This window comes from Arctopsyche grandis, chromosome 7 (assembly GCF_051622035.1).
Source record: "Arctopsyche grandis isolate Sample6627 chromosome 7, ASM5162203v2, whole genome shotgun sequence".
Lineage (NCBI taxonomy): Eukaryota > Metazoa > Arthropoda > Insecta > Trichoptera > Hydropsychidae > Arctopsyche > Arctopsyche grandis.
The window spans coordinates 2,290,826-2,405,831 of NC_135361.1; the positions used below are offsets into that span (position 1 = coordinate 2,290,826).

General features: G+C 34.7%; 14 protein-coding genes across 24 annotated transcripts; 7 read left to right on the top strand and 7 right to left on the bottom strand.

Moving 5' to 3' along the window:
* Positions 1–9,515: 9,515 nt before the first annotated feature.
* LOC143914305 (uncharacterized) lies at positions 9,516–10,999 on the bottom strand. The gene is made up of 2 exons (XM_077434480.1): positions 10,763–10,999; positions 9,516–10,045 (listed from the first exon to the last, which is right to left on the bottom strand). The coding sequence occupies exons 1-2, from the start codon at positions 10,909–10,911 to the stop codon at positions 9,622–9,624; spliced, it is 573 nt and encodes a 190-aa protein (XP_077290606.1). The 5' UTR covers positions 10,912–10,999; the 3' UTR covers positions 9,516–9,621.
* A 37,486-nt stretch (positions 11,000–48,485) lies between these two features.
* Positions 48,486–51,178, top strand: LOC143914720 (sodium-dependent neutral amino acid transporter B(0)AT3). Its single transcript, XM_077435021.1, has 6 exons — positions 48,486–48,614; positions 48,699–49,256; positions 49,417–50,091; positions 50,163–50,524; positions 50,618–50,881; positions 50,998–51,178. The coding sequence occupies exons 1-6, from the start codon at positions 48,486–48,488 to the stop codon at positions 51,176–51,178; spliced, it is 2,169 nt and encodes a 722-aa protein (XP_077291147.1).
* Positions 51,179–55,255: 4,077 nt separating this feature from the next.
* Positions 55,256–55,915, bottom strand: RpS28b (Ribosomal protein S28b). Its single transcript, XM_077435402.1, has 2 exons — positions 55,577–55,915; positions 55,256–55,489 (listed from the first exon to the last, which is right to left on the bottom strand). Exon 1 carries the CDS (start codon positions 55,778–55,780, stop codon positions 55,583–55,585), a length of 198 nt encoding a protein of 65 aa, XP_077291528.1. The 5' UTR covers positions 55,781–55,915; the 3' UTR covers positions 55,256–55,489; positions 55,577–55,582.
* Positions 55,916–58,926: 3,011 nt separating this feature from the next.
* bc10 (BLCAP apoptosis inducing factor bc10) lies at positions 58,927–61,523 on the top strand. Its single transcript, XM_077434290.1, has one exon. It carries the CDS (start codon positions 59,101–59,103, stop codon positions 59,425–59,427), a length of 327 nt encoding a protein of 108 aa, XP_077290416.1. The 5' UTR covers positions 58,927–59,100; the 3' UTR covers positions 59,428–61,523.
* Positions 61,524–63,987: 2,464 nt separating this feature from the next.
* LOC143914171 (alanyl-tRNA editing protein Aarsd1) lies at positions 63,988–66,046 on the bottom strand. The gene is made up of 8 exons (XM_077434274.1): positions 65,913–66,046; positions 65,632–65,760; positions 65,387–65,546; positions 65,083–65,297; positions 64,900–65,006; positions 64,686–64,826; positions 64,300–64,608; positions 63,988–64,212 (listed from the first exon to the last, which is right to left on the bottom strand). Exons 1-8 carry the CDS (start codon positions 65,949–65,951, stop codon positions 64,080–64,082), a joined length of 1,233 nt encoding a protein of 410 aa, XP_077290400.1. The 5' UTR covers positions 65,952–66,046; the 3' UTR covers positions 63,988–64,079.
* A 752-nt stretch (positions 66,047–66,798) lies between these two features.
* Positions 66,799–68,688, bottom strand: LOC143914420 (uncharacterized). Of its 4 annotated transcripts, none has more exons than XM_077434632.1 (5): positions 68,546–68,673; positions 68,325–68,455; positions 67,417–68,219; positions 67,011–67,329; positions 66,799–66,933 (listed from the first exon to the last, which is right to left on the bottom strand). In XM_077434632.1, exons 2-5 carry the CDS (start codon positions 68,349–68,351, stop codon positions 66,874–66,876), a joined length of 1,209 nt encoding a protein of 402 aa, XP_077290758.1. In that variant the 5' UTR covers positions 68,352–68,455; positions 68,546–68,673; the 3' UTR covers positions 66,799–66,873. The 4 variants fall into 4 exon arrangements, with proteins under 4 accessions (XP_077290758.1, XP_077290757.1, XP_077290761.1 ...); XM_077434635.1 differs by having other exon boundaries at positions 66,862–66,933; positions 68,325–68,445; positions 68,523–68,655; XM_077434633.1 differs by having other exon boundaries at positions 66,862–66,933; positions 68,523–68,654.
* A 1,218-nt stretch (positions 68,689–69,906) lies between these two features.
* Positions 69,907–72,952, top strand: l(1)G0320 (signal sequence receptor subunit 1 l(1)G0320). Its single transcript, XM_077435034.1, has 5 exons — positions 69,907–70,793; positions 71,241–71,435; positions 71,621–71,898; positions 71,982–72,225; positions 72,306–72,952. Exons 1-5 carry the CDS (start codon positions 70,718–70,720, stop codon positions 72,368–72,370), a joined length of 858 nt encoding a protein of 285 aa, XP_077291160.1. The 5' UTR covers positions 69,907–70,717; the 3' UTR covers positions 72,371–72,952.
* EMC8-9 (ER membrane protein complex subunit 8/9) lies at positions 72,738–74,102 on the bottom strand. The gene is made up of 4 exons (XM_077435035.1): positions 73,833–74,102; positions 73,606–73,755; positions 73,413–73,518; positions 72,738–73,327 (listed from the first exon to the last, which is right to left on the bottom strand). Exons 1-4 carry the CDS (start codon positions 74,028–74,030, stop codon positions 73,173–73,175), a joined length of 609 nt encoding a protein of 202 aa, XP_077291161.1. The 5' UTR covers positions 74,031–74,102; the 3' UTR covers positions 72,738–73,172.
* A 2,352-nt stretch (positions 74,103–76,454) lies between these two features.
* On the top strand, positions 76,455–78,185 carry LOC143914196 (leukocyte receptor cluster member 1 homolog). Its single transcript, XM_077434308.1, has 2 exons — positions 76,455–76,573; positions 77,044–78,185. Exons 1-2 carry the CDS (start codon positions 76,551–76,553, stop codon positions 78,092–78,094), a joined length of 1,074 nt encoding a protein of 357 aa, XP_077290434.1. The 5' UTR covers positions 76,455–76,550; the 3' UTR covers positions 78,095–78,185.
* A 3,758-nt stretch (positions 78,186–81,943) lies between these two features.
* Positions 81,944–86,063, top strand: LOC143914888 (zinc finger Y-chromosomal protein 2-like). Of its 2 annotated transcripts, none has more exons than XM_077435274.1 (10): positions 81,944–82,618; positions 82,702–82,844; positions 82,917–83,057; positions 83,146–83,283; positions 83,395–83,522; positions 84,749–84,897; positions 84,979–85,092; positions 85,171–85,278; positions 85,368–85,497; positions 85,576–86,063. In XM_077435274.1, exons 1-10 carry the CDS (start codon positions 82,187–82,189, stop codon positions 85,602–85,604), a joined length of 1,512 nt encoding a protein of 503 aa, XP_077291400.1. In that variant the 5' UTR covers positions 81,944–82,186; the 3' UTR covers positions 85,605–86,063. The 2 variants fall into 2 exon arrangements, with proteins under 2 accessions (XP_077291400.1, XP_077291401.1); XM_077435275.1 differs by having other exon boundaries at positions 81,953–82,618; positions 82,920–83,057.
* On the bottom strand, positions 85,670–88,159 carry Neos (nuclear receptor coactivator protein neosin). 2 transcript variants are annotated; one of them, XM_077435277.1, is made up of 6 exons: positions 87,926–88,159; positions 87,450–87,747; positions 87,161–87,363; positions 86,972–87,074; positions 86,120–86,890; positions 86,039–86,083 (listed from the first exon to the last, which is right to left on the bottom strand). In XM_077435277.1, the coding sequence occupies exons 2-5, from the start codon at positions 87,719–87,721 to the stop codon at positions 86,155–86,157; spliced, it is 1,314 nt and encodes a 437-aa protein (XP_077291403.1). In that variant the 5' UTR covers positions 87,722–87,747; positions 87,926–88,159; the 3' UTR covers positions 86,039–86,083; positions 86,120–86,154. The 2 variants fall into 2 exon arrangements, with proteins under 2 accessions (XP_077291402.1, XP_077291403.1); XM_077435276.1 differs by having other exon boundaries at positions 85,670–86,890.
* A 2,024-nt stretch (positions 88,160–90,183) lies between these two features.
* On the top strand, positions 90,184–93,570 carry LOC143914892 (mpv17-like protein 2). Of its 4 annotated transcripts, none has more exons than XM_077435285.1 (2): positions 90,184–90,218; positions 91,918–93,570. In XM_077435285.1, exon 2 carries the CDS (start codon positions 91,934–91,936, stop codon positions 92,642–92,644), a length of 711 nt encoding a protein of 236 aa, XP_077291411.1. In that variant the 5' UTR covers positions 90,184–90,218; positions 91,918–91,933; the 3' UTR covers positions 92,645–93,570. The 4 variants fall into 4 exon arrangements, with proteins under 4 accessions (XP_077291411.1, XP_077291409.1, XP_077291410.1 ...); XM_077435283.1 differs by lacking the exon at positions 90,184–90,218 and adding an exon at positions 90,433–90,532 and having other exon boundaries at positions 91,918–93,476; XM_077435284.1 differs by lacking the exon at positions 90,184–90,218 and adding an exon at positions 91,604–91,808.
* Positions 93,426–100,838, bottom strand: LOC143914890 (N-acetylneuraminate (7)9-O-acetyltransferase). Of its 2 annotated transcripts, none has more exons than XM_077435279.1 (7): positions 100,766–100,838; positions 97,461–97,557; positions 97,278–97,381; positions 97,022–97,187; positions 96,678–96,939; positions 96,369–96,598; positions 93,426–95,848 (listed from the first exon to the last, which is right to left on the bottom strand). In XM_077435279.1, exons 2-7 carry the CDS (start codon positions 97,481–97,483, stop codon positions 94,447–94,449), a joined length of 2,187 nt encoding a protein of 728 aa, XP_077291405.1. In that variant the 5' UTR covers positions 97,484–97,557; positions 100,766–100,838; the 3' UTR covers positions 93,426–94,446. The 2 variants fall into 2 exon arrangements, with proteins under 2 accessions (XP_077291405.1, XP_077291404.1); XM_077435278.1 differs by lacking the exon at positions 100,766–100,838 and adding an exon at positions 100,402–100,703.
* Positions 95,699–109,126, top strand: LOC143914891 (toll-interacting protein-like). 2 transcript variants are annotated; one of them, XM_077435281.1, is made up of 7 exons: positions 95,699–95,777; positions 106,242–106,443; positions 106,519–106,630; positions 106,705–106,819; positions 106,941–107,024; positions 107,105–107,332; positions 107,423–109,126. In XM_077435281.1, exons 2-7 carry the CDS (start codon positions 106,245–106,247, stop codon positions 107,531–107,533), a joined length of 849 nt encoding a protein of 282 aa, XP_077291407.1. In that variant the 5' UTR covers positions 95,699–95,777; positions 106,242–106,244; the 3' UTR covers positions 107,534–109,126. The 2 variants fall into 2 exon arrangements, with proteins under 2 accessions (XP_077291407.1, XP_077291406.1); XM_077435280.1 differs by lacking the exon at positions 95,699–95,777 and adding an exon at positions 103,231–103,644.
* Positions 109,127–115,006: the final 5,880 nt, after the last annotated feature.

Here is a 115,006-nt window from a genome sequence, read left to right on the forward strand (position 1 = left end):
GTGATGTAATATGTAGTATGAAATCACAAAGGACGACAGTTCTGCCCCAACATATTCAGGAAATAGAATGGAAATTTTCCAACTTACTACAATTCCTCCACAATCATTACACATCTTCTAATAATTAAATCATAAGGTACTTGACGAGACTGGTTACATCAAAATCTCAAAAAAAAAAAACAAATTTAACCATTTTAGATTTTTAAATGCTTTTTATTATTACTAAATGATGTTCGCAATACATCTTAAATATATATTTTAATAGCCACCGATCTACTGTTCATTTTTTATTTTACAATTTTAATTTAATTTTGTTAGTAATCATAGTATTATATTATTCCAATGTTAATGTACAGCATAATAGGAAAAAGAGCTCAAACACCTATGTATTTACAATTCTTATAAATGCTCATAATACATATTAATTAAAGACTCTAAAGTCAACGATCTAAAGTAGATTGTGTTTAGGTAATTTAATATGAATTTAACAATTTAAATCACACTATAACTATAACAACATGGATAAACAATAAAGTCTTATAGATCAGAGTCTCTCCATATCCGTTTTCATTTAATGGACAATTAGAAGATTACAAGTGTTGTATAATCATTGACAGTTTGATCCTTGGTAATATAGATAGCAAACCCTGATGATGGTTAGCACTTGACGAGAATTGTTACATCAAATCTCAAAACAAAACACAATGACAATTTAAATCACATTATAACTATAAAATGGATAAACAATAAAATCTTATAGATCAGAGTCTCTTCATGATGATTTTTCCAAACGCCGCATTAGTTATCGAACGAATTACCAAATAATTGGAATATTCGATTAAGAGCTTTACATAGATCACACATACACGATTGGAGGGATACATAGCACTGTTCGACACGAAAAATGGTTCAGAGACGAGATATGACTTTTCTTATATGTTGATAAACTTATATATATACTTATATATATATATAAGTTTATTTATTATTTATTTATTCTTGTATATACGAGATATACTTTTCTTATATGCCCAGTAAACACGAATCTGGTAATAAAAAATGTTGATTGGCTCGAGATTCAGAGATATGTGTTTTATGAATCGCGCGATTTTTCTATATCTTGGTGTTGTTCGGTCGATGTCTCAAAATCTGTCAATTTCCTGTTCCAAATGAATATTGGAATCTATAGTCGGGTATTTTATCTTCCATTTGTAGTACTTTTCAGCTTTCAAATCTCTCTTAGTAGTCATCCAGTTCAAATCAAAGTCAAAAGTACGTATTTTGACTTGGGATTTAACTTGGTATTTGGTATTTTCACTTGGGAAAATACCAAATTTGGTATTTGGTACAAACACTTGGGAAAATAAACGAATTTTTGTTATTAATCCACAAGAATAGTCGAAATATGATTTTTCTAAGTAAAATTTTATTTAATGCTCATATAAAGATAATTTAATATATTATCCCTATTAATTCAATTCAGATTCGTGTAAATACAAGTAAACACTAGTACGAGATTTTTACTCGCAATTTTACCGATTTAAAGTTCAGCACACTTCCAATTAACCCTTTTAAACGAAAACAACAAATAGTGTGGTCAGGTCATCGTCGGTGGTTTTTTTCTAATCTGTGTTGGTGGGGGTGTTACTGATCTTGTCTGTGGGGTTGCTATTTGTATTTGTGGTGGGAGAGGTTTTGTTGGTTGCGGTTGGGGGGGAGGTATTGCTGATTTTGGTGGTATTTTCGACTGGTTTCGGTGGTGGGGCGTTTAATTTCTGGCGTTATCTCGTTTGTGTACGTCTCCGTTCTGTTGAAGAGAAAGAAGATTAAAATTTATTTTAATGCATTTTTCCAATTATTTAAAAAATATTTTTTTTTTACATTTACACTGATGTGAAGACTGGCGTTTCGTGGATTCCGTACGCGTTCGCCCACTTCCTCTTTGTGTGCACCAAGCCAACTTCGTGCGTGTTTGGTTGCGGTTGACTCGACGTTTTCATCAGAACGTTGGTTCCGTGACTCGATCCTTGCAACACGATGTGTGTTTCTGACGATCAGACCGTTCAATACGCTGTCTTCCAACGTGTTGTCGTTGTTCAACAGCGGTACGATTCCCAGTCTGTAGCTGTGTGCCATCGAACAAGGCGGATTTCCGAACAGTCCTCCGAACATGTTGTCTCGTTGTGAACGTGGCGTTTGCGTACTTCCGGTCGTGCTTCCTCTTTCCGCCCTCTGCGATGCGACATCTTTCAATTCGCCCGTTCCTTGGTTTATTTCGACTGTTCCAGCTGCTCCCTGTGATCTGACCGAAACATTCTGCGTCCACCAAGCCGTGCTGGCGCTGTGAAACGTCCCGACTACCGGTTCGTACTCGATCGAGTCCAGTACTCCGATGGAGTTTGTCGCGTTGAAAAATTTCCCCGTTTGCATCAGCAGTCCCGGTATGTAGAAGTTGTAAATTTGTACACCACTCTGTTGTCTATCGGTTTCGACTGTGACGTAGCTCCGTACAAATCGGGTTAGATCGTCATCATGTTTGCCTTAACCGGCAGTCTTGGAGCGTTTTGCCGTATAATTTTTCAGCGGTGAGATTCGATCCCATTATCACCGGTCCAATGTTCTCCATATTCTTCCATATTCTGACCGTTATCGTACACTCGTCGCATTGGAGCGATCTGTAATGACGAGTGTATATTGATTGTAACAATAAAATAAAAATAAAATATTCCGATCGTCGTCTGCGGGTTTGCGTTTGTGAAACTCACCGCGTTCTGTGCCGTGACGAACGGCGTTCTGTTGCCTAGATTCACTATCTTCACCGACACCTTTGTCACTTTTGCCGTGTGTGTGATCGTCTTCATGTCGTTGAATTCCTTCTCCGTCATGTAAAAGTGCAAGTACTGCCACGGCAGTGAATGCACGTACGTTTTAATGCTCGTTTTCCCGTATGCATTATGTGCAGCGATGCAGTTTTACTGTACTCCATTTTGGTCGGTTTTATGTTCAAGTTGAATTTTTTCGCGAAAGAATACGACTGCACGTTCGTACTGTTGGCGATCCCCACGTCGATCAAACTTCCCGATCCTCCTCCAGGCAGAGAAGTGTTATGCTGCGTACGGACCAAACCAACGACGATTTTGGTCCAACAATTTAACCAGCAGGATAAAACCAGTAGCGTACAAAATATCGAAATAAAAATTTAATTTAAAAATTGAAATTAAATATCAAAATTAAAAATATTATTATTATATTTAAATTAAATTCAAATATCAAAATAAAATTATAATCAATATATTAAAATTAAAATAAAATATTGAAAGTTAAAACAGAACATGCCCAATTTAAATAAATTTTCGAGATTGACTTAAAATTAGATCATCAACAATCACATACAGGTAATCCTCGACTTTTGTTTGTCGAAGATCGAAAAAAAAATCAAAGAATTATTATTTTTACTTCCCCGTAATGCGCAGTTACTGAGAATATATCATGTGTTAGTATGGGTGACCGAGTGATGGTTTCAACCCGAGACGTTGTCGGTTTATCAAAGGAAATTTTTTTGTCTTCAATTGTTTCTCTCGTCGAAATAAATCAATTAATTAAATCATTTCAGAGGTAAATTTTATCGGATAATGTCTTCAATTGTTTCTCTCGTCGAAATAAATCAAATAATTAAATCCATCTCAGAGGTAAAATTTATCGGATAATGTGTGATTATTAATTTTATTTCGACGAAAGAAAAAAAAAACCCTTTGACAAATCACCGACATTTTTTTTGTTAAATATTTCATCGACGGCGAAACACATTGGTGTATCGTGACGACTTATAAGAAACAATAACAAGGTTGTTTTCGCTCGTAATTATAATATTTCTCTGGTTGTAATGCATAATATAAGCATTTTCTATCAAAATGTACGAGGCCTTAAATCTAAACTGAATGAATTAGGTTCTAACTCGGCTATTCAATGTGCTGACATCCTGGTACTAACGGAAACCGGGCTTGACGACTCTGTGCATGATTCTTTTTAATTTACATTAATGACATCTCAAAAATAATTAAGTATTCAGACTATCTTTTATTCGCCGATGACCTTAAGCTTTTTATGACAGTTAAGTCTCATAGTGACGCAGCCCTTCTCCAATTGGACTTAGATGCGCTGTCAAGTTGGTCTGTCGATAATAAATTATTTTTTAGCATTCAAAAATGCTGTGTTCTCAATGTGACAAGATCTTCAAATCGCTTGATTTATCCATATCGCCTAAGTGGTGTTGAATTAAAGTTTGTAGATGAATATTGTGATTTGGGGGTCTTGTTCTCGAATAATTTTCAATTTAAACGACATATAGACAATATTTGTTTGCGTGCAACAAAAATGCTGGGATTCTTACTAAGAGTTTGCTAACCTTTCCAGAGTACGTTGGTGCTTAAAATTCTTTATGAATCTTTAGTACGTAGTATTCTAGAATTTTCTTCTATTATATGGAATCCTACCCATATACATTCACTCATTCATTGAAGATTGAGAGAATCCAAAAACGGTTTCTCAGATATCTTTATTTGAAACAGTGTGGTTATTATCCTTGGCTATATCCTAGTGCATTCCTATTAGGGGCGTTAGGTTTCAACTCATTGGAGTCTCGTCGGAATATGTTACTGGGAAGACACTTTTTTAAGCTGTTGAATGGGATAATACACAATCCTCAGGTTCTAAAGGAATTTAGGTTTAATGCACCTTGTAAATTCAGGGACTTGAGAAATCGTGATTTGTTTGTTCCTCCTGTGGCTCGCACAAATATGTTGTCAACGGCTCCTATATCTAGAGCGATATATCTGCTTAACAGGATTTCTGGTGAAATTGACCTCTTCAATATAAAATATACTAATCTGGTTGAGTGGTTGTTGAGGAATGCCAGTGGTTGATTTAAATATTAATGATTGTTATTACTTTATCTATGTTTTTTTCTTTTTTTTATGATTTTAATGATGTTGTGTTAATATTGTTATTATTATAAGTTATTATTACTGTTATCATGTTATTATTACTGAATGACCGGCCACAGCGACGCGTTGGAGATCTCTGTAATGTCACTGTGGCTAATATGTTAAATAAATAAATAAAAAATAAAAAAAATATCGTCGTAATTCAAAACATTGTTGTAATTCAAAACATCAACGATGATCTAATTTTAGCTCAATCTCGCTCGTTAGCTTAATTTTGATATTTAATTTCAATTTTTTTATTTAATTTTTATTTCGATATTTTGTACGCTACTGGTTTTAAAAGTTGGCCCAAAATCGTCGTTGGTTAAATATTTCCGAAGGGGGAAACACAGTAGTTATCGTGACGACTTAAAAGAAACAATAACAAGGTTTTTTTCGCTCGTAATTATAATATTTCTCTGGTTGTAATGCGCATCGTCGTAATTCAAAACATTATTGTAATTCAAAACATCAACGATGATCTAATGTTAGCTCAATCTCGCTCGTTAGCTTAATTTTGATATTTAATTTCAATTTTTTTATTTAATTTTTATTTCGATATTTTGTACGCTACTGGTTTTAAAAGTTGGCCCAAAATCGTCGTTGGTTTGGTGCGTACGGACCATTATACAATCGAAGTGCCTTTTTGAACAAATATCCTGTGTCAAGCGCGTTCACAGACTATAATTAGTAATAGTTGTCTCTGTCACGCTCGTAAGCGTGTCCGCGCGCGAGAAAGAGTCAGAACATCGTGTCTACGCGCCAGCTTTTAATTAACAGACCTTTTTTCACGAACGGAATTAGGGTCATCACAAATTCACTACAGAAATTAAAGTCCTTTTTATTTATAGTTTATTTATTTTTTAATAATAGAATATACATGTTTAGAGATTTATTTACAATTAAATATTGATACAAATAATAAAAAATTTAAATTAGAAACCACTAAAAATAATTTGCTTATTAAAGCGTTGACGGTTACTTTTACTTAAAAAAACTTTTACTTTAAAAGCGTTCGCTTTTACTTTTTATAGTAAACATTTTGCTTTCAAAATGTAATCGTGTGAAAAAATATTTCTCGATTATTGCTTTAATTAGTAATAAACAATGACTTTCTGTATTTCCGTCAAAATGTGGAGCAAATCTAATAATGGTGGAGGTATCTAATAGTTGATATAAAGTTTTGCTTACAAAAAAATTTAGATCGTATTTTGGCAATAAGGTGTTATTACCACTTGCTGTTAAGACACATTTAAATAATTCTTCACAAGTTCAGCAAATATCAATTACTTCTTGAGTGGGGTAAACTAACCCTCCTTTATCTTTTAAAATAATTAAATTGTGATACGAAAGTAGATTTTCAGAAACTAGCGCATCACAACAATAATTACAATAGATTTTTTGTGATATTTTTTTCACGGCAAACCCGGCGATATAGGCTATAGTGTTTTTTAATTATTTTTACATTTCTCTGGTGCCACCCCTGAAATTGTATGCAGTCGGTGGCGGTCGCAAGACACAAGATGCAACTTGTCAAATTACGATGTCAATTGAATAATGTTACTTAAATGATTAACTTACCTATGAAAATGTATTCCATGTTGTTTGTTGTGTGTATTTGAATGCATTGTGCAACTTTTAATGATGCACTTCCCCATCTTGCCAGTAATATGAACAATGTTTATCAGAGATACGACCAGCCCCATACACGGAACACGACTGCGGCGAAAAAAAATTAAGTGTGGCTACAGCCACTCTTCAACTGTCGACACTTCTGATGCCTAAGGGCACTTCTATTGTAAAACACTTCTCTGCCTCCAGGTCCTTCGTGCGTCACTTCCATGTCTGTCGTGTCTTTGCTCGGATATATCACCCCGACGTAATTTTCCACCAGCGTCGTACAGTCCCTCCGGTTGGTAATTGTTCACTTCCCGTAAAAATTCCGAGTCGCTTTCCTTTATCCGCTTGTCGACTTCCTTGACGTTATTTGTCTTTTTGTAGTATTGCGAGATGCGAGTGTGTGTATTTTCTTCATGCGCATTATTTAATTTAGCATGTGCATTATTTAATTTAGCACATGCATTATTTAATGTAGCATGTGCATTAATTAATTTACCATGTGCATTATTAATTTTGCTTGTGTACGCTGAAGATTCCGTGGACCAAAAAGATATCAAACGAAGCTGTCCTCGGTATGATGGGGAGAGGCAGGGAACTTGTTTATGTCATCAAGCGGAGAAAGATGGAGTACCTTGGACACATGATACGGAGTATTAGTTTTGTATATAATATTAAGATATATGAATTATTATTTTGAATTAAAATACCAATAATTTTATTTTACTACCGCCATCTATGTATACAACTAAAGACTACATAGACGTTACCCAGATTTCAAATTTGCAAACTTAAAACGCGTCTTAAACGATATTTTATCTCTATCGTAATGGCGGAGGATCCATTTACTTATATTGATGACCAAAATGAGCAATATTGCAAAGTATGAAAACGATCGGATAAGAGTAAAATTTTTTCCTGAATTGTAATCGTAAGTGAAACGTAAAGGAGGTTTGTAAAAATGTGCATTTGTTGTGTTGTGCAATATTTTATACCAGATTGTGAAGTAAAAGTTAAACTTTTACTCCTCTTATCAGTTGTTGGTGAAACTACAGAAATATTGACAAACTATTTAATGTCAGCTATCAAAGACCATTATTTAACAAAAAAAATTTTGAGGAGAGGCGTGATAATAAATGTATACCTCAAGAAGCAAAAATGCTTTCTAGAATATTAGAAAATAATGGAAGTATTAACTCAATATCATATAACATATGATCAGAAGAAAGAGGTAGAATGGTTGAATTGCCTTATTGCGCTGCAAAGTAAATTGTGAACTGAGTTATAATAAATTTTTCAACGCGATTAAAAATAACAAATAATTTTTAAAAAAAGTTCACTCTAGTGATAAATGTTAATTACTTTTTACTAACCAATCCATTACTTAGTTTTTTTTAAACACTAATGATACATACTTTTAGTTCTCTCTTTCTGTTTCGAGAAAATTCTCGAAATTGTCCCGGTTTGAGGAAAAAATATTATGGTAACTCTACTATTATGTGTTACTGCATTGTACATATAGTGTATGTGTACTTTGTTGTACATATTAGTGTTCCCAATCCCGGAAGGTTACTTCAGCACTGGAATAGCAGTGCTGGGAATTTTCTGGGATCACAGTGGTAGAAAAAAAAATCATATTTTCATACTTCAAAAATGTTCAATTGCATTTTGCAAACTCTCGCGATGTTTCACGCAAAAAATATTCCCATATTGGCGTTCTTGTTTTGAGAGTATGGCTACATTCTTCAAATTTTCGGTTCGCATCCATGTCTAGATTTCTGTAAGATTAAATAAAACACACCTACATATAATGTAATTAAATAAAGTTTTTGATTCATTGATTCCTTTTTTACAAATATTTTGTACCGTCTAGTAATTAATTAGTCAACGAAACAGTCCACCTAATATAAAAACTGCAATTATATGTACATTGACTTATGAATTAATTTTAATATAGTTTATAGTACCTACATATGTACTATATGTACATATGTATATCGAAGAACTGGACATATCAATATTATCATAAAATTTACTGATAATCTTCGTACAATTAACAGAAATAACAGTGTCGAAACAGTCAAAGCAAACAAATGGACTATGACAATCTATTACTTGTTCATCCCACCATTGCTCATTATGCAATATTGTTTTATGTTTTTTCCTTATTATTATAAAAATAATATTTTTAAAGAAATTTCTGCCAGCATCGTAATCCCGGTATTCAGACTAGTTTCAGCACCAGGATTCACGGTACCAGAAAACACCGGAATCCCGGGATTGGGAGTCTTGGTACATATATATGTATAATATATATGTACATACATACAAACAATAAGGTATAGTACCTACTTATGTATGTACATGTGTGTGGGGGTCTACCTCACGGGCCCAAAAGTGAAACGCCCGAAAACGCAAATATCGGTAGGCAAAGATCGAAAATCGAAAGATAAAAAAAGGTGCATGGTAAACGGTACTATGTACATTATCTCTCTTTTTGTCATACAGCTTTGTTTAATGTGCGCGCGCAGATACAGGAGGAAAAGCCAAATTAAGTGAGTATGTACGACGGGGGGGAGAGACCCTTTTTTTATCTTTCGACTTAAGATCTTTCGATATTTGCGTTTTCGGGCGTTTCACTTTCGGGCCCGTGAGGGAGACCAATGTGTGTGATATAACTTCTTGATGTCGATAACCCAAAAATGATTTTTGTACTCCGTTTTCTCTCTATGTATTTTATAAATGAAAATAAATAAATTACATATTGTGTTTACTTTTATGTTTTATAAACTAGTTTTATATACATTGTTTTTATGAATCTTTATCCAGTTTTATTCTCCCGATGGGCAGAGTCCAGTAATGCTCGGCTTAGCCAGGCAAAGCCAATTGATATTTTTTAAAAATAAAAGATCAGTATACATTTAAAATATTTATTTTATTAGTCAACCAGCCACTTACATCTATCATGTACCAAAAACAGAATTATTATCACAGTATTCCATTCAATATTTAATTATAAAATTCAGAGAGATATGAACTGCATAACCATAAAAATCGTATTCATTCTGTGTTGTGTTGATTTATCAATTTTAAATGAATTATACAATAGAGTTTTATTGACTTTCTGATTTTTAACTAGATGGAATACTGCATTCTCAACCTGTGCACACACTTGAAGTGCAAATCTTGCACCGTCGCGGGAATATTGAAGTATTTCCGAGAACCGCGGTTGGTATGGAGAACCCTGCGACGATCGAGGCATTCTACTTTCCAATAGCTGTTCCAATACTTCGTATTTATGTTTCAAGAGATTGGCCATTTTGTGCATTTTAGATTTGCCTTTATTGATGCATGGCATGATAGAGTTTATTTCATCTATTAAAAAATAGTCCAATTTGTCTTTTATGTTTTTAAAACCAATTAAAGGCGTATTTGTTATGTTTGCCCTGTGAAAGTAAAACAAAAAAAATTGTCATTTACAAACAATTATTGACTTATCAACAATAAAACGATGATCTTACGGATTAAACACAAATCTGTTGTATCGACACCAGAACGATTATTCCCGTAGTAATATTTACCATTAGAATTAACGAAATTTGGCATTGTCGTTGATACTTAAATACTTATATTTGTAGAGAAATATTTCAAAACATATCATTATGCTTAAATTGACGGTCAAAGCAGAAATAAATCAAGAGAATTGAACATAATATGACATATGGAAATTCAATTCCAAGACATATGAACTCACACGATAACTACGAGATGTATTTTTAAAATAAACAAGAAACAATGAAAATTTTTAAATTGCGCCTAATAATAAACACAAAAAATTTTGAAATAACATGCACTTTTAATATATTTCGATGTATAAATGAATTGTAATTGTACATATGTACTTTCAAGTATGAAATTAATTGCCTTTGTGTGGAATTGTTTTGTTACCATAAATTTGATACTTGTACAACCAACGATTGTACATTGTACTAACCTAAAAAATAGCGTGTAAAAACTAATGTGTCATTTTGTTGTTATAATATGCAATATTTAATTTTTGTTGGACTACTCGGTTTGAATATGAATTTAATATATATATATTATATATATATATATATATATATATAATATATAATATATGTGAATGCAGAAGAGTTGGTTACCTTTGAATTCTGTGTTTACGCTCCAGTAAATTATATATTTTGAGAGTATCGAGCTGACACTCTCGCAAGATTTTTATGTATGTTTTGTAAAGTATTTGTAAATAATTGAAATAGTCGGCAGTGACCTCGGGCACCCTTTCCAAGTCCATATTGAAGTTGAACTTCACCAACTGTCAAACGTCAACAGATGACGGCCACATTTTCGATGTTGCCACTACCAATAATATATTCTTCTTCTTCTTCTAATGCCGAATCCGTATTCAGACGTAGGCGACTACCATGGGCAGACATCGTTTATGGCCCGTGCGAATTCTTTCCTATCATGGGCAAGCCGAAATAGCTTTTCGAGACCGAGTCCCATCCATGACCTGATGTTCCGGAGCCAAGAGAGCTTCTTTCTCCCAAGCCACCGTTTGCCTTCTATTTTCCCTTTGTTTGATTGTTTGTAGAAGGCGATATTTGGGGCCGCGAATAGTGTGGCCAAAGTATTCCATCTTACGGCGCTTCACCGTGTCAAGAAGCTCTCTCTTTTTATGAAGAAGCTGGATCTTTAGCATCCTGCGGTAACACCACATTTCAAAGGAGTCTATACTGTTCATGGATGCCACTAACAGTGTCCACGTTTCGCATCCATACAGCAACACCGACCAAACATAGGAGTGCAGGACTCTTAAACACAATTTCATAGACAACCTTCGACAACATAAAACATTTTTCATTAAAACATTTCTTATCTCCATTTCGGAACTGACGTCCGTATTGATCATTGCTCCTAGGTATTTGTATTGCTCGACCTGTTCAATCATTTGTCCACGCACACTGAGGTTTGATGGATTCGTCTTTTCTTTACATATTACCATTGATTTTGTCTTGTTGATATTAATAGACAGACCCCATTTTTGACATGAATGATCAATTGCGATCAATAACGATTGTAGGTCTTCGGCACTCTCAGTCAATATTGCCGTATCATCAGCGAAATAATATATTACACTTTTATAATCTTTGCATGTGTCCATTGGCACCGTTAACACTGGCGGTATCACACCAGTATTTACTGGGTCCAGTAAATACCGCAGATCGTACGCATGAGTGCATTAACACTAGCGGTATATACCTCGCCTTAGCACCTTGGTTTACGGCCAGTACCTGGGGGGCTGCCATATGTATTATATGTATAAATTCGCTAACCAGTTCAATAAAAACAAATTAAACTTAAAATTAACAAAGTTCAGCTTAACAAAAATGAGGTTATGGACACAAACGTATACAAACTTCAATTGACACCAACAAAAACCTAAATTATTTTTATGTACAAAGTATCTGTTTTAAGGTCTGTTCATACCTATTCAGCACGACCCGTATCCTGCAGGTATTGCGCATGCGCGAATGAAGTATGAATACGTCCATATAATGTACCAAAGAATACTATCCGCACTTGCATGACACCTGCAGGATACGGGTCGTGCTGGATAGGTATGAACAGACCTTTAAGAGTTCAAATAAATTAATACAACTTTGTAATAATTATAATCGATCTGTAATTGCTCCGTAAGCTGTTTATTTTATTTTTTATATCTTCTTTCGTCGCGTTCGGCTTGATTTTCTTGCAGCTTCGTAATATGTAGAACATTTAAGTAATCTTTTTTTTTTACTTATTTAAATAATTATTATCGTTGGGATTCCATAATGCTGGATGCTTAATGCTGTCTCATCATAGGATATAATGCTTGATATTCACACTTGGATATCGCCAAAGAAATGGTTCTAGGCGATAACATGAACGATTACCAGAACCTTTGTAGAATGCGTGAAGATTCGTTCGAGTCATTGCTAATATTGGTTTCATCCTACATAACAAAATAAATATTGGTTTCATCCTACATAACAAACAAATTCGGGTGTGACCAACCCATGACTTTATCTATGTATGTATTTGATAAATATAAGAAGGTTACAAAACAAAATTCGATATTGAACTGATGACTATGATAGCGATACAAATTGAGCGCAAATGTATGGAAACTTGCACAAAACAAAAGATCTACTTCCGGTTATCAGATTTTGTTCAAATTTTTTTTATTACTAAAAATCACTATCAGTATTATACTCATTAAATATCAAGAAAATAAAAATAATTTAAAAGGTCAAAATAAAATAATGAAATATTGTTTTAAAAAAAAATACTACTTCCGGTTTACAAATTCTGACCAAAACCCTACCAGCTCTAAGTTAGTACATAAAGGATAGAAATATAAATTTTCAGCTTAATACGTTCAGGGGTGCGGACAGAGTAGTGGGCACAACATTTTTGACTTTTCTACGAGGAAAAAAATCCCACTTCCGGTTCATTAAATTAAGTATTTTTTTTTTATTTTTACTTAAAATCACTATTTTTATTATACACATTAAATATCAAGAAGCTTAAAACAATTTAAAAGGTCAAAATAAAATAATGAAAAAATAATGAAATATTGTTTTTAAAAAAAATACTACTTCCGGCTTACGAATTCTGATCAAAACCCTACCAGCTCTAAGTTAGTACACAAAGAATAGAAATATAAATTTTCAGCTTAATACGTTCAGGGGTGCGGACAGAGTAGTTGGCACAACATTTTTGACCTTTCCACGAGGAAAAAAATCCCACTTCCGGTTCATTAAATTAAGTAATTTTTTTTTTATTTTTACTTAAAATCACTATTTTTATTATACACATTAAATATCAAGAAGCTTAAAACAATTTTAAAGGTCAAAATAAAATAATGAAAAAATAATGAAATATTGTTTTTAAAAAAAATACTACTTCCGGTTTACGAATTCTGACCAAAACCCTACCAGCTCTAAGTTAGTACATAAAGGATAGAAATATAAATTTTCAGCTTAATACGATCAGGGGTGCGGACAGAGTAGTGGGCACAACATTTTTGACCTTTCTACGAGGAAAAAAATCCCACTTTCGGTTCATTAAATTAAGTAATTTTTTTTTTTATTTTGACTTAAAATCACTATTTTTATTATACACATTAAATATCAAGAAGCTTAAAACAATTTAAAAGGTCAAAATAAAATAATGAAAAAATAATGAAATATTGTTTTTAAAAAAAATACTACTTCCGGCTTACGAATTCTGATCAAAACCCTACCAGCTCTAAGTTAGTACACAAAGAATAGAAATATAAATTTTCAGCTTAATACGTTCAGGGGTGCGGACAGAGTAGTGGGCACAACATTTTTGACTTTTCTACGAGGAAAAAAATCCCACTTCCGGTTCATTAAATTAAGTATTTTTTTTTTATTTTTACTTAAAATCACTATTTTTATTATACACATTAAATATCAAGAAGCTTAAAACAATTTAAAAGGTCAAAATAAAATAATGAAAAAATAATGAAATATTGTTTTTAAAAAAAATACTACTTCCGGCTTACGAATTCTGATCAAAACCCTACCAGCTCTAAGTTAGTACACAAAGAATAGAAATATAAATTTTCAGCTTAATACGTTCAGGGGTGCGGACAGAGTAGTTGGCACAACATTTTTGACCTTTCCACGAGGAAAAAAATCCCACTTCCGGTTCATTAAATTAAGTAATTTTTTTTTTATTTTTACTTAAAATCACTATTTTTATTATACACATTAAATATCAAGAAGCTTAAAACAATTTTAAAGGTCAAAATAAAATAATGAAAAAATAATGAAATATTGTTTTTAAAAAAAATACTACTTCCGGTTTACGAATTCTGACCAAAACCCTACCAGCTCTAAGTTAGTACATAAAGGATAGAAATATAAATTTTCAGCTTAATACGATCAGGGGTGCGGACAGAGTAGTGGGCACAACATTTTTGACCTTTCTACGAGGAAAAAAATCCCACTTTCGGTTCATTAAATTAAGTAATTTTTTTTTATTTTGACTTAAAATCACTATTTTTATTATACACATTAAATATCAAGAAGCTTAAAACAATTTAAAAGGTCAAAATAAAATAATGAAAAAATAATGAAATATTGTTTTTAAAAAAAATACTACTTCCGGCTTACGAATTCTGATCAAAACCCTACCAGCTCTAAGTTAGTACACAAAGAATAGAAATATAAATTTTCAGCTTAATACGTTCAGGGGTGCGGACAGAGTAGTGGGCACAACATTTTTGACCTTTCCACGAGGAAAAAAATCCCACTTCCGGTTCATTAAATTAAGTAATTTTTTTTTTATTTTGACTTAAAATCACTATTTTTATTATACACATTAAATATCAAGAAGCTTAAAACAATTTTAAAGGTCAAAATAAAATAATGAAAAAATAATGAAATATTGTTTTTAAAAAAAATACTACTTCCGGTTTACGAATTCTGACCAAAACCCTACCAGCTCTAAGTTAGTACATAAAGGATAGAAATATAAATTTTCAGCTTAATACGATCAGGGGTGCGGACAGAGTAGTGGGCACAACATTTTTGACCTTTCTACGAGGAAAAAAATCCCACTTTCGGTTCATTAAATTAAGTAATTTTTTTTTTTTTTTTGACTTAAAATCACTATTTTTATTATACACATTAAATATCAAGAAGCTTAAAACAATTTAAAAGGTCAAAATAAAATAATGAAAAAATAATGAAATATTGTTTTTAAAAAAAATACTACTTCCGGCTTACGAATTCTGATCAAAACCCTACCAGCTCTAAGTTAGTACACAAAGAATAGAAATATAAATTTTCAGCTTAATACGTTCAGGGGTGCGGACAGAGTAGTGGGCACAACATTTTTGACCTTTCCACGAGGAAAAAAATCCCACTTCCGGTTCATTAAATTAAGTAATTTTTTTTTTATTTTGACTTAAAATCACTATTTTTATTATACACATTAAATATCAAGAAGCTTAAAACAATTTAAAAGGTCAAAATAAAATAATGAAAAACTAATGAAATATTGTTTTTAAAAAAAATACTACTTCCGGTTTACGAATTTTGACCAAAACCCTACCAGATCTAAGTTAGTACATAAAGGATAGAAATATAAATTTTCAGCTTAATACGTTCAGGGGTGTGGACAGAGTAGTGGGCACAACATTTTTGACCTTTCTACGAGGAAAAAATCCCACTTCCGGTTTATTAAATTAAGTGATTTTTTTTTATTTTCATTAAATTGATACAAGAATTATACTTGAATTTTTTTGTGACGAACACACATGTTAAAGGGGTCGAAAAAAATAGTGGAAGAAAAATCGAACAAGAGTAAACTGCTACTTCCGGTTTACGGATGCTAATTAAATTTTACAATTAACTTGGTATTAAACTTAAACTTCTAGATATGAAATTTCAGTTCAATAAACCAAAAGGTTTCTGAAAAAAACATAAAAAACTTCGATTCTCTAGAGTAAAAGTACTGCTTCCGGTTCAGATAGAAATATTTAAAAAATATGAGGTTATAAAAAATATTATTTGTATTATATTTAAAAAAAATTCAGTCCGATTCAATTAGTGGTTTGGGAGATAATTGAATTCAAAAACTTAAAAAAAGAGGACACCTATAAGGCGAGGTACCATTTCCGGTCAACTTAAAAATTTGAAAAAAATTTACGTCGTGTCGATAAGAATTTCAGTAACCGATACTAAGTTTCAGTTCGATAGGACTAACGGTGTTAAAAATATCCCCAAAATACACACCCACACAGACACACACACAGACACACACACAGACACACACACACACACACACACACACACACATTTTTTTCTAGATCATGAAAACGTGATCAGTGATCGATTCTGAGTTCGAATCAGTCAAAATCTCGAGTTCGAATTTTCGCATGATCACAAAACTTCATCTATTGTTACTACGTACATAGATAAAGTAAAAATATACGAAAATGAGACTAGCCATAACACCGAGAGAGAAACTCGCCGTAACGTTACGGTACCTTGCAACTGGCAGTAGTTTCACGTGCTTGAGATATTCCAGTTTTCTTTCGACGTCTACTATAAGTGAAGCTGTTATTACCACATGCAGAGCATTAAGTCATGTTCTCTAGAAGTATATAAAGGTACAAATAAAAACCAAAGTAATATAAAAACTTTATTATTTCAATGTTCTTACTACTAAGTTCTACTAAGTAATTTTAATAAGGAACAGTATTTTTTTATATATTTATGACCATTTATTTATACACAAATATAAATATATACACAAATTATAATGAAACACAATAAAAAATAAATGATTTAATGCTTCATATAGTACATTGTTCCTGGCGTTTTCTATTTCTAATCTTAATTCAGGATTCAATGTTTTTAAACCGTCACTCCAGTACGCACACATTGGATGGAAAAAAGTTTGGGGAGATTCAACTATGGGCCGAGACACAATAATAAAAAGATTTAATTTAAACACAATCAGCCGAGACACAATTTAAACACAATCATAAAAAAAAACAGTGATAAAATAGTAGTGGATAAATGAACATTTAAATCTAATATATAATTATTTAGAAACAGACTTTGTATTGTTGGTTCATAAATCCACGACGTCATCGAACAAATTAATATACAAATAAATTAAAAAAAAATAAAACTATTCAAATAAATTTAATAAAATGTTTACTATTAGATTGGCCATGTTTAAGCGGTTTATATTACAAATACCGAGCGAAGCCAGGTAAAAACACTATTAAGTAATAAATAGAAAGATAATTTAATAAAGTAATAAGCCGATCCCGACACGCTCTCTGAAATATCGACGACATCCTCCCAAGGCAATCCGACGGGTACTGCCGGAATTATGGAGGGGCGCGTGGATCGCCAAAGATTTCGGATTACGGCCTTGGAAAACAAGAAATAGCGTTCGAACACGCGGTATTTCTAGATCTATCAAATACCGATGTAGAGATCGCTAGTGTTAACGCTACCATTTGCTTTTCATTTGGACCACACAAACTTTTTCATGGCCATCTTTGTTTATCGTACATATGTATCTTGACCCTCTGTGTGTGCGGGTCATACAATTGAATACTTATCCGATTTCTATCGATCCATAAACCATTTTTCAACCGTTCACCTAACGCTACTGTTATGTATGTTATTCATTAATGGAATCCGTATGCAAATTAGGTAATTGAATTATTAGTCACATTGCGATGGTCACAAAGACAATTTTTGCTATGAAAACCGCGAATGCGGAATATTTGGCACTCAAGTTTTCGTTAGTTAGATAGTTATCGTTAGTATGATGGACTTTTCGGCTGCCAGATGTTCCGTTATAGAGATTTTAGTGACTTTTGGGGGAGCGCTTTGTTACCAATGAACACCGAACTATGCAATTAAGATGTTATTTATTTTGTTTGACAGAATACAAATTAAACATCCCTATTTTGCAAAACTTAAAAATAAGCCTACCTTTAACAATATAATAAACTTTTAAAAAAACATTAGTACTATAAGGTGGAGATTGGACAATCGGTGATACAAAAGATTCATTCGAGGCTGACTATCCGAGACGTAAACAATCAACTACTTATTTCTACCACTCACTGCCTCGTTCACTCTGATTTGAACCTGCCATTTCATGTTCGTGCAATAATACTATTTTTGATTACAGAAAGTATGGTGGTTGTAACAAAAACTCAATTAAATTTAAAATAGAAGATCAAAAAATATTATAGCCCCTTTTGACGTTGTTCGATCGTAATCCGAAACTTGTAGGCGACATCCTTCTTTCATACACGCAACCGCGCTTCTCCCACACGTGCATATTTTTGTCCACAAAGTTTTTTTGTTGTGATTCGGGCAGCATCAAGAAGGGGCATTAGAATCAATGTTTAGTATTGGTCACTGATAAGTAGTCTCCGGCGGTGGAGCGTGCTTTTGGAACAAAAAATGACAGTTTTGGGTCTATTTTCCAGGAAAGAGGGCAAACTACAAAGCTAGAGAGCAAAAAAAAAGGTTCACCATAAAAATAAACAATGGCGGTGAACAATGGTTCACCATAAAAATGAACAGGGTCGCGCCGAAGCTTACTAATAAGTTCGATAGAGTTCGTTCAACGAGAGAGTGACCAGTATAACAATATTGGTTTCTACAGCCAGACTGCAAAGTATGCTTTACGCATATATAAGTTAATTTTTTCTCTAAAATGAAACAAAAGTTCGTTCATATAGTACCTGCAAATAGCCAATAATTCGCAGATACAATACCTGCAAATAGCCCCAACCATAAATAAAATAAAAACTAAAAGACCTACACTTCTTAAAAAATCTTTATGTTATAAGCATCGTCTAAATATTTCAATTATAATAATTATATTAGGTTTCATCGTCTATTATTTATTTTTATTTATTTATTTTTTTATTTTATTAATTGAAAAATCAACAGACAGGATGTACAGAGATAGGTATAAAAAAAAACAAAAAGTAAATAAATAATATATGTAACATCCGAGTCCAATAATAGATTTTTACAAAAATGAAAAAGATAAATATAAGGAAAACAAATTAAAAAGTAAAGAATAAAGGCATGACAAAATATGTAGTACATTGCATAATTAAACTATAGTATTACAATATTTGGAAAAGGTTATAAGATAGAATATAAGAAGAAATTGAAATTTACAAATATAAAAAACAAATGAAAAAGGTAAATACAAAATAAACAAATGAAAAGGAAAAGAATGAAAGCTATAATATGATTAAATAGCACATTACATAACTAAACTAAAGTATAAAAATAATGGAAATATTGAAAAAATAGAATAGGAGAAAAAATGAATCAATCGGTCAAGATTCTCTTGATGTTAGACCTGAATTGATGTAGGGAAATACCAAACAGATCAACCTCATTCAGCTCTCCGTTAAACATACGATAAACGCGCTGCAGATAAAAATATTTTTGGGAATTAGTATTGAAAGGATCAAGTGAAAAGAGTGCAACGCGTCTAGAGTATCGAACTGGGATTCTGAAATTAACCTTATTCAGTAAATCAGAACAATCAAGAAAACCATTTATGAGCTTAAAGAAGAATATAGCATCAGAATGTCGTCGCCTGACAGAAAGATTGTTAAAAGAAAGGATTTTTAAAATGTCGGAAACAGTAGAATGGGTATAGGTAGGAAAAAGGTAGCGTAAGGATTTAATAAATTTAAGTTGAACTTTCTCAATACAATTAATATGGGATAAATAAAAAGGTGACCAGATAATTGAGGCAAATTCAAGGTGAGACCTTACAAAGGAAAAATAAAGTAATTTTAGTACATAAGGATCATTAAAGGGTTTTGTTGAGCGGAGTAGGAATCCAAGAGATTTAAATGCTTTGTTGGTAATAAAAGAAATATGTTCAGAGAAATCTAGTTTATTATTGAGTATTACACCAAGATCCTTAATAGAAGATGACGTGTTAAGGATTGAATGATTTAATTGATATTGATTAGTAATAATTGACTTATTTCTAGTGAAATTTAAAATAGAGCATTTTTCTAGATTAATAAAAAGATCATTATTTAAACAATATATAGAGAATCTATCTAGATCTTCTTGTATCTTATGACAATCGTCTATGGTGTATATAGGTTTGTAAATTTTTAAATCATCAGCGTAAAGAAGTATAAAGGAATGTTTGAAGATGTATGAGATATCATTAATATAGAGTAAAAAGAATAAGGGACCTAAATGCGACCCTTGTGGGACACCGGAAGGAATATGTCTAAGTGATGATCTAAAACCATTGAGAATTATGATTTGGTGACGATTTAGTATATACGAAGAGATCCAACGAAATAAATTTCCTCGGATTCCGAGGGACCAAAGTTTATTGAGTAAAAGGTTGTGATTGATTTTATCAAAAGCTTTAGAGAAATCCGTATAAACGACGTCTATTTGGATTCGTTTGTCCATATAAGATGTGAGAGTACTAGTGAAATTAAGCAGGTTAGTCTCTACCGATCTCCCCTTAAAAAAACCATGTTGTTCAGGTATAATGTAGTTTTTGAAATTGGAGAAAAGGAAATTATAGATAATTTTTTCAAAGATTTTACTAATGACAGATAGTTTAGATATAGGACGGTAATTCTCAATAAGATTCTTATCACCTTTTTTAAAAATAGGGGTGATGTAAGATAATTTCCAATAGTCAGGAAATATACCGTTAGACATAGAAAGATTGAAAAGGATTGTTATGGGAAGAGATAATGGGACAGCACATTTAACAAGGAAAAAAGAAGGCAAACCATCACAACCCGCACCAAGATTAACATTGAGAGAGTTGATGTGACTGAGTACAGTAGATAAGTCAAAATGAAAAGTAGATAAGTTACAAGAAGAAGTATCTGTATTAGAGATAGAAAGGTTAATGGTAGAATCACTATTGAAAGTGGAGTCAAAATAGTCAGCAAAAATGGTACAGATTTCAGAACCATGTGAAGCCGACTTATTTCCATAATACATTACGGAAGGATATGAAGAGGAGGTATTTTTTTTTGAATTTATATATGACCAAAATGATTTGGGATTAGTTTTAATATTATTTTGAATAAGAGAAATATAATTTCTAAAGCAGATTAAAGAATATTTTTTAATTCGAGCTCTTAATAGTGAAAAACTTTGATAATCTAAGGGATTTGAATAAATTTTAAATTTTTTATGGAATTTGTTTTTTTCTTTTATTATTTTAATAAGAGACGATGTAAACCAGGGGGGATATTTGGTACGTTTAGATTTAAGAGTAAAAGGGACGTGGCATTCAATAATATTTTGTAAGGTATCGTAAAATTTTTTACAAGCTAAATCAATATTTAAATTGGACAAAAGTGAATTCCAATTGATATCGCTTAAAATTGGAATAATTGTAGCATAGTCAGCTTTTCTAAAGAGGAAAGTTTTATTATAATTATAATTCAAGGGTGAAGATTTGTTGTAAATTATTGAGATGCAAAAGGATAAATGATGAGAATCTTCATGGATTAGCGTAGAGTCAGCACGAGAAATATATAAGGGGAAACTACTAATAGCTAGGTCAAGAATACGATTATTAGTATTTGATAAATAATTGTATTGATATAGTTTATTATAAGATAAGAATTGAGTAAAGGAAAGGGAAGAAAAATTAATACAATTGGAAGGAAATAGATGCAGATTTGAGTCGTATTTTGTCCAATCAATAGTGGGAAGATTGTAATCACCGAGTAAAATGAATCGATCCTCTGGATAATTGGTTATTAGATCAGATACTTTATTTAAATGGGTAACTAATAGAGTTTGGTGAGAATTACCAGGAGGAATATAGACAGTACAGATATTTAGTTTAAAAAATTTAGTGGTAATAGTAATCCAAAGGTCTTCTGTGGAAGTTAACCAATTATTTTGAATGACAGAGGGTAGATTATTTTTCACAGCTATGATTACACCACCACCAAATATTTGGTTATGAAGAGAATAATCTCTGTCACGTCGAAACACCTGATATCTGGCATCAAAAAACTCACTATTATTGAATGAGTCATTTAGCCAAGTTTCTGATAGACAGATAATATCATAATTATTAACTATGATATTATTGATATATATAATTATTATACATATATATGTATGTACATACATATGTTGTACTTAATCCAAATTCTCATACTTTTTATTCTCGATCTCGACATTAACAAATAAAATAAACCCAAAAATGATTTTTGTATACCTTCATTTAGTTATTAAAATATTTGTAGAGAACTTCAGCATCCAAGCTTAGTGGGAAACGAGCGCCAGTCGCGCAGACGGCTATGGCCTTTCAACGTAGATGCTCGTTTATGTCAATTTTGGATCACGTAATCAAAAATAAATGAAAGAGAACTGAAACTAATAAATTCAGAAAACAAACGGTATGAAAATATTTTTGACGTAAATTTTAAGGGATGCGCAGCATCCACAGCATCCATGCACGGCACGCCACTGGTATGTACATACATACCGGTCTCCATCACGAGCCCGAATGTGAAACGCCCGAAAACGCAAATATCGGAAGGCAAAGATCGAAAATCGAAAGATCTTAAGTCGAAAGATAAAAAAGGGTGTATGGTAAACGGTACACACTCACATACATACTCACTTAATTTGCGTAAAGATAAGATAAAAAAGGATGCATGGTAAACTGTACATACTCACTTAATTTGCGCGAGCAGGACACAACAGGCATAAGAGGAACAGGCTTTTCCTCCCGTATTAATGTGCGCGCGCAGATTTTCGATTTTCGATCTTTGCCTTCCGATATTTGCGTTTTCGGGCGTTTCACATTCGGGCCCGTGAGGTAGACCGCATACATACATATAGGTACTATACTCTTCTAAAAAGTACAGTACTTAATGAAACATAGAATAGGCTTGTAAAAATCAGAAGCATTATAATCGCAGGTCCATAAATACAGTTAAAATGTACACGCATTTGTTTCCTATATTTACATACATTATATGTACTGTTACTGTACGACATTTTAAATTCACAATTTTAATTAAATTTGTTACAATTTTTTTTGTAGGTATTTAACGTTTTAATACCAATTAGGAAAATTTTATTATTATTTCGTAGAGATGTACTGTGATCCTAGAGCTTTTAGATCACATCACACCTCTGAAAATTGTCAAGTCATCGCCGTCTGCTTAATATCGACCTATGTACCTCTCCAGTTATAATACCATCGTTAAAACAAAATTAATGTCAGAACAATTTTTGATACTGTATATCTATGTACATACGTACATAATATGTAGGTATGTATGTATATACATTCATATGTATATTATAGTTTGAACAACAACAAAGTGTTCGCTAATAATGGTTATGATTCAATTGAAAGAGTTCATTAGTATAAATGATTGTTTGGTTGTGGAACAGTCTGGATTTAGAGTGAAACATTCAACAGAAACCGCTATCCAATTGGTGGTTTCTGATTGGATGGAGACGATGGATGAATCTAGCATGGTTGTTGGAGCAGTTTTTCTAGATTTTAAGCGAGCGTTCGAGACAGTAGATAGGAATATTTTATTACAAAAATTATATAAGTTAGGAATAAATGGTATAGTATTAAAGTGGCTTCAATCATACTTAAATAATAGAAGGCAAAGAGTAAAAATTGATAAGGTGTTATCCTCTGAATTTGTAACACCTCATGGAGTGCCGCAAGGGTCCAAATTGGGACCCTTATTATTTATATTATATATAAACGATATTGTTAAGGTAATTAAGATGTGTAAAATACATTTGTTTGCAGATGATACATTGATATATATAATTGGAAAGAATGTTGATGTAATGTCTGAGATTTTAAATATAGAATTAAATTATGTGAATGACTGGTTGTGTGAAAATAAATTAAAGTTGAATGTGAATAAAACAAAAATGATGTGGTTGAATGGTAAAAATAAAAATATATTGAATGAAATTAGAATTGATGATAAGTTAATTGAAAAAGTTGAAAATATAAAATACTTAGGTGTATACATAGATTCAGGACTAAATTTTAAAATGCACGCTGACTATATAATAAAAAAAATGGCTAGAAAAGTTGGTGTATTATGTAGATTAAGAAATATTTTAAGTAAAAAAAGTAAAATTTTAGTGTTTAATTCAATTGTCTTGCCACATGTGGTTTATTGTGCCACTGTGCTTAATTTGTTTAGTGGCCAAGATTTAGAAAAAATGCAAAAAATACAGAATAAAGCTATGAGAGCTATTTTGAATGTGAGTAGATTTAAGAGTATTGGAAGTATGTTAGATGAATTAGGATGGATGAGTATTAGAATTAGTCTAAATATTAGTACATTGTCTTTTGTTTATAAGTTAGATCATAAGTTATTACCTAAGTATTTTGATGATTATATAATAAGGAATAGAGATAAACATAGTTTTTATACTAGAAATAAGGACAAACTAGTTGTAAGTAGAGTAAGAAAGAATAAGACGGCTGGGGGTGTTTTTCACAGGGGTGTGCTCATGTATAATGCCCTCCCTGAGTGCGTCAGGTCTGCTAAAAACATGGATGCATTCCTGCGAGGTGCGAAGAGACACCTCTGTGAGGGACAGTACATATAAGTTAATTATAAATTTTAGAGTTAAGTATAATAATTAAGATGTATTTTTTTTTTAAATTAGCTTGATAGCTAAAATATATATAAATAAATAAATAAATAAAATAAAATAAATAAATAATAACTACTTCCTATACAATTATGTAATTAGTAACTAAGCAACTGAAATGTTTCCGTGTGAATATCGATGAAAATGCATTCCAAAAAAAATGAACGAACATATGTAGGTATAGGTATAATATAGGTATGTAGATTTCAGTGGCGACTCATGAAAATTCATAGAGGGGGGGCTGCAGATATTAATCGGGCTGTAGTAGCTCGTTGACCATACCGGTGATCAAATGCAGACAAAAATAGCATGCATACAATGTACAATACTGGGAGGTCTGCAGCCCTGCAGCCCTGCAGCCCATATGGACGGCAAAAATAGCATGCATTTTTACTATTCTGGGAGGGCTGTAGCCCCGCAGCCCATATAGACGAGCCCGGTCTCCGTGACGAGACAGAATGTTAAACGACAAAAAAGGCAAATATCGGAAGGCAAAGATCAAAAATCGAAAGATCAAAAAAAAAGGTGCATGGTAAACGGTACATACTCACTTAATTTGCGCGAGCAGGATACAACAGGAACAAGAGGAACAGGCTTTTCCTCCCGTATTAATGTGCGCGCGCAGAATACGGGAGGAAAAGCATGTTCCTATTGTTCCTGTTGTATCCTGCTCGCGCAAATTAAATGAGTATGTACGTGAGTATGTACCGTTTACCATGCACCATTTTTTTATCTTTCGACTTACGATCTTTCGATTTTCGATCTTTGCCTTCCGATATTTGCGTTTTCTGTCGTTTAACATTCTGTCTCGTCACGTAGACCCAGACGAGCCGCCACTGGTAGATTTACATATGTATAGATTTTGTCGATCTTTTTCTAGCCAGTAATGAATGAGCATAGCCGAGCCGAGCCGAGCCGAGCCGAGCCGAGCCGAGACGAGCCGAGCCGAGACGAGCCGAGGCGAGCCGGATTTGGTATCTTTGTTACCGAATAGGGATGGCAAAGCGCCGGCGTGCCATTTATTGATTCACACAGAGGCTGCCTGCCTCAACAGGTGTGGGCTGGGAGGCTGCTGGCCCGGGATGCTGTTTTATCATACCCATTGAGCAACAAATCTAGCCCCTCCCCCCACCCCATTTTACATATAGGTCAAACATTCAATTTTATTCAAAGATTACAAATTACACAAAAATATACATATGAAGTCAAGCTACTGCGGCTACGATGGACTACTGTCCAATAATATATGTATAACAATGTGTTCTTTGGGAAAATCGTTATTTTTCCTCACCCACATATTTATATTGTATTATATGTACATTCATACATACATATGTTCGATTGTACTATACTTATAGTACATACATACATATGTATGTATATAGGGCAACCACAAAAAATATGGTAGGCGTCTACTAAAAGTTTTTCTGGCATTTGAGCTTGATGTATAGCTTTTCTTAACGAGCTCCACTGGTTGCTTCATTTGTTATTCCCTTTTTAAGCTACGTTATTTATATTTCTGCCATAAAGGTTATGCTTCAAACATCACCTGGGCACATCCATTTATTTTATGATTTTTCACAATAGAAAAATCTCATTGATTTTTTTGAAAAAGTATGCAACATTCTTCACATGTATAAATTGCAAAGTTAAAATTATAAAGTATAGTATATATAGTGTGTATACCTTAAAGTCTTTATCTAGTAAACTAAAGTATACATATGTATATAGTATGAACAACTTTTAGTCTTTATCTAGTTTAATATTATTTATAACCATACACATGTAATATTTATGTACATATACGTCCAATAGCTTTTTAATTCCTTTCTGATTTAACGGTTTTTATTAAGTAGAAAATAATGAATAACACTTACTAATATTAATATACATATGTATGTATATCTTCCAAAAACTTAAATATAACATTATATTTTTTTATTGCAATACTTTGACCGAATGCTGGTCAGATAAAGAGAGGCCTGATATGAATATAAAATTTATCAATTCCAACCAAATTCTAGGGTTATCTCATGTACATATGGCATTGATGCAGTACGTTTGTTTATATGTATATAATAATAATAATAATAATAATAGCTTTTATTCCAGACGATGAGGAGAATAGTGCAATCCCCAACGCCCATATAAATAATATATAGATAATAAAAAAAAAAAAAAAAAAAGTATTGAAAAATAGTAAACAAAAAATAAATAAATAAATAATAATAAATAAGTCTAATAATAATAAATAATAATAATTTTATGTCTATTCAAGGCGGTCGGTGTAGCAGTTCCATCCATCGAACATACAATGAAGAATGCAAATGAGAAGATGCAGCAGCAAGAAGACAATTAGGCGATAAAAATATACGAAGACGTAGAGAGGCCGCTCTCATCCTGAGAATGGCTTCAAAATGAGGCACATGCCCTTCTACAAACATTTGCGACGCGCTACAGCTCCTAGGTAACCCGAAAAGAGCACGGTAACAGTTGTTGTATTGTACCTTATATGTATATTATATATTTATTTAACATTTTTTGACCATTGTGGCATTACAGTGAGAACCTACACAATAAAATAATAAAATAAAATATCAAACATTCTTACATTTATTAATCGTTTTTACGTTATTTAATCTCGTATCAATAGCCATATATCTCGTTATGGAGAGTTTTAAACACACCACTTTTAGTTTTACGCACCACTTATCCTAAAATTTTAGGATAATTAAAGACATTTTGACGAAAACGTCAGACAACATAATATTTCATTATTGAATTCAGCACTATATAATATGTACATATGTCAAAGGGATGTGTACAGTATTTTTATCTCGCGATCCGCAATACTAAAAGGAACGTAAAAAAGTCCTTTTAAAAATAAACGAAAAAAGTATTTTTAAAAATTCTCAATTTTTACAAATAGGTACATTTTTTTACAGAATGAGATTATAAAATACAAAATTTGGGTTTTCCATAATTTGTTGCTTTTGCGTGTTCCGGCATAAAAGTATAGAAAACGTTGTTAAGAATTCGTTGCTGGTTTAAGCTAAAACAGATGTGTAAAATAACTTTGAAAGATGGAAATATTTTATAGTTCATTATGTTTTCAAACACAAATTCATCTCAGTCGTGTTTTTATTCACGATTCCACGATTACAGTTTTTCTACGAGGTAAAACATAATTTTTTTAATATATTCTTGACAGGAGCTTATTTAAATCATTTAGTTATTTGTGCGTATTCAGGATCTACCATTTTACGGCTGTGATATGTAATACAAATTTTATTATTTGTCATATTTATAATAATAATATATGTATATGTAATAATGATATTATAAAAGTTAATAATGTTTATAACTCAATTTAATGTATAAGCAATTATTTTTTTTCGTAATATAATATGTATATTTCCATTTTTTTTTCGATATAAAATTTAAAACTTAAAAAAATGGATCACGATGAAAAACGGATCCGTCAGGAGTCGTAAGGTGAAAAACCAATCCGTCGATTCCGGCCGGGATTTGAAACCTCGACCTCTCTATTGGTAAATAATGGCATAACCCAGCGTTTCCCAACCTTTTTTGACTCGCGTACCACTTGGTAGTACATAACGCTAAATTGTACCACCATATTTTATTTTTAATTTTATTTTTAATATAAAAATGATTGTATTTCATGAGATTTGTTTTTGCAAGTGTAATTATTATATATAGTATTTGCATGGTAAGGAATGTGTAGACAGGATACACGCAATATGTAGATCGGTTTTAGTAAGAAATTTTTTTTTGCGGAGTCACAATTATAATATGCTCAAAGTTTAATATATTTATCTACTATATTGTGATACTTCTATTATTGATAGTAAAAATATTATTGATGATTTTAATAAAAACACAAAATTACAAAGTACATATAATATGTTTTCTTTTCATTAAATCTCCTTACAAAATAAATTTAATGAGATCTTTGTACTTTGTTTTTATAAATTTGGTTCAAATGATGCGAGATTTACCCTTAAGTCTGGAGCTGGATTCAATCAATTTCTATATTTGTCTTATTAAAATATATGAAGAGAATGCTCTCTCAATCAGTTTAGTGCTAGTAAACGGCTACAGAAATTTAAGCGCTATGTCATAAAGCTGTTCATATTCTTCACTAATACCTAGCCAAAAATTAATAACCTTATTTATTTCAAATTCTGTTTTTAAATGCTATAATTTGAAAGTTTTATCAAGTTCTCCTTTTCCTTGGTAGCTGTTCGAAAATGTTCATTATCAAAGGGGTTTGAAATTTCAAGTTATTTATTTATTGGAGCGTGAACGCGGTAAATTTAAAAATGCACTCCAAAATCCATGTCGGATCTGAGGAAAACGTATCGATTGCCAGATTTTCGATCATCGACTGTACATATTGACGTCGATGATGACTAATTAAGATAATGTTTATTAATTACTCGTTGTTTTACCCGGCTTCGCTCAGTATTTGTAATATAAAAAGCTTAAACATGGCGAATCTAATAGTAAATATTCATTTGTTTTTTTATTAAATTTATTTGAATCGAAAAAAATATAATATTCAACCAATTGAATTTTATTTTGTCATGGAAATTTTATTTTGTTTTCGAAGTTCCAAACAAAGATACAAACTTACAAAGTCTCATTCGAAATTATATATTAGATATAAAAAATATTTCTATTTTTATGATTGTAAATCATTCATTCCTGCATGTCCACCATTACTGATTTTTTTTCGCGTACCACCAACCATCAACCGCGTACCAACAAGTGTTACGCGTACCACAGGTTGGGAAACGCTGGCATAACCAATGAGCTACGATGTGACTTTATAATATGGTTCGGCGATTATTCCACACAGTGATCTCGCACACGTTTAAAAATTTAAAACTTAAAAAAAATCTTAATTTTCTGAAACCGGTGAAAGCTGGTCAACTGGCTTTTTATTTGATTTTTCTTTCTGGCGGTTTTTTTGGAACCTCTAGTCTCAGATACGCCTCAGCCTCAGCGGCCTCAGCACCCGAGCACTATTCCGAGCAGCCATTGACAAAATAAGAATGGGACATCTACATATGTATAATAGTTGCCGACGTTCTGGGAGGACATGGCACATGATGAAGAAGAAGTCCCTGATGATTCCAGAACTTCTAAATCTGAATTCTCTGAACTTTCATTTTCAAATGGCAGTATCATTCTATTCGTCCCTCAATTGTGTACGTACAAATATGTCTGTACAAATAATATATCGTGTAAATTAAAACTTTTCATTATTCGGAGACTACTATATTATTGAAGCACCATTATTTAAAACATATTTTCAATTGAATAAATAAGGCCATCACAATGGGGATGCAACAAAAGATGCATATTATCTAGTATGAAATGTATATACATATGTATGTATGTATGTACATACCCACATATGTACATATGTATTAAAATATTTATTTAGAAACATTTATTACGTCACAAGCTAAATTTATTAATAAGAGCAGGCGTAATAGTTTTAGTAATAGTACTTAACTACATATAAAGATACATACAATATTTGTAGGTATATATAGAGCATATTTGATAGCAGATACATATATGTACATACATACTATGTACCTACATATGTACATATTATATTTACGGAATGTCGGGAATCACGCCTTCAGATAAGATCGCTGTATTCATTCAAGATTAGCCCGTACGAGGCTCGACCCAGAAGTGTACAACCCCTATAATATAATTTTAAATGTTGAGTTTTAACTTTGATTGGTATGTACATATTATATGATACAAGTATTGTGATCAGGAAATAAATCTACTTCGTGATTTTTTTCTTGTGGCCTGTATTTATCACTCACAAACAGTCAATGATTTCTTTTTAAGACATCTTATACATATGTATGCACATACGTACTATATAAAATATAAAGTTCCATGACAAATGAACACGATAAAATCACATGAGAAAGACGCGATGCTTAGAAATAAAAATATGAAAAAACAATGAAAATTTAGCTTGCGATTAAGCACAAATAATTTTAAAAATACAAATGTCTAGTTTGACATTGACATTTTATTCGTTATTTCGGATAAGAATTGATGAGGCCGCTAGGGGGATGTATTATATTAAAAAAATGAGTGTATATAAAGTACAAAATAATCTCCTGAAAATATTTCAAATTAAGACAAACAACAAAGCAACATATGCATATGTATGTTTGTACATATATTTGGGAGTTAATACTTTGTTTCTGAAAAAACTCGACGCGTTTGTTTCTGAGTGTTCTAAAGAATTTCAATATTCTATTTTTGTTGGTTTAGTATTTTAATTCACATTCACAATAATACATTAAACAACGTGGATAGTCCCGTTCAAATCTAGGAGGGCGGTTGCGCACGTCAGCCCCCCCCCCCCCCCCTGAAATGACTCCCCTGATTAACATAAAGGTATATACATATAAAATACACATAGTGGAATCCAATCAAGAGCAACAGAAAATATTCTCAGCGTGTTTTAATTAAACCACGTGGTAATTTTTGCGATAAATTGTAATTTAACTAAGCATATACATAAATGAAAATGGTAGGGTATAATAAAACAATTTAACTAAGCATATAAATGAAAAATGATACGGTTTGTAAATGGTTGACAACCCCCTAGTTGCTTTTCTAGGGGATGATTTTCAGTTGCTTTCTGGCCACCGCGCGCACAACTCGCACGTCAGCACCGCTTGTTTTTAGCTTTAGTTTTAGTGCAAATTCATTTTGGCACTTTAATTAATCACCTTAGATAAATTATCAATTTAATATCTAATACATATTATCTAATATACAACATCATCAACCTGAGTCAATCGGTGAGTGATCGTAAATTGAATATAATTGGAATATTGAATGTATTATATAATTCAATAGTATACATATTCTTATTTTTAAATCAGTTTAAACTTAATTCGCATGTTTTTTCAATATTTTTAAAGTGTACATTGATTATTGCTACATAGAATATCTATTTACAATTGAAATTGTAATAATATTTAGAAATGTTACTCTACATACTACGTACATGTATGTATGTATGTACTTATATGTATGTATATATGTATGTATATATGTATGTATGTACATAACATATGTTTGTATTAGAATCGAGTCAAATTTCACTTCCATCCTTTTTCACCTTTTTTAACTATTATATCACTTGTTTGATTCACCTTTAAAATACGTCGTATTGGTCTTCGAAGCCCTTCAGAACGAAATCCTCGAAAGGTATTAAAAATACCTCGTTCAGTGATGCGTACAGAAAACGACAATACTGCTAACTAAAACAAAAATGTAACTGCATTGCGTGTGTATATTATTGCACATAATGTACACATAAGATGTTTACTTATTATTAGTCACCGGAGCCTGAGGGGGCCGTGTATTGTTCAAAGGTTGTAAATGCATTGTTAAAGGTTTGCCGAACAATGGATAGCACTGTGACTATCCTACCTCTACTTATTATTGGTCACTAATGCACACTCGGACTCGTTTCGAAAAAATTGTTTCGGCTTGCCCATGATAGGCCCGAATTCGCACGGGCTTTGAATAATTACATACATATGTACATATATAATTTACACACATTTGTCTCCTATATGTACATTTAAAAAGCAACAAATTATTTGGTTAGCTTTTATATCCAAAATTGGTCAGTAAAAAAATTAAAAATTTATTAGTAATTAATTATAAACTTGATCAGTAACTTATTCTAAATGATCAGTAGAATATAATTAACGATCAGTAAATTATTCATTTTTGTTCAGTAAGTAATTATTTTTTATCCTATCCTTTTTAAATCCTTTTTGATCAATATTTTATTTTTGACAATTGGATGATAGCGCGTCGTCCCGCTTCTGTCCATTCCCACTCTACCATACACCGTAATATCCATCCAAACACATCGGAATAAGTTTTATTTCATTTATACAAAAAAAAACATATCTTAGCAGCCAACACTTATTTATTTAAGGGCCAGGTTAGGTTAGGTTAAGTTAGGATTGGCACTATTCATATGTATATATATATATATACATATATATATATATATATATATATATATATATATATATATATATATATATATATATATATATATATATATATATATATGTATATATACATATATATATATATAGGAACGGGAACGGGAATTACATGCGTTATTGTGGCATTGCAACGCATGCCGGGTTCAGCTATACTATTCAGTATACAATAGAAAGTGAATGATATTATTGTTATTCATTAAAATAACTCTAAGTGAAAAATTTAAAACGATAATATTGATTTCAATATGATAGAAAGACAGATCACATACATATGTGTATGTATGTATGTACATAAAGTCAAATCTTATAAAATATTATTTTGTCTAATGCGTGCGTGCGTGTGTACTCGCTGTTAAGACTACATATGCTCTGTCTCTCTTTCTTCCCTTGGAATCGTATATCATGGAAAGAGACGCGACATTTCACTTCGTTCACATGAGTGGCCGACAACATCAAAAGATTTTTTTTCAAAAAAAATAATTAAATTAATAATTCCGTTGATCCGAATTGCAATATTTTACCGAGTGCAAAATTATGTGCACGCAGGCCACTAGTATAATATAACTTAATTAAGTATTACAGATTGGTTATTTATAAATATTTAATTTATTTGCTTTAGCGATTTATACAAAAGTGACTACAAAAGAAAAACCGCAATGGCCCAAAGGCACACCAGGGAAATTTAAATATCAAAGCGAAACGTTCTACATAACCCAAACCAGCATTTCGAAAAAGGTTCAAAACAGATTGAGAAGAACTCGAAAGTGTTTTGAAACAAATGGAAAACCGACCGTTTTAATACAACTGTACATATGCATATACATACATATGTACATATGTATGTATGTACGTATATGCATACTTACATACATTATCTGTAGGTTAATATATGTACATATGTACATATATGAAAATGTTCAAAGCACGTTTATTTTAATTAGAGAGTTCAACCGAGTATGTAGTAGCTTTAAAAAATAAGATGTTTTATATTTATTAAATACAATATATCAGGAAAAAAGATTTTTTTTGTATTTGGCTTTTGCAGAAGAAAAGCCAAATCAAATCAAATTTATACGAGAATTTTCTGTGGTTATTCAATCGATAATCAACGAGTTTTCTTCAAGATTCAAACGATTCAGGAAATTTGAAAAGTATTTGATCAAAATGTATTTTATATCCAGACGCAATATCAGCAGATGACCTCAATTTGGAGATTTTCGAGTGGCTAAATCTGGAAGACATTGAAATGCAATGTATCGAATTTCATATGGAATCAAAAAAATGTTGATATGAAATGATTTGTAACTAATTGAAAGCGATCCATTAACGAACATACATAATTAATAAAAATGCAGAAGAAGAAATAATAAGAACTTGGAACGCCGTTCCAGAAATCTTTAGCGATTTAAAAAAAACTAGGAAGGGCAATATTATCAATTTTCTCTTCTACATATGCTTGTGTGTCATTATTTTCAGAAATGAATTTTATGTAGCTTAGGAAATAGAATGACTGATGAATCCAGTTGGTCGTGTGTATTACTAAAAGTGACGAAATACGAACCAGATATTAAAAATTTGTCATCGAATGTAAAACAGCAAAAATCTCATTAATAGATAACCGATGTGTATTTTTATTGATTATAATTTTTAAGCTTATAAATAAAATTCAGAAAAAAAAAAATTCTATTTTTATTTACTGCTTGGGCACGCCACACAATCGAAAAATAGTATTTGACGATTTTTTGCACGCGAACCAAAAAAGGTTCGCCATCCCTGCAATATACGAAATATGTTACAATAAAAGTAGCCCTTTAGAAATTCTCTTTTTTTTTCTATATTTCTGTCTAGGACGGCAAATCCGACCTTTTTCACCGAAAAGGCTTAATGAAAACTTTTCTAACCACTTTGCTCAATCAATCTTGCATTGACAGGGCATCCCACGCATTTCATCCGAAAGCTTGAAATCAAATAATGAAAGTTTGTGTTGTTCAATAATTGTATAATCTTTTTTGTTTGGTTTAGAAAACCACTCATATTCTAACAGAAAATTTCATCAATTCAATGTTAAATCGAAATAATTTTTATTTTATGTGGTGGACAACCACATAGAAACACACATATATTTTCATTATAGTCACACTAGAAAATATGTCGTAGTTTTTTTTCGATTCCTTTGTGTTCGAGCTCTTTGTCTCGGCTTTGCAAGCAATATCTACATGTTATGTAGAAGTAAAAGTTCGCCATGGAAACTTTTACTATTAGCGTATCGTCGGTAACTCGACAACTTCGATACATACACATGTATGTATGTAGGTACGTATATACATATAAAAAATTAACATACATACACACACATACATATTTACATATTTGTTAGTTACATATACATATGTATGTAAATATACATACGTATGTTCATTTACGCACCTATATATGTACATACATATGTATATGTATGTTGACATAGTATTATATTACATATATACATATGTATGTACATACACATAAACAATTTAAAAAATTCGATATTGAACTAATAACTATGTATGATAGCGATACAAATTGAGCGCAAATATATGCAAATACTTGCACAAGACAAAATTTCTACTTCCGGTTGGCGGATTTTGTTCAAATTTTTTTAATTATTAAAAATCAGTATAATTATTATACACATTTAATATCAAGAGGATAAAAATAATTTAAAAGGTCAAAATAAAATAATGAAATATTGTTTTTAAAAAAAATACTACTTCCGGTTTACGAATTCTGACTAAAACGTTACCAAATCTAAGTTAGTACATAAACAACACAAATATAAATTTTCAGCTTAATACGTTCAGGGGTGTGGTCAGGATCCAGGCGACAACATTTTTGACCTTTCTAATAGGAGAAAATCCCACTTCCGGTTCATTAAATTTGCTGATTTTATTTCTTATTTTTACTTAAAATCACTATCTCTATTATACACAATAAATATCATGAAGCTTAAGATAATTTAAAAGGTCAAAATAAAATAATTAAAAAATAATGAAATATTGTTTTTAAAAAAAATACTACTTCCGGTTTACGAATTCCGACTAAAACGTTACCAAATCTAAGTTAGTACATAAACAACACAAATATAAATTTTCAGCTTAATACGTTTAGGGGTGTGGACAGGATCCAGGCGACAACATTTTTGACCTTTCTAATAGGAGAAAATCCCACTTCCGGTTCATTAAATTTGATGGTTTTATTTTTTATTTTTACTTAAAATCACTATCTCTATTATACACAATAAATATCATGAAGCTTAAGATAATTTAAAAGGTCAAAATAAAATAATGAAATATTGTTTTTAAAAAAAATACTACTTCTGGTTTACGAATTCTGACCAAAACGTTACCAAATCCAAGTTAGTACATAAAGAATATAAATATAAATTTTCAGCTTAATACGTTCAGGGGTGTGGTCAGGATCCAGGCGACAACATTTTTGACCTTCCTTCCGGATGCTTCCGGAAGGGAAAAAATCCCACTTCCGGTTTATTAAATTTAGTGATTTTTTTTTATTTTAATCACATTGATACAAGAATTATACTTGAATTTTTTCGTGAAGACCACACATGTTTAAGGGGTCGAAAAAAATAGTGGAAGACAAATCGAACAAGAGTAAACTGCCACTTCCGGTCGACGGACGCTTACCAAATTTTATACATAACTTGGTATTGAGCTTAAACTGATCGATATGAAATTTCGGTTCGATAAATCAAAAGGCTTTTGAGAAAAACATAAAAAACCTCGATTCTCTAGAGTAAAAGTACTACTTCCGGTTCAGATAAAAATATTTAAAAAATATAAAATTATTATTTCTAGTACATGTAAATAAAAATCAGTCCGATTCAGTTAGTAGTTTGGGAGAAAATCGAATTCAAAAACTTAAAAAAAAGAGGACACCTATAAGGGGAGGTACCATTTCCGGTCAACTTAAAAATTTGAAAAAAATTTGCGTAGTGTCTATTAGAATTTCATTAACCGATACTAAGTTTCGGTTCGATAGGACTAACGGTGTTGAAAAAATCCCCAAAGTACACAGACACACACACATTTTTTCTAGATCATTAAAACGTGATCAGTAATCGATACTGAGTTCGAATCAGTCAAAATCTCGAGTTCGAATTTTCGCATGATCACAAAACTTCATCTATTGTTACTACGTACATAGATAAAGTAAAAAGATATACTCGTAATATGCATTTCAGATTTCAATATTGTACATACATACATACATACTATAAAAGTATTTTTATTTGGGTACCATTTCCAAATAAGTTAGGTATTTATCCCGACATTATATGCAAATGCCGATCTCTAAAACATTTCGCCCTGCAAATAAAAAGAGTGCTCCTCTCTAAAATAGCTCGTATGATAGATTGGCTGTACACCCGGTAAATTCAACGTCAAATGAGTTGCCAGTAACAACAATAAAATTTGACAAAAATAAATACCGACCCTAACAACCTCATCTTAAATGAATAGGGCCAACCCTAACTTAACCTAACCTAACCCTTAAATAACTAACTGTTGGCCGCTAAGATATTTCGATGTGTTTGGATGGATATTACGATGTGTGGACCATGAGGAGAGTGGGAATGGACAGGAGCCGCGCGATGCGCTATCATTCAACTGTCAAATATTATAATTTCACTGATGGGGGCCAGTGAAAATATAATTAAATATGAATATGAATATAGTTTTATTTTTGTTACTGGTAGCCCGTTTGACGTTTGATTTGCCGGACGAACGCCGATTCTGTCGTGCGAGCTATTTTAGAGATTTTAATTTGACATTAAATGTCGTTTTGACATTTGTCATATATACGTAATTAATTTTATAGCCGTGCCAAAAATATTATCCCTTTTTATTTCATGGGTATCAACAATAACAATCCCCTCGATTTAGCTTCTAACTTTTGGGGTCGTGTACGTGTCGACCTTTCAAGCTAATTCTTCGTAGGAGTGTGGAGACAATTTTAATTTCACGCATAGCGTAATGCTGAATTGCAAAATTTAATGGAATTACGCGATCGATTTACGGTTTGTTAAACCAATTAAACGCTTAGTTTTACTTCTGATCTATTTCAGGGAACATGTACAATATGTACGTATCGAATGACATTGACAAATTGTAAAACTTGAATTTTAAATGCAATGCCATTTTATTTTTTGTCAAATATCCTTGAGAAGATATTCAATGTTGGAAAATCAAATCAGGAAATCCTCAACTCCCTTCGTAATTATTAAAATATTTAATCGGAGAATCCTTGGAAGTCCTAAATACAATATCACAAATAAATATGTATTATATAATGTATGTACCTATACATACATACATATGTCAAAGCATTCCCAGTACGCGTTTGCTACCCCAATATTTCAAATACGAAAGTGTGTTTTGTTTTATTTTTCCGCTTCCAGTTGTAGTGCGATTTTGTGTTTATGTAAGCAAATTTTGTTTTTGATACTGTTATATGTATGTATTCCTAGAATACGTTCATACATACATATGTACCAGTGGCGTGCCGTTATTGGACTAAAGGACTAAGCTATATCTTGTACCTAAAATTTGAAAATATTAACAATTTATTTCGATAAATTCATAGTCCATATTGATATTATCCAATCGAATTAGCAAAGTTCGGAAACCGGAATCGGCCCTACTTGAGGTAGTAATAGCGGTAGTGAATTGTCATAGTATGGTCCGCCGCGTCGTTCGCTTGCATGAACTCGCCGTCTCAATTCTCAGTACTGGCGAATTGTTATGTACATATGAGCGTTCTGTTGAAGACAACACATTTGTTAATTTACTCGTCTATTCAAGCATTTGTGAAATTTTCATTAACAATATTTTGATTTGTGTCTATCAAACATCATTCTAACTATTGGTTTTTTGTTAAAATTAAACGTATTTACACATAACTTTTGAATACAAAAATATAACAAGGGGACTCGGTCTACGAAACGATTCCCTCAGAACAAATCAGTGTGGAGTGCTCGGAAACAAATAACGAGGCCTTGGAATGTTGCATTCTCAACAAATGAATTAAAAAATACTTTTGTGTTGTCATTATTATGAATAAAACGAAGTGAATAAAATGTTGAGTGAAAAAAATGTGCACATTTATATTTATTGATTTATATATGTATAAAAAATACGTTACATTAAACGGTTTAACTTCGTGGAAAAATAGGTACCCTTCGGCATACACATGTACATATGTACATATGTATGTAAACGAACAACAGGAAATAGGATTACAAATCTGAATTTGAAATATGTGGATTTAAGCAACATACATATATGTACCGATATGTACATATGTACATATATAATAATATTCGAGTTATAGTAATAAAATTCCGAAAAATATTATAATAATTACTATAAGCTTTTCTTATCCCTTCTTACCTTGAATGAAAGATCACATTTTTACAATCATTCTATTGTTACGCCCTTCTCTCTCTCTGCTACGACATTTATTTCCCTGAGTGCTGCCGTGTTGTTATCCTATTAAAGGATATCTGATGGAAACGAATGCTATTATTTACTCGCTATGAAGAAAAATATATTGATATAGTCCCTCTGAACAAAATTACTACTATAGTGATCAAAATAGGCTATCGGCTAATCGGTTCTGCAAAAAACATTTCACATACATATACATATGTATGATGTACATATGTACATATAAACTATATGTAATTTTGAAGTAGCGTAAAATATATTTACTACATATGTAGGTATGTATAGTTTCAAGATCGGGTATTTTTCAGTATAAACTTGAATTTCCCTCGGAAATTACCCGAGAGATGAGACTGAAACTCATGAGATAAGTCGCGAAACCATAAAAGAGGAAAATAGGGTTTTAGAAATCATTCGTATGGAAACTATGGTTAGAATGGATATGAATGGCTGGCTTTTACTCAAAATCTAGTGTTTTTTGCCAAATACGACATTTCGCTGCTGGATCACGTTTCAGTTTGGACGGTACAAAAATAATTTAATTTAATCCTCTTTCTCCTACCCCTTCTTCAATTATTTTTTAGATATCGTTGTATTCACCTTTCTGTGGTAAACCCGTTTATCGAAAAAAATATTTCAACACAGATGTGATACTTCTATATTGATATGTATGTACAAACATGCATACATAAACAGATGTATAATTACATATACATATTTACATACATATACAGTGTCGGATTGAGTAAATACGGGGCCCCAGGTGCATTTGAAATTTGAGGCCCCCACTTTAAAAAGTGTTATCATCATTTTAGCCATATTTGGTTCGTAGAATCCGTGACGTCATCGAAAAATGTAGTTTTCTATGGCAACGATGTCGATATCGAGTTCGATGCTGTTTTCGATTCCGATTTCAATTCCGTTTTCCGATTTCGATTTTAGTTCTGATTTCCAGTTCCAATTTCAGTTGCGCATCCGAATTCCGATTTCAGTTATGGCTCCAGATTCCTGTTTTAGTTCCGGTTCCGGATGCCTTTATCAGTTCCAGTTTCGGATTTCTTTTTCCGTTTCGATTCCGGATTCCGATTTCAGTTTCAACTCCCGATTCATTATTTACATAGTTCCGATTCCTGATTACGATTGCAGTTCCGAGTTCTGATTCCCGATTCCGATTTCAGTTCCGATTCCAATTCAGTTCCTATTTCTTATTGGCTGACGTTAAATTTTTTTTTTCGATTAAAATAAATTTTGCTATTATGTAAATTAGCCATGTTTAAGCGGTTTATATTAAAAATACTAAGCTAAGCCGGGTAAAACCACTAGTATGATATAAAAAAAACATATGTATGTATGTACCTATGTGTGTATTATTAATTATATATTTATTTATTTATTTTTATACAATTTCACCATAGTGACTTTACAGATGTATGTATGTATGTTTGTATGTAATATATTATAGATTATATTACAGACATACATACATACAAACATACACTATTCGTAAAAATCTTGATTTTTCAACGATTATCCAGATGGAATGAGGCAAATATATACATTAAAAAATTACTTACTATCGGTAGCTTGGACCGTATAATTCATGTACATACATATGTATATATGTATGTAACAGTGAAAGCATATTTTAAGTGAAAATATATTTTCACCAATTCAAGCAGTGAAAATGTATCAAACAATGAATTTACAACGTTTAATTCTATACATTTAACCCTAACAATCCAATCTTAAATGAATACGGACAACCTTTACTTAACCTAACCTATCCTAACACTATGTAGAATAATACCAACCCTAACAATGTAATCTTAAATTAATAAAATCAACCCGGAAATTGTAACTGGTTATGATTTCACTGAAACGTCAGTGAAAATATATTTTCACTGTGACGTATACATATATGTATGTACATATATGTTGCACTTTTATATAGATTATAAATGCACAATATATTTTCCTATTGGTAGATTCATGGTTTGTTTCAAGGGGGCCACAATTATTGACACAAATGGGTCTTTGGTGAGTTTTATGTTAACTCAAACGAGGTGATGTGAATGTTGTGAATGAATCTTCTGCAGATTTGGTCTGATTGTTATCGTCTGTTCGACAAATGACGATTTTTTTTTTTGGTTCAGAGACGAGATATGACTTTTCTAATAGATCTATGCCCAGTAAACACGAATCTGGTAATAAAAAAATAATTTATTGGTAATTGGTAATGTAATTGATTGGCTCGAGATTCGGAGATATATGTGTTTTTTAAATCGCGCGATTTTTCTATATCTTGGTGTTGTTCGGTCGATTTCTTATAAGTTGTCAATTTCCTGTTCAAAATGAATATTAGAATCTATAGTCGGGTATTTTATCTTTCATTTGTAGTACTTTTCAGCTTTCAAATCTCTCTAAGTAGTCGTTCAAATCAAAAGTCAAAAGTACGTATTTTCACTTGGGATTTTTTCCCAATGTAAATACTATTTTATATTGATTATTTTCTATTGAAACATGTTTATTGGGATAATTTTCTGGCCAGAGTATTTTTTGTTTTCGTTTAAAAGGATTAAATTGGAAGTGTGCTGAATTTTAAATCGGTAAAATTGCGAGCTAAAAACTCGTATTAGTGGAGCACGGTTTTGTGTTGTGTGCGATTTACGCACAATGACTCACAACGCCAAAACAATCCAATTACGTACAAATCTTTATTCGATAGGCAAAACATCTTTGTTAACTAACTGTCACTTTAGTTACTAAAATGACATTTGATCAAGCGTGGTTACGCATGCGCAATTGAATATTTTCGGAAACGTCATACGTTTGCCACAATATTATTGTGGCCAATACGCAAGCAAATTTGGCCCTTATCGTCGGGCTCTGTAATATATGTATGTATGTATACGTAAGCCGATTTTGCCTTGCACTCGGCCAAAACTTGTCCGTACGTGCTGGAACCGTGTTGTGACGTTAAGTATGAATAGAACCTATCGTATTTACGTCGGTTACTGCCGGAGACATGTAGTGCTGTAAACGTGTAGTGCTGTTATGTATGAACAGACCTTTAATTGCCAAGCGCGCACCAGTGCGCGCTCTTTCGTGTTTAAGACATTATTCTTTCGTGTTTAAGACGTTTATTCGTAATTACTTTTTGGTTTCTTCACAGTGACATCTAAAAATATCCTGTGACACTAATGAAATTGAAAAAAGTCAATATTTTTCCTTAGTTTGTTACATATTCAAGAGGTGGTGTCAAGGATTGACTAAATACAAACATAAAATAATCGAATCGGTGTCTAAAAACGCGTGGCGATTAAGTGGTTAACTTGAGACTAATGTACTGAGAACATGAGACTATGTACTGAGGCATGTATGGCTCAAAATGTTCTAAATTACATTTGTACATACATATATGAGCTATCATCCTTTGAAGGTCTTGTACTTAGTTTCAGAACACTCTGAATACCTACCTATGTACATACGTATATGTAAATATGACATTTGTAGATATTTTTATCGAACGATGCGCAGCACATTTCATGAGACAATTTTATTATAGAAATATGTGAAATAAAGAGGGGTGAGAATTGCGTGGGAGTTAGACGCTCTCTTTTCCTCTCAAATTTCTATTTTTTTTTTTTTTTTTTCCTTTTTTATGTCTAACAAACGTATTTTTTCACTGTTGTGAGCATTCTTAAAATTCGTTTGTATATGTGTATAAATAAAGTGTCTTTCTTTCAAAGTATGTATGATATGTACATATGTATGTATCTGAAAATTTTTCGAAAGCAGAAAGTACAAATATTAATTTCAAATTTCATAACGGATAATCTTAGGCTTAAATTTGAGTCGGGTGACATTTCATTTCTCAGAACTAAAACAATCACACGACGCACATAGCAAATATTATTTCAGTATCACTTATTGCACATTTGTATGTATAATATTATAAAACTAATATATTATATATTTACTGGTAAATGTCTAAATTACTCAATTAAATAAATACACTATAGAATAGACATTTTTACTGGGCAAAGCATAAATTAACTAAACATAAATTAACAGAAGAAGCCAAAAGAAGAGTATTGACGAAAGTGATACTTTAGTTTGACAGCTCAGTCGAATTCATAATTACATATTTATAATATTTCACGTACTCTTCACATAAAATATATGTTTTTATAATAAGCTGGCTTCGATTATTCTACATTGTATGTACATATGTAATTGTGCGATGTGTTGTAGGACTACTATCAAATTCGCTCAACTGTCAAATCTTGGTCACAAGATTTAACCAGCACATAGCAGTGAGTTTATACACTTACTATTTAAATTGTACATCGTCTGTTTAGAGTAAATATGTGATCTAATGTTGTAAGCTTTAACTAGAAATAATGCTCAATGTAAACGTCAAGTGGCGAGTGCATTACATTGATGAAATTTAACACGTTTATAACACTTACATATACATATGTATGTACATATGTATATAAAGGTGATATTTGCAACCCAACGATATTGGAAGAAATGAAGTTGTGGGTTCCATCTCGCCTCATTGATTACACTGAGTAGCAAAAAGTTACGTTTTTACAAGGTTTTTATTTACCGGAGTGGACTTCTTTAAAATATTTATTAAATTTTATCTTTTTTTAATCCAAATAAAATTTTATCTTTACTTTGATCCACTAAAACCTTGAATTTGACAATGATTTTTGTTGGTTTCCTTTCGTTTATTGGATACTAGCTGTATTACCCGGCTTCGCTCAGTATTTATAATATAAACCGCTTAAACATAACTAATCTAATAGTAATCATTTTATAAAAATAAAAAAATTTAAAAAAATTTTGTTTTTTTATTTTTTTCCTTCTAGGGCTTTGCCCACGGCGCTCCCTGAGCCTTTGCCTTCTAGGACTTCGCCCTCCGCGCCCCCTGAGCCTTTGCCTTCTAGGGCTTCGCCCTCGATGCCCCCCTGAGCCTTTGGTCTTTAATAAATAAGTCGAATCGGCGCCTATGAATCGAAAAAAATAAATCGAATCATTGGTTCGTTGACGGCTGCGCCCCATAAACCGCTTAAACATGACTAATAATCTAATAGTTAACATTTTATTTAAAAAAAAAAATTAAAAATTAAAAAAAATCAAAAAAAAAATTTTTTGCCTTCTAGGGCTTCGCCCTCGGCCCCCCCCCCCTGAGCCTTTTGCCCTCTAGGGCTTCGCCCTCAGTGCCCCAATGAGCCTTTACCTTCTAGGGATTCGCCCTCGGCGCCCCCTGAGCCTTTGCCTTCTAGGGCTTCCCCCTTGGCACCCCCCTGAAAAAAAATTTTTTTTATTTTTTTTTTAATAAAATGTTTACTATTAGATTAGTCATGTTTAAGCGGTTTATATTATAAAGACTGAGCGAAGCCGGGTAATACAGCTAGTACATACATATATACAAAGTCTCTTTCCAAATTATATATTAGATTATATTATATAATATATTAGATAAGCGCTTAAAAAAATGAGCAACTTTACAGTTTTTTGGTTTTTATAGTATTTAACCCAAAATCTAGCATTTTTGTGCCAAAAGTGAGTATTGGAACCAATAGTCACATATATTTTTTTATTTATTGTGATATTTCATTGCTTTAAAGTACGTATAATTAATTATCTACTGAATTTAAAAATTCAAAAACATATTTTTTATACAAATAATAATTTAATACAATAATTTTATATTAATATTATGATTGTAAAATATCACGAAGATGTTAAAATTTAAAATGGTCAAAAATTGTTTAAAAGATCACTTCCGGTTAAATATTAAGTCATAAATATAATATAATATCTTCTAAAATTTACCATATCCACTTATTTCTGTACATACATATGTACATATTTTTGAACATAGTTTCAGCTCAAAAATTAAAAAAGGGTAGTTACCGAGTAGCTTAACCCTTTGAGTGCTGACGTATTTTGTGTTGAAAGCCCGCCACGCTGAAAATTTTGCCATTTGCCAACATTTCGGCGTATTTCAGGCTCATGGAGTTTTTAGCAAAACGCCGACCGGTATTTGTCAGCATTCACAGGGTTAATGAGTATTTACGTAGCATTTACGTTTTATCGGTATAACACACAGTAAATGTCATCACAGTTATCCGTAAAATACACAGTATGTAGATATCAATCAAATGTCGAAGTCGAATTTACCAACGATCACAATACGTTATAGTTTTATTTATTTATTTATATATTATCTTAGCTATTAAGCTAATTTAAAAAATACATACATCTTAAATACTTTACTCTCAAATTTATAATTAACTTATATGTACTGTCCGTCACAGAGGTGTCTCTTCGCACCTCGCAAGAATGCTTCCATGGTCTTAGCAGACCTGATGGACTCAGGGAGGGCATTATACATGAGCACACCCCCAGCTGTCTTATTTTTTCTTACTCATCTTACAACTAGTTTGTCCTTATTTCTAGTATGAAAACTTAAAAAATTACATACATACATACATGTGTGTTGATAGAATCATATTGAATGAAATTCACATTCATCATTGTTATTTACGAGTACCTTCAGGTTATCGGGTAGTGCTCGTAGTTGCGTAAGAGAGAATTCGTACTCCTTAATGAACCCACTTGCTTCATCTCCCTTTTGTTCCATCAACGTAAGTATTTACGGAGCGACTCGTCGCGCCTGCTCCCAATTCCAATCCCACTCCATCCCCATCCCCATCCCCATCCCCAGCCCCAGCCCCAGCCCCAGCCCCAGCCCCATCCCTCACTCCCGATTCCCGGAGCGTTCTCCTCTCCCATACTATCAAAGTCATATCGTAGCCGTAACGCACTTAGCAACTTTCACCGACAGCGTTTGCGAATTATTTATGGTGGATATTTGTACCTACATAACGGTCGATAAATCACCGAAAGAGATAAAACGACCTCATTAACATCGCCGACCAAAAAGTAACACTTCACACCATGCCTATAAAGATCGTAAATCGTAAATAATAAACATAGAACTTTATGACACATATGTATCAGCAACAAATATTGCGTAACGTTTCAATCCAGACTTTATTTCACATATTTTGCCAGTCTGTTGTATATGACAAGACTAAATTTAATATCCTGAATTGTAAATTACGAATTCCATTCGGTCCGGCTTCGCTCGGTATTTGTAATATAAACCGCTTAAACATGACTAATCTAATAGTAAACATTTTATTAAATTTATTTGAATAGTTTTATTTTATATAAATTTATTTGAACTCATTTGTTTTTTTTTATATAATTGACTGTCACGAACAAACAAACATATATACTGTCTCTTTCGAAATTATATGTATGCCAGAATCCAGCGCCTGCGCCCCCGGAGCCTTCGCCCCCGAGAACTTCGAATCCTTTGAATCGAAAAAAATCGAATCGGTGCCTATGAATCGAAAAAAAAGTACGAACCAACAAACGAAGGTTACATACATACAAAGTCTCTTTCCAAATTATATATTAGATGATATCGAGTTTTATTCAGCGTTCCTAGTCGGTACTAGGAACGCCCACGTGGATTGAATATTTGTTCAATGTTCGAATTTTTCTTTCATTGACACTAATGTTATATCTAAAAATTACAAATTAATTTAATTAAAGAAGAACATCGTACCAAACATTTATTGAAACAAGAAAGCTGAAATATTTTAATTATTCCGCTAATGTGATTGCTTCATGAGCTACACCTGGATCCTTTTTTTCAGTTTCAGATATAGTAATTAAAGCATCATGAATGTCATCAATTTTATAACGAACTGCTTTGACGTTTTATTTCGGGAATATAATTGCACGTGACTCAGTTAGAATCTTTCAGTGATATATTGAAGCTGAACACAGTTTAAACGTGTTTACAGTTTAGAAAGTGAAGCGCCTTTGACCCTCTAATCTAAAATTTTGTAGGGCCTTTGGCGCTCTAATTTTATATTTTAAAGCGCCTTCGACGCATAGAGTGGTGCCCTAACTTACTCGGTGCCCTCGGGTGCCGCCCGACCCAACCTCCCCCCTTAAAACTGGCATTGAGTGTTCCTATAGTTTAATTAAAATTTTAATATACAGTCTACCGACCGATGTATATAGTTTAAATTACGATAAATTCCAATTGCTGTCCATATTGATATTGTTCACTAAGATTAGCGAAGTTCCGAAAATGGAATCGGCCCTAGCTGAGGTAGAGGAAGTGGTAGTATAGTCCGCCGCATCGTTCGCTTGCACAAGTTCGCCATCTCATTATGTTCCCTTCGGGCTACTGACAAATTGTTACGTATGGAATTTTCCACTAAGAATGTTCTTATTTGTCTATATCAAACATCATTCTGAACTTTTTTTTGTTAAAATAATGCCTATTTACCCAGAACATTTTAGTATAAATATGGCAAAGAAACGGTTCCCTTGGAACCAATCAATGCAGAATGTGCGGAAACGAGGCCTCGGAATATTGCATTTTCAATCGTTTATTCGACAAATTATTCATAAGATCAAGTTTTGAAGACAAACAAGATCTAATTAAGAAAGTTAGGCTACTTAGGATATTTCTGTGAGCACAAAAATGAAAAATAGTATAATTTCAAAACTTCAAGACAGATTATTATAATTAAAAAAAAAAAAAAAATTTTGTCCATACCTAGTCCCCTTTTTTAAAAGTCACAGCACTCCACCGGTACATATGTTTGCTTTTTAGTTGAAAAACAGTACAATTGATACATATATAACCTTGTGGATTAACCTAGATTTCTGATGAGTCTGATATTAATGTTGAACGTACAATTAAGATGTAATGAAAATTTTTCATAAAAAGTTCTGTACAAATTTAATACATAAATTTTAAACTTTTTATTTTTTTTTTCTTCTACAGCACAAAAATAATGGTTTAGACAAAAATTAACACAATCGACAACGAAATATATTTAAAACTTAAAAATTAATTAAAAACATTTTGATAAATCTGTAAAACGAAAATAAATCAAAATCACAATGGCTAACACTGCACATTTGGTGAGAAGACAAAGCTCCAGGGATCTAAGTCGTCAAAAGTCAATCGATAGATTAGAAATGAGAGAATTGAAAGGACGTCTCGTTCGAATGGAAAGTGGAGTTAAAAAGGTAAAATTACAATTTTGATGAATATTATACTCTATATATAATGTGTACATTACATATGTGTATGTATGTATGTAAAATTTAAAGGAATCGACAAAGTATGGTGCAACAAATGCAGCTTTTGAAGACACTAGTCCAAATAGATTAGAAGTGACACCGAAGCCTACTAGTAAAATGGGATCCGGAGAAGGTAAAGGCGTATTCAAGCCTGAAGGTGCTGAAGAAGAGAGAGAATCTTGGGATAGTAAACTAACATTTCTATTGGCGACCGTGGGATACGCCGTTGGTCTGGGCAACGTGTGGCGTTTTCCCTATTTGGCGCAAAAGAATGGAGGAGGTGCATTTTTAATACCTTACTTTGTGATGTTAGCGATCGAGGGCATTCCCATATTTTACCTGGAGCTGGCCATCGGACAGCGTTTGAGGAAAGGCGCCATCGGAGTTTGGCACCAGGTGTCCCCTTACTTGGGCGGCATAGGAATTAGTAGCGCTGTAGTGTCTTTCAACGTAGCCCTTTATTACAACACAATCATTGCCTGGTGTCTCTTCTATTTTGCGCAAAGCTTTCAATCGGAGCTACCTTGGGCAGAATGTCCTAACAAATACTTTCAGAATGGGTCGTATACGCCAGAGCCCGAATGTGTTGTAAGTATTTTATTACAATTTTATAGATTTTTCTCTAGCCTACCTACCTACCTACCTACCCATTATTCAAATCGTAATGAGTAAGGTGGTGGGTGAGCTAATAATTGTATGTACGTACATATTAGATTTATAATATTGTGGTTACTTTTTTGTTTCCCAGGTGAGTAGTCCTACGCAATACTTCTGGTATCGTACTACTCTGATGGTTTCCGAAGACATTAATTTCCCGGAGGTTTTTAACTGGAAAATTGCAATTGCATTAGTAATCGCATGGATTCTCGTTTACATGTGCATGATAAAGGGAATAGCTTCATCGGGAAAAGTTGTATACGTTACAGCTACCTTCCCCTATATTGTCCTTGTGATATTCTTCTTTAGAGGAATAACATTGAAGGGGATGTCCGATGGCTTACTTCATCTTTTCACACCGACTTGGCACACCATATTAGATCCCGTAGTATGGTTAGAAGCTGGAACTCAAATTTTCTTCTCCTTGGGACTTGCGTTTGGAGGCCTCATAGCTTTCTCCTCCTACAATCCAGTCAACAACAATTGCTACAGAGATGCGATAATGGTATCGTTAACCAATTGCTTGACTTCGATGTTCGCTGGAATAGTAGTATTTTCCATAATAGGATTTAAAGCGACAATGGTTTATGAAAAATGTTTGGAACAACGCAACATAACCGTCCTTTCAGTTCTTGGCAGCAATTACGATATGACAAAACTGCCAGCTGAAGGTTCTGTAGTGAACATCACTACATCAACTGGATTGATGGAATCGGTAATTATGCCTTATTTACCAGAATGTGATCTGCAAAAAGAATTAGACAATGTAAGTGAACTTTTTTACTTAATTTGGGGTTTAAATTTAGAAATATTTTAATATATTTTATTTTTTCACAGTCTGCTTCAGGCACTGGACTTGCTTTTATCATATTCACCGAAGCTATTAATCAATTCCCGGGAGCTCAATTTTGGTCGGTCCTTTTTTTTCTGATGCTTTTCACGCTAGGTATCGATTCACAATTTGGAACATTAGAAGGGGTAGTCACATCAATAGTCGATATGAAATTGTTTCCAAATCTACGCAAAGAATATCTTACTGGCGCACTATGTCTATCCTGTTGCGTATTATCAATGGCTTTTGCACACGGAGCTGGTAGCTACATTTTCTTACTGTTCGACATGTATAGTGGAAACTTTCCACTTTTGATCATTGCCTTTTTTGAATGCATTGGAGTTTCTTATGTTTACGGTTTGAAGCGGTTAGTATCCAACCCTTAAAATAAATACATATGTATATGATTACAATTCATATACAATGATAATACATATGTATGTATTTATGCTATTAACAGTTTTGCGGATGATATTGAATTAATGACTGGACAGAGGCCTGGCTTATACTGGTTAATCTGCTGGAAGTATTTATCTCCTTTAGCGATGATCAGCATTCTGGTGGCATCAGTTTTTGACATAGCCACTGAAGGCAGTAGTTATCCAGCATGGGTCGGCAGTCGGGGTGAAACAGAACGTCGACCCTGGCCACTTTGGGCAGTTCTTGTGGTAACAATTCTAGTGCTTGCATCAATTCTATGGATTCCAGTTGTGGCTATATGCAGGTTAGATATACACTTTACGTGTGCATATACGTACATATGTACATAAGTCATTATACATACATACATACATACATATTACACAAATACTTTTCATAACTATTCCTATTTTAATAAAGGTATTTCGGAGTGCCTATAATTGATGACAATGAAAAAGCCTGGTTCCCCGCCGACGAGCTGAAAGAATTCCATGGTATTGTTGACCATGAAGTAACACCAGCTGAAACACTTCTATTTTGCATTCGACCTGATGGTAGGGAAGGGCTGTGTTGTATTACAGGTGGAGAAGATGAAAATTAATTAAAAATACTTATCAGTTATCACTAATCATTTTCCAAATTGTGACATACATACATACATACATATATTATTTTAATTTTATTAAATTGTATACATAATTAGCATACATATGTATAAATATGTAATTGGAAAAATAATATGTACGTAATCATTGCAGTTTGGGAAATGTTGTTAATTATTTGAATAATTTGTATACATACATATTTGTCTCATACAGGCTGTCTCACAACAACATATCATTTGTATATCAATGATATAACTAATTTCAAACAATGATAATATTAAATAAAACACTAGAATTTATTAAAAGACTTGAGATTGGTGTTTTAACGTTTATCCAATTCAAAATTATGACAATATTTTACGAATAAAATATGATCATACGTATGTGTATGTTTGTACATAACAATACATTCGCAATGTTTGTATATTTATTAAAAATGTATGTATGTGGTGAACAGTTAAGCCATTTTGTAAAGTAGACATTAGTTTTATTAAAATAAACGATTGATTGAATATGAAGTTATAATGTGATTGAATATACAAATTCAATTAATTATTTTCTTTGTTATACCGAATAATATCTATGAATGAAAAATATTTTGAATGGTGTTTGAATTTTAATTAGAGTGGCAATATATCATTTAAGACTATAATAATTTAATTGATAGATTTACATGAAAGAAGACAATATCAAAGACAATATAAAATTTTTGAATGAAATAAAAATTTACATATATTATACAATACATATGTACATACTTAAATGTAATGTGCATATACAGATGTACGTACATATGTATGTATGTTACAAGTGTGTCCCATTGTTATATATAAATACATATAGTCATAATTTTTTTATTAATACACACAATTTAAATTTTATACATACATATGTATATGTACATACAATATATACCTACTTGTTAAATATATGCATGTACATATATTTCAATTTATCATCAAAATGTATGCCTCTAATGTTATTTTGTACTTTTCGTGTGTTTCCATAATGACGTTAAAAAATATGTACTTACATAATTAAGTCATTTTTTTATTTTTACATTTTAACATTATTACATTAATTCCTTGGAAAGAATATCTTTGAAAATCGATTGATTAAGTTGATTCTATTATTTTCAATAAATTGTACCACTATATCAATAAGTATGTACATACATACATACATATAATATATGCATGTTACATACAAAATATACCATATCTGATATTTATTTTTTACTTTTAACTCATAAAATAATACTATTGACAATAAAAATCATTCCACTAAATTATCACTTTGATTGGAAGGTTGCCTTTGAAAGTTTGCCTTAGTTATCATTCTTTAAAGTGGTCAGATATTATCTGCAGTTAAAAGATAAACGTAAAATTGTAGCACATCCAAGGTATACCTGCCATATAATATAATTACATACATATGTAATTAAATGTGTTTGTAAACGCAAACTTTGAGCATCCACTAATATCAATAATAAAAGAAGTGTCAAACATTGATTAAATAAATTAATATAAATTTGACTACTGTATGCATACATATATGTATTACAGGCAGTCAGTAAAAACTAAAACGTTTTGGAAACTATGTATACTTAGTTGTTATTTGTGCATTGATATCACAGTGAAATGTTCAATGCACATATTAATTAATGACAATAAACTTATCTATCTAAATTATAAATATTTCTATCTACATACATACATGTACACTATATGTATAATGGATATATTCAAAATAATAACAAATATTCATTTCATATATATTTTCTGAAAACATTTTTATTAGCTGAACATATGTATATTTAAAAAAAAATCTTTATAATGCTTGTATTCACTTCATATCTGCATCAATGTTGAAAGATATATGTATACATACTACATACAGATATAGTACATACATATATACATATTGATTTTGAAATAAAAATTATATTCAATGTAATATTAAATACATACATACATACATATGTACCTACATATATGCAGTGCTTTTTCTTCACTTCTTTTCAAGCTTTTTATTAAAGATACATTCAAATGTAATTTAATGCAGTTTTTCAATCCCATAGAGCGCATAAAATATAATAAATATAATTTATCTTAATTTTTTTAAGTTAAAAATGTGTCTGAAAGCCGGTCCAGAGAGCTACAATACAAAAAAGCACTGCATATACTTATGTATGTAGGTACATATACATATGTACATATCTGTAAATTTTCTGCTCTCGTACTTTTCAACCGTACAGAGTTGACTATCGAGGCTATTTGAAAATAAATAATTATGTTACGAAAATTTGATAAATGTGTATGTACTATGATAGATACTGAGAAGAGATAATACTCTTACATATAGTCTACATAATTTGCCTCGTTGACCAGCTCTGCTTTACAAAATATTATTATTAAGTGTTTTTGGGTAAGTCAACACAATATTTAAAATATTGTAAGACACTATTGCGTCCTTTATGAGTGAAAATTATCAGAGACGAATAGTAAAAATTAAATAAAAGCTACATATTTTTTATTTATTCGGTTAACTAAATTTGCGTATTTTTCGAAATACGTTTAGAAATATAATGGCAAAAAATTTATTTACAACCTACGAGATTATCTCGTTACTATGCTAATTCGAATTTAAATTTTAAAAAATCCAAAACTGAACAGCAACTTATGATAATAATTAAATATTGTTGTGGCCATAGAATTGTATGCATATTATATAAATATAAACTGTTTAATATCAATTTTTACATATCGGAAACTTGAAAATCTGATACTATCGTCAATTCAATAGTTCTACACTGTTGTGATATCCGATGATATATGGTAAATTTATAAAAGTGAAACCATTGATGTATTTATCAATTGAATCAGAATTAATCGAATTGATTAAAAAATCGAATCCAAAATTAAAATAACCAGTGACCAGAATACCTAATAGTTTCATTATGCGCATATGTGGTTACAATAACTCCAATTTTGGTCAAAAACAATATTCTTGTTATCTTTTTTCTAGCTCTCTAAATGTTCCAAATAGACTTTTATGTAATTTTAAAGGCAAAAAATGACAAAATTTATACAAATTTATGATCGATAGAATGATTTTCATTTTGTCCTGAAATATAATGTAATTTTGGATTCACGTTTCAAAAGAGGGTGTCACGATATACATAAATCTAAATTCGATAATATTGTACATACATATGTACACGTATCGATCACACAATACGTGTTAGAAAGCAAAGATTTTATCAATTCTGACGATTTTAGGGTATATGTATATACGCACGTACATTACATTCCAGTTCAACGTCAATATCGACAGTATTTCATGAGATCCGATACGCCGAATAATATCCAACAGTACATAACATGTTATGTACACATAGTAATTAAATTAAGATGTAACATTTACGATGAAATGTTATCATTTCAATTTGTTGTCTGTTTTAATGTGAAAAATAAAAATGTTAATCCTCAGTTTATTCGATTATTTGAGAACCCATATCTACTAGGCTTATTTAACTATCCCGAGCTTTCCGTAAAGACATACATTTCCGACCGGGTCCTCAGCCTATTATGTCTATTTTGTATCAAAAACTGCTACGAGTCGAATTCACTTTCTGAACACTCGGTATCTTTCGTCACCCAATTACGGCTTTACTTTATATAAAATCAATAGACACGAAGAAATACGAGCACACGGAATGGGAATAATGCAGCACAAACCATAACAAAATGAACAATTTGGACTAATCGTAGACACAAATCAACCGACTTTGCTCGGTATTTGTAATATAAACAGCTTAAACATGGCTAATGTAATAGGAAACATTCATTTGTTTTTTTATTAAATTTATTTGAATCTGGATCTGGAACTGAAAAAGAAAATCCGATCAAGAATCAGGATCGAAATTGAAAACGAAATCAGATATCGATATCGTCATAGAAAATTAAATTTTTTCGAAACGTCACAGATTCTAAGATCCAAAACTTACAAAGTCTCTTTCGAAATTATATATTATATTAGATGTACCTGAAGAAATAAAAATGATAAAAATTGATCAAAAGAGTGTGTAGTTTTTTTAATACATTTATTTTTCAATACAAATTAACATTGAAAATAAAACACTGAATATGGTCGTATTTTGTCATTGATGGCGTGACAGTCCATTTTCAAATCGAAAATGTATAGTTGTAGAATAAAAGATGTTGTTGAAAGACATTGTAAGGTTTCACATCGCCAACATTATTGGATAATTTGTAGATGGAAATGGAATCTTTTGGGTGCACTCTCTGAAACACATGAGAAAAGACAAGTGAGGTTATAGTCAAGAGGTTATACTCAAAGGAAAGGGGAAAGGGGAAAGGGCAGTTACTCACGGGTGGTTACCGCAGCCTCCGGGCTTCTCTTTCGGACTCGAGCAGCGTGAGGATGTCCCCCTCTCGAACGGGCCCCTTCACGTTGCGGATGATCTGTCGGTTCTGTTCTCCGATGAACTCGACCTTGACTTGCGTGCACTGGCCTTGCGAGCCGGTGCGCCCCAGCACGATGATGACGCGCGCCAACACGTACTGCTTGTCCATGTCGAGGGTTTGGAGCTGACGAGGGCTGGTGCTGGTGCGAATGCGAACGACACGTGCTCGCTGGACGCACACGGGAAAGAAGGCCCGCCAACCGACCGCACTATTGCACCGTCGCGTACTACCAATCGCACCACCTCAATTGCGGGCTTTGTAAACGCGTAATACTATTTTCTCGTCGTGTAAACAAACCCAACTCGACAAAGTGATGGATAGATTTTTTCATTATTTCTGCCTACGATGCCTCTATCCACAAATAATGGTGATCCTTTTTAATTAAATATTTTTATTTAGTTCCATTAAGAGACGCCATTCTATAATCTAAGATTTTCTAGAAGAAAATATAAAATATTTGGTAGAGGAGGGAAGGAAGAGTGGCTTCTATATATCATGATGAACTCATCCATACGCAATTGTTTGCGGAACAGCCAGAAGTCGCCTACGTAGAGCATGGATTCTTAAACCCGCGCCCGCGGAGCAATTTTTGTGCGCCCGGCAAAGTATCAAATAACATTTAAAAAACAACAATAAAATTAATACATAAATATATACTACTTTTTAATACTATATATTTAAATCTTGTTTTTAAAATATCCGGCCTAAGTCCGTCAGTCTTCTCCTAAAACTCAAGTACGCCCGTCACCGCAATAAGGTTAAGAACCCCTGACGTAGAGGAAGGACCTCGTGACTGAGTCACCAGCTTTTTTCCCGCCAACTCGTATAGCTGGCTGCATTTCAACGAGGAGTATAAAAAAACCAGTAGAACCCTACGATAGATAACGACACATTCCAGGTCATATCAGATAGATAACGATACATTCCTGGAGGATACCTGTTCGCCGCCTTGCGCGTCCCAACGTGGGAGTCATTTCCGCGCCTAAAGGTGTTCTTGACATATTTCAGAACACTTTTATTTTTAAAAAATTTTGTGAAAATAATAATAAAAAAAAAATACGTTAAATTAATACAAAGGAAATTTTTTTTGATAAAGAATAGGGCGGGTTAAAGGTTTCGACATAGGTACATAGGTACGAAAGCCATATAACGAATGCATCCAATTGACACTTAATTTCCATGAAAAATTTAAAAACATTTTTTTTTATTTTCTATAATAATTTTTATTCTTATAGATATATTCAGGAGGATGCAACAAACTCAAACAGGAGTTCGTCGACGCGGATCGTACTTGAAGACAATTAATTGTTATTATTGAGTTGATTATTGGGTTCGCAATGCAGGCAATCTTCCTTTGGTGCGGTTCGCTTCCCTTGTGATCTTGCTTTTGTTAGCGATTAATTGTCCGTGCCGGATTACTGTCATCAAATCGTTGTTATTAAAATTATGTTGGCATAATTCAATTTTCCAGATTGGGCACTCGTCTTGCCATCTTTGTAAGCGATCGCCTGTATATAAATAATCGCTAAATTATTGTGATGAAGCGTCTTAAAAAAATATATTCAGAAATGACGGTGTCCATTTTGTAAAATTTAAGCGAAACTAATTAAAAAGTTGAGTAGACTTTTCAGACAAAGCCCCGATTTTTTTACGGGTTAAATGAATAATGTCGATTGATTGTTTTCCCATTTAAGTAAGCTTGTTTTTTCTCAAGCAAAGATAGTCTTAATAATTTTATTTTTATTCTTTTTATTCTTCTTATTCTTTTGAAATTTTGAAACAATGTCTATAGAAGTTGTGCATATGTGCGCCTATGTGGAGACTGCATACAGGCAGTCATAGATCAAGGAAGTATAGGACAGGAGGTTGTGTTGTGACGGAAAACTGGCCTATGGAAACTCGGTTGAATATATGTAACAGGAAATTTATTTCCTTCAATACACAAGTTATTGTCAGTACAGTGAATTCACGGGAAAGTGGGCTATTCACCCGCAACAGCGGAAAGGCTGGCTGAACTGCCGGTTGACTCCACTGTGTGGGTTTATATATTGAAGTTGCTGAAGTGCTACGTCTGTATGGTGATATCAGCGCTGGATTTCGTTCGTTTTACGATCGAGCGATGAACTCTTTATTTTGTAATAGTCAAATGGGACGTTGCCCTCGAGTAGTGAAGATAATTCTGCATGTTTGTACAGGAGCGATGATGATGCCATCTTAAGACTTGTGTATTGTTTTGAAATATATCAGATCACTGACTTTGATTCGGAATAGTACAAGTTGTGTTATATTCCTATGGTAGTACATATATTAAAATGTGTGTTAGAACGATAAAAACAATATAATTTTAATTATAAATTGTATATTGTAGATATATAGCACGACTTGTGATATCACCTATTTCCCTCATCGAACTTAATCTGTACAAATGACATCATCGTGTCCTCTTCTCGTACACGAAAGTTAGCCGTGGCCGAAATACTTGGTCCAGCTTACCCATAAAGGCGATTCGACTCGCTCCAGATACGCAATCACGAGTACACGGGAAATCCCAAGGAGCTACGCAACTATGCATCAAACATCGAACACAAAGGAAGACCTCGACCCCGTCTGAATCTTTCAGAACGTGATCTCACCAGCCCAGCTACGCGTTGCTCAAGCAACACCTTTATAAACCAGTGCATCGTCCCCAGATGCCAGTGAGCTTCAGGAACTTGACCTAGCTCATTCCAGTAAATCCTTTACCTACTTCGCTGTACATACAAATACACCTGTATCAATCGAGTAATAAAGATCCTCTTCAAAATTCAACTGAATTTCCATAGGCTGGGAAAAGGTCCAAAACCTTCAACCCCCCTATAATATATATGTAAGTTCTCTCAGTCGTCCGGTTGACTGGTGGTTGAATAGAATTTCTGCTGACCGAGGAAAACGCCTATTGCATAGGGACTGTCGTGGCACGTGCGAGGGTTTTTTTTTTGGATTTTTCGTAGGGAATTGTGCAATCTGTGCCGGCTTCGTCGCCTGCAGCGAGGTGCATCGAGCTCCTCGACCAGATTTCTTTTGACTTGAATTTACTAAAATATGTTGGTTCGATCGTCAATCCGAGCGTTTCGAATGTTGCGTCTCCAGATGGTGGATATACTCGAGGAATGATTCCCTACAGTATTCGCGAGGTCCATTCGTTGATAGTAGCCAGCTGAGAAACGTCGTCGAGAAATAGATTTGTTCAGCCAAAAGAGCGGTGCGAAAGGGTATTGCGTTGCGTTGCGTTGCAGAGAGCGCATACTAGGAGGCGGCGACGTGCCTCCGTTGACGTGCGGAGATGGTAGGGGAATTGAGAGCGAGGGGTGGTGACAAGTGGTGACAAGTGAGGAGGAGTGAGGAGTGAGGAGTGAAGAGTGAAGAGTCTCAATCGTAGCTCCGTCGCCATGTACTGCCTGCAATGGCTGCTGCCGGTGCTGCTGATCCCGAAGCCGGTGAACGCGGCGCTGATGCCGACGCACGCCATGTTCGTGGCGCTCTACCTGCTGGGCTTCTTCCTGGAGCGGAAGCCGTGCGCCATCTGCAGCGTGCTCTTCCTGGCCGCGGTGCTGCTCATCTGCCACAGCGGCCTCGGCTGCTGTCTCTTCTGGGCCGACCACTGCGACCTCGACCGCTGCCACACCACTGCTGCCGCCTCCGCCTCCGCCCCTCATCACTCACCCTCACCCGCACCCGCACCCGCACCCGCTCCCCTCACCCACATTGACCGCTGACCGTGTCTCCTCGTTCATGTGTATGCGCGTACTCGTATTTGTTGTAACTACATACTTGTGTATCGGTGTTCTTTTCTAAATTCCTAGGATATATTAAATAGTGTTTATGTTTATTGTTATTCGTTAGGTGCTGCGACGCTTCCGGCGTCGCACATGTAGCCATTAGCCACCCCTCATGAAATATTTGTCGATGTGTACATTTCGATTATATCGTGGCACGAGTCCTAGTCGGCTTTCGCTGCGGTCTGGCTCGATTACCTAAAGCGGCTCTTCTCTGACAGCGGTTTCACTGTGAATAGATTCACTGTGAAATCCCCGTAGATTGCATTCTATTCAATTACCGTCGCCGAAAGTCGACCTCCTCGTATAGTGTAATATTGTATTTTTGCCAAAGATAAAAACACTTTCGTAGGAAAACGTTAGCGTTGTGTACTTCCACTCGTATTTATTCTATTATATATTACAATATACGTAGGGCAGTTTTCCTCGTTTTTGGCTCTTTTAAATGATTAAAAAAAAAAAAAAAGTCCTCGAAGATTACCGTTACTCGTTCTTTTTATGCGACAGAGTGATAATTTTGCGGAACAAACTGGTACAAAAATTTGCTGTGCTATGATTCGATCCATTGTCTTTTTTATTGGGAATAAATTGTTAAGTTTTACCGAATGATATGTACATATTGTTAAATTAGTAATTATTGCAAGTCCATTTGAGATAGAGTACAAAATTACTTCCATTTTTCAATTTATCTTGTGCGAAAAGTTTTTGAAAAATATTCGCACTCGTTACGACAATCTCGAATGCATCTAAAATTTGGATCGGCAAGAAAGTCTTATTACTTTTTTTGTTTATTGTAACTCATCTCATTTGCGATTCGATTCGTTCAAAAGATATTTTAATACGACTTAAAATAATTTATGCCTAGTCCATATCATATTATTCTTTGTACATACTTACATATATTTATATAATTTTGAACATTTTTCGTAGATAACGAGTATAAAATTATAATTAGCGCATGTTGTAAATACATTAGATGTGGCTAATTTATTTATTTCTGGAAATTGTTAATAGTAATATATGTGTGTATATATATAAATTCAATGAACATATTGTAGTTATTTTCATGTATACATATAATATATATATATATATATATATATATGCAATCCACATTTATCACATTGAAATATATGAAGGTTTGCAGATAATGAAAGAAGAAAAACAATAACCGTTAATCGTTTAATGTCTATATACATACTTTGTCAAGTGATACATGTGTGATTTATCGTATTTATAAGAGTTAAGTTTATATTGAATGCAAGAAAAGAATAAATTATTTTTTGAGGTGAACAAATGACTTAAATCCAACTTATTTCAACCTAATAAATAAATATACTGAATTTCTAGATTCTATGTCTTCTAAATTATTATCACCAAAAATCTGATTTTGAATTCCTTCAATTGTGTAGTAAAAATATATTTATATATCGTAGTTGAAAAATCAATAAAAAAAACTGTAAAAAATGAAAACAAAAAAAAATGTGATATTCCAGTTGTATGCAAAATGCGTCAATATGAACACCATCAAAGGTGCTATGCCATAAATGGACATTGTAACTTTTGATATATTGCACAAATTTACATGATCTATAAATATTATATACATACATATGTATGCATATTAAGACTGCTCATCCACTGTCATAATGACACATATGTATAATAATAAATATTCCAAGTTAATGTTTATAATGTATGACATGACATCGACTATTTCCTTCTTCTGCGTCGATGCATACGTACGTACATTAATATGTAGGGATATTGAGAATGTAATACTCGTAGAGTAAACCAATGAGCGTTTGCAATGCATTTTTTTCTCGAGCTTTCAATCTAGTAGCAGTAAACGTGTAAGCAGCAGTTTCATTGGAAGTATTGTCCGAGGGGCTCATAAATAATTGTAGCATGCCAAAGTCATAAACTCACCTCAGTCTGTGATGTTCTCTATAGATGTTAATGTATGTATAACAGGTAAATTAATTAAAAAATATTTGTAATGATGGTTGTAAATATTTTTTAATAAAGTTATGACAACTTTTTTCGGCATTTTTTTTTCATACACTAATATTTATTTATTTTATTTTTTTATTAATTGAATAATCAACAGACAGGATGTACATAGATATGTATAAAAAAACAAATAGTAAATAAATAATATATGTAACATCCGAGTCCAATAATAGATTTTTACAAAAATGAAAAAGATAAATATGAGGAAAACAAATTAAAAAGTAAAGAATAAAGGCATGACAAAATATGTAGAACATTGCATAATTAAACTATAGTATTAAAATATTTGGAAAAGGTTATAAAATAGAATATAAGAAGAAATTGAAATTTACAAATATAAAACAAATGAAAAAGGTAAATACAAAATAAACGAATGAAAAAGGTAAATACAAAATAAACGAATGAAAAGGAAAAGAATGAAAGCTATAATATGATTAAATAGCACATTACATAACCAAACTAAAGTATAAAAATATTGGAAAAATAGAATAGGAGAAGAAATGAATCAATCGGTCAAGATTCTCTTGATGTTAGACCTGAATTGATGTAGGGAAATACCAAATAGATCAACCTCATTCAGCTCTCCGTTAAACATACGATAAACGCGCTGCAGATAAAAATATTTTTGGGAATTAGTATTGAAAGGATCAAGTGAAAAGAGTGCAACGCGTCTAGAGTACCGATTCTGAAATTAACCTTATTCAGTAAATCAGAACAATCAAGGAAACCATTTATGAGCTTAAAGAAGAATATAGCATCAGTATGTCGTCGCCTGACAGAAAGATTGTTAAAAGAAAGGATTTTTAAAATGTCGGAAACAGTATTGTATTGTTGCGTAGGGGTGGGTGGAGGATCCAAGTCGTTTCACAGCATTTATTGGTGATTAAGGAGATACACGCACTGGCAGTGCTCCGTCCAGAATATCCGTCTTGATATCGCCCAAGTACCGCCTTATAACGGTTACCTGACAACTCGTTCACAGATTTTCCGTAAACCGATGATGCGCTCCAGGCATTTCGTATACGGCCATCTCTTTCTCACCCCGTCTGTTCACCGTGATCTCGTTTACTCTGCCATTACGTATGCAGCCATCTCTTTCACAGACCGTCTGTTATCAGTGAACGAGATCATGGTGAACAGACGGGGTGAGAAAGAGATGGCCGTATACGAAATACCTGGAGCGCATCTTCGGTTTACGGAAAATCTGTGAACGAGTTGTCGTGTCACCCCTTATAACGGGTCGGTCGCTCAAGGCATCTTCAACGTCCAGTTTGCTTGCCTATTGTTATGGTCACGTACTAGATGTCCCACGCTACCGCTGTGGGTTCTGAGAACTCTACCGGAATGCGACCCCTGAGTTACCGCTACCCCCACTAAGTGCATTCGGGGGAGATAATCCTCGAAAACCAATTATAACGGTCACACAGTCTCTGGGATGCTACTCGGCCTAATCCGAGTGTATGTAACAATATCAATACATACGACACATCATAACCCTAAATAGTAAATCTGAAATAATTGTTCAGAAGAGAATGTCGGCTGTAATATTTATCGCGACTTTTTACCATATAAAATTTTATGTAGAGGTAAATTTGGAATAGTTCTAAAAGATAACAGAAAACTATTGTTTTTAATTAAAACTGGATTTACGCGCTTTTTATTCGAGTTGGGGTGACAATACTAAATAAATAAAATATAACACAATAATAATTGATAATCATTGCAATATTGTTTTAATTAACCCTTTGAATGCTGACCAACGCCGATTGGCGTTCTGCCAACAAGTCCATGGGCCTGAAAAACGCCGATAGGCGTTGTATTTTGAGCATGTACAAAGTAAACAAGAATACTACCTGCTGGGCCTTTACAGGTAATCCGAGTCAATGTTTATAAAGACTGGTTGACACCGGAATTTCTGAATTTATAATCATAGCAGAATTTCTCGATGGAAATCCCTAACTACTGAGTATTTTAGATTGTGAGCATTACATTTTAACAACAATGAAGAAGATGAAACTAGTTTTGGAAAAATACATTAATTAATAGACTTGTTTTGTTTATTTTATATTGTTGCAATATATATTAGAGTCTAAACACACGTTTACAAAACTCGAAATCCTCGGCGGTAGTTATCTAGGGTTTGTTTGGATTAGCTTTTAACAGAAAAAAACGTCACCACTAAAAGGGTTAACAACCTCTCAACATGTTATAAAGTTGAATATAAAATAAGATTAATTAATTAAAAAAAAAAATAATATTTAATTTTTAAGTTTTAGTATTTAAAAAGAAAAATAGTAAGTAAAATTAAAATCAATAAAAAATAATTATTGAAATTATAAAAAGAAAATTAGTTTTTAAATCTATGATTTATACTTACACAGAGTATTCATTTTATATTTATACAATAATTATCTTTCACTTTGGTAAGTTAGTTCGATAATTTTAGAACTCGGATCATAATTTTGGATGGCAAATAAAACACAAATATGTATGTATATATCACTAATTGCTCGCCATTTTATTACCTTCTATTATAAATATATAATAATTATTAAAAGCAGAATCGTTTCGATAAAAATTCAAACTCCATTTGAATGGGAAAAGTAATCTTTGATTAATTGGTGACATTTACCAATGTCAGTCAAATCATTAACTTTTGCTTGGTAACGTGAACCTTTACCGACTCCTTTGCCGTCCAGCATTCTAACAATTCTATAAACAAAAGTTTTCAAAAGAATGAAATGAAAAATTGAAATGTTTTACATATGTACATGTGTATGTACTTTCAAGAACACTTACTGTGGTCCTAGTTTTCCGACATGGGCTTCATCTCCTACCAGCAAAATGTTTCCACCTTGCTTTCCGTCGCCAACAGATACGAATACGAGTATATTAAAACCCTCAAGATTGCGACATATTGCTTTGATGTAATCTTGATCGCCTTCCTTCTTATGAAAATAAGCATAGGGAGGAATTGGCTCTGCAGCTCTCACAAGGTTCGTTTCCAACGTGGCAATATCGGATAAAACATTGGATAGATTCTTATTAGAAACTTTTAGAGACTTTTGCAATTTTTCAACCAATTCTGCATGCTTGCTTGAATCATTTCTAAAAAGATCAATAATATAACATTTTATTAAATATACATAACAGAAAACAATTTGTACCCGTATTTTTATTTTTACTTCAGTAATCCAGTGAGAGCTTGTTCTCTATCCAAACATTTTTGAAAATTAGTCATTACTCGTTTTCCAACCAAGAAACGGAGATTAATCTTGTTCTTTTTACCCGGTTCAGCACGAATAAGTTTAATTGCTTGCAAATGACTGTAAATTTTTCAATATTACAAAGAATTCTGTTATAGTTACAGAACTGCGGTAAAATTAAAAGTCAAAACACCTTAAATTGCTAACATGCGTTCCACAACAAAGATTTTCATCCACGCCGGCTATACTAATGATACGAATTGAACCCACATGATCTTCTGGAAGGCCTCTCGTGTGAGCCTAAAACGATGGAACTACGTACATATGTATATGCATATCCATTTAACTTATGAAATGCATACTTAATTTTACATACCTCATCCAAACCAGGATCACCTTTATTGCAAACTTTAACAGATACGGGAATGGCGCTTCTGATTAGATCATTACATCTCTCTTCGACCTTCTTAATCAGGTCTAATGGTAGTTTTGTACAATTCAATTCTACATGCGATTCTTCTTCTCCGAGCCACCATGATGTTGTATCTATTTTATGTTCACGCTCCAAAATGGCAGAGAGCAAATGTTGACCTGTATAGTATTATGAACAAGTAAGTCCCTGTACGCATTATAGAAAAAGGTTTAAAAAATTACTTATGTAAGAATATCCTTGATTTTACCAGAGTGCTGCTGCATGTGATCAAATCGTCTGTCCCAATCAATCTTTTGTTGAACGGTGTCGCCTCCTGTTAGAGGTTCCAACGTAAAATGGACAGCTGCATCTTTACGTCTAGTTACTTGTAATACCTTTATATCGTTCACAAAACCAAAATCACACGGCTGAAACATTGCGAGGGAATACAAGTTGAAAATTACGCACGGCGAGTGGAACAATACGAAAAAATATAGTTTTTTTTTTTTTTACCTGGCCACCACCTTCAGGGAATAATATGGTGTCATCCAGAATAACATCATACCCGTCGTATTTAATTTTCTTTCCATTTTCAACAATTTGTTGGGCTGATTTTGTGCACGATTTAACCACAGAAGTGAACTGTTGATAGATTTTCGAAATAGTTTTATTATTTGAATTACTCACAACATACATTTTAATCTACGTAACCTCAAAATATGTATATTCAATTATTATGTAGGTAGAGTGAGCATTTGCAATAAAATTATATCTATTTGAAATTTGAAAGTAACCTCCGTTAAATAACTATCTTCTTGACATTTAAAAACCATTTTGCGAATAAATTTTGGAAAGATAATTTTCCGATAACAGAACGGACGATAAAATGACAGCTATTAAATGTCAACTGATTTTTGGTCCTAAGAGTGCAAATTTGAACACTACCCGATTAATTTACAACTCCGTATAAAACCAATTAATGAACAAAAATAAAAATATCTGCAAAAAACAAGCATTTTAAAATTCATCGATAATCCAAAACAATCGAAAGAACTATAAAATAAAAAAAACAACACAAAAATCGTGGTATTAGCAGATAATGTTATGCCATTAGTGTTCAAATATGATATCGGGCATATGTTCGAATAAAGCACAATCTGAAAATCCAATTATTGACCACTTTTTCGAGCAGCAGGTATATCAGCAATGACACGACGAACGTTGACTTCCAATTCGTCCATCGTCTCTAATTTATCGGAGTAGACTAGCGACTTCAAATATCCTCACAGAAAATAATCCAAAGTTATTAAACAACACGATCTTGAAGGCCAATTCAAGACGTAAGTTTCACAAACTCATCCACGATTTTCGAAATAAATTTGCACAATTTGCAAACGTTGTTCTGGCGTAGATAGACCTACGCCAGAACATAGTGTAAAATAAATCTCAAAAAAGAACTTTCTTTACACATGTATACATAGTTCTAATATATATTGCATATTCTAAATCAAGAATCTTCCTCTGAAAGATCCAAAAAGGTACAACTATCTAGTGGTATCTAATTTCTTAATTTTACTGTAAAAAATATAGAATATTTCCAGAAGAGAGCTTAATTAAAATGAACCAAACATGTAATTGTAAATGACAACTCAACTTCTCAACGTAAATAAAAAGGTTCTTGACATGAAAATGTTATTTTTGTGTACAAAAACGATATAGAAAACGTAAAAATAAAAAAACTTTGCAAAATTAAAATCAATCTTTATTTGGACTGTTTCTATCACTCATTCCTTTAGCCGCCTTGCAAGATTTTGTCTGAAAAAAATCAAATTATTCAAACACCAAAAAAATAAAGCGAAAATCATTCTTTCAAAACTACATATGTATGCTACCTGATGTCTTTTTAGTTTAGAGCGTACGACAAAAGTCATGGAACAAAATTCGCACACGTGAGGACGGTCTCCTGTATGCGTCATTTCATGAAGTCTTAGCTGTGTACGTTCGGCGAAAGTTTTACAGCAGTGGTTACATTTAAATTTCTTTACGATTAAGTGAACTTGTTCATGACGTCGAAGTTGTGTTATTGTAAAAAAATCTTTATTGCACGTACTACAAATGTGCTCTTTTTCACTAATGTGCATTTTGCGATGGCGATTCAACTCGTGCACTAGACGAAACCTTTTAACACATCCAGAGTGATCACATTTGAATCTGAAACACATAATACATATATCTAGAATTCAATTTAACAAATAATGGATATAATTTCGTTCATCGAAAAAAATAAAGCAAACTTACTTAAGACCGTTCTCATGCCGTCTCATGTGAAGTTTCAACATTATGTTATTTTTGTAAGTTTTATTGCATATTTCACATCTTGCATCTTCAATAACGTGAGTTTCCTCGTGATTTGTGAGCGAACTGCGCAATAAAAAGGTTTTGCCACAAGTTTGACATTGATAATTTTTCGATCCGTCGTGCCAGTCTAAATGAGCGGTCAAATAGTTTGAGGAAACAAAACTTTTACCACAGTCTTCCATTTCACATTTGAAAGGAAATATCTTGAGATGATTTCTGTGGTGGGGAATCATCACACTGTACTTGAAAGTTCTATTACATAGATTACATATTTTGACTTTTTTACCGCCGACAATAAGAGGAGTTAAGTCACTGCCCGTATAATGCGAATTAAAGTGATCTATCATGTTCTCATCTTCCGTTATCTTATGTAAGCAAAGTGGACATTTATCGCGATTTTTAAGTAATTTTTGCAAAGCTGCCACCACTTTATCTCTAGTCATATCAGTTTTTGATTTGGAAGATTTTCGTTTCATCGTTTCCACACTTTTGTGGGGTAATTTTTCTTTCTTAACTTCACTTGAATGATCATCATATCGTGCAGTGGATGAAAAATAATCGGCATCTTCCTGTTTGATATTATGTTGAATTAAATCACTCGTGGGTGATAGCATTTTCTTTTTAACAGTTTGACAGAGCAATTCGAAAGATTTGACTATTTTTTTTTTAAATACGTAACATAATTTAAGTTTTTCTCTACATTCGTTACAAATTTGTTCAGGAAAATTGTCACTTCCACACACCTGAAAAATGACCACAACAAACTTATTATAAAATGATCGGTTTTGTTATTTTCACTTTTTCAAAAAAATATATACAAACATAATATAAAAACTAAGGAAACTAACCGGTATACTTCCAATTGCAGAAATCATACTAGCGAAAGTTATTCGAGAGATATTATCGACAATATAAATACTGAGAAGAGGTTTTTCTTTTCGCAAACACAAAAGACATATCTCATCGGCACTGAAAACGTCTTTACCCAGAACAAACATCATTTTGTTATCATACATATATTGGGAATGATTATCTACGATATTTACTGTTTTCATAAACTTTTCACAACTTTTATGATTGGTTAAGTTTTAACAATGAAATAAACATATTATTCTGGTGCATCAGCGGTGAAACAGAAATAGTTTGACGGGACTAATGTCAAGTGTCAACGTCAAGAACAAATACAACCTAATCCTCTTTTTTGGTCTAAACACATTTGTAAATTTTTTATTTAAAATTTTAAAATACAGAGCAGGGGAAGCACTTCAGTCGTCGCCCACTTTAGTTCAAATAATACATCAAAACAAGGTGATCATTTTTTACCAAAAAGTATTTCTACGGACATTCATTATTAAAAACAACCATTGAAGAATTACGTTCATACATGCATGAAAACATTTTTTTTTCTTGAATGCTCTTATAAAAATTTATATAAGACTGGTTAAAATTATACTCGGTGATTAGTAAATATTTTAAAATTTAAACTTCAATTGCGTTTAATCACCGCATATTGTTTATCAAAGAAAAAAATCGTTCGGCAGGTGCATTTGTTCTCGATAAACAGACAACAATCGGATAATTATCCAATATTTTTGTAAGAGCATAACTTTTTCTGAGCCCGCCTTTACGAGCAGGGTGGATTAGACCGGCAGCCGTGCCTGCGCCGGGTACTTAGCTCAGTGTTGATGGGTGGGCACGCATTGTTTCACACGTCCCGGATTAATTCACAACTGAAACAGTACATAACTGTGAAACAGTGCATAACCACCCACACAACACTGAGCCTAGTGCTCGACGCAGGTGCGGTGCCGATCTAATCCATCCTTCCCGTATAAAGGCGGGCTAACACCGAGCCTAGTACCCGGCGCAGACGTGGTACCGGTCTAATGTATCCTTCCCGTGTAAAGGCGGGCTAAAGATTTTGAATATTTAAATTCACCACCAGATAAAAAGGGGACTGGTTTTATTTCACAACAGATTACCCAAAAGTACGAATGGTTACCTTATACATACATTATATATAGCACCGATTGACGGTAAATCAATATATTGACACCGCGAAAATATATGTTATCAAATTTGTATAAACCGTTTCCTCTTATACTTGGAAGTTAAATAAGTTACTGTAGGCATATAGTACAACTGAAATGATCTCATCAGGTCACTGCGACACATATCCAGGAAAGTCATTAACGCATGGCACACGCTCGCCTCGTCAAAAGGTCGACACGTGTTTCTATACACGTATCTGGGAAACAAAGGAAGAACACACTGAACCCATAAAAACCACGAACTACGTCCAGGCGTATGAACCCATAAAACCACGCTCGCAGCATAACTAGGGCAGCGCGAGTACCAATAACAAAAGATGTGCACACGACACACTTCAACCCAAAACGTTTATAAAGCAACGCAGCAACCTCCACCGGCAGAGTGAGCCTCTAGAGTTCAACTAGATCACATCTCCGAAGAAACCTCTTCGTACATACAATAACATTGTACAAAAATAAACGATCCTCTTTCAAACTACACAACACGTGTTTCGTTAGACCGGGATACGGTCAACGTACCTTCCCTGTCTTACATTACCATACGGTGTTTTTCGACGCTACTGAACATATCGAACTGAAAATTTATATTCATTCAAATTTTTCTATCAGCGCTCGAACTGTGCCAGAAGAGAAGAATTTTTCAATGTTTTATTTTGACTATTCTAATTTTGGATATTTACTAGGCTTTTTTATAATCATAATTTTTATAACGAAATGAAGGTATAAGCTAATGGACAACCGGAAATAGAGTGAATGTGCAAAATATACGATAGTAGTAATACATGAGATAGTGCCCGTGTGCTGTCTGTTATATTTAGCGAATTTTGCTTTTGATACTCGAATAGGACTTGTAGTTGGACGCATTGAAATTAGAATCCCGAGATACCGAAGACAAGCAGCGCGCAGTGTAGTGTGGTGTGGTGTGGTGTGGTGTGGTGAGGAGTGGTAGCAGTGGGTGCAGGTGTTCCACGTAGCGCTGTCGAGTCGCGGCGTGGCTGTCGAGTGTCGATTCGTTCGCCGACTTCACTCGCCGAGCGGTGCTTGTCGTGTCGTGTCGTGTCGTGTCGTGTCGTGTCGTCTCGTCCGTTTCGTTTCAGTGTCGTCACGAACGTCACATCACACCACACCACACCACACCAAACCAAACCAAACCAAACCACACACACTCGACCAGCTTCCCGTTCGCCGCCATGAAGCCTGCTTTGTCTTCCGGTCTTCTGCTCTGCCTGTTGGTTTTGCCCGCTCTGCTGCTCACCATCTCGCAAGGTACTCCTCACTTCCAACCGCTTTCACTCGTGTTCCTGCTGCCTGACCTATTTTCATTCATACTTTCTTTCATCTACTCGAACGCGATTCACAGCTTTCTACTCTTTCAACTCTTGTATCAAAAACAAGCAGATGGTTGATAAATGGGAAATTAAGAATATTTTTTAAATTTAATCAATTCAGGGGGATACTCTTTTGGCGTCCGTGCTCTCATGAGAGAATCTCGCCAGATTTTTTTTCAATTTTGGAATCTTATCTTGAATTTTCAAAAAATAGACACGCAATTGAGGCTAAAATTCTCATTGCGATTGATCGTGTGTATCTGTTGTTTCTTTTTTGAGCAATTTAATCCGTTAGTGCTGAAAATTCTAATAGGAATCTTGAAAAAAATTCATCTACAAAATATTGTACCGATTTTAAATAAATTGTTTTTCTCTCTTTGTATAGGAAATAGTAAATTATTCGCACACGCTGAAGAAGATGAACTAGAAGATGAAGTTGTCGACGTCGAAGGTGAAGACACGGTCGGCGCTGGTGAAGATCTCTCCGGTGAGGACGACGGACTGATAAAACCGTCACCCGATGCCGACGTCACTATCCTATTTACGAAACCCGTAACCTCGTCCTCGGATTCCCAACTTGGTGAGTGTCGTTATATGAAAAAATGATCGGCGGAAATTGTTCATAAATGGGAAACTAAGTTTGCACTAGATTGCAATTATAATGTTCAATAACGTGACAATTTTAAACCAGAGCGATCTTTCGTCTGACCGTTTGTTTCGAATGCGTCGTTTTAAGTTTACTTACGTTTACCGTTCTCGTTTCAGAATTGCCCGCAGGAAAAATTGTCGAATTTTTAGTTGGATTTTCTAACAACGGCAAAGAAGAGTTCACCTTGGAAACGTTGGAAGCGTCCTTCCGTTACCCCATGGACTTCACATTTTACATCCAAAATTTCTCGGCCATAGCTTACAATGTGGAAGTTAAACCCACCCATCAAGCGACGTTGTCGTATTCTTTCATGCCATCGGAAGCTTTCGCCGGAAGACCGTTCGGTCTCAGTATTAATTTGAACTACCGAGACGCTAGTGGAAGTAGTTTTTCGGTATGTATTCTATTTTTGTGTTTAGACGCGACGTTTTCGAGTCGTTATACGTACTGACGATATCTTTCACGTTCATCTTTCAGGAGGCCGTGTACAACCAGACGATTTCTGTGACAGAAGTGAACGAAGGTTTAGACGGAGAAACGTTCTTCCTGTACGTGTTTTTGGGTGCCGGACTAGTTTTAGGGTTAGTCGCAGGTCAGCAAGCTCTGGCAACGTTAGCCCGTAAGCGATCTCCGAGACCGTCGTCCCGCCAAATCGAGACCGGCACGACCAATTCCAATGTAGACTATGAATGGTTACCGAAAGAGTTGCTCTCGAAAATCAGTAAGTTAATTTAAACATTAAAAAAAATTGTCTTTCATTTTTTTGTCAGTGCTTTCAACCTAATTTTTTTTATTTTTCAGAAAAATCTCCCAAGGTTCCGAAGCCTGTGTCTCCTAAACAAAAAAAGTCAAAAAAAGCTGATTAAGTGAAGACTTATCAAAGTGATATATAACTTGCAAGTAAAGACTGTGAGCAAGCGGTTATCGCATCTATGATGTGATGACCTTACTTCAAATAAAAATTCTTTTAAATCCGAAACATATTTATTTTCAATCTCGTGATGCAAATTGCTGCAAAAATATTTCTCGTGAGCTGTCGATAACGGTTCCAGTGTTAATTATCGTTTTAAAGTGAATAGGGAGAAAGAGAAAGAGATGAGTGAGACCATGAGATTCACAAGTGTTGTTAAATTGTAAATTTTTATATTATAAAAGACATTTGAAGTAACTGCGATGTTATTGAGACTTAATATTTAAGTAGATCAATTTGTAAAATGCTCTTTTTTTTATGTTAATCATCCATTTTTATTTTATTTTTATGTCATTCACAAATCGTGTGCATTTTACAAATAAATGTTCTTTTATATACATACAAAGTTTATTATTAATACCATACATTTTATTTTATACATATTTGTGTTTTAAATTTTCCCTACATGTACATAATAAAAATTATATTTATGATTTCCTTTTTTCTTTTGATTAATCGAATAAACAATTATATGGTGAAAAGAACAACTTTTTTTTATATGTATGTATATATAATACAAAATATATAAATTAAAACAAATTACTGCAGTAGTGTAGCTACTACATATATTACTACAAATAGTATTAAATTAAATTCTGACTACAAATAGTATTAAATAATATAATTATTTCCATCACGGGAACAAATGCTATTAATAATTATATATATAATAATATATTTAATTTATTATTCATTCGCTATGTAAACATAGGCATGAGTTGATCAATCTGAGCATTTATGCTATTATTTGCCCAATCCAAAGAGATGTCGTCCAAATGATTATCGTAATCCACCAGCGTTTTATATGCCGCACTCTTCAATAGTCTCATGACACACTCCATCGTGCTCGAATCTAAAAACGAAATCGACGTATTGAACAACGATAAACTTAAAGACACATGCTTACATATACAAGTGTGAAAAAATGATGAACTTGCCAACTATTACATTAGTGGGATCTTTCATCTTCCATTTTCCCTCCTGAAACTGAGCTACTTTCAAAGCGTGCGTTTCTACTTCCATCGAAAACTTTCTATTGTCCAGCTGAAATACAGAGTTGAAACAGACAGTTGTATAAATACAGGGCATCGGTAAAAATTAGTGTAGTGGGGAGTAATGACTGAGACTCACAATGATAAAAAGCGCAGACGGATAGATTTCTGCAATCTTTTCGGCAATTCTTAAGCCCGGTGCTTTTTCTATGGAATTGTCTTTGAAATTCTCGCAGGCCGCATAGTATCCGACGATGGCCAAGCCGGCGGACTGCGCCAACGCATCGATCTGCAAACGGAGAGAAGGTCAGTGGGCAAAGAGCAAAGTGCGGGGCAGAGAATGCAGAGAATACAGAGAATGCAGACCTGCGCGAGGGCCACTTCCGCCATGGGAGTGACGTGAAGACACTGATGGAAGAGAGGGATGGCGTCGGTGACGGCTGTCGGTGAAGCGTTGGCGACCCCCAGCAGAAGACCGCAAACCCCGCTCTGGGGATATTTGGCCGCGTGAAGAGTCAGCTTGGCGTACGCTCGGGACGAAACCGCCACTTGCCCGCCCGACATCTTCGCAAATATTCCACTTCCTTTGCACTTCCTTCACACCTCCTTCACACTCAACTCCACTCCAATTTACTCGAACGCTGCTGCCAACTGTCGCGCCACCCCAGCTGTCAAAAAAACCCACATACACTTTGCTATTTTCAATCAAAAACCTACATCGCTTATACATATCATATATTTATATCAAATTGTGTCAAATTATATATCATCTAAGTTTGACAGAAAATATTATTTTAGTTAATTAAAATTTATTTTTATTTTTTTCTAGGTTTTTAGAATCTGTCATTTAACTCGAGTGCTCTCGACTTAAGTGGCTACCTACCCATTTTCCTCTCGAATTCCGCTCGTCTGTATTTGTTGATTGTTAACAAATATTAGATACTTGAAACTAGTTCTATTGTTATTAAAAATGTATTTTGTAACACTACGTCTTCCTCATCGTCCCTTCAATTGGCAATAATGCCAATGGTTAGGTTGGCATCCTGCTACTCCCACTCTCTGGACGTAGCTTCCTGGGCGCACGCAAGGAGAGAAGCGCTCTCTTGCCATCGGACTTTATTCGGAAAAGGTTGAGCTCAGATCTCCCGTCCCAGACGCTTCTCTTGTCACCAGACCTTCGAGAGACAGTCGTGTATGTCTCCCTGCACCCCGAGAGCCGAGCGATCTACCAGCGATTGAGCCTAGTAGTAGCTGTAAGTTCCTGGAGGTCCCGCCCTCTTTACGAAACAGCCAGAAGCCGTCTATGTAGAGGAAGGAACTCGTGACCGGGTCTCCAGCTTTTTTCCTGCCAGCTCATACAGCTGACTGTCTTTTCTCGCATTTCTGTCATTCACGCGGGATGTCATTTCAGCTTTCCTCGGGAGGAGGACAAAAGTTGGATTTTATAACACCATTTTATTAGAAGCTTTTGATCGACATCTTTGTTGCAGTCTCTGCTGCCCTAAAATTTTATTAACGGATAATTTATTTGATTAAGATTCATAATATTTCATCAAATGACATGCATGTTCCTGGCCTGGTCAGATCTGGGGCGTGGGGGTCAAATGCCCTCCCTCAGAGAAATGTAATAATATACATTTCTCTATCCCTCCCTCCCTCCCCTTCCGAAGTCTAAGAATATAATTGTATATTGTACATATGTATATTAAATTACTAGAGGCACAATTTTGTAAAAATTAAGTCATAATAAAGAAAAATCAAAGATTATAAATGTTTTTATTGAATCAGTATACAAGTCATTATATAATTTCGATGAGATGACCATACTCTGGTTGATTTTTTTTTATAAATTGAATAATATATACTTTAAATGAGAGAAATGTAGCGCAACCAAAAATATTTTTAAAAGGAGAAAGCTTTTTTTTGAATTTCTCTTTTCTTTGTATACAAGCAATCTTGGTCAAAAGCTTCAAGTATGTACATACTTTAGTAATTTGATTTCGTAGGTAACATGTTTTTGAAATCAGATTACTATTTTAAAATGCACTGTAAGTGAGATCAAAAATATTTTTTTTTTATAAATAAGAAAATATTCATGCAATAGAAAATATTAAAATGTTGAAGATAATCTTTCAAGGACTGTTTTTCTTTCACTAAATACTAAATAAAATTAAATATACTGAGATTATCACGTTCTTATACGCGTTTGATTGAAATTATTGTTTTTTTTTTTCGCGAGCAAAAATCAAAATTTACGAGTGGCAAGCTTCGCAACCGGAGCACGCTTTGGACATTCCTGATGTAATTAATAGTTTGTATTATATACTTTACGTCGTTGCCCAACCTGAGATCGAAAACGAAATAGTGGTTTGAAGATTACATTACTCTCTGCGACATTCATGTCGTCTTCGAAAAATTCCTGCACTGCATAGCGATTTTCAATTTGAGATTTTATAGAATCAGAATTTGGTGATTGCGTTGACCACTTCTTAATCTTGATAGACATAGGTTTTTTGATAATATCTACGTCCAAAATTTCCCCCTCATAATCATAATAATTTGCCTTAAATTTTGTATTTGCACTATCTATTTCATCAAAAAAGGAGTGAGGTTCACTCTTTATAGCTGTGTCGTCCTCACCATGGGCGAAAATAATGTATTCAAACATGATTAAAAGGAAAATACTAAAAACCTGAAAAAAAACGGCTTTATCAAATAAGAAATCAAAAATTATATCGTCAGTATGAATGTGAATTGTAGACATCTATTAGCATTTTTTTTTTTGAAAATAATAACATTAGCCTAGGTTTACTTACATGAGAACGAAAAATCATTTTTAGTGCGATAGTATATAGTTTCAGTTCCGTTAGAGTATTGTAAGCGACTGAAGAGGTCGCAGCATTTATAATTAAGATTGTAGCTATTTTTAAATCAATTAACACGATGCCGTAAATGTTTTTAATTAGCCGAGTGTAAATTTTCTTTGACATTGACTTGGTCAATTTTAAACGTTTCGGGGCCAAATTAAAACGTCATCTTGGCTGTCAATCGGTCGCTGGATGTTGAATTGTATTTTCGTACAAAATGAATATTTTACCGAAAAAAAGGTTATTTACTCTTTATACATTCAATAATATATTATATATATATATATATATATATATATATATATATATATATATATATATATTAAAATGACATATCGTTACCCCAACTTGTAAACTTCATGTAAATCCGATGTTGGTCAAAAACAATGTTTACATATTAACGTTTATATAGAACTACATATTCCAGATTCACCTGTTTGAATTTATTAAATCCATAACTAAAAATATGATCAAAAAAGCTCGATGAAAGTGATGCAATATAAAAGCCGATAAAGCAGGTTCTGTTTTTCCTTGAATGTGAATGTTAGTTTTGGTTTTATAAAATTAGTATGACGATGTAAAATTACATAATTTGTTGATTAACAGATTCAAACCCTAAATATATACATAGTAATTTATAGGTTTAATTAGAAATATTGAGAATGATATTTGGTACTGAATAAGACAATATGCCTGTTATTTTCTTCCAGATGGCATGTTCGCACCAAAGACAATATTGCCAGAGTGAGACGCGATGAAGCAAAAGCAGCAGAGGAAGAAAAGGACAAATTGGCTCGTGTTCATAAAGCTGAACAAGAAGCCAGACTTAATTTTTTAAGAAAAAAAAATCGCGAAAATACTACTGAAGAATTTTCAAATGAAAACCAAATCGTCCCGGTGAAACAATCAATCGATGAAGACAACACACTAAATACCGAGCAAGAAATATCAGAACGATTAAATCAGAAGAATCACATAAACTTTTTTTCGGAAGTTGAAGATGGTAAAAATGAACATTCAAAACCCAATAAAGACCATGAACATGAAATAAAAGAAGAAAAAGAAAAATATGAAAAACAAATAGGATATTTAACCTATTTGGGTCAAGATACAAACGAAGCTCTCGGAAAAAGAAATTGGTATGATGTTCTTCCCGAAAGGCTAACGGGAAAATCGAGACCTGAACATGTCAAAAATACATATGACCGACTCATTATTAAAGATATCGAAGGCAATGTTAAGCCCAAAGAAATTTACGAGGAACTACAAACAAAATGGAAAACGGCTCACGATCCGTTGAATATAATCAATTTTCATTTAAAAAAAGATGAAAAGAAAGAAATTGCAAGTCACAGCAAACACATAGACGAGACAAAGTCTCTTAAAAGAAAGCTACATGTAGATCCAGTAGAATATAGTTCTGTATTACCCAAAAGAAGCAAGAAAGAGATGAAAAAAAAACTTAAACATAAAAAGGAAAAGAAACACAAAAAAAAGAGGAAACAGAGGGAGTCCATCAGCGTTGAAGTGAGTGAAGAAGAAAAACAGAGTAAATTAGAAATACTTCGCCGAGAGCGACTAAAAAGGGAACAAGAAGAAAAAGACAGAGCCGATGCATTAATAGCACGAGTTACTGGAAAACCAATTCCAAATAAATCAAACGCTTCTACATCACCTATGACTCGTGTTGTAAAACAAAAATATAATTCACAATTCAATCCTGAAATTGCGAAACAAAATTTTGACAAGTATCAATATTAATGATACCAATGTCGAGCTAATCTTTTTATTTATTTATTATGCACATGTATAATATAATTTTAATAAATACATAATCGCTTAAACTGAACATATCCATAATTTTTTTATACAGGCTACTTACCTACCTGGCTAATTTTATTGATCGACCATTTTACTTATTGCTTATCTACGTAGGTTGATTAGGCTCAAAACGTGAAGGCGCAGATCTTCTTACGCATCTTTTTGTCACAGAGTTGGTCCAGCGCAGTGTTACATTTATCAACAGTGTAGCATGTAGGGCCTGTTGCAAAAATTTAAAATTGAGCTCCTCTAAACTTGTTTTTATAAACATATAAAATCTTTTATATTATTTGAATAAAAAATGTTTAATAACTCTGAGCAACAAAAAGCCACGTTTTTTAATTACCGGAGTGGAGACTGATCAATCTTTACTACTTAGTACTACTCAAACTTTTGAGCCACTGATTTCGAATATGACTTTCGTTGGTTTTTTCTCGTTTATGAGCATTTAAAGCAATTTTTACAGATTTTTGGCTTTCATAATTAATAGTTTTACAATGCTTTTGTAGGAATATAGCACAACTTGTACTATACCGAATTGAGGTCGATAATTTCACCTATTTCCCCGTCGAACTCAAGCTGTACAGTGACATTATTGCGTCCTGTACAAACACATAAAATCAAAACCTTGACCGAAATACCTTCGGTCAAGGTTGAACTAGGGCGAAGACATCATCAACTCGCTCCAAATACGCAATCACGAGTATACGGAAATCCCCGGAGACAATGATCTCACTACATAGCTACGCACCAACCAAAGCTTAAGGCACAGCACACAAAGGATAATCTTGACCCGTAGGAGTCTTCCAGAATATGATCTCACCAGCCAAGCTACGCCTTGCACAATCAACGAATATATAAACTATCACATCATCCCCAGATGCCAGTGAGCTTCGGGAGCTCAACCTGTTCACTCCTCCGAAGCAACTACCTATTTCCCCGTACATACAAACACACATGTATTAATTGAGCAATAAAGATTCTCTTCAAAACTCAATTGAGTTTCCATAGGCCGGGAAATGGTAGAAATCTACCACCCGACCTATACTTTAATTTTCGATTTATTTTTTTACTTTATTAATTTTCTATCCAATGATTTTGTTTTTCATTTAATTATTTGTGCAATACATGTTTGTGTTTTATGCGTGTATTTCGACAATTCGGTGATTATTCCGCACGTAGCGATCTCGCACACCTCACTAAAATCTCGATCACGGAATATCTGACACCCACAAATTTCATCCACGCGAACTCTCGACTGCCAGATATTCTGTATTCACGATTTTCGTAGAAACGATTGTCGTGTGCGCGATAATACGTTGGAGGACAATCAATCTTTTTTTTTAATTTATAATTTTTATTTTTTGACTATCGTTCTATCCGTATGTTAATTCAATAAAAAATTTGAACTTTTCTTGATTTAATTTCCGCTCACTTTGTTATGGTAATAATTAAGAAAAAAATGCATTTCTGTGCAACAAACTTTCGTGCAACAGGAGATCCGCACGCGCGATTTTTGTTATCCTGGTAGCGATTCACATTTGGGATCTAATCATCGAACCCTTTGTTATAATATTGTAGGAATCTCGTCGTCGTCATCGTCATCGAAACCTTCGAGAATATTCCGCAACAACAAAATACATCGAGCGGAACAGCATCAAGCATTCCAGAAAATACTACGCCTCGACGAAAGCAAATTCCTCTTGTACGCATCAACAACTAAATGCTCGTACGACCACTTCCATCAAGCATTCCAGAAAATACTACGCCTCGACGAAAGCAAATTCCTCTTGTACGCATCAACAACTAAATGCTCGTACGCATCAATAACCACTTCCATCAAGCGTTCCAGAAAATTCTACGCCTCGACAAAAGTGCATTCCTTTCTTACGCATCAACAAACCACCACCATCGGTCAGGCGATTCCAGAAACACTATAAAAGGAGGTACAACCCAAACAACCCCAGTCGACCCACAGCAGCAAGCGTCGACACACAGCAGCAGACCAGTCGACATCCAGCTCCTGACCAGCCACCACTTCACTACACGGACTTGGAAGATCAACCAGCCAACCGAGCCAGCAACACACTGCCGTATCCAGAGACTTGCTGAACATAGCCGAATGCCGAGCCAGCGACACTCTACCGTATCCAGAGACAAGCCGAACATAGCCGAACAACGAGCCAGCAACACACTGCCGTATTCAGAGACTTGCTGAACATAGCCGAATGCCGAGCCAGCGACACTCTACCGTATCCAGAGACTAGCCGGACATAGCCGAATGCCGAGCCAGCGACACTCTACCACATCCAGAGACCTGTAGGCGGGGTAGGTATGTGTTGACCGTATCCCGGCCTAACGAAACACTGTTGTGCCAGTTTTATAAAGTTTTATTGTTTGCCTATGGTTGTACAAAGGTATGGTATTTGTGGGCAAAAGTATGTCGTTCAGCGGTCTCTGGATATGGTAGAGTGTCGCTGGCTCGGCATTCAGCTATGTTCAGAAGGTCTCTGGATGCGGCAGTGTGTTGCTGGCTCGTTGTTCGGCTATGTTCGGAAGGTCTCTGGATACGGCAGTGTGTTGCTGGCTCGTCCGGCTGGTTGATCTTCCAAGTCCGCGTAGTGTAGTGGTGGCTGGTCAGGAGCTGTATGTTGACTGGTCTGCTGCTGTGTGTCGACGCTTGCTGCTGTGGGTCGACTGGGGTTGTTTGGGTTGTACCTCCTTTTATAGTGTTTCTGGAATCGCCTGACCGATGGTGGTGGTTTGTTGATGCGTAAGAAAGGAATGCACTTTTGTCGAGGCGTAGAATTTTCTGGAACGCTTGATGGAAGTGGTTATTGATGCGTACGAGCATTTAGTTGTTGATGCGTACAAGAGGAATTTGCTTTCGTCGAGGCGTAGTATTTTCTGGAATGCTTGATGGAAGTGGTCGTACGAGCATTTAGTTGTTGATGCGTACAAGAGGAATTTGCTTTCGTCGAGGCGTAGTATTTTCTGGAACGCTTGATGGAAGTGGTTATTGATGCGTGCAAGCATTTAGTTGTTGATGCGTACGAAAGGAATTTGCTTTCGTCGAGGCGTAGTATTTTCTGGAATGCTTGATGAAAGTAGTCGTACGAGCTTTTAGTTGTTGATGCGTACAAGAGGAATTTGCTTTCGTCGAGGCGTAGTATTTTCTGGAATGCTTGATGGAAGTGGTCGTACGAGCATTTAGTTGTTGATGCGTACAAGAGGAATTTGCTTTCGTCGAGGCGTAGAATTTTCTGGAATGCTTGATGCTGTTCCGCTCGATGTATTTTGTTGTTGCGGAATATTCTCGAAGGTTTCGATGACGATGACGACGACGAGATTCCTACAGACCTCTGAACGACATACTTTTACCAACAATTAACCATACTTGTGTATACGTGTTACTACCAAATAAATACCATATTAAACATATAGTTGTATTAATACCGAACACAGACGAATCTGTCTACAATACATGGCGGACTGGTGGTGAAGAAGACCTTCACAATAAGACTAGTTCCCATAATATATTTAATATTTAAATAGCGCAGTCGTTTTCAATAATCCTAGAACTACAATTGCGTTATTTGATTATTATCGACTAAATAAAAACTATAGGAAAAGAAAAAAAAAGGCCTGAACTGCTTAGAGTTCCCATCAGAAGAGTGATGATTTATAAATTTTGCTTTTGCACCATTGAGGACTCGAAATGCAATGTTTTCCCCTAGCAGCACACGTCGTTGCATGTTTTGTAAAATCATTAAACATGGTCGTGAATAAAGGTGTTACGTTTATTTTCAGTTTGGCAGTCCGCTTGTCGTATTGTTATTTAAAATATATGTACGTATCGAGTCTCTTTTCTTGATATCACCATTTAATATAGAATTTGATCGTATTTAGTGCGAATTTTTAAATTATCAAAATACTAAATCGGCAAAGATAATGGTTTCTTACCTGATCATTAACTTGACAGTTAAAGGTCAAGTTGAGTAAATTTTAATCATTGACGCAACGTCAAAAATAATGATGAAACCGATTATTATCAGTACTTTAGAGAGCCCTTTAGATAAAACCTATAGATTAGAACAGGAAAATAGTATTAAAATTGAAGAAAATGAAATCGTCAATGACAAAATTCTTGGCGACGGTCAGATTTTTCCTAGCGAAGACGGAAATGTCTATTTCTTGATAGAAAGTACTGTTGCCGATCGGGAAGAAAGCGAAGAAATATGTATTAAACAAATTGAAGATGAAAAAATTGATTCGGATTGTGTAGAAAAGGAAGGACTAACCAAAAACACATACTTGAAAGAAAACTCAGACGACTGTAACTACGAAGTTGATATAAATTCCATAGCCGATATTATCGAAGCGTTCAAATGTAAATTTTGTAACTTTACTACTTTGAGTCGATCATTTCTCACCGAACACTGTAAGGAAGTTCATCTCGACGAGGTAAATTAATCAATTGCGCCAATATCTAACTTCATCATAACAACACTAAACTTCATTATAAGACTCTTATTTCATATTCGTAGTCCGTCTTGAATGTGCCGTCGTTGACTTCTATCGAAGAAAAAGAACAAATCACTTACATATGCGGCAAGTGCTCTATACCGTTTGCATCACTCGAGGCTTGTCACGACCATATGATTGAAGATCACCATTTTAAAACTATAACGTATGTATGTAGGAGAACAATATTGTATGCACTCGATGCATCATTTGACACTTTTTTATTAAATTTATACAGCAGCCATAAAAATGAAATAAAACCATACTTGTATGAAAAATGTGTAGAGAAGAAGAAGCAAAATATCATCGATAAATATTGGTTGGTTCCAAGAACGTATAAAGAAGTGAGAATACGACTACAAGCTGATCGTAAAATCAAGTAATTGTTGATTACATATACTATATTGACATGATTGCATATATGAATTATACATATGAGTATGTACCGTGTTTTTTCTTTTTTTTAGATGCACATATAGATATTGTGTATACAAATTCGACTCCATCGACGCAATGATGACTCATAAATCATGTCATATTAAGCCAATTTCGAGCGAAAGCTCGAATTATAAAAAAATACCGCAAAGAGATTCTCCTTCATATGTGTATGTTTATGTTATTCTCCTTTATCGTAATATTACCCAAAATCAATCGAGTACATATTTGTATGATACATATGTATGTATGTTTATACTTGATCTTTGTTTTGGTTTAAGATGTACAATTTGCCAAAAAATTTTCATCAATTGGCCTAATTGCTCTTTACACTTTTGGCGAGCACATTCAATATCACTGGATCTTTTACTTTGTCCGTTGTGTTCGGTTCTTAGAACGCATAGCGTAGGTAAGTGTTTAAAAAAAACTCAATCGTATTACATTGCCATTCACCAAAATACATACATCATATGAAGGGCTGAACACCAGACTGGTACAAGTGACATTTTTAAAAAAATAATAAATAAAAGTGCTAAAATAATAGCATATATGAAATGCTATTATTTTAAAAATGTCACTTGTACCAGTCTGGTTTTCAGCCCGTCATATATACGTACATATAATATCGCTATTCTGTCTGTCTGAGATAACGCTTGCCGTACTATAATAGTTGTTTCGATACGACATGTGTACATATTTACGTCACAGTTAAACCACTGCCAAAACGTTAATATATACGAATAAAATAACAAAAAAAAAACTCCTATATGTACTGTTTGCTACTAATTTTTCCTCTTGGCAGAGAATTTACCGCCATCTATTGAAAATGTATTTAATTAATTATTTTTACTATGGGAACAATTTAAACGTCGATTTTATAAAATAAATGTGCATTTAAAAAAATTTTAGTACATTACAAAAAATTTGTGTGCATTTCTAAATGACAGACACAGATTGTATTAGAAACGTTGTTTTGATTGAAAAAAAAATATTTGCGGATAAAATGTGTATTAAAATGACATGAACTGTATCGGCTACGACCGACGCTTCTTTCTACTGGATTCCTTCATTTTTATTTACTCTTCGGCTTGCGATCTTCGACACCTACGATCTTGGCTTCGACTCTACGACCTGACATCATTATTCATACGTAAACAATGTTGACAATAACGGAAGACTGCAACTTTGCCACTTTTTGTATCTTTTCTAATGCTAAAATCAATTTTTTATAATGCCAAAATATTTTATTCGATGCACAATACGAGATTGTTTAATGCACCGAAAATAATGCAAATTTTTAATGCACAAACATTTTTTACAAAGTATTTTTCTCAATGTAAAGTTAAATCGCACCCTTTTTATTATATTGTTTACATGTATTTTTTATCTTTTTTATATTAAACAATTAAATATAAATATTACCCTTTAAATATGTATATTTAAAAAAAAATTCGAACGCGTGCGAATCGTAACCCGACACGTTTCTTTTAAATGTTTTTTTTTATTATTTATTAATAATTTAATATGCTAATTCCCATGCAATGATGTGCCATCGGGTACAACACTAGTGTATCATATGTACATATAATATATAACAATATCAAAATAACTTGCATAATATTTTCGCTATTTTAGCTAAAATGATTCAACATTTAGCTCGCCATTGGCAAAAAAATCAAAACGAAAACTGTGGAACTTGCAAGACGGAGACAATGGAAATAGATGACGGTACTTTAATCCTCCCTCGGTGGTATGCCAAAAAGAAATGTGAAATATGCCACAAGGTAGTGAATAGGCTGTTTGGATGCCACAAATCTGTTTTGCGCTTTAATAAATTATTATCCAATATTATTTGATTATTTCAGATGTTCTCGAATAGCAAAAGTTTAAAAAAGCACATCCAAGCTGTTCACAAAAAAATAAAACCTTTTACTTGTAACGTGTGCAGTCATTCGTCGTCAAGTAAACATACAATGCAGGTGTGCATACGTATACGTGTATGTATGTAGATTTTATTACACACATGTACATTTCGACTTAGAAAATTTGTGTTCCAGCTTCATATACGACAACACACTGGCGAAAAACCATATTCTTGCGATTCGTGCGAATATCGTACTGGCGACCACAATACACTGCGTAAACATCGCATGAAACACACTGGGGTAAATTTATTATATGTAGTTCGATTCGTTTGCATCTTTTATACAAGAATGTTAATTTCATTTTCCTTATATACACGTATTACGTCCAGGAACGTCCCTACAAGTGTCCATACTGTCCGTATGCATCTATACAGAGTATGCCCTTGAAGCACCATCTTAAATCGGCACATCCTGACAAACCATCTCCTGACTGTCCCCATAAAAAGTCTGAAGAAACTGGTACGTTATATGTAGTTTTTTTTCTTAAAAGTATGATTGTTTCTCTTTTTATTCAATATTTTCTGTGGTGTGTTTCAGGTATGACTGCAATTGCAGTCTCAGTTTGAATTTCGAAGATTTAGACTTCGAAGCCAAATTTACCAAGGAAAAATTTAAATCAACACGTTGTTTTCGACAATAATGTATTTTTTATAATTATTATTATTTAATAGTAAATGTTATTTCATCACGTCATAATACTGGAAACACTCACATAATCATAAGTTTTTCCTAGAATGATTTCACGCATGTATGAATGTAATCAATATGCTGTATTTTTATGAACCGTTTTCTATAAAATATTACAGTTTGTTAGACGTTTGGGTTTTATTTTTCAATGCTTACTATTACCATTATAGTAAAGTCTAATACGGATTAAGCTTAGAGTAAATTAAGAGTATTTTTCCACACACGATATATATAAATTATATTATGTATAGTAGTTAGCCTAAATTATATTTACTGCGAGAAATATTCAAGTAAAATGTATATTTACATAGTGGTAGAAAGAGAGTTTAAAAAGCGTTAAAAAAAATAAAAAGTATTACTAGAAAATAGAGGATAATCAAATGGACAAATTTACAATCATAATCACTTCACAATTAAAAAAAAGTCTGATTAGTTAATTTTGTTTAATAATGAATCTAAAGCTTTCTGTATAGACGGATTTGAGATGGCCGCTTTTAAATTAGGAGCTGCGACCGGTTGAGGTGCAGGACCCTGAGCTAGAGTACTCGTGTTTAGCATACTCGCAATTCTATCTCTCAAATCCATTTGGTTTCTAGCAGCGTTGTTATCGAATGTGTCTCCTTTCATATCTGACATCGACGATTGGCCGGGCTTTGATGAGTTACCATCTTTATTGTCGTTGTTTAAAATACTCATGATTCGCTGTTGTAGATCCGATTGCGTTTTATCAGAAGGATTTCCCGAATTCACATCCCCGTGTTCAATTTTCGCTTGTTTGTCTCGGCAATCTTTGATATAATCTATAACTCGATCGTATTGAACGACGGTCAAGGAACGACCGTTGGCCAATTGATTGACGAGGGCGATTGCAGCTTCGTGACCAGCAGTAGTGCCGCATCTCTGCAATTCTGCGTAATTGCGTGATATCAAATTGAGAGCGTCGTCCACGGGCATATTTCGATGTTCTTGAGGTAGTCCAATTAGGATATTTAATGTGAGCGATCTGTGTTCTTCATTTTGTGGCATGATAAGTATGGCGTACAGAGATCCACGCGATAATATATTGCCGAGAACTCTACCGATGGGCACGTCTTCGTTTGGAAACAAAAGATCCACAGTCAAACCCATTCGTTTCAATCTGTCTTCTATGTATTCAGCATACTCACTAAATAAATAAAAAAAACAACGTAAACAAAGATAAAACTTTCAAGTTCGTATTAAATATATATAGTTTGAAATATCTCACGTGAGTTGTTTCGAAACTACAATTAGTTCACAGTCATTTCGCTCCGGTTCCACGGGATAGACTTCGTTTGGATGGTACCGATCATATCCGTGTTCTTGCCAATCTATGAAATAAAAGTGAGAGAATATTAACGCGTAATCACACTGGAACAAATAAACATTATAATACTAGCACAAGACACAATCTCACCTCCGTCGAGAGGTGATCTATCTCTAAATCCTGAATGCGGTCTCGGTGGCGGTGGGTATCTATTTTCCCCGCGAAAGCCTCGGAGAGGAGGTGCCCTTTCGGGAATTTTTTCTGGAAGCATACTGTCGTTGGGCAACAAAGCGGGCCCTCCAGTCGAAGCTTCATTCACACCGCTCAGGTCGCCCTCCGTTTGCGATCCATCCCTGCAATAGCAAAGTGAAAGTGGTGAAACACGGGCACATAAACATTTCAATCGAAACTATTCACAGTCGAAGTTACTAGGCGCTACTTTTTGTTTGAAAAGTTGTGACCGGCCACGGCAGCCCTCACGATGAGCGTACGACCGTGATAATTTTTTTGATCCTCGTTCGTTATGGCTTCGTGTGCGCTGACGTCGGAGTCGAATTGAATGAAACCGTAACTCTTTTTCATGGGTCGTTTTATGCCGATGATTTTCCCGTAGGGTTTGAAATGTTCAAAGAGAGTATCGTAATCGACGTTGTCGCCGAGATTGCCCACGTATATTCTCGAGCTCGCCATTGACATGTCTTTCATGCTCATGTCGGCGGGATTGTTGTAGTCACCAACTGAAAGAGATTTAGGGTAAATTTTAGTCATATGCTCATGTGTCAACAGTTCGTATTTGTTTGACGTCGATTTCTAGGTTAGGATAGGTTGGAAAACGATGGCGATAATGTGTGTGAATGCTGTTTGGAGTCAGACGAGTGCTTTCAAAGTGAAAATAAAATAAGAAGAATACTGTACTTTTGGAAACGTGAAAAGGACTTCGAGGAAAAAGAGGGCGTAGCCTCGCTCGGAGACGACGCGTGAGGTGAGTGAGACGAGTGTCGACTGAACGAACGAGTCGAGCGAAGAATGAGCGAACGAATGAGAGACCCAAACGAAGATGAAGACGAAGACGAAGGGGACGCCGCTCAGTTGACTCGCCAGGTCGCCAGGTCGCCAACTCACCGATGCTAATACTCTTCCAGCATAGCCAACCCTGCCCAAATGTAAATATAATACCTCTGCCCCAATTGCATTCAATAATTAATAATTCATTTCTAAACTTCAAAATGATTTTTAATGCTCCCGGTGCAGATTTTTTAAAATGCTTTGAATTTGTTGCGCGGTACGCGTACAATCATATTTTACTATGTATGAAAGATTGGAATCAGACTGCAGTAGTACGTGTCGATGATCAATTCACTGATGAGATTCCTATAGAACGGGGCGTCAGGCAAGGATGCATCCTATCACCTACTCTTTTTAACACCTACACCGAATCCATCTTCCACGATGCTCTCCAAGAGGCGGAGGGCATCAAGGTGGGCGGCGAGACGATCACCAATATAAGATATGCTGATGACACGGCACTAGTCGCTGAAAATTTAGCAGACCTGCAAACATCTCTAGACCGTGTACATCAAGAAAGCAATCGAAGAGGTCTGCGCATAAATCTAAAGAAGACAAAATTTATGATAGTAGATAGAATGCAAACAGACACCGGGAATCTAACCTTGGATGGAGAGGTGATAGAAAGAGTAAAAAGATTCAAATACCTGGGTACCTGGCTGAATGAAGAGATGGACCCAGATGAAGATTTAAGAATCCGCATCGAGATGGCTAGAACAGTATTTGTAAAAATGAAGGCGGCGCTTACAAACAAGCATCTCAATCTTCATACGCGGTTGAGATTCGCGAAGAGCTACGTCTGGACAGTATTACTACACGGATGTGAGACGTGGACTCTGAAAACCAAGATGATCAGCCGCATTGAAGCTTTTGAGATGTGGGTCTATAGGCGTATGCTGAAGATTCCGTGGACCAAAAAGATATCAAACGAAGCTGTCCTCGGCATGATGGGGAGAGGCAGGGAACTTGTTTCTGTCATCAAGCGGAGAAAGATGGAGTACCTCGGACACATGATACGGGGTCCAAAATACGAATTTCTCCGTTTGATAACCATGGGGAAAATAGAAGGAAAAAAATGGATTGGCAGGAAAAAGTTATCTTGGCTTCGAAACATGCGCATGTGGACCGATATGAGCGCCGAAGATCTGTTCCGAGCCGCTGAAGACCGATGCGGATATATTCAAATAATCGACGAGGTGGTCGCCAACGTCCGGATGCGGACAAGGCATTAACAAGAAGAAGAATGAAAGATTCATTGTTGCGATCTTGTTTTCATTCGTTTGATTCTGTTTTCAATATTCCATGACCTAAAAATGAAATCGACACTCACACATACGCGTGCTTGTTTTAGTTTGCGTATGAAAAAAAGTCAATCGAGAATGACCCAAAAAAAAATCGTTATCTTAATTTTTATCGTTACTTCACATTTCAATAATAATGGTCCCAAATATGAATTGACACGATATTGACGAAACTAAAATATATCTAGGCAGTTCGAATCACTAAATTATCTAAAATATAGCATACTAGTGGTTTTACCTGGCTTGGCTCGGTATTTGTAAAATAAACGGCTTAATCTAATAGTAAACATTCCTTTGCTTTGATATTAAATTGATTTGAATCGAAAAAAAAAAATTAACGACAGTCAATCAGAAATTACAAACAACGATTTTTTTTTATATATATGTATAAGGGAACCGGAACTGAAAAAGAATCCGGATCCGGTACTAACAAAGGAATCGGGATACAAAACTGCAAAAGGAATCCGGAATCTGGGTTGAAATCAGAACGAGGAATTGGAACTGAATAAAAAATCCGGAACAGGAACTGAAAAAGGAATCGAAATCGTCGTCATAGAAAATTAGATTTTTTCGAAACGTCACGGATTCTGCCACCCAAACCTTACTTACATAGTTACAAAGTCTCTTTTGAAATTACATATTAGATTAGATTTTTTCGATGACGTCACGGATTCTACCACCCAAACCTTACTGGCATAGTTACAAAGTCTCTCTCGAAATTATATATTAGAAGATGTCATATGCACATCGTCGATGGGCAATCAGCCAATTTCAATTAATAAGTTTCGATAACAAATTCTACGTCTCAGTTTATAAATTGTTTGATCGGCGAATAGTCGTCGGTAAGTATAAAAAGCAAGCTAATAGCTTAAAGCTTGTAAAAAGTAGATAATAATGGTTAGATAGGATTTGAGACACGTTGCAATTATTTCACAAGTGCACAATCGGTAGATGGGTAGATTTTGAAATAAGTGTTGGTTGGTTTTTTTTTTCATTGAATGTGATGTGTACACGAATTTAGAATGAAGAAAAAGTTTTAATCTATGCATTTGTGACACTTGAAAATGAAGTGTATCGGAAACGATTTAGAGCCACTGAAATGTCAGAGCCATGTGACAGTCGCGTAAGACCATGTGGTTGTAGCGGTCGTTTCATGGTAAGATTCGGTTGTCAAATTATTCCAATTACATATGTATATCAACCCAGCACATAGGGGATGTTTTATTTTTCTCTTTTTGATGATTCCGAACTTTTCAAGCCATGTCTTGTTTGACATTACTTTTTGCTGAATATTGTTCCAATCTGATAAATATGTCTGCATATAAAAAAAAATCAAAATGTACGCCTTTTCATATCATTAAACCAGTTTGATTTTTTAATTTTATTTACAGTTTTTCCCTCACCTTATTGAACTACGTACTCGTATTATTTTATATGTATCATTTTAAAAGTTCTATGAGTATGCTGTGTACTATATAATTAAATGTCGTAAACAAATGGGTGTAATGGATGGATTACCCCGTGGTGGAATTTCGTTTATCTAATATTTAAAATTTAATAATAGAAAACTCAAATTTAATATAATATATAATACGTAAGTAGTGTACATACATTCATATAATGTATTTATACAATTCTGCAGTATTAGGTATAATGTAATATAATAACATTCTCAATTAAATAGTCGTGCAAGATTGTGTATGACGCAAATCTTTGATATTATTACATTGAATTAATAAGATTTTGTCGTTTTGTTGAAATTTAATCAATATTAGATCGACACTCGACTGCAATAGGTCACTCAAGTTCTGATAAATTGAAAACCTTTTAGCAATTTATTTACAAGCATGCACATATTACCTATCTATTCTGTCTCGTCAATTCAGTGCATTGAAAATAATGCAAATGTTTTAAGAATAAGGTCAACAGACGATTGTATGAAAGGTGGATTTTAAATGTTTATAAATGACGAATTTGTGATGTTATACTATTTATAGAATTTTTAATGGTTAGTGTTTATTAAAGGAATCACCTTGTATTTTGTATGTTATTTAATTTTATTAATTTTTTTAACGTAATCAACCATTTAAATTACGTTAATAAGCAAATCTTCGAAAATAAGGAAATTGTACATTGATAAACATTTCGTGGGAAAAATTTGTGTTTTTGTTTTGTTGTTTTGCTACGAGACGATCAAACTTTTCAGAAAATAATAAATTTTATCTTTGTTCAACATACTGCAATATAAATAAAATATTAAATTAGCAAACCAGCACAAAGTTTATTGGCATTATCTGTTTAATGGCCATTATCTCTCGACCTCAAGCAAATATGTAGTAAGGTTTTTCATACATTCAGAATAAAGACTCGTGCGGTGGGTCTGTTTGGTTTACGTCTATCATTGTTTAAAAAAAACTGCTTCGAATTCACTTGTAAGTTGGATTTTTTGCATCACAATCAATGTATGCATGCATTGGTAAATTCATCTATTGATATTTTAATTTACATGCATATGTATTGAATATTTTTCTTTGCTCACAGGATCATTCTTCTGAAAATGCAAGGAGTCAAAACCTCATTAAGATATTTTACGAGTGCCCTTCGAAGAAGTCCAGCTACCAAAAAGTTGAAACTGTTGACAAAGACAGCGTTCAGTGATAAATATCTACTATGCACCAACGTCACCATATCGATATCGTTATCGTCTCTGGGTGACTATTTAGAACAAAAGTACGAAATATATATCAAAGAATTGGAAACTTGGAATAGGACGAGAACAATGCATATGGGCTTCTCCGGTATGACGGTCGGAGTCATCTGTCATCACTGGTATAAATTTTTGGATCGCAGATTACCGGGCAGAACGCTAGTCACGGTTATCAAAAAAATGCTGATCGACCAAACGATCTGTTCGCCGATCGTTATTACAACGTTTTTTCTGAGCGTGGCCTTATTCGAAGATATCACAGTGGAAGAATTTAAAACCGAGTTGAAGCAAAAATTCTGGAGACTTTACGCCGCAGAGTGGGTAGTGTGGCCTCCAGCTCAATTGATCAACTTTTACCTTTTGCCGACAAAGTACCGAGTCTTATACGACAACACGATATCTTTAGGATATGACATATTCACGTCGCAAGTCAAACATTCAAAAATTGAAAATAAACAAGACAGTAAAGAGGCTAAAGTGGAGAAGCAAGAAAATTTGCGAATATTAGAACCGGAGACAAAAATAACTACAATAAAGAAGAATGTATTGACGTTAAGTTAACGTATATTCGATTTAGTAATTTAAACGTTTTCTAGTCTAGCTTTCTATATGAATTGAGAATACCATAATTATAAAGACTTCGTTGAACATATTAAGTGACTTTAAATACGTAAACGTTCGTTTTTATTTATATACGTACATACCAATGGCGTGCCGTGGCAATTCCCCGTTTTTGTCGCAAGCAGGATACAATGGGACTAGTATCCCTTTGTATCCTTCTCGCACACACATAAGTAAAGCATCGCTAGATTACCACGGCACGCCACTGGTACGTATGTGCATACGTAGTATATCATAATTAAGGAATTCTGAGTTTTAACCCAATATCAGACAATCAACTCTGTGTAAATCTGAAAGATTTAAAAAAAACTATATACATATGTACATATTACATACATAGTTTTGGCGATACATTCGTTTTTCAATAATCTTTGTTAAATAAAGAAAAAACACTGTATATGTATGTACACAATTATAACTAACTTCTAAAGTGCAATTATTATAGTGATAATATATACATAAAAGGGTACCTGTAAGAAAAAATATTTGATTTAATGAACATGTTTCACTTTTTACAAAAAAACCTCTTCTTATTTGACCTTTCATTTTACATCAATGAATGATGTATTTACATCACGCGATAATAGTTAAAGGTCAAACTGATTTATGATTCTATGGGAGTAATGAAAAGTAACAAATTAATTAATTCAGCGATAGTGTCAACTAAGCTAGTACACCCATGCATATGAGAAAAGATAGGGAAAAATATAAATTCATATCTCATTGAATATATTTTATTTGATAATGAAAAATTTACAAGAAAAAAAAATATATATATATATGTACATACATATATGCAGTAATTATTGACTAGTTTTAAATATGGTATGTTATTATTAAGCTGCATTATCCTTAGCCATAAGTACTATCACAAAAAAATCACATAAAGTAATAAATTTTAATATTGTAATTAAGAAAAATTAATGGAATATGGAAAAATTTTATATAAATTTTTTATTGAAATAAAAATACAAACTGATTATGACATTAGGTATTTACAAAATTCTTTGGTTTTAATATAATAAATTCATAAAAAAATAAGGGTTGATTCTAAAAGTATCGGAATAGTCAAAATTGGAACATATCATTCAAAACATCTTTTCTACACTTTCTTCATACAATGAATTAAAATCCATTAAATAAATTGACAACGTACACTTAACACAATGCGAAGGATAGTACAAAATAATTATAAGCTTGACAATAAAATTATCCAAAAACAGTGTATTTATTGCTTTCAATTGATTTTAGTGTGTAAAAGTTGTTTATTCATCTAAATTTCACATGAAAACAATTTAATATTATCAAATTCAATCCAAGTTTTACTGAAAAATGTCTTTTAGCATCTATTCAATAGTATCTCAATCGAACTTTGTAATAATTCGCAAATTAAATAATAAAAAAATTATCACAAACATAATATACACTAACTAATATTATAAATACCGTAAAGGAATAAAAAATACATACTTATATTAAGTATATCTGCGTGATGGCAAAACAAGAAGATATACAAAATGAGTAATTGAGTCTTTCCAACACATAAAAGATGAGCAGTGAGCAGTAAGTATGCAATCGATGGTCGCTGATGAATTATAAAATAAATAAAATTGTACTCACAATTATCGATGACAGAAATGAGAGTTGACGCATGTTAAATAGAATACTTTTAGCAGTTGAATGTAAGAAAAAAATTGGTCCTAACATTGAAATGAGTCATAAAAAATACTTTTAATTTTAGTTTAGAACATCCCGTCGTGCACTCCGATCGGAATTAAAATGATGACGAAAATGAAAAAATTTCTTATGCACTTGCGCACATCAGACGGCACTGCCAAAGGCAACAGTACCAACGTCAATCGTCTCACTTCGTGAGCCGTACACACGAATATGAAAGACGTAAGCATTAAATTAAGTATGGGTGCATCAGGTATTAAGACTAAAACGCCGTGCGTGTCTGCAGCCAGCCAAATGTGGTGCTGGCAGACGAAAAGCTCCAGAGAGATGTCTCCGAACCAGGCGAGCAAACTAGAATGCCTGGAGCGTAAGGCTCCGGACACGTTGCGAAGCGCTACGTAACAAACGATGGGTATCGCCCCTATATAACTATGAATCTCGTCACAGTCTTGTTGGCCAGTGCACAGAAACGGCAACGTTAACGATCCGATCAACACGGACAGCGCCACCAGAGCCGTTCCGATCGCCACCTTAGGCGAAAACAAATTGCCGTGCGAATTGTCATCCAACAATCCGTGTCTTTGCGCCAATAGAAAACTAGCAGCAAAGACGGCGCCGCACGTCAACGAATACCTGTCCTGCTTCCAATTGACCCACCACTGTTTTATATCATCATCGGTGGTCACGAATAGCGCCTTCCACGGTCTCGTGACGAATACCTTTTGAAAAAATACCTCAGACATGTACAGCACCGTGATGATCACGAACAAACCTATGAACTTTAAGACTAAATAAAAATACTGGTACGGATGACCGTCACTGCCGTGGAGGGTGACCTGCGGCGGCAGCGCCAACACTACGAACAAAAGAACAAACCAAAACGACACCAGAGGAACAAAGTGGTAGAATTGATACGGTCTGTTCATAGTGAAACATAAAATTATTGTCATGAAATTCAAGCGAAACAGAACTTGGAACAGTCTCACTAAGCTGGTGTTTCCCGTGTGCCAAATATAATAAAAATGACCATAACCCGATAAAAATAAATAAGCGCTGTTTAGAGCACGCATCAACATGTGAATTGGCAAGAGGTGGGCCGCGCCCGTACTCTGAGCTGCCAACACTAGCAACTGCATCCAGCCCCTCCATTCTCCCGTTTGATCGCGATTCAAAACCTTGGGACTTCTCACGTCTTCGGTGAAGAACAGCCCCAGAACTAAAACGTACCCCACTGGCAACCAAAAGCTCCACTCAGAATAGTATTTATTTTCTTTCATGAAGAAATTTGTGCGGTCGCAAAGGTAAAAATAGCACACAATGAGACCGAGTGTCGACATAGCTGAAAACATATCACGTATATCAGGCTCAGGTGAAGAATTTAAATTATTTACTACGGGTAAGTATCCTTTTCCCCGTTGAAACCATCCAATCCACCGATACAACGTAATTCCGACAGTTATGATCATACTGAAATAAAAAGAAATACACAATTTGAACAAAAATATTCATACTATATTATAACATACTAGGGCTTCCAAGCTTAAAACCGGCTTCGGCTCCAAAACCGAAAAACCGACTTTTTGACCATTTTTCAAAAAACCGAAAACCCGCTTTTTTTAGTTCGATCAACCGGCTTTTTACTGTTTTCTTTAATAAATGTTTTTTCCTCAAAACTAAGAATAGTGAATTTCAAATTTCTATTAAAAAAATGTGTAAATTTAAACTTTTATAGGGAATAGGCAGATATTTCTATGAACAACAAAAAAAGGTACAGCACTTAGCGGTGGCTTTGAGATTTAGTAACGGACGAAGACCAGGTCATGAACTAATAAGATATTATTGAAAGTAGTTTCAATAACCTACACAAAGCCTTTCAGAATTCTTAATTTTTTGCGTGTTCAGGCATAAAAGTATAGAAAAAGTTTAAAAACGTGTAAATACAGGCGGTTTTTTTGGAATCCCTAATAACATACATATATAAACTCACCATACGAAAAACATGGAAAATGTAAGAACTTGAAGAGTGGTGTACGGTTCGGCAGAAGAGCAACAAGTCCCATCGTTGAAATTCATATGATCATTGCAGTACATATTGAGTAAAATTTGTGTATCGTGCCGGAGGGCCGTATCACTCAACAACAAGCCATCATCTGAAACCATCCCGGCGACTACCAACCGAGACGACTGCCACAGTTTTGCGCTAGAATGAGTCAGCATCTGAAGTAAAACGCAGAAATTAGCATACATGTGTACGATACAATTAGAAACAGAACGGGTAAAAATTTTACTGAATTACCTCCAACGCCGCTTTGTTGTAGAGATCGATCTCTTGATTTGTTACGACCTGATAGTCGGGTTTTAATTTGTAACTATCGACCGGTTCTTGGAGCAACCATAATACATTCGTATTCTTTCCGCTGAGAACGTCAATAGGCTGAACCAACCTAGTGATGTTCATTCTGTATTCCTCGAGAGCTTTAGCTGACGCGTTTTGCTCTCTTATGATCGTTATTCCGCATCCGGCGATGATAGTGTTTGGCGGATTGTCACTCTTTTTCCTACAAATAAATGAAAACACGTTATGCACCGGTGTATAATAATTAACAGGAGGAATAATTAATTCACGCGTAAAATAATTACCACTTGTTAAACTCGTTGACCATTTTCGTGGATATATAGGGACTCCAAATGAATTCAGCCGATAGACGAAGTTTTGCCGAATCGACATACGACAGATCGGATTGGTTATTAGGTTTCTGAAGGGTCGTATCGGTGACGTCTATTTCACCTTTTACTTTAACATGATCTACGGATACGACACGATTTCTCAAATGATTATTCTGATCGAATTAAAAACTGTGGTTACATATGTAGTTAAAACTAAAATTCAACTTACTAATAAACGAATAATACAACTGACGCACTCTCGAGTCACCGATGAAAACGAAATGATTGAATCGTCCCCAAAACGCCAAGTATCTGAAGCAATGCCTGGTATCGCTGAAAACGTACATTAATTTTCATTATACATATTTTCGCCAAATCTTGGACATGTTGGGAGATTTAAAAGGCATATTACGTTTGAGAATATCTGTGCAGCATGCATCCATAAGGCTGCCATTCGTGATCACCTTTGTAACGACCGGCCGATAGGAGCCACGTGCAAGAATCTGGACCTGAAAGTGTGAGAAGAAAAGGTCATTCAGTATAATATTTAAAACCTAACAAGCAGCGAAACGAGAATAATAAAATATAATTAGCATAAATTTAGTTTTTTTTTTTTGACAAAATGCTTAGTTAATTTGAATCGCAAATCATATACGGTGAAATCCTGATGTGGTTAAAGTCTGATCTCTTGTTGCTTTATTATGTCTATTACTTTTATTTTTTAGCCTACATATATTTATTTCCATCTCTTCTTGTCATTCCAAGACTACACACGAAATCCCTGCTGGATTTTTGGCGGATTATGTAGCACGTCGTCGGTGTTTTCGTCTCATGTATTTCTACAATGCTCCTCTAACTAAGCCCTTTGAATGCTGATCAATGCCGATTGGCGTTTTGCCAACAAGTCCGTGAGTCTGAAATACGCCGATAGGCGTTGTATTTTGAGTATGTAAAAAATACTACTCACTAAGCCTTTTCAAGTAACATTTAAAAAAAAATGCAATGTAATTCGCGTCAATGTTTATAAAGACTGGTTTACACCGGAATTTCTGAATTTATAACCATAGCAGAATTTCTCGATGGAAATCCTTAACTGCTGAGTATTTCAGATTGTGGCTTAACATTTTGCTTGTGAGCATTACATTTTAACAACAATGTAGAAGATGGAACTAGTTTTGGAAAAATACATTCACTAAGGGCCGGGTTGCACCGTGTAAATTTGTCGGCCGACTTGTTGCGCGACACGAAAAAATGTATGGAAATGTGTGTGACAAACAAGTTGACGAGTGTGGCATGTCCCATCTACCTCCATGCATTAGTCTGGTCGCCCTCAACCAAGTTGTTCGCGAGTTGAGCGGTGCGGCCCGGCCTTATTAGACTTGTTTTGTTTGTTTTATATTGTAGCAAGATATATTAGAGTCTAAATACACCTTTACAAAAATCGAAATCCTCGGCGGTAGTTATCTAGGGTTTGTTTGGATTAGTTACAATTTTTATACCTGTTTTCTTATTGGATTTGTAAATAATTCTAGTTGGAAATGTTGGCGAAATTTTCAGCGTAGCTGACTTTCAACAGAAAAGATATCAGCACTCAAAGGGTTAAGCACTGGTCAATAGCAAAATCAATGTAGTAAATTCCAAGCTACGTATGTGTGCATTTGTATATCAATACAATTTTCCTTGTTTTCTTCTGAATTTTATCAAACGTTTCGTCATTAATTCAACTAACTGTATAAGTTGGGGCGCCGCTTGATGCGTCAAAGGCGCTTAAAAATTTAAAATTAGCGCGCCAAAAGCCATACAAAAAATTTAGGCCATACAAAACAAAATAAAAGTTTGGAACCCAGAGTACTCTGGTGCAAGAGACAGATTGGAGCGCATTCAGAAGAGATTCTTGAGGTACATCAGTAGCCGTTTTGGATTATCCTATACTTCCTATGAAGATGCTTGTAGGTGTCAGCATCTACTTCCACTTGTCAAAAGAAGGGAGATAGCTGACATCTCAACAATTTTGAACATCCTTAACGGCTCGATCGACTGTCCTCAATTATTGAGCAGACTATCATTGCGTGTGCCAAATAGAATGACTAGATGTAATGAGCTCCTTTACATACCTAATACTTTTTCTAATTATGGAAGAAGCTCATTCATCTGGCGTGCAAGCTCCACCGTCAACACACTAATTTTAACAATTTCTATGTTTGACTTATTTAATATTAATGCTATACAAGCTAGAGTGATTATTGCAAATTTGTTTTTCGATGATTAATTTTATTGAAAATTTACGATTGTGATTATGAATTTTTATTTTGATGTATTTATTTTGTCTTTTTGTTTTTTGTTATATATTGTAACGTACGCCGCGGATTAAGCGAATATAATCCCAGAGACTGTGTGACCGTTCAAAGATTATCTGTAACGGATATCTGTTAACGGATTAACTAAATGCATACCGTGCGACTGGTATAAGTGGGTTTTAAGGATTAGCGACAAGCTAAGTGCATGAAACAATGATTGCACTTTTCATACCGTGGGAATACATATCCGAATACGTGACTATACAGTAGGTAAACAGATTAGACGTCCTGAGAGATCTACCCCTTATAAGGCGGTACGTAGGCGATATCAGGTCATTCTGGACTTAGCAGTGACACTGCGTGTATCTCCTGAATCATCAATAAATGCTGTGAAACGACTGTTGGCCTTTTTACTTGGATCCTCCACCCACCCCTATGCAACAATATTATATTATTTTTATTATTTCATAATTTTTATCATATTATTATTTTGATATTTTTATTATACTGCTATTTCTATTTTTTTCTTTTTGTTTTCTCCAACTATCTTACTCTATTATCATTTTTGTTTCTTATTTTAAATGTTTGAGCTTTTCTTTTTTTTACCTATATGTGAAAATTATTAATGGTTTACTTAACATAATTATGTTTTTTTACTATCAATCTATGTAACTTAATAAACTGTAAATTTTCCAAATAAATAAATAAAGGCGAAATTTTTTTCTAAGGGTGTTTGGGCGCTATTGGGTGTAAGTCTGCCACTGGTTAGAGGAGCATACAAAGTCTGAATTTCCTAACTTCGTATACGAGGTTCAGACTTGACGTAATAATATTTTTTGAATTTTGAAATCGCTCACCGACGTTGATTTTCGACGCAACTGTGAGTCACACAAGTGAGAATATTCCAATGAGATATTGATAATGTGAAAAAAGTTGCACAAGCGAACGAACGAGTGGTATATTTTCCCAATGATATATTAGACCGAGTCACGTAACGGATAAGGGAAGTGATGCAAAGGGATGTAAGGGATGTAGGGGTGGTGTGGTGTGATGTACCGTAGAGAAGGTGCAAGAGGCCGTGGTAGGCGAGGCAGGTGAGCACGAGAGCGAGCGCGACGCACTTGGCCGAGCGGGCGTTCAGCAGCTCGATGAAGCGCTCGGCGCCCCCGCTCCTGCGCCCCCCTCCCCCTCCCCCTCCCCCCTGCGCCCCACCCGAGCCTCCGCCCCCGGCCCCTCCGGACATCTGGCCCCATTCACGGCCACCGCCACCGCCACCGCCCGTTCCCGCTGCGGCCCCAACACGCCCCTGTGCGCTCAAACCGATGCCGGCGCGCAACATGCACCCACACCCACACCCGCACTCCGACCCTCACACTCCACTTCCACTCCCACTCCACACTCCACACTTCACACTTCTCACCAGACTCGCTGCTGCCAACTATACGAGAATTATCCCCCCGACGACCTAACCACTATGACTATCGCATGCCATCGACAGAAGCTGTACGGTTCGGTGATCATCGGTCACAAAGCGCTCCCCGAAAGTCACTAAAATCTCTATAACGGAACGTCTGGCAGCCGAAAAGTCCATCATACTAACGATAACTATCATAGTAACAAAAACTCGAGTGCCAAATATTCCGCATTCGCATTTTTCATAGCAAAAATTGCCTTTGTGACCATCGCAATGTGACTGATAATCCAGTTACCAAGCTGTGCATCGACGCCGAATAATATAATACTTCTATCAGTATCACTTAGTGAAATTTAAAAATGCTATGGCGTTTGCATTACACGCCTGCATTATTTATTTATTTATTTTATTCTAAACAGACCATTGTAGCATAACAGAAATTCCTAAAGCGCCACAATGGTCAAAAACATAACACAAAAAAAAAACAAAATAACAATTAAACACAAATCAATACACAACGAAAATAATACACCCATCAATTATACATAAAAAAAATACATTTGAACATAAACATAAATACATCCATACATTAACATAAAAAACAGCATTTAATAATAACAGATAAAGTAAAAATATCAAATAAAAAAATATATAGCATAAGGAATGCCTTGCACCTACAGGCAGTTTCAATAAATATGTAAGAAACAACTACAAATACAAAACATCCCTGTAGGCCCAAATGGAAGAGAGTTAATCAAAATTTCACTCATAAATCACAATCAATCATGAAAACAATGATGCGCGCAGACTACCAGATAAATGGGTTAGAGTAATTTCCGACAATTTACGTTCACTAAGGTGGAAAATATCACATTCAGTCTCGGCAGCAACGATTTCATTAAGAAGTCGAATAGCTCTTGGAATAGGAGCCATTCGAAAAAGCACTGTGCGGGCAGGAGGTACAGCCAGCAAATGATGATGTCTACCACGCACATAGTGATTATGGACATAAAGTCCCAACTGCTCCAGCAACAACAGGCATGACGTATTACCACGTAAGAGCATTATCTTTTAACACTGAAAATATTCAGTCTTTCATAAACCAACGCGAATATAATACCGCCGTTAGGCTGTTCGTAACACGACGACCAAATTATTCTCGTTTTCGATTTAGGTTATTCCTACTGATTTTACCAGAACGGTAGTGGTTTTTGGGTATCTGTCCTAATAAGTCGTGCGATAAAACCAGTACACTTTTTATGTAATAGAAATTTTATCTAATAGATGGATGAATATACAAAGTCTTGCGCAAAAATGATGTCTCCTACAAACATTTTGGCAAATCAGTCAAATATTGTTTCCATTTATCTGGAACAAATGCACCAGCCGAAGAATTTTTTACTTTGAAGAACAATATACATATAGTCCAGTGATAAAACGAAATTAAATGTTTTCTAATTACTTAATTAGTCTTAGGTAGAATTTTATAAGAGCATTCGAGAAAATGAATTCATTTTTTTATAAATGTGTGTCCATTACTCTTTAATCTTTATTTTAAATACTTGAAGTATTTAGAAATATGTTTTTAGAAAAAATGTCCTAGTTTTAAATTTAGAAAAATGATCACCTTAATTAAGGTACATATTTGCATAGTCATAATGAACTCTTTTACATACCCAATATTCAGTTAAATTATGGGAGGAGCTCATTTATTTAGTGTGCGAGTTCTGTTTTGAGCGAGCTGGTTGATAATATTTATTTTAACGTTTATTCAAGCTGCAGCCTCCCAGTATAGTAAATAGATTGAATATTAATTAAATTCTTTGTCATTATAGAGCGTGATAATAATAAATATTTGAATTGTTTTCATTATTACATTAGCTTTTACATACTTCGCTTTGAATCTATTTTGCTGAATTAAGTTTGCTTAACCCTATAAGCAGAAATACGAATGAAATCAACGTCAATACACTTCGATTGTTGTAGATGATGTTTGTTAGGCAAGTCTCAAGTCAAAAAAAATTGCGGCTATGTACCCAACTAGCTCAAAATCACGCTCTTTTCGCGATTGGAAATTGTGGCCCGAGAATTTGTCAACTCTTTATCAAAGTATCCGCAATCTATTCGGAGTGATTTGCCTTCAAGTGGGCAAAGGGTAAATGGATTATTCCGCAAAAAGTGATCTCGCGCAAGTCACTAAAATCTCGATCATGAAACATTTGACACTCGATTTCTCGTTAGTATAATATTTCGGGTGTGCAGCTTTCGATCGATGGAGTTTTTTGGTGCCAGACGTTCCGTGATCGAGATTTTAGTGACTCTTTTTGCGGATACCGCTCAAAAATTTCGGGCTGTTTGACATACATGACATTACAATGAGATGTGAAAGATGAAATATTTTTTGAAAAGTTTTGCACATTGCACAAAGTTGACCACCCACTCGCACGAACAATTAGCAAGGAGGCGAAAATGAGAAACAAAAATAAAGGAGCGAGCGGCATTTTTTGGACACAACGCAGTAGCCGAATTTCGGCAGGGTTCATCGGTCGGCTGACGCACCGACGAGGGTCCATTGCGCAACGCGTAGGGGTTGTTTTACACTACATTACATTGTGGGGGGTGGTAGTACTACTATACACAGACCCACGCATACGTATATATAATAGATATAGCCTGGGTGCGTGTGTCGTGTCGCGGACACTTCAATGTTCAGTGCGCTCTGCAGCGCCACGAAGATGGCTTCCATTTCCAGTCACGCGGCTGCTTCTCACCAGAGCCAGAGCCAGAGCCAGGGTCAGGGTCAGAGTCAGAGTCAGAGTCACCAGAATGACGCGGCTGCCTCTCCTGACTCCCAGCGAGACGACGCGGCCTCCAGGCGAGCCAGGGTAATTCCATCGTGCACACTTTTGACATCTGACATTTGACACTTCTCCCCAACCCATCACTCGCAAACGATCTGCGCCAATTACACTCTGCATATTCAATATGTACAACATCGCTCATCTTTTGTCTCGCTCAATTTCTCTCCAATAATTGCACTCGAAATGTACTCAATCCAATTTAAACCTTTGAGTGCTGACGTCTTTTCTGCTGAAAGCCCGCTACGCTAGAATTATTTACAAATTCAATAGAAAGCAGGAATAAATTGTACCTAATACAAACAAACCCTATGTAGATCACTACCCTAGATAACTACCGCCGAGGATTTCGAGTATTGTAAAGGTGTGTTTAGACTCTCTAATATATCTTGCAACAATATAAAATAAACAAAATAAGTCTATTAATTAATGTATTCTTCCAAAACTAGTTCCATCGGCACCTTTTTCGCGAATTTGGCAATCGAGTTTTCGACCTTAAATACAGATTTTAATATTTACTAAAGTAACCAGATATGTTAATTAACACTTCTTCTTCTTCTTGTTAATGCCTTGTCCGCATCCGGACGTTGGCGACCACCTCGTCGATTATTTGAATATATCCGCATCGGTCTTCAGCGGCTCGGAACAGATCTTCGGCGCTCATATCGGTCCACATGCGCATGTTTCGAAGCCAAGATAACTTTTTCCTGCCAATCCATTTTTTTCCTTCTATTTTCCCCATGGTTATCAAACGGAGAAATTCGTATTTTGGACCCCGTATCATGTGTCCGAGGTACTCCATCTTTCTCCGCTTGATGACAGAAACAAGTTCCCTGCCTCTCCCCATCATGCCGAGGACAGCTTCGTTTGATATCTTTTTGGTCCACGGAATCTTCAGCATACGCCTATAGACCCACATCTCAAAAGCTTCAATGCGGCTGATCATCTTGGTTTTCAGAGTCCACGTCTCACATCCGTGTAGTAATACTGTCCAGACGTAGCTCTTCGCGAATCTCAACCGCGTATGAAGATTGAGATGCTTGTTTGTAAGCGCCGCCTTCATTTTTACAAATGCTGTTCTAGCCATCTCGATGCGGATTCTTAGATCTTCATCTGGGTCCATCTCTTCATTCAGCCAGGTACCCAGGTATTTGAATCTTTTTACTCTTTCTATCACCTCTCCATCCAAGGTTAGATTCCCGGTGTCTGTTTGCATTCTATCTACTATCATAAATTTTGTCTTCTTTAGATTTATGCGCAGACCTCTTCGATTGCTTTCTTGATGTACACGGTCTAGAGATCTTTGCAGGTCTGCTAAATTTTCAGCGACTAGTGCCGTATCATCAGCATATCTTATATTGGTGATCGTCTCGCCGCCCACCTTGATGCCCTCCGCCTCTTGGAGAGCATCGTGGAAGATGGATTCGGTGTAGGTGTTAAAAAGAGTAGGTGATAGGATGCATCCTTGCCTGACGCCCCGTTCTATAGGAATCTCATCAGTGAATTGATCATCGACACGTACTACTGCAGTCTTATTAACTTATTAATAACTTATTTAATAACTTATTTACAGTCTTATTAATTAACACATAAATTATTATTTTAAACAATAAAATAAATAATATATCTCGTAGTTTTGGATTAATTGTTACATAATCATTCTTCACAATTGTATGAAGATGTGACGTCACATAGACGAGGTTTCAGTATAGTTCCACAAAAAACTAATTTTTGATTGGTATATATTCATTTTATGCAAATTGAATGGATGGCATTCAACTCGGTAATATATTCAACCAATTTTGAACCCTAAAACAGTTGAAATAGGCGCATATAAGGCTCAAAATCCCGTGCAAAGTTCAGAAATTCTATGGAAGACAGCCGCGCTACAGACTTGTCGCCCAAAGCTTCCATAGAAGACAGCCACGGGCAAACGGTTAAAATGTAATGCTCACAATCTAAATATCAAGCCATAATCTAAAATACTCGGCAGTTACGAATTTCCATCGAGAAACTCTGCTATGGTTATAAATTCAGAAATTCCTGTGTAAACCAGTCTCTATAAACGTTGACAAATGAATGACATGGATTACACGACCCATATTCAATGCTATCTGAAAAGGCTCAGCGGGTAGTATTCTTGTTCACTTTGTACATACTCAAAATACATCGCCTATCAGCGTTTTTCAGTCCCGTGGACTTGGATTAGCGTTGATTAGCATTCAAAGGGCTAACGCTCCCATTGTAATCGATTCTGGGACACAAATTTTGTTAAACACCAAGAATAGTCTCGCCGGGCATTTGCAATTCTCTGCAATTACCGTGGAGGTGCAAAATGAATTTCTAAAAACAAATTCTTGCAAGTGCATACATACGTTGTAAATAATCCGTGACTTGTGCCAATTTGAGGTTTCACTTGCATCCACAATGGAATATAAACGCATTCGTTTGTGATTCACCAAGAATTATATACTCAACATTTTGTGTATTAAATGCCGTGCGATGCTATTCTTGGTGTTAACCGAAATTTTTCCATCTACTATACATACATACAAGATTCTTCCCAGAAGGAAACCCCGTCAATCCAAAGCTCTAAGGCTACTAAGCTTAACGTTACATTATAGGTAATGTTAGGACCTCTACCCGGTGATTTCTTACAACTGTCGTCAGATCCGACCAGTCGTGCCGCTCAACAAGAAGCAGCTGATAGACAAGCGGCACTGGCTCTTCAGCAACAATTCATTCCTCAAATGGCAGCCGGAGCGGGAGCTGCCACCGGTCGTCTTAGTATTACAGTTGTGCAAGCGAAACTCGTCAAAAACTACGGTAATAAAATACGTACATGACAAAGCGACTGAAAGTGATCTGTATGTGTACTATGTATGGTCGCTTTATGTGCAGGTATGACTCGGATGGATCCATACGTTCGTTTGAGAGTAGGACATTGTGTTTACGAGACCCACACAGATCCTAGTGGTGGAAAAAATCCTCGTTGGAACAAAATTATCAATTGGTATACTTTGAAGATTTTAATATTAGATTTGCATATATTTTTTTGATTTTATTTTTAGTGTCATTTTGTTGCAGTATACTACCACCCGGAGTGCATAATGTCTATTTGGAAATATATGATGAATGTTCCTTTACGATGGACGAACTCGTCGCTTGGGCTCACGTTCCGATACCTGCAGTTGTAATGAAGGTACGCATTTATTGTTTAATATATTCACCATTCTAAATTTTTATTATATGTGGATGACTTGAAAATTTATACACTGTAAGTTTCAACTGGCTAAATATAGCTCTTTCATGACAAATTTCAGGGTGAAACTCACGAAGATTGGTATCGCTTAAATGGTAAACAAGGTGACGCAATGGAAGGTGTGATTAATATGGTTTTTAGTACGGTATGATGGGCTTTATTCTTATCGATTTTTTCGCATCTGTGTGTCAGATTTTTACTTTGTTAGTATTTATATGTCCATAGAGTACTACGGTTCCTATGGTGCAAATGCCGTACGTAGCTTCGTATCCTCCTGTAGTTATGGTGCCGAATACTATGATGGGTTATGCACCTATGGCTGTATATCCAGCTCCAGCGCCAGCTCCGAGACCCGGCGTTCCAGTTCCTGGCCAATTACCGCCTAGTCCGGCCGTCATCGCCAATCCTGAACCGCCACCGATAGTTACACTCACCGAAGAGGAGTTAAAACAGGTTAAAACTTGCATACACTTAAATATGCAAACATTTTTGGATGTACGTACATAATATTTTATTGACACTGATGTACTATATAACTTTCAGATTCAAGAGATGTTTCCCAGCATAGATAAAGAAGTGATAAAATCAGTATCGGAAGCGAATAGAGGCAACAAAGATGCCACAGTGAATTCTTTACTTCAAATGTCTGAATAAAAGTTAATAGTTACGATATTTTTTTTCATTCGGAAATTTATGTGATGGGTTTAATTTTTTTGTATCGAAATTTTATAAGAATTTTAATATTATATTTACGATCACGCTGTGAATATATAATAACATTGTGATATACATACTACATATTTGAATTGATTACAAAACGATGTATTATATAATTTTTTTCTGCTTAAAGTTCACTTAGTCATTAATTAAACTCTTCCAAATTGATGCTGATATTTTCCAGCATTAGCTTTGTATTGTATGTTAAGATATTACGTACTACAACTTTTTTAATCGTGTAAAATATTCAGAATGTAAAAAAAAAGAATTAAATAAAACTTGTTTCATTTAATAATATTATATATATGTACATACATGTATGTATGTATATGTAATGTAGTGGATGTATGTATCAAAAACTTAAGTTTATCAACTACATATTATAGTTACACGTCTTTGGCAGTTTGTTGATGAGATGCAGATTAGAATGATTCATTGAAAAATTGATATACAGATTAGAACGATTCATTGAAAAATTGTCATCGGTAGTGTTGGGATTTGTTGATAAGATAAGGTATAAAATATGTCATTTATAAACGAGTAATTAAATGTTATTATTTGTTTAAATCACAGTGATGCTTAAGAAAGACTGATTTTTCAACAATGTCATTCCTGTTTTTCATCATTGGTAGAATGTAAAAAGAACGCAAAATTTACAATAGTTTATTATATTAATTTTGTAATATTAAATGCATTTGAATATTTTGTCTTATCTGTAATTTTTTTTCGAAGATCAATCACAGATTGCTAAAACGGTGCTATTGTGAATTTTGGGGAAGTTTTTAAGAGTAAATACATACATAAATTGAAATCGTGTTGATTCATTTAATTGCTGGATTTTTTTCCTGAAATTGTAATGTAATTTATGTGTAAATTATAAATACATATGTACGTTCTTAATCCTACTTTTATTTATTTTTAAATTTTATATTTTGTTACTTTTCTAACTAATCGGATGAAATAGAGACTAGGTTCATAAAGCATAGCTTTTTAAATTGTGCATATTTATTATTTAATTGAATTGTGCCAAAAATTATATGTACTTATTTTGTTATGAAACGAAAATTTGGCAATGTAAAATTTATTATAAAGTATATTTAACTGTTGTACCAATGATGATTTAAAGCAAAGCTTGCATCACCAGCTATGTACATATGTATGTTAATGAGTATGTTTATACATACATATGATTAAATTTATTTATGCAATTTTGAGGAAGAGTAATTTGATGCTTAAAAACATATGCAGAATTTAGGTATATTTTAAATAGATTTGCACCTTATTTTACGTTGTATTGTTATAACATATGCTTTTGCTTGTAATTACTGATGAATATAATACATTTATTATACAAATTTTGAAATTGTAACAGGGGTAGTTGCTTGATCATTTGTGCCATTGAAAATTACATGTATTATTTATTCTCCACAATTTGTTGATGATGGTACTTTCTACATGTTTAAATACAATTAGTAATAAGTGAACCAAAATATATTGTATATTGATGAAAAATAAATTACTTTTTATTGGATGTTTTGTATTATTAGTCGTTTCAATAATTTACATAACCAGAAATAATGATCAACCTCGAAGATTTACATTGAAAATAGAAGAGAGAATTTTTCAAGTGGTAATCCGATTATTGCGCAAACATACGGAATATCTGGCAATCGAGTTCTCGTTAGTACAATATTTCGCGTGGGCAGCTTTCGATTAATGGAGTTTTTGGGTGTCAAATGTTCCGTGATCTAGGATTTTAGCGACGTGCGCGAGATCGCTTTTTGCGGAATAATCACCGATCCATCGCAAGTATGTTACATAAGTAACAGCGTTGCACAGCACATTGCTACTCCCACACGCTAAATCGAATGTTTTGTGATATGCCCTCACGGTAAACGGGCTACTTCTCAAATGTGAATCGCTACCACGATAACTGCTCGCGCGGATCTCTTGTCGCACGAAAATTGCCATACAGAAAACTGCCCAAATATTGCTTAGAATATGCTTTTTTCTACGAGGTTTTTATTATTTTTGTGCGATAGGTTATCCTGTTAGCGATTCACTTTTGAGAAGTAATCACCCAACCACCTTTACCATCACGAAAAACATTTGAATTTTTGGGTAAAAAATCTTATTCACGGAATGAAATATATATTTTAGTGTGAATATTGTGTTTTCGGGACGGAATTAAATTTTGAAAAATCACTTTTCAAAAAATGGGATTTTTTTTAAATAATACTAAATATTTTAGTACATACATAGGTAATAATTAAAGAAATGTCACATTAAGTCACATAATGTCACGTAAGAGGTTTTATAAAATTATTTGGATGTCAAATATAACATTTATTCAAAATGTATGCATAAAATACATTTAATATAATACAAAATCCTCTTTAACATTTTATATATGAAATTTTATGTATTTATATTTCAACAATAGATAAAAGACAGTTTGATGCACATTTTGCAAATGCTTTATCAAGTTGATGAAATTCAGAATCAGTAATATTGTCAAAATATGATTCTATTCGCCTACGTCTTTGTTAGGGAAACGTGCAGTAGTTGCAATACATGAAGATTCGAAAGTAGTAGGCTGATCTATTGCATCTACATAAGTCAATAATATTGTTAACATCCATTAAAAGTGATGTCTCGATTATGTGATTTTTTTCTCTATTTTCTTGATATTTAGCGCACGTAGATATATGATTTGTGTAATGAACGGTATTTCGCGCGTCTTTATGCAGAGGGCGTGATACGTCGTTATTCTTCCAAGAGTCGTGTTATTTAGGAAACGTGGACTAACCTTTGGATAGTTATATAAATGTATATAGTCGGGGAGGTTCCTGACTGCAAGTCGTCTGCGTTGATAACAGCTTCCTCGTCGGTCTCACGGCTGAGGTTTCTCCGGAAACAGCGTGAGGAATGCAGGGGAAGTTGGGCTGGAACTCAGGGGAGGGAGTGATGCTACACTCGACCTCGTGGCGGTTCTTCAGCAAGATGGCGGTGGATCTCTCGGCCCCGTCTCCCCCTGGAGACGTGCACAGGAGAGATCTTTCTTCGACGGGAGTTCGCGTGGAATAGCCCGCGCGCCACCTGCGCGTGCGCCTATATAGATTTTCCCTGGGTGGCCACTCAAAATAAAGGGCGATTGTTGCCCTATGGGACGATGGGAAAACGTCGCGTTACATCCTCCCCCTCGAGTTCAGAGGGCAAACGTCCGGTCTCTGAACTCGGATAGTGATCGCCGATTACAATTGTGCAATCGGCGCGTTGGACCGATTGTCTCTTCTTCGTCTCGGCACGCCCGGTGTTGGAACGCCAACCAGGTATGGTATCCGCTCATCGGCCAGCGTATTGAAAGCTGTCTTGACGAATGTTGATGGTCTTCGCGGCCTTCCTTTTCTTCGCCTCGGTACGCTCGGCGCTGGAACGCCGACCAGGTGTGACATCCGCTGATCGACAGGCGTGTTGACAGCGGACATGAGGAAGGTGGTGGGACTCAGGGTCTCCCTGATCCAGAAGGGCCCCTCTCGTACGGGGGCGAACGTAGCGCTTCGCCCCTCTTCAGCGGGGTTGACGTATGGCGGCAGCAGCACCAGATCAGCGGTTCGGTATCTGGTGTGGGCTCTTCGGTCTTGGTCCGCGTATCGTCTGCTCTGGTCCGGGCGCTTCCTCCAATCGAGGATAGGAGTCTTCGCGGGAGCTGGTACCTTCGTGGCCTTCAGGACGGACGATAGGTGGGTCACCGGGGGGTTACAGGTGCGACAGTTCGCCGCTCTTCGAACTTGATCCGCGCGTTTTCTCTGGTCCGGGCGTTTTCTCCAGTCGAGGATAGGAGTCTTCGCGGGAGCTGGTGCCTTCGTCGCTCGGAGGACGGACGATAGGTGGGTCACCGGTATCTGGCGTGGAAACGTCGCCAGGGCGATGGTTGACAATGCGGCCCCGGTCTTCGTCTTGCACGTGGGACAATTGCTCTTCATCACACCTGGAGCTCCGCAGCCGTAACACGCGACAGGTGGTCTCGTATGTGTTCCCTTTTTCTTCCGACATTCTTCAACCGAATGTCCTCGGTTGTGGCAGAACGAGCATGTTGGACGAAATCGCGGCCTTTGTTCGTCCATTCGGTCCTTTCTCGTGAATGTTCGGTCACTTCCGGCCGCGGGCCTTTCCCTTGTGTCCGATGTGGGTCTCGAACGGTGTGGAATGTCGTGGGTCGCTTTTGTTCTGGGTTCAGGTAGCCCCGTTGGGGTCTCCGCTTCTGTTCAGACTATGTCTGATGATCGGCTTTCGTGGCCTTACGACCCACGAGTTGGCCGATATATTTTTGTGCTGGCCACCCTGAGACAGCGGTTGGCACACAAACTGACAGTTGTCAATAGCGGTTTGGCGCGTAAAGACCCCGGTGTTTACGGGGCCCACCTCGCCACCGAAATCACCAGCTAGAGGCTGGTGAGGGTTGTGACGATACTTGGAGACCAGCTCCAGTATCCGTCCGGTGTGCACCAGAGGAAGATTGGTCTGTCTTCGTCCGGAAGGCAGACAACTGAGCTACGCGTGGCTAACCTCAAAAGGCACGCGTGGTTACTTTGTTACTCCCCCCCCTGTCCCCCCTGCTTGATCTCTGTATATATATATATAAAATACAGTCACCATACAAACAGAATTACAACCTGTTTTCATTATTATACAATTTCCTCCCTTTTTCCACATCACGCATCCCACGCACATTACGAAGGAGAAAGGGACATAGCAGAGCAGCCGACATCAGCAGAGACCAGACCACCGACGACGAAGGAAGGCACCTTGAGGAAACCAGCCCCGCCCAAGCTTACCACTAGCTATCTCACAAAACCGACTTCCGGGGTGCTCTCGAGTTGAACATCCCTGGAGTCTGTACAGCTTCCATCTCGGCGATGTTTCGTGCGCGGAGAATCAGTTCTTGGAAATTGTCTACCTGCTCTCGGCTCAAACGGGTTCGTAAAGAGGGAGATAATAGGCCGTATACTATGTCGAGTTGCATCGTTTCGGGGATGCTGTACGGCATTTTCGCGAACAACGCGCGTTTTTGATTTACGAAAAGGTCCGTTGATTCTCCTTCCTGTTGCCTCGTCGCGCTAACTTCGAGAAACAGTCGGTAAGCTGGTCTACGTTCGCCGTAGCTGCTTCGTAGCGCCTCTAGCGCCATGGACCAGGTGGGGGTGGAAGGTTTCATACCCACCCACCAAGTCGCCGCGTCTCGATCGAGCATCATGGGTAAACCTAGAAGCGCGTCCTCGTCGGGGATTCGGCAACAGTTTTTGAACGTCTCGATGGCATCAATAAACGCTTCGACTGATTCCGAGGAGTCGCCGGCAAACCGAGATTTGCAACTCGCAAAATTTCCCGCCGCGATTGGGGCAGGTGAAATGACGGGGGAAGGAACAGATGCGGTGTTGGAAGCTATAAGCTGCTCCATCATCAGCTTCATCATCTCCATCAGCAACGCGCCGTCTACTGGAGTTGCCATCTTCGTGATGACTTCGTGAACGCAAAAGTGACTTGCTAATCAGGCCCACTCGTTGGGCGCCAATGTAATGAACGGTATTTCGCGCGTCTTTATGCAGAGGGCGTGATACGTCGTTATTCTTCCAAGAGTCGTGTTATGTAGGAAACGTGGACTAACCTTGGGATAGTTATATAAATGTATATAGTCGGGGAGGTTCCTGACTGCAAGTCGTCTGCGTTGATAACAGCTTCCTCGTCGGTCTCACGGCTGAGGTTTCTCCGGAAACAGCGTGAGGAATGCAGGGGAAGTTGGGCTGGAACTCAGGGGAGGGAGTGATGCTACACTCGACCTCGTGGCGGTTCTTCAGCAAGATGGCGGTGGATCTCTCGGCCCCGTCTCCCCCTGGAGACGTGCACAGGAGAGATCTTTCTTCGACGGGAGTTCGCGTGGAATAGCCCGCGCGCCACCTGCGCGTGCGCCTATATAGATTTTCCCTGGGTGGCCACTCGAAATAAAGGGCGAGTGTTGCCCTATGGGACGATGGGAAAACGTCGCGTTACATTTGTCATTTTTGTAGCATTTGGAAAGTTATATTTCGTATCACAATATTTACATACAGCTGCAAACTTTTTACTTGTTCCGGATTCTTGCTGAATTCTTTTAAAGTGATTCCAAATTGTTGATTTTGGTCATACCATTTTCTAATGGGATGAAAAAATGAATGAATGATAGAATTATATTTTTGAATGAATGAAACCAAATGATATTGAAAATAATTTATTACTTTGGATGAAAACTCTTTATATTCGAGATTCCGAATTCCGAGTCCGTCATAGTTGCCACTTGCAAACCGCGTATTTCGAACAAACGATAATAGGTTATTTACTCAAACACAAATCGGACATTTACAGTACTGCCACTACATGAAAACGTTTAGATTCATTTAAGTATTTCATGTGTCAATGGCATTGACTCAATGCGAGTATCTTAAAATGCGTCGATTTGAAAATCTGATTGATATATATATTTTTTTTCAATTTTCCCAAAATTTCCGTCGCCCAAAGTTCCCAGGGAAAAAACCGAATTTTTTCCCGCCGGCATATCTCTAAGCGTGGGGAGGTTTGGTTGCGTGTGTGGAAACTATCATAAAATTTCGCATAAAAATCGCTCGCGTGGATCTCCCGTTGCACAAAAATTTGTCGCACAGGAAAGTTGGTCGCAAGAAAACTGTTCGCAAATACTTTGACCAAAATTTTAAGGAATTGGTTTGGACGTAGCTCCGTGGACTTCCCTCCAGACATTGGCAGTTTGCGTCACACGTGTTTTCACCGTAATTGGATTATTAGTCTCATTACAATCACTCAAAAGACAATCTTTACCATGAAAATCACGAATACGGAATATTTGGCACTCGAGTTCTCGTTAGTATGATAGTGTTGCGTAGGGGTGGGTGGAGGATCCAAGTAAAAGGCCAACAGCCGTCTCACAGCATTTATTGATGATTAAGGAGATACACGCACTGGCAGTGCTCAGTCCAGAATGACATGATATCGCCTACGTACCGCCTTATAAAGGGTCGATCTCTCAGGACGTCTAATCTGTTTACCTGTTGTATAGTCACGTATTCGGATATGTATTTCCACGACATTGGGTCTCCACGTACCGATTCTGAGAAAAGCCTAATAACGGTCATTGTTTAGCCTAAATGCACTTAGAGTCCAGATATAATCCTGGAAGTAAGTGCAAGCACTTAATTAATCCGATAACAGATATCCGTTGGTCTAAGTGCAAGCACTTAGTTAATCCGATAACAGATAACCCTTGAACGGTCACATAGTCTCTGGGATTCTATTCGCTTAATCCGCGGCGTACGTAACAATAGTAATCGTTAGTATGACTGACAGATGTTCCGTTATAGA

Coding starts and splice junctions, on each gene's coding strand:
- LOC143914305 (XM_077434480.1), bottom strand. CDS start 10,911: ATGGACTTGGAAAGGGTGCCCGAGGTCACTGCCGACTATTTCAATTAT. Junction 10,046..10,762: donor CGTAAACACAGAATTCAAAG/GTAACCAACTCT, acceptor TTACTTTCACAG/GGCAAACATAACAAATACGC.
- LOC143914720 (XM_077435021.1), top strand. CDS start 48,486: ATGGCTAACACTGCACATTTGGTGAGAAGACAAAGCTCCAGGGATCTA. Junction 48,615..48,698: donor TGGAAAGTGGAGTTAAAAAG/GTAAAATTACAA, acceptor TAAAATTTAAAG/GAATCGACAAAGTATGGTGC. Junction 50,525..50,617: donor TATGTTTACGGTTTGAAGCG/GTTAGTATCCAA, acceptor TGCTATTAACAG/TTTTGCGGATGATATTGAAT.
- RpS28b (XM_077435402.1), bottom strand. CDS start 55,780: ATGGACAAGCAGTACGTGTTGGCGCGCGTCATCATCGTGCTGGGGCGC.
- bc10 (XM_077434290.1), top strand. CDS start 59,101: ATGTACTGCCTGCAATGGCTGCTGCCGGTGCTGCTGATCCCGAAGCCG.
- LOC143914171 (XM_077434274.1), bottom strand. CDS start 65,951: ATGGTTTTTAAATGTCAAGAAGATAGTTATTTAACGGAG. Junction 65,547..65,631: donor TCCCTGAAGGTGGTGGCCAG/GTAAAAAAAAAA, acceptor GCAATGTTTCAG/CCGTGTGATTTTGGTTTTGT. Junction 64,213..64,299: donor GTCGGAAAACTAGGACCACA/GTAAGTGTTCTT, acceptor TTTTGTTTATAG/AATTGTTAGAATGCTGGACG.
- LOC143914420 (XM_077434631.1), bottom strand. CDS start 68,531: ATGAAAACAGTAAATATCGTAGATAATCATTCCCAATATATGTATGAT. Junction 68,220..68,324: donor CTGCAATTGGAAGTATACCG/GTTAGTTTCCTT, acceptor GTCATTTTTCAG/GTGTGTGGAAGTGACAATTT. Junction 66,934..67,010: donor CTAAACTAAAAAGACATCAG/GTAGCATACATA, acceptor GATTTTTTTCAG/ACAAAATCTTGCAAGGCGGC.
- EMC8-9 (XM_077435035.1), bottom strand. CDS start 74,030: ATGTCGGGCGGGCAAGTGGCGGTTTCGTCCCGAGCGTACGCCAAGCTG. Junction 73,756..73,832: donor CGGAAGTGGCCCTCGCGCAG/GTCTGCATTCTC, acceptor CTCCGTTTGCAG/ATCGATGCGTTGGCGCAGTC. Junction 73,328..73,412: donor TCCCACTAATGTAATAGTTG/GCAAGTTCATCA, acceptor TTTCGTTTTTAG/ATTCGAGCACGATGGAGTGT.
- LOC143914196 (XM_077434308.1), top strand. CDS start 76,551: ATGAATATTTTACCGAAAAAAAG. Junction 76,574..77,043: donor AATATTTTACCGAAAAAAAG/GTTATTTACTCT, acceptor ATTTTCTTCCAG/ATGGCATGTTCGCACCAAAG.
- LOC143914888 (XM_077435274.1), top strand. CDS start 82,187: ATGATGAAACCGATTATTATCAGTACTTTAGAGAGCCCTTTAGATAAA. Junction 83,058..83,145: donor CAAGCTGATCGTAAAATCAA/GTAATTGTTGAT, acceptor TCTTTTTTTTAG/ATGCACATATAGATATTGTG. Junction 84,898..84,978: donor AATGTGAAATATGCCACAAG/GTAGTGAATAGG, acceptor TGATTATTTCAG/ATGTTCTCGAATAGCAAAAG.
- Neos (XM_077435276.1), bottom strand. CDS start 87,721: ATGAGCATGAAAGACATGTCAATGGCGAGCTCGAGAATATACGTGGGC. Junction 87,364..87,449: donor CACAACTTTTCAAACAAAAA/GTAGCGCCTAGT, acceptor TTGCTATTGCAG/GGATGGATCGCAAACGGAGG. Junction 87,075..87,160: donor TAGATCACCTCTCGACGGAG/GTGAGATTGTGT, acceptor TTTATTTCATAG/ATTGGCAAGAACACGGATAT.
- LOC143914890 (XM_077435278.1), bottom strand. CDS start 100,684: ATGTTGCGCGCCGGCATCGGTTTGAGCGCACAGGGGCGTGTTGGGGCC. Junction 97,558..100,401: donor CCTCTTGCACCTTCTCTACG/GTACATCACACC, acceptor TCACACTTTCAG/GTCCAGATTCTTGCACGTGG. Junction 96,599..96,677: donor ACAACAAAGCGGCGTTGGAG/GTAATTCAGTAA, acceptor GTTTTACTTCAG/ATGCTGACTCATTCTAGCGC.
- LOC143914891 (XM_077435280.1), top strand. CDS start 103,465: ATGTTCAGTGCGCTCTGCAGCGCCACGAAGATGGCTTCCATTTCCAGT. Junction 106,631..106,704: donor TGGAACAAAATTATCAATTG/GTATACTTTGAA, acceptor ATTTTGTTGCAG/TATACTACCACCCGGAGTGC. Junction 107,025..107,104: donor TTAATATGGTTTTTAGTACG/GTATGATGGGCT, acceptor ATATGTCCATAG/AGTACTACGGTTCCTATGGT.